At 40.5% G+C, this 121,896-nt stretch overlaps 3 protein-coding genes and 2 non-coding genes across 6 annotated transcripts; 4 read left to right on the top strand and 1 right to left on the bottom strand.

Annotated features, from left to right (window-relative positions):
• Nucleotides 1-954: 954 nt before the first annotated feature.
• Nucleotides 955-24,151, bottom strand: ggps1 (geranylgeranyl diphosphate synthase 1). 2 transcript variants are annotated; one of them, XM_084735854.1, is made up of 4 exons: nt 23,961-24,151; nt 18,011-18,103; nt 14,507-14,577; nt 955-2,470 (listed from the first exon to the last, which is right to left on the bottom strand). In XM_084735854.1, exons 1-4 carry the CDS (start codon nt 24,031-24,033, stop codon nt 1,667-1,669), a joined length of 1,041 nt encoding a protein of 346 aa, XP_084591980.1. In that variant the 5' UTR covers nt 24,034-24,151; the 3' UTR covers nt 955-1,666. The 2 variants fall into 2 exon arrangements, with proteins under 2 accessions (XP_084591980.1, XP_084591979.1); XM_084735853.1 differs by lacking the exon at nt 23,961-24,151 and adding an exon at nt 23,638-23,894.
• Nucleotides 24,152-24,429: 278 nt separating this feature from the next.
• On the top strand, nt 24,430-86,642 carry arid4b (AT-rich interaction domain 4B). The gene is made up of 24 exons (XM_084735855.1): nt 24,430-24,593; nt 26,720-26,768; nt 43,290-43,400; nt 50,096-50,161; nt 51,748-51,838; nt 54,788-54,867; nt 56,780-56,871; nt 60,534-60,675; nt 62,395-62,474; nt 68,482-68,558; nt 69,923-70,071; nt 70,162-70,234; nt 71,102-71,196; nt 71,300-71,397; nt 71,637-71,835; nt 72,063-72,265; nt 77,430-77,612; nt 80,536-80,620; nt 82,346-82,553; nt 83,301-84,536; nt 85,172-85,282; nt 85,479-85,703; nt 85,815-85,961; nt 86,217-86,642. The coding sequence occupies exons 2-24, from the start codon at nt 26,763-26,765 to the stop codon at nt 86,372-86,374; spliced, it is 3,915 nt and encodes a 1,304-aa protein (XP_084591981.1). The 5' UTR covers nt 24,430-24,593; nt 26,720-26,762; the 3' UTR covers nt 86,375-86,642.
• Nucleotides 86,643-90,189: 3,547 nt separating this feature from the next.
• On the top strand, nt 90,190-94,249 carry tomm20a (translocase of outer mitochondrial membrane 20). The gene is made up of 5 exons (XM_084735852.1): nt 90,190-90,378; nt 90,693-90,739; nt 90,857-90,938; nt 92,011-92,153; nt 93,904-94,249. The coding sequence occupies exons 1-5, from the start codon at nt 90,255-90,257 to the stop codon at nt 93,946-93,948; spliced, it is 441 nt and encodes a 146-aa protein (XP_084591978.1). The 5' UTR covers nt 90,190-90,254; the 3' UTR covers nt 93,949-94,249.
• Nucleotides 91,527-91,661, top strand: LOC146315204 (small nucleolar RNA SNORA14). Its single transcript, XR_014771886.1, has one exon. It is a non-coding gene; the product is annotated as a small nucleolar RNA SNORA14 (small nucleolar RNA).
• LOC146315203 (small nucleolar RNA SNORA14) lies at nt 92,202-92,336 on the top strand. The gene has a single exon (XR_014771887.1). It is a non-coding gene; the product is annotated as a small nucleolar RNA SNORA14 (small nucleolar RNA).
• Nucleotides 94,250-121,896: the final 27,647 nt, after the last annotated feature.

The raw sequence follows: 121,896 nt of genomic DNA, 5'->3' as shown, positions 1-121,896 counted from the left end.
ATGTGTGTTGAGATTTTCAGGAATAAGTCTGCATCAGCATGTGATGAAAATAATAACAAATTAACCGTAATAAATCATAAAATGGCTGTGATGTGCCATCAGAGAGTAAGAAAACGTGCAAAGTTGAACTACTTTCTTCTGACAGCAACGGTACAGCTGCGGTGTCCTGTAACTTGTGTTAATGTTTGCCCTTTTCACACTAATTAGTTTAAATTAATGCTGAATGTTCGCTGAATGAGTAAGTGCTTGTTTATGAGTCCCAGGAAATCATTAATAATCTTTTAGAAGGAGAAGATGTTTGTAACCATTGAACTGAGCAATGTGTTAATGGCGTCTGGCAGGCAGATGTCTATTTTCAGAGCAGTGTGCTTTTGTTTTCAGGATAAGAAGCTCAGCTTTACATTAGCAGACATATTGAGAGTTATTAACAGCTGATCAACTGAACAGTGGAGGACTCATCGTCGCTTGTCATTGTTAAGTTATAATGTTGCACTCGTCTTACGCTCCTGCAGCCTTCCTGAGCGTCCTCAAGTCTTCGAAGCAGGGAGAGGGAGGAAACAACTAGGGATGTCACGAAAACCAGTGCTTTGGTACCAAGCCGATGCCACAATTTTGAAATTGAACAACAACTACACATGTGAGATAGCGACACGTGCAGCTGCAGCCACAGCTCCGCTTTGACTCGTCAAAAAGAAATCGGGTTGTGGGTCGACCCACGGGGGAAGTCACTTTCGGGTTGACTTTCTAGAAAATACCACGGGTTCAAGATGGGCGGGTCAACTGACAAAGCAGCGGCTGGTTTGAGTATTAATGATGGCCAGAAACACTGTGTGCAATAGTCCTGCTTCCACCTTCCTTCATCCCCCTCTCTCTCAAACACGCACACGCTGGCTGCAGCGGTGTGGTGCTCGGAGGGTGTCAAAATAGTTCAAATACTGAAACTGTGGACTTGAGAAGAACACAGGAACAATCCCTCTGTTTATTTAATAGCGCGGGGGAGAAACGGTGCACTCTGACAGCTCTCCGTTCCCAGCTGCAGGCTGGTGCTGCGTGTGGCGTGACCCTGATAACTGTGCTATAATGCCCAAAGTTGGTGCGATTTGTGGGTCGGGTGCGGGTCACTGAATAACACATATTTTTGCCGGAGCAGAAATCACTTTTGGACTTTTGGATCACTTTCCAAACGTGGGCAACCTGCATAGCAAGACATTTGAGGATGTCACCTTGGGCTTTGGGAAACACGGATCGACATTTTTCACCATTTTCTGGGCAAACAATTATGAATCAATTAATCTAGAAAATAAACAGCCAATTAATCATTACTTGCGGCCCTAGAACATCCCCCATAGTCTTTTGTCCTAGAGCCTCAGAAGAGTTTTCATGTCAGGTGGCAAAGAAAAACAACGTCTGAATTTTATTGCTTTTGTTGAGAATTGTGGAAATTTACTGGTATCAGCTACAAAGTGTTTGGCATCGTGACATCCCTAGAAATAACTCCCTTCAACCACAGACTTTATATTAAACAGGATTTCAACCTATTTATTATACCGCCTATGGCTCCAACTCACTATTTGGACTGCTGTACCCATTTTAGGACATGCAGTTGCTCCTTTAAGTTTCTGTGTTCATGGAGTGTACAGGGTGAGTATATGAGTGTTGGGTGAGGTCAGTGGTTGTGGCTCGACTGTGGCTCCGTACTGGACTCCGCCGTGTCTTCAGCCTCATGATGCATTTGACTGAGGTGTTTGACGAGGCTCTCCAGTTGAGGGTTTCCCCCAAAGTCCTTGATGAGGCGGTAGGCCTCAACCTCCAGGTCCTGCAGAGTCTGACGGGTGTAGGCGAACGAGCCCACCTTCTCCAGGTAGTCCACGCAGTATCGTTTGATGTCCATGTTCTCCGTACGCTGCCTCAGGATGTTCTGCACCTGGGTGCTCTCCGGACGCGACCATATGGCGTGAATGGTGGGGAAGGAGAACTTTCCCTCCGTCAGGTCCTCGCAGAAGCTCTTGTTCTCGCTGTACTCTCGGGAACTCAAGTTGGCGTAGTCGTCTCGGATCTGGAAGAAGAGGCCTAGCGTGTCCAGGAGGGGCTTCAGGTCCTGTTTCCAGTCAGAGAAGAGCTGCATCAGGCCCACCGCCAGCCCAAACAGCCCGCCGGTTTTCTGCAGCACCATGTTGCGGTACTCCTGCTCAGTGGGACAGGTGTAGGTGTCCCTCCAGTGGATGTCCAGGCCCTGACCTCGGTGCAGCTCCAGCAGCTGTCGAGTGAACACTCGGACGGCCTCGGGGTGCTCCAGGGTCAGCACTTTCTCCAAGCCCAGGAAGTAGACATAGTTGGCCGAGTTGATGACTGAGGGAATGCCGTAGATGCTGTGGGCCACAGGGAAACCTCGCCGCAGCTTGGAGCTGTCCTCGATGTCATCGATGAGCAAGCTGGCGTTGTGCAGCATCTCAGTCACCTCGATGATCACCTGAACAAAGAAACCCAAATAAACATGATTAATAAACTATGACCATACAGAAATTCATACACAGTTTGAGAATTATTGCCTGGAAATCACATGAAATGTGAAATGTCTCACAAGTGACACATCAATAGCAATAACAAATATGCCGTACCTCATAAACTGCCTGTCATATCCTGTGATAATGGAGCGAGCTACAAGTGACACACAAACCGCTAATCATTTAATGGATGTTTTAATGGATATGGGATTATTGAGACTGATATCAATTTTAGAGGGGAAAATTCACTGATTACCAATGTGGCGAGTGCAGTGCACTGATATGACAGTGCAAAGGTATTCAGAAGGATGTTTCTACAACAAATAACCACTCAGAAACACTGAGAAAATAAAAAATAAATAAAAATAAAATAGAAGCTTTTCCATATTTACACCTGTCAGGGAGCTCCTCATGTCCTCATAAATGTTCCCGTGTGTGTGTGTGTGTGTTTTTTTTAAGTTATCATATCGGTGCACATCAGAAAACATAACTGTACTCAGGGTATTTTCATATTAGTTATGACTGCATTTTTTTTTTTTATTTAAAAGGCATAGGCAAAATCTTTCTCAAGTGTGTAGACTCATAAACGTAATCCCTTTCAATCATCATTTATGAGCCACTATAAGTGTGTGGCAGTGTCTGTATCTGCAGAGATCCTGCCCTCTGCCTGTGTTTCCTTATCTGTTCTCATTGTGTTGCTGCGCTCAGGACGTTTCGCCAACCCAAAACGTTGGTATTTGAAGTCCTGATTAATTTACAAACGCAGTCAAATGTCAAACACAGTGGCACAGCGTTTAAGTGACATTTTACATGACAGCTCGAGTTTTCACTGCATTTGACAAAAGCATGGACAAAACCAGCAATTCTTAACGAACCGTTTTCATCAGAGGTATTAATGATGGATTTTAAGTGACAGTTGTTGAGTTTGTGTCCAATGCACAGCTGACTAATGTATAGAAAAATGTTGTTTGCATTTTTTTATGATGATGAGCATGATGAAAATACCTTAGTAACAGAAACAAAAAGCAAATCCTCTAAAATACTGCACTTTCTTGTAGTATTTGAAGGTTCAAGTTGATGTTAATGATCGATTTAGGAAAGTGCTTACAATTTGCAAAAAAAAAAAAATCCTACCTTTTTAAGATAATTCAACATAATCAATAATTCTTTAGTTTTATTGTGACAAATCTTTCAGCTACATCATGCAGCCCCTTTTTATATTTTACTCACTTTTTTTTTTTTTTTTACTGACTTTTAGGAGCTGTTACAATGATGCTCACACTGAGAAAACTTCTCTTGATGAGTAAGACAGTAACAGGTTCTCAGGAGCTCTGTGGAAATTATGCATTACAGCTCGTAAACAGCAGAGGGTGCCATGTCTACACTCATCCCTCTGCTGCTCCACTAGTCAAGAGTCCTCATCAGCAGACAAAATAGTCGTTGCTGAAACAAATCAGTCAGTCAGAGGGAATGAGGAGTTCAGCGAAAGGCTCACTCCAGACTGGAGAGCCGCTGTCCATTTTATCTGCTCTGCTCTGAAACACACGTTCTGCCCAGGAGAGCAACAGGAGCTTGGCGAGCTTAGAGGAGATGTGTTCACATGGTTGAGCAATTACATGTGACACCACAGGGCTTAACGCACTTTCACCTCAGGGCTCAGGACTTAACCTTTGCTGTAAATGACTATGTATGGACAAGCTCCAGCAGCATCAACAATAACACACATGCACTGCTGTGGTGAGACAATGGACACATTATTGTTTGGCCTTTTTCTCCAACATGAGGCAGAACACGTGATACGTAGATAGATGCTTGCTCAGCTGTCAAATAGCTGCAGTAGTCGTTTATCAGCAGAGCACACGGCCACAGTAAACATCCTCTGTCCATCAAGAGGAGCGTCGACCCGATAACTGAAAAAGGTCGACGTTTGACACGAAAGAGCCGGGGTTTCCATCAGGTGTCTGCTGTCTTGAGCCGGCCGCGCAGCCTGCTCGAGTGCTCGGCTGATTTAAAAGACGAGTGGTGTGGCCCGGTAGTGAAAGCTGTTTGTATGGGGCCGGGGAGGCACAAAGAGAGGCTCAGTGGGTCAGGCAGATGGCCAAGGCTGGGGCCAGTGGAGCAGTTTATCCGCCAAACACAACCTTTCCTTCTGCAGGGTCCCGACACTCGCTCACCCTGCAACCTCAGTGAGCCACTTACCAGAGAGGGGGGGCTGTGGGTAAAGCTACAATGAATGCACACATAAACGAGACAATGGAGTATCACGCAGCCAAAAACATGCCCGAGGATTCAAAGGTCTTATTATGCCTCCTCATAAATCCCATTATGATGGCAACTCCCCAGTTTGCTGGAGAAACTGTTGTAATCTAATTACAAATCATTACGTTTTCAGGGATTGCCCTGTTATTATAGACTTTTGCAGAGAATACATGATGCCTTATAAGATAGTTTCAGATGCCATGTGACCATGGAGAGTATGTTTTCTGTACTTGTACAACAGGAATAGTAGAATGCTAACACACTAATTCCAATTTGTTGGAATCTGTTTAATGAAAAGCTTAAATAAGATTGATCTTTTAAAATATATCTTCCCAGCATAATTAAAGGGTTAAAGTAAAAAAAACCCTCAAATACAGTTTTGTCCTAAATGTCAAGAATGAGTAGTTTATTAGACATATGGCAGATAGCTGCTAAAAAGGCCCTCATGAGGAAATCATTATCCCAGGAGAGTCCAACTTTAAATGCATGGATGGACATTTAACAGCATATGTTAACCACAAATTAGAATTTGTCCATTTGTGTCACGCTGGGAAAACTGGGTTAACTATGCAACGCCCCGAAGGCCAGACTGTACTTTCACAAATCTATGATTTTACTGTATTTTAGAGAAAAGATGCCTCCTTAACTGTACACCGTTTCACTGTTCTCGTTTTTAATTTCCCGTGGTTGTCTGAAATGCCCTTTTTTGAGATATATAACAAACATAAACGATGAGGTATGAAGAGCTGAGACAATATGAACTATTTAAATAATTTATTAATTGTTTTGAGCCATTTTTTAATTTAAAAAAAGTCCATATTCTCAGATTTCAGCTTCTAAAATATGAATATTTTCTGGGTTCTGTGCTCCTCTATTACAGGAAACTGAATATCTTTGGTTAGTGGACAAAGGAAGACATTTTAGGATGATACATTAGGCTTTGGAAAAGAGTGATCAACTCAATTTTATGGATCAAACAGCTCATCAATTAATCAAAAAAAATAATCAACAGAGTAATAGAGAATCTTTAGTTGCAGCCCTGTATGTATTCATACAATATTGGAAACTCATTTTATGGAGAAGTGTTAACTGAATGTCAATAAAAACTTATTTTTTTAAACTAAAGGGTTAAAAGGTTTAGTACAAGCAGACTGTGGTCTCTGAATTACAATTCTCTGTCAGGATTGAGGTGACAAGGGCACAAAATTCACATCACAGCAGCCTCAGATAACAACAGCAGCAGCTATCAAACCCAAACACAAGCACCAACAATTTTTAAAGTTTTGGACTTTGAGTGTCTTGAAGGAATCGAGCGAGTCGGGCTGCCTCTGTGTGATGCTGCTGTTTAAGTGCCGAAAGCCTTCACTGCTCCGCGAGACTTCATTGATTATCACCAGAGGTTACGGACTCAGAGACTCAATGTTTGCCAAAGCTACAATCGGCGGTCCATTAAGAATGCAGGGACTCCTACTCAACAAAAGAGTGCACCGAGTCCAATATATTGAGGAGAAATAACTCTGAAGCGGACAAGTCGGTTTTATGGGCGCATGAACCTGCCTCACTTAGGAAAGGATTACAGCAGGAGCTGTTCACCACCACGAGTGCACCTGAGTCAGACTGCGGGACGGCTGAAGTCTGGCCAAGGTTTTAACATGTTCATCCCACTTGATCACACACACCTCGCCTACAGGGTTGTGTCATTTCAAAACGCTCTCATTCATTCAACAGCAGCTTTAGTGCACAATGCTCAAGAAGTCACAGTACAACATTAATCCAGGAGTTTTTTTTTTTCTGTTCTTTAAATTGTGTTTGCTGAAGCGGTGTCTCTCCTGTTTGTCTTTTTGATGCTGTGAGGTTGAAGCCGAAGGCAATTTTCTACACTGTGGAAAATGGAGCCGGTAACTAATTAGCTTATTTACAATACAGGGTTTTCCTGTAGTTTTTTTTTTTTTTTTTTTAATAGTGGTGGCAGGTCATTTCAACCAGAACTCAAAGGTAAGGATCTCCTGTTGTCCTAGGAACAATAAAAATGACACCTGGGATATAAAGACACAGTGTCTGGGACAATTCAGAGACAGGAGAGAAACTTATTATGAAATTAAATTATTACATTCTTGCATCATGAAATATATAGTATGTCATTTTAATTGTTTAGTATTCAAATTTTAAAAATGTGAGGTGGCAGCGGCACAAGCTCTACACTACGTCACATGTTTATACAGACTGTCATTGTTTTTATAATAAAAGTGTCTTGTCTGAGTAGGGCTAGGCTATATATCGATGTTATATTGATAATGTCATATGAGACTAGATATTGTCTTAGATTTTTGGATATCGTTCTGCATCATTCCGGGTGACTCAAGACTCCTTCGCTTCACATCACCCCATCTGGGTTTAGTTCACAATAATGACCTACTCACTGTACATTATCCCACGTATTACACGGTTACTCACCAAAATAAATCTATAAATTGCTGCAAAATATGATGATGATTATTTTAAATAATATAAGCTACAATAAAAAAAATAGAAAATATATAAATAATTGGAAATTTTAAAAAATGCCTCATTAAAAAATATAAAAAAAGAACAATAACAAGTGTAAACTAAGTGTTGAATACGGTAGAGAGAGCTGGTTTCCACCATTAATTGACGATGTGTGCTCGACTGACGGGAGGAAGATTTATTAGAGATTTATTAAGAGTTACAGATTCTTTTATTAGAACGTGAAAATAAATAATTTAGTTTCACATTTAATTTAATTATTTGCTGAATTATGAAAGCTTTTGTAAATAAATAAACAACATATTTTACATCATAATTTAATTGAATTATCTGTGAACTTTTCACAGCAGAGCACCACGGTTTAAGAAGAAGAAGAAAAAGACAGCTATTCAACTGCCACATCAGTCATGAAGAAGTTGTATTAAGTCGTCCCTAAGTCAAACTATTTCCTGAGGAAACCGTGCAATACAAATGTTTTAAATTCAAGCTTTACAACCTGCTGTTGTCATGACTTCTTATCTTCTCCATGTAATGATAACCCCGTGACACACTGCAGGTTGTATGCATAAATACAAGAGATAACATCGCCCAGCTGCACGTCATGTTTGACATGCTAACCTGCGACCCAGTTATTTTCTCACGGAGGCAGATATACTACAGTCCCACTCTGCATCAGTCACATTAAAAAAATCTACAAGAAGCTCTGAGCCTGAGGCAGCAGACATCCTCACGAACGACACATGTTTTCAGAGTACGAGACAGAAGACGGAGTATAAAAGACGACCTTTCTAGATTGTCACAGTGAGCAGGAGGAAGCCAGTCAGCTAAAGGTCGCAAAGCAACTCATGTGTACAGGGGGAATTTCCCAAACCTCCGCGACATGTGCTGTACTACACTGCAGAGAAGCACATATGGGGGGTTTGATAAAAAATTCATTGCCAAATGAATGAGACAGTGTGCAACTGTCACTGCCTCCATCTATCTGAAGGCACGGTTGTTTCCATGGCTGCGACTCTTTGGCAGCGGTGTGCTAATGATGACGAGAGGAGTCTGCATGATGGGTTCAGCAGGAGTTTACAGAGCTGCTACACACAGAGAGAGAGAGACGGGGGGAGACAGAGGGGGAGTCATAGGGGGAGATAGTTTGATATGTGAGGTAAATTTATACCTGCTGTACCATAACATGGAAATTCTGTCTGAAGTGTAATTATCAGGACAGCAAAAGTAGATTGGTTACAAGCAGCATATCAAGGTTCTCACACCTTACAGCTGAAATAAATCAGATATTTATGTATGATTTATATAAATGCTCAAAATAAGTAAACCCTGTGTCATCTCTTCATCACATTAAATAAGATGTTACTGTGCAACAAACAACAAAAATTAAATTTCACACTTTACAGAATGTGTCACCTGTGTCACTTGGCATCCTACACTCCTAGAAATAAGGGTTCCAGAAGGGTTCTTCGTCAAAGGAGTCATCAAAAGGTTCTTTCTAATCCAGAGAACCTCCTGGGTGTATTTTCCATAAAATCCTTGGAACATAAAATGGTTCTCAATAGAATCCCTTGTGTGTGTTCTAGATAAAACCCTCGGAATCTGAAAGGCATCTTGGTAGAACCTCCTGAGTGGGTTCTTGTTAACAACCTTAGAGGTGGAAAGGTTCTGAATAGAACCCCCAGACAGGGTTCTGGTTTGAAACACTTGCATGCGATTCTAGGCGTGACCCTTTACGTTGACTTTGAGGTAAAAGTTTCTAAAATAGTTTGAATAGGAACCTTTATAAAAAGGTTCTAACAGGAATCAAAAAGGGGTATCCTATGGGGACAAGCCGAAGAACACTTAATGGTTCTAGTTATCACCTTTATTTCTAAGAGTCCTATAAAATAAAAGACTGACAGATCACAGTAATTGAAGCAGAATGTCCAGAGTTGCAAGCGAGGCTCGAGCAGAGTTAGCGAAAAGAAAAAGCAATTAGGCTTTTTGTGACTTCTTTTATTTCTTTTCAGTCAAGTAGCGGTTTAGTTTGGAAGTAATGCACTGACTGTCTTAAGCAGTTTCAAGCACTTTATCCAAAATACAGCCACTTTTCCAACTTTGAAAACATCAAATTAAAATTTTCAAGCATTTTCAAGGATTTCCAGCACCCGTAACAACCCTGGCATATGAACGAAACTAATTTTCATCAGAAACTGATGAGCCGAACTCAAGCCTCTAAAGGTAACATGTCATTGTGTTCTCAATGAGCTTACGCGATCCTGAATTGAAAATGTCAGCACTTCAGTCAAGAAATGCAGCAGCGTGTGATGTGAAAGTAATCAAAAATGTCACTTTTAATGTCGAGTCCCTCCTTTTATTGAATTCATTCATCTGAAAACACACTGAACATCACAGTAGCAGTGTGAAAGCTGTGATTAAATATATCTCAACTGATGCCGAGGAGGGCTGACATGACAGCATTGATCTATAATATTCAATAATTCCTCAGAAGAGGCCGACAACTTTATTACTCTTTCACACCCAGGCCTGAAACGAGTCATCACATCGGGGGAAGGGCTATTATTGTGCACTGGAAGATGAAATGACCACTGGAGACAATGGTGCGACCTCCGAGCTCCACTGCAGAACCAGGATTCCTCTATTTGGGGGAGGGTTTATAAAATATTCAGGACAAAGGGAGACCTGTTGAACAGCGGAGCTAATGAGCCCTGACAGGCTCAGCACTTAGCATTCTGCACTGTGAGAGGCATGTAGATTCAGAAAACACAAGTTGGTCTCCACATCTTCATCACTGGACACAGGAACGGTATTCAGCTACGACAGTGCTAATGCTATCGGTACAATAAGGTCGATGGCATGATATTCCTGCGCGGACATTTGAAATTAATCTGAGCAAAAGCAGGAATGCCAATCAGCCTGCTCTCTGTGTGTATGTGCTTCAATATGTCAGTTGCAATCTAATCAGGCGGCATCCAAGAATATGTTAGAACACTAATGGATGAGTGGAGGCGTACGTTTGCCTGGGACTTGAATCATGCTAATCCTTTGCTCACAGAGGTGATCAAGAGCACAAGAGGCTGAAGAAGCGGTCGCCTCTCACTGGACATTGATGTGGGCACAGTATGTCTTAAAATACACAAACAGTCCCCATGTGCTGCCAAATACTTCCCTCTCACTGCCATTTACTGCTCCATCTGGAATATACTGTGAAGTAAAACCATTAGCTACCATGTCCTACCTATTTTCATTCCAAAAGCATAAACCAACACTGATTTTAAGGGTTTCTTTGAAGAGAAACAGTGCTGCCTGCCATCATATTCCACTGTAGCACCAGCAATCCACTGCCAAAAGTGTTAAATGCATTTTATCATGCAGCATTAGCGCACAATAAGCATCAAATCCTGGTAACTAGCGACATTCAGAGAAAGCTCTGGATTAAAAATAGGGCTGAATTTTTTTAGTTGAATCTGTTCAATACAAATATTCGACAAACTGTCCTTTTTTTCAGTTCAGTGGGCAACACTAGATTCTTATATCAGCCTTATTTTACCAGTAAAAATCAAGTTTTGAAGTGTTTCTTTGTCATCCGTCATGTGAAAACATGAGATTTTTCACACAGTCAGGGAAAAGTAAAAGTGTGTGCCGTCCTACTGTTCAATTATAAAAGCAGCGCACCGCAGAGCCTCTCTCTCCAGGGTGCAGCAGCTGTCCGTTTTATCTTTTGGTGAAACTTGCACAAAACTTTCAACACCAGTTGAGCGTGTTCAGACATTTGACTGCGCAACAGTAGTAGTGGTAAGGGTTGGGTGTCACATGACCAGCATGCACACAAAAGGCAAAGATGTGTCAGCGTCAAAACAGGAAGTAGAAACTGCTATGAATGAAAACACAGTGATGTGACTTGCTAACCCAAAACAAAAGGCATTCTCTCAGGTATGAAGACTATCTGCCAAAACATACAGATACCATAAACAGTCAAAACAATAAACAGTCTGGGCAACATCATGACTGGACTGCAATCTGCAACTCTATGCAAGATTGAAAAGCAGAAGTGGAAGAATATGGAAAGCCTAGAGTCTGTCAAAGATCCTGTTTCACATCAAAATGTTATTAATCTTTATAGAAATGGCAAAAAAACAAAAAAACAAAATAGTTTTAGTGGGCAGGTTTCACTTCTCTTTTGGATTCATGAATTAGAAAGCCTTTGATGACTGTTACTGTTTCTGTTAATCTGTAATACACTTAATTTTGTTTATATTGTAGTCAACAATAGCTAGTCATCTCTCATTGGTTGACTTTCCCTTTGTTTTCATTTTCTTTTTATCATAATTTTGAGAAGTGCTCTTTGTGATATTATTAAATGAAGTTATTATTAATGAGCCTCCACTGAGCAACTTGAAAGCCCCGAGTCATGAGTAGACACCTTGAAACGAAAGAGTAGGTGTAACAGAAAAAAAAGCCTTTTCAAATGAAGAACAAACAGTGCAAGTTTTATGAATAAATTCACAGAGCGACTTCATTGCTGTCATAGTTTGAATGATAATTAATGATTTACGAAGCAAAATACAATCTGAGATTTTTTAGATTCACATATTTAATTCATTCCAGGCTGCACTTGTATGAAAATTGTTCCTTCAATGTTGAAAGGAGCTCCGCTGTGCTCCTCTGGAGTCTGCGGTGAAACAATGAAGAAATGTGAGCCGAACAAATGATTCTCTGATCTGACACAGCTTCACATTGTTACTCACACCAACTGCAATCTTTAACCCACAAAGCCTGTGATCGCCTCGGTTATTCCTCTAACTGGCCAAACATCCATTCACCAGAGCAACGCCAGACCTTTTTGAACGCTCCAAACAATGTGTGATGTGGGTTTTAAGAGGTCTGGAAACTAATGGGCAGTCAAGCTTCACAATCATCTCTTAAATAGTTGACAAATCCACAACAAATTACCGTGTCACCCAGCTCTGCAGCTCGACACAACTTTTTAGCTTCTTTTAGTTTCTTGTTTTGACTTTAGCCCCCTGTAATCCGGTTCATTGGTCCAGACGGAAGGAAAAAAATGAATGATGTTGCATTTTAGTTATACAGACAGGTAACTTGTTGATTGTCATCCTGCATCATTGGGACCGACATGGAGAAAGAAAATTCCAGTGACTGACAAGTGAAGCTTGTGCGGCGCTTTAATGCATCTGACGTATTTATGTTCTTTTCTGTCACGTAAAGCTCACCAAGAAATTACCGATAATTTAGCAAATCGCCGCTTGTCATGAAAAATAACTAATAGGTAGAGACAGCAAGGAGGCGTCTTGTACAGAGATGATTGAGGGTTTATTACTGTGTGATCGCTGTCACACACATTTTAATGGACATAATGAACTAACAAAGCACAAGGAGTAGAATACAAGCACAGCAGTTTAACGGCTTTTGACCTACTAATCAGGGAAAGTAGTCATGCTGATGTGAATATGTATTATTAAATGATTTGCATATATACATGGTTTATACAGAGCACTTATATGCACACTTCCTGAACAGATTTCATCATCAGCTGATGGATTTATTAGTATTTTAGCTTTTACAATCATGTTAAAATCACATATCTTATTATAAAATCCTGTGGACACTGAATGATGTTTTAAAGCTTGGTCCTGATTTGCCATCAAGTCTGTTTTGCACTGCAGAAATTGCTATCCCAGGCGTTTGCAACCTTTACTCTCAAAAGAGCCATTTTTGGCCAAAAGAAAAAAAAATCTTTCTGGAGCCGCAACTATTAAATTCTCCATTTTCCATTTGAGCTGTAGTCATAGGATATGATATACATTTTAGCTGACGAAATATTAAAACACTGTTTTAAATTGGTGTATAGGCTACACAGTTTTATAATTTTGGCCTAGGCTGCAGACCCCTGGTTTATCCTATTTATCATTGACAATATTCAAACAGGAACATTCATTTTACTTGATTTGGCCAAAAACTCCTTCATTATGGGCAGTGTCAAACCTGAGTATAATGTTTAAATGTGTTGTCAAGCTGAGTTTGAAGTTTGAAGTTGTCATGTTAGAAACAAAGGGCAGGAATTAAGATTGCATTAGGTGAATTTGTAATTTTCTGTCAGCACTCTTCTCTTGCTTTATTTGCAGCACCAGTGTTGCTTTTTGCTGTAATATATTTTTATAGTCTTCATACGTCTTCATCATAACAACCTGTCCCTCTTGACTAAACTAGGTGTCACATGTTGGGTCCAATTACACATCAAATACCCCTTTTTATGTCACCGCGCACAGAGCCTGGGTTAACAAAGAAAGTTGATATCCACCATCGTGATACTTGTTATCTCTGACTGGGGTTTTAGGTTTTGTCAGGACAACTCATGCAAAGAAAGGCTGACTACATTGAGCTTCCTTTGAAGTACTGCCTTTTGTAGGACTGACAACTTTCACACCAGCCTTAATGAACAGCACTAACTGGACAAAGGGAACAGGAACAGAACAGGTTAGTTGTGAACACACCCTTAAACTTGATTGCAAAGCTGCAAGAGGCCATTTTCATAAGAAAAAAACAAAACGGCAATAAAACCACTGTAAATAACAACCTACCCAGCGAAAAAACTTGACAAACAAGCAACCACCTGCCCACGTATTTAAGAAACTAAAAGAGTAAATTCTATGCCTTACACTTGTAAGGCAGACGTGCAGCTCAAATGGGACGATAATGTTGATCCATGCCTGCTGGATTTTTGTTTTTTCTGCCCCCTGGTAGCTTAAAATTGTTAAATGCAGCTTTAGCATCTAGGCTCAATTTCCCTCATTCAAGACAAACTCTTTAAAAGTGAGCACACACATCAAGTATATGTGCAAACAGAATGCATCCAACTTCAACAAATCATGAAATCGGCAACACAGCTGCATTTTTGAACCAGCAGATCAAACAAATGTAGAAGAGGGTAACCGTTCTGGTTCTGAAAGTGTCGCTCCAGCTTTTTCATTTCATTCCACTTGATCCTCAGCTGCATTAACAACCTCCTGTAATAAATCATGGATGCTCTCAGCTCTACATCCAGGCTTTACATTAACATTCAGTTAGGAACAACTCAGCTGACAGAACGATCTGGTTGCATTACAAAATAAATTGCCTCGAAATGAGCACAGCTTCATTTCACCCTCGTGGACCCATCTGCAACAATAAACATCAGACAAATCTGAATGTTAAAAGGCTTCAAATGGCCGATTTCTCACCTGCAGTTTGTCCTCTGGAACATTGAGCCAGTGGTTAAATGCTTGTGATAGTTTTGTCCTCACTTGCTTTCCTGAGAAGAGAGCGGAAAACAAGTTTTAATTGTCAAAAGCACAGATCTTTCAACAGTGACTGTTACTGCAAACCATCAGCCCAGTCTACGTTAAAAAATGGGTCTCGCTGCTTATGCTTTACTGAAATTAGGGTTGGGTGATTGGATGTATAAATTGCATATCGATGATGGGCTTAATCCATCACCAGTTGTTTTTTGGGGCAATATTTGTCACGGCACAGTACACATCCACTCAGCCGGACCACGAGTACACTGAGCTGAGTGAACGGTGAGCGGTAAACAGCCTGCAGAGTCCGACTCTTTGCACTCTTTTAATACGGTGAATTAAGGATTTAATTTGACCAAACCAGATGGTGATTGTTGGAAGAGTGGGCAGACTAACAAAGACGGTGAGTTTTACATGTTTTTATGTTTGAGTTTGAATGAAGTTTGTTTTATGAGTAGCTTGTCTTAGCTCGGTAAAAGAGAGAAACTTAAAGTCAGAAGGTCTACGGTTGTATTTCTCTGTTTAAAAAAGGATAATAGGTGTGAGAATATTTAATTTCTTGACACTTAGTGAATTTATTTTGTTTTATGGGCATAGTGAACATACACAGTGTACATAAATTACATTAGTATTTTTTTCTTTGAGTCCTTATGTCCTTCTTTGAGTCCTTGTTTTTGAAGAGGGGTTGCATGAGGTACTTATCCATGGTAAAAAAAAATATATTATCATTTCATGTTGAATATTTTCACCACTTTACCTTGCCACCAGAAAGCCTTTTTGCTCTGACTAAGCGAACTTGAGAGCTGAAAAGTTTTTTGACTGTCATCCTGCATCATCATGAAAACATGTTATTCCTTCATAGCAAAAATAAACATGTTTGCAGCCTGCTCTGTGTAGCTAATTTCCCTGTTGAGAGAACTGTACACGGGGGGAATTTTTATACAACTCACTTGTTTAAATTATATTACAACAACAAGATATGCATAAATAAGGACATGCCGGCTTTGAGTGAAAGGTGGGTACCATCACAGGTGGCTAGCTGCTGGGTATACGTTTCATTCTACGCTCCAGTTTTTGCACATTTTGTGGAACACTGATCTCCCCTCTCTGTTGCAGACATGAAACTCAGCAAGAATCGGCTTTAAACAGAGTCCAGTGATACCGGAACAATACCAGCCTCACACTAATTTTAAAATATTTCAATTTAAGCTGTTAACATCAACTGCTTTTTTGTATTGGAGACATATTCAGAGTTAAACGTGCAGGCCGGCCTGGGCACGCAACTCTGTTTAGGAAACAGTGGAGGTGGGATTTGACCTAGTCAAAAGAAAAGAGAAGTCCTGTAGCTGCTCTCAGTGAGGCACAGGAAGTTTTCTGTTGTTCAAAGACGAGGTTTAAGGGGAGTTCACCCTACTGAATTGTTGACTGCACACATCCACAACTGTATGCAAACCTTTAGAAATATTTGCTAATACTATGATAAAAAGACAGATTTTTACTGAAAAATTCCTTCGCTGAGAATATCTGTCACAAGGTTCTAATATATCTTATCTTATGAGCCTAAATGACACAGTAATGCTGCAGAGGAACAGAGGAAAACCTCCCAAGTATCTGACACTCTTCGGACTTGTCCTATTTACCCAAATAAAATCCTGATATCAGGTCAGTCACTCTCCACTGACAAAAAGTGAAATAATCAAAACCGACGAAACAAATAAATAAGTCTGTCGCCTTAACAGCAGCAAATGAACGCTTGGTCACGATAAATTAGACTCCACAAAACTGTGATGTTAAACATACACAGGGGGTATTAAAATTCCAATTTCTCAAACTGTTCAATTTTATCACCATTTGGAGTTGTCCATGTGTTAAATACAGCCTCTAATACGTGTACAAAATATTATAAGGCAAATCTGTTTATGCTCAAACCATCATTTACTGTTTATATAGTGAACTGTTCAAATGAAAGCCATATAATTTACGCCTGAACACAACACCATCTTTAACATAGTGGGACTAGATGCTGCTGCCAAAATACAGATTTGAATTTAAGCACCATATTAATCGGTTGTCATGACTGTGCTCCAAAGGCACTGGGTAAAACAACGTCACTTAAAAACTCAACTGTACAATAAGTCACGCAGGATAAATTGAAGGGACAGTTCACCCTAATATCAAAAATACATATTTTCCTCTTATCTGTAGCGCTATTTATCATCTAGATTGTTTTGGTGTGAGTTGCTGCCTTTTCTTGAATATAATGGAACTAGATGGCCTTTGGCTTGTGGCCATTAAAGTGCCAAAAAAATAAAATAAAAATAATACATTTGACAAACTCAAAAACAATGTCTGTTTACAGAAATCATGACCTGGTTACTCAAGCAAAAACCTTGTGTGAGTAGTTTCATGCACAAGCCAGGATTGGAATTTCATCATTTTAAGGACAAGGCCATATGGCCTTTGGTGTTTCATTTTTTTGTGGGAACAAAGACCAAATGCCAACGCAGCAAGGCCAACAAATAACACAGAAATAATGTAATGAATTCAACTTGAGGCTTAAGGATGATTTTATTTTTTTCCCCTAATGTGTTCATGCTAAGCACAGGGACAGTACAGGGATATATAATAACAAACTAAATCGTGTGCAACATATAAGTTAGTATCTAAGTCTAACTCTGTCAGAAAGTTTCAAATTATAATAACTTTAACGATCTTTCTTTTTTCAGCACCTCAGCAGTAATGGGCTTCCATACCCAGAGACCGTGCAGAGGAGGAGACGAGTGTATATAATGCAGATTTAGCTGTTTGTCACCGTCAATAACAACTCCAGTCTGCAGTGTACACCACCAAACTGTAGAGTAACACTGCACTTCTTGATTAAAGAAAGTTTATATAATATCAACACTTCCATCCATATTCTCATATTCTCTTTCTCACACACTGTCTCTTGCTCTCTCTGTCACACTTAAATAGCCCTGTTTTCCAGTAGCTTATATCAGGATTGAAATCTAAACCACCACTGGTTATGTGCGCAGCGTGTCACTTGACGTTGACCACTGAGAAACTTACTAACTAAAAACTACCCCCTCCTACTGTGTCAGTAGTAGATATACACAATAAAAAATTAAGCATCAATTCCATTGACAAACAAGATGACTGACTTGTGAGACTCCTCTCATGCGGCATCTATTTTATGGTAAATGTTTTTTGTGTTACCTCTGCTATGTGTACAATAGATCCTTTCATCACATTCATCATTTCAGGCATTCTGCTGATGCTATGATCCAGTGTGATTAACAAGAAGTAAGCGGGTCGGGGCTCAACGTAGCTCCAGGACTCGTCATCAGCAGTACACATGGTTTATGATGACCTTTTAGCTGCATGTCTGTCTGTGTGTCCCAACATCCTCCACCAATATGCAGTCACTGACATGGAAAAAAGACTCACCTGGCAACTGCAACAAGTACTTGTATGGTTCCAGCAGAATTCGCTCAGAGGCGGCTTGTGAGTCACTGTCCATCGCTTCAAGTTTACACAAACCTATAATGGAGGACAAAGAACACAAAAAAGTAAACCAGCATGCAGATGTTGAAGGCGGTGTAATTTTTTATATTGATATTTTTGCCTTTATTATACAGAATAACTTAAGGGCAGATAGGAAATGGAGTAGAGAGAGGGGATGATACTCAGCAAAGAGCCACAAGCTGGAATCAAACCAGGGCCACTGCAGAGGACTGATAGCCTCAGTACATGGAGTGTACGCTCTACCAAGAGGGGAGCCCCGAAGGCAGCGTATTTTGTGAGGATAAATGAGTAGCCCCGAGTGTACTGCAATCTAACATTGTTTGTCAGCATGATGTGTATATGCTCTGTTATTCAGCCTCATAAAACCTTTATAACAAAAGGTCAACGTAGAAAGAAGATCTGGGAAGCAATATGCTGTGAATGATGAAGATATGTTAGAATCTTTTATTTAATTTATCAAAATCAATATGGTCAAGTACAATATCAAAATCACATAAGCTGCAATTTTTTGATAAAGGAAAAATATGACAAAACATTATAATGAAGTAGGGTAGTGCTATAGAGATGCCCTGACCTGCAAATCTAATTCTCCAGAAAAAAACGAAACATGTTTGTTTGGTACAGAACCCAACAAATGTCACATCACCATGCCTTTGACAGTCTTTTTTTCAGTGAATTTTGATGATGCAGCTCCTTCAAATGTCACTATTTTTCTATTTTAAAGTGCTATTTTTCAGCTTTATAGTTGCATGCATCGTCCATGACAGAAATACATTCTAGGTCACTGGAAAATTAAGTGTGAGGGTTGGATGAAAGAGCAGTGGATCCTGATGCGATCAACTACCACAGTCGACATAAAGGCTGGGACGGTATGTATTTTTTCTGACTGTGGTGACAAAGGAACATATTCCTGCGGGATGGCGGTTTACTGTGACTGCCTTAATAATTAAGTTGTACTGGACTTCATTGAAACTAGACTTGCACCGATTTCAACTTTCTTAGCCGATTCCGATTTTCGATTTTTGAGGGGTCTGACCTACCGATTCCGATTTTGGCCGGTTCCGATTTTCAGTCTTTCTAATAACTGTAATTGACAGCATTCACAAACATTTTTGCAACTTTTCTTGTAAATATGTTCATAATAAGACACTGACTATTAAATATTCATTTAATACTTTCTCCAAAATCATCCAGATTACAACCAGGCTTTATTATAATTTTATATTAAGATTATGAATTGGGTGAACGTGATCTCGCGAGATCCTCTCGTGGGATTTCGTGGGACGCGATTTCACGTGATCTTTTGTGGAAGCGGATGTAAACAAACCAGAGACTAACGCGGTGCAACAGTTTGAAGTAAAACTTTGCCGTGAGAAAAACAAACACAGAAGTTAAAGGAGTCTGGATGAGAAAATGTTTGAGGAGACACATCAACACAGGATGTTTATTCTTCAGCCAGAACAGGAGGTGAGATTTTAACTGTCCCTCTGTGAACAGCAGTCTGCTGCTAGCTTGCTAGCATTAGCCTGAAGTGCGAGAGAGTTTACGGCTGTTTTACGACATTGTCAGCTGCTCTGTCTCGTTGTAGACTGTCTGTCTTCTCTTTATCCTGTTCTTGGAATCTGTCTCTGACACCATCTTCAAGCAGACGTGTGTCAGAGTGTGTAGCTGTTATCAGCGCTGTGTTGACGTCACGGTCAGTTTGTCTGCTGCGCGCATGACGTGACCATCGTGCAGAACATGTGTGTGACAATGACGGGCACAGAACCGGATTTGTGACGCTGACCGGCCGGTCACCGGTCAAGGCCAGTCACGTGAAAACCGGCCCGATTCCGAGCATTGCCGATTAATCGGTGCAAGTCTAATTGAAACATTCTTTCATAAGCAGAGCGTGTGTGCAGCGTACAAGTGAACGAGAGCGAGTGGTAGCCTGACATACTGCTCACAGCGAAACAGAAACTAATACTTATCATAACGTTGTCAGCTTGGCAGTAAATGTACAGTACAGGTTTCAGTGTGACATTTGATAAATGTTGCGGCTTTTCAAGACAAGAAATCTCTCGTCTGTGGTTTCCCAAGTGCTCGGTAAGTGACAGAATCAGCTGAGTGGAAAAGACTCACGTTTAGTTGATGCTAACCCCAGCATTGTACCTTTTTAGCATCAGTCCAGTGAGATTGTATCCCTTTCAGAAGCTTTGTTATCCAGTCTTGATTTGTAGAGTCTTTGTAGAGACGTGGTAAAATAAATCCATAATGATAAACACAACACTGAAAGTTTTCTCTAGTTATTTATCAGTTTTTCCGTCTTGAAAACTGTTGTTGTTGTTACACTCTTGCTGGGGATGTGGTCACTAGGTCGGCCATTATTTAATTTCTTAAAAGCTCTTAATTTACCCAGAATTCACTACACCACTGTCGTACTTAGAACAGTCAGGAACTAAACTACTTTGTGCAACTGATGAATTTAGACATCTATCTTACGTCTGACTATCTGTTCTATGTAAGCCAGAGTCAAAGTCTGCCTTTGTGAAATCAGGCCCAGATGCTCAACTTTTTATGTCAGGACCATATTATCGCAATATTGCTACAGTTTACAGTAACTGTCCAGAAATATGAGGCATCAAGCCACTGATAACCTCACTCCCTAAACTAAGACATTTGATCATGCAAGTGGTTACAGATGACACACTCACAAAAGTCTGTCATCCCCATAGCCTGTTGCTGATTGAGAGCTGGTTTACAGGAATAATGGTGTTATATCTGAGTTCTGAAAGTTAAAAGGCTCTGTGTTTAGTCCACAATCACACAAGAGTAAAAGTAAGTAGTAAAGATGAGATTAATTGTAATTTGTGATGCTTGTGGTGGTATCTGGTATTTCTCAGCACCAGACTTAAAGCTGGCTCTTAACTGAGAGATTGGGGAACCCGTGTTGAGAAGACAGGACTGTGGATGAAGAAATCACAGAAAGGAGCGTGCTGACATGACAGGAACAATTTCAGACTTGAAAGCCATCTTGGTGTAAGCGACATCAGATACATGACTGCACAATGCTGCTACACACAAGAACTGTGTGGGTATCAATTGTCAATGATACTTTTACCCACTCATTGAGCTTTTCCTTTAAAAAAAAGCATATAATTGAGTCACAGGAAATGTAAAAGTAAGATGCGGTTTGTAGCTTCACATCAAACATGCTCTTACTCATCTAAACCAAACAGGAAGAAATGAATGGTTTCAACAAATGAGATGAACTAGTTTCATGATGTAATGCACTGTGTGCCAGACACATGAGCAGAGCCTTTAAATCCCATTGTGCATGATGACACACTGATCACATGATTGGATAAGTTAAAACACATTACTGGTGAATCACAGCAATAGCAATAAAATAGAAAGGCTAGGCTGTCTGAGGCAGCTAGTGACCATCACCAGAAAATGACTTATTCTTCAGAAGATTCAGTTTAGATTTAATTTCAAGTTGCACCTGATCACACAATAAAGATCAAGAAGCAATCAACCTAAAAAAAAAAAAAAAAAAGAGTGAAACCTCTATCTTAAGGAGAATAATATAAGGGAACTAAATGCAGTTCTGAAAGGAAACCATTCACTGCGACTCAGCTTGTGACATTGATGCACAGCCTCACAGCTACTCGTTATAATTAAATTATCAGACTGCAATGGCCTTTGCTATCAAATAACACAATGCTGCAATCCATTTCGATTGAGAGACAGAGCAATATTGTATTGGGAAGACCTGATCTCTTGTCAGGTAATATTTATCATCAAGTCATCGTTGCTTTTGAAAATCTGACACACACCATTGCTTGTAGACAGAGAGTTACTAGTTTAATATGTACAAATGTACCATCTTGCAGAGCTCTGCAGTGAACTTGATAAACTGGTAATTCAGACTACAGTATAATTACACAACTTTTAATTGCACACTAAACATTATCTGGTGAGAAGTTGAATTATCCTCATCTGCTCTGCAACAAGTGCCAGTACAACTTTAAAATAAGACCACGCTTATAAATGGTGGTTTATAATTAGGATATGAATAGTTTGTACACACTTGATAAATCATTAAGAAGCTGACACAACACATTAGATAAAAAGGGCAACTATGACCTGTTGCGTCCATATTTATCAGTACTGTTAAGGCTGAGATCTCATTGCCTACTTAACTCACTTTGTCTTCTGTATTAGCAGCATTTATACCTTCATCAGTTATTTGTTAGTTATGACCATTTAACCACCATCAGCACCTTTTCAGTCAAAAAGTATAATTTAGCATATGAAATTGCCAGATTGACACTTTGTTTATCTTGACATCTTCAGTATGCACTGTTTTTCAAGGCCAATTATAAATGGTAGGAAGTCATAAATAAACTTTACAATAAGGCTTTAGCCAGCTATAAATGTTAGTAATGCATTGGTAAAATTAATTAGCAGCAAGCAGTAATTGGATCTTGCCAGATAGTGAGCCCACATCATTTCATGAACACTTTTATAACTTCGTTAATGCTTCAGAACATGTTTATAAGTTGAGCTGCAATTATCAATTGATTATAAAACCATTATTCAATTAATCACCAAATATTTTGATAATTGATTAATAGGTTTGAGTTATTTTTTATCTTTGGGTTGTGGGCAAAACAAAAGATTTAAGGACATCATTTTGGACTCTGGGAAACACTGATAGACATTTTTCACCATTTTCTGACATTTTGTAGCCCAGACAACTTATCAATTAATCTAATAAATAATCAACAATTAAAAGAATCGTTAGTTGTATCCCAATTTACAACCCAATTCATAACCTAATTATAACCCACTTATAAATATTTACAAGGATAGTCTTCTTGTAAGTTGAATTATCAAAATCTAGTTCAAATACCATTAGATATGTCAATTTCACTTTAAAAAAAAACAACAATGTCTCTGCTCAATATGTACTCCATCCATACTAGAGCTGCAACGATTAAATGAGGAACTGATTAGGTATCAATCATTTAATGAATCGACAACTATTCCAATAACTGATTAATCAGTTTTCTGGTTTCTCTGCTCTTCTATGACAATAAATCAAATATCTTTGGGTTGTAGACAAAACAAAAGAGAAAGAGTCATCTTGTCATCTTGGGCAACACTGACTGACATTTTTGCAGCATTTTATTGACCAAACAACTAATTGATTAATTGATAAAATTATCAATAATCAGATTAATTGATGATGAAAATAAGTTAATTGCAGCCCTAATACATACATTTTGAAATATGAGGACGTTGAGATTCAACCAAAAAGCCAAGAGTACTAACCAAAATTGATAATTTTATAGTACTTTCTGAAAAATTAAAAGTTTTTGCAGCAAGTTTTTCCAAGATATTAACAATGCACATCCCTTTACATAACTTAAACGCCAATATTAGTCACATAAAAAATACTGTGTCCCAAATTAAAAATACACAGCAACTTGAAACCTAAAACGCTGCTGTCACACTCAGCCAGTTTACTTGAGGTCCTCTACAGTATTATTAACTCCACCCACCTTGGCTGCTGCCTGTCAGTCCTCTGACTTGCCGGTGCTGTATTCCTGTTAGCCAGGGAGGCTAGTTAGCTTGCGTTAGCGGGCTAACATAAACGCGGCGGTATACCACGGTTGAGCATTTCTCACTTTCTTTTTAAAAATAAAGACTTCCACTTCAACGCTGGTCGACTAAGGCACACGATGTGACCGCCACATCCACACTTTCATATCATTTTAAGTCCGTGTGTTACAGGCTTATTCACCGGATGCTATGCTAGGCTAGTGCTGCTAACGCTGCGCACAGTACAGACACTTTTCAAGACAGGCTAGTTTTGATGAGCTACATTTATATGCTTCGTCTTCGTTACGGAGCATGCGCAGAGTAGGTGGGTAATGTAACATGGGTGCCTCGCGCATTGTATGTTGCAGTTTCTATTGCTACATCGGCCGGTAAAATCTTCCGACTTATAGGTAAATCGGAAAAAATACATCCCCGTGTTGTCGGGCCACTCTATAGTACATATCGAACACACATATATGTGTTCAAAAACTGGGGGTTGTAGTTTTTCTGTGTTTTTCCTCTCTGTATTGTGAGAACCACCCAGTAGGATTACTTCGCACACCTTACCATAGATATTTTTCTCCTGCATCAGCCTATCATGTGCCGCTGAGGCGTTTCCCTTGACTGTGCTATCCAATGGGCGGGCGTAACTTTGCGGAAGGCGGGGCTAATGTGCCCGTCAATCATTCTCAGGAGGCGGGGAGAGAGGATCACAGAAAGAGCTAGGCTAGAGGAGCTACTCAACAAGGCAAACAGCAGCGCTCTGCGAAAACGACTTTTACCCATCCGCATCCAACATCAACCGGGGGCCAACGGACGACGTTAAAACCTGTCAGATTGTTCACATAAATGTTCCTATGGATTACTAATTCACTTTCGTCGAAAAACAGGAGTGTTTCTCAACTTGACAGCATAGGTAAGCCTGCTTTTGTTCGGCCAAGCCATCGCTATTTTGAACATTTTACTAGCTTGCTTCCCTGCTGCTACCAAGCCAACCTTGACGTTAGCTAACTTGTTAACTAATGCTGTGATGTGTTTAAGGGGCTTTTATGGAATGAATGAATTAGGCGATGGACAGCAAAAAGCAGACAGAAAAAACTTGGTCAGCTCGATAACAAAGTTACGCTGTAGCAAGCCAAATTAAGCTGATGAGCGCAGTGAAAGGTTATGCTACTCCGGGGTTGAATAGTTTCGAGCACCCGAGTGTTGTGTTGTTGAGCGGAGGAATCCTCGCAGAGAGGGGTAGTCGTCGAGCAGCGCCTGTAATGGTGTTCCCTAATAGCCGTCAAAAGTGATATTACACGGACCTGTATCAGCCTGACATCGCTGCAGGATGTGATCTGTCGACCAGCGAGTAAACGGTGTGATTTAACAGGTAAACTGCATTGTCAGGCTTTTCTTTTGTGCCACTAGTGCTGTGAGCTGCTTCTCCCGGTTGACTTGTCCAGTGTAGGCTGGACCAGATGGGTATCAAGGAGCTCACCCGTTTGATCAGTTGTGGCTGAATTCCCAGATGCGAGGTGGACTATTTTCCCTCTGCTGGAGAGGACTTCTCAATGCTGTGTGTGCGTGACCAGTATTGTGCACATTTCCGTAACTGGCAACATCACAAACTGCCTGTGCCGGAGGTTTAAATGGGCTCGACGCTTTAGTTTAGGCTCGGGTTGTGTCTGTGTGTGTGTGTGTGGATTATTGTTTGTGGTGGTGGTCAATCACTCACTTGCAGCGGCTGGTCTAGCAAATTGTCTGGGGCGGATGACATTGTATCCTCCGCGATCATTCAGGAGCCACAAATGGGGGCTGCGACCTTGGCTCCTGCTATAACAATAAAATGTTGCGGGCATTAACGCGATGTTGCTGCGTTACGAGTCTTTCCTCGAGCTTGACCTTGTTGCGAACCGTTTCGTCGACTTGTTTCTTTGTCAGAAGCAGCAACCTCACTCACACTGAGTGAACAGTCAGCGAAACGCCAGACCAGTCGATAAAGAGAACATTTTGTGAAGAAAGAAAGTGACTTTTAATGGGGCTGCACGGCTCATTCTCACTTTGTCCAACTTGACGCTGTTATTGCGACACGGCTTTATTATGACATGTCTATAAAGGTCTGTTTGGAGGCTTGTGTTGCCTGCTCATGAGCAGTGTTATTATCGCTCTATTTTTGCTGTCGAGTCCGCAGAGAGCAGCGCACCGAGACAAGGGAGAGAAGAAGCGAAAACGAAAATGAACGGTGTCGGGGCAGTTTTTCTCTAAAAACAGAGACAGAAATGGCTCTGACACGGGCAGGTGAATTGCGACCACCCTTCCCGCATTTTCCAGTGTTTGTGCGCTGAAGTGTTCCCGTTTTTAGCCGACTGTCAGCTACAGAAATGGCGTCATCCTCTGCTGTAGTGTTGGTATAGTCAGTGCAGTGCAGACAGCAGGCTCACCACGCTGCCCTACTCAAAGAACCGAGCACCGTGCGGCGTTTACTGTCTCCCACTTCATCCTAAACCACTTCATTATCCAGTGTGGACCAAAGGAGGAAGTCGTCTCTTTGACCAGCGACTAGTTACTTTGTGTTTGCTCGCCTTATTCGTAGCCACAAGCCAAGTCTGACTGCTGCTCGCTGACTGGCTACAGTGCACTGGGCATTACATAAACGGCTTTAAGGGCTCTGCGAATGAGAGTGATCAGCCTGCCACGGTTTACTTTGCAACACAGATATTTTTGGGAATGTGGCTCGAAAGCTGGAGCACACATACCGTTAAAGCCCGTTGCATTAGTTTGGATTAAAGGATCTTTAAACTTTTCTTAAATCAATTACAGCCTCGATTGTGAATGAATCCCTTAAATGAAATCTCATGTGCAGGTCGTGTGTTTTTCTGAGCAATTAAAAAGAAAAAAGTGTGTGTGTCTAGTCTACCGCCCAGCAGCTTTTTTTCATGGCATCCAGCAGTGTAGCAGAAGAAGTGATGTCATCATAACATAACCGTGTCTTGTTGTGGCAGACTGAAGTTGGCACTGTCTGTGATGCCTAACAGCTTCTTCATCCTCTGTTTCCAGCCTCAGATTCGTTACACTGGTCACCTAGAGGACTCATAGAGAGATGAAGGTATGTTCATTCCTTTTTTTTTTTCCTTGCACGTGTTTAATGCCACTGGGAAACTCCATTAGATCACCCACTGCTACTTTTGCATTGCCTGGCTTAGCTCAGTTTCATTTAACTCCTGTATAAACACGCCTTAACCAGACAAATCAAACAGAAAATGTTAAATGTAGTATCAATATTTTATATGCGCAGCCTCATCCCTTTGTTCTCATGAATAAGGCCAGTGTGAACTTTTACTAAATGTCAATTTTGGTCTTGTTCAAACACAGAGCTGCAAGTGCCTTGGATATAAGCCAAAGCAATACATTTATTTGATAAGCATGATATTGAGTTTCCAGTGGCTTCAGCTGCATTTGCAAACACAAATTGCAATCTGGTATTTAGATGTTATGCTTTGTTATGCAATGTTATAAAATTACACACAGAAATATGGCTTGGACGTGTATTGATACATGTGAATTTCATTTTTAAAACTGCCATTTGACTGAGTGTCTAACCTGAATCCATGCTTAAGTTATTGGTTGATAATAACACATGAATAAATGAGGTGTGAAATTTACAAAATATTCAGAAGCCCTGGTGTTGTTTTCTCCAGCCGTATTCAAAAATTGAAAAAGCCACAACTGTCCTGGTTTGGTGAACTAAGCTGTGATGCAAGCTTTTTAATGTTTTCTTATATTGTCTAAATGGATCACATTTGTGGTTGTTGTTATGCCTGCAGGCTGTTGTGTCTTAACTTACCATTTGTTGCCATGTGAGCCATGAGTAGAGTCACAACCTGCAGAGGTGTTTCACTTTTAAAATAATTAGTTTGACATAGATAAACTTTGGTAAGAGTCTGTGTGCATTTTAGTAGCATTTTATTTGGTACACATAATGTTAAGTGTAACGGTAGCATGGGAAAAAAGTAAAGCAAGTGCTTTTGTATGTTTGTTTTTTATATGTCATCAACCTGCTGGGAGTGCAGATGAAAATTAGCCTGTATGGTTAAATCTAGCACATTTACATGATGGACTTAAAGGAGAAATCTGTAATATGTTAAGTGAAATGAAATGTAAAATGATCATGATATGTCGTCAGAGATTAAGGAAACATGCCAAGTTCAAATACTCACTTCTCTGATGTCAATGCTGCAGCCGTGGTGTCCTCCTTTATAATTTCTATTTGGGGCTGGAATAACTGTTTTTGTTTGCCTGTTTCACGTTAATTAGAGTTCAAATTAATGCCAAATGTTTGCAGAGTGAGTATGTGTCATAAGGAATCATTCATAATTTTGTAGAATTAAAAATGTTTAAAACTGTTAAATTTAGCTATATGTAAAGTCTAGCAGGCAGTGAGACTGGCATACACAAGTCCAGAGTGTGTATTTTTAGAGCAGTTGGCTTATATTTTCAGGATAACAGGTTTAGCTTTACATTGACAGACACTTGACAGTTATAAACAGCAGCTCCACCCACAGTCTAGGACTTATAATTGCTTGATATTGTCAATTTATGGTGTTTTGCTCATCCTGCGCTCCTGCAGAGCTCCTGCAGCCTGCAGAGCTTCCCCGAATCTGGGGAAATGGTGGTTTGGAGGAAACTACTTGCTTCCACCATAGACTGTATATTAAATAGAATTTCAACCTATTTAATAAAAAGTCTTTGGCTCCAACTTGCTGTTTGGACTGCTGCAATTATTTTTGCATGCACACTTGCCACACATTGCTCCTTTAATGTTAATAAATGTGCATTTTCCCTCCTTATATAAAATAAACATCAGAAAAAGTGCGAGAACTTAGATAAGTTTTATGATTGGAGAGTTAGTGGTGGATAAAATAAAAGCTGCTCTAGTAGTGATTTGTAGTCTGTCTCTGTGGCTCTAATGATATTATGCTTATTGTGGTTAATCAAGCTATACCACCACCCACTAACAGACACCTTAGCAGTCTTCTAAAGTATCCAATTAAAGTGCAACCTAAACCATCAGGCGATGTGAAAATAAATAGTTGCCAATACATTTCTGCATTATTCATTATATTTGATCAAAACCTTATATGAGGGATGAGGAAATCATTTTGTTCTGATGCAAAGCTTTACTTTTTCTCTACTTTAAGAGCCATTTCTGTTGCCTGTATTCATACTTGTCCCACTAGTAATGCTGACATGACCTGCATGATGATTTGTGGTTATATAATAAATTGTTTGTGTCGGAGGAAGACGGTGAATTCTGATTGTCATGACTGCATTCCAGTGAGAGCATCTTGGCACAGATGATATGGAAACAAAAGGGGTTAGCATCTCATTCACTCCTTAGGGTAGCTTTTTCTGCTTAATTTCCTACATGTATCTACTTGAATAAAGCCTAATATATGAACATTAATTTAGCTGTTGCTGTGCTCATGACCATTTTGCAGTTATTGTTCCCTCCCGCTGGATTGCAGTAGGTTCTTATTAGGTGATTATTATGCCATACACTTGGTTATTTTCATAACTGCTGCTGCTGACAGGAGTGATGTTTTAACATTGACATTTCTGGTTTAATGTTGTAGCATTTGTTGCTTTCATTGCACTCTGAGTCATCTGGCTCTATTGATGCTTGAGGAGTGCTCACTTAGTTTTCTGCTCTCTATAGTACAAGCATCTGCTCAATGCCTTAACTGTAAATTGCTCTGTAACTAGGACAACTTTTCATTATGTTCAGTTAGCATTTCATGTCACTTTGGCTTACAGTCTGCAGTCATTCTTTAGCAACTGAATACACTTCTCTTACACTGTGTGCTTCAAATGTTAGACATCCTGAAAGAGTATTGGATAATCGTTTGAATTCTTAATTATTATCTTAGAATTACACCAGAATGGATTTTAGCCATCTAAAAAAATCAAATTAAGTATATTCTTTATTTAGAATATTTTCACCACTTTACATTGTCTTCTAACAGTCTTTTCTGATAGGAAACTGCCATTGCATACACCAGATATTGCTCTCTCCAAACCAACCAAACTTCCTCTGCAAAATCAGTAATTTTACCTTGCAGAACACTGGAGTTGCTGGTCTTCTGGTGCTTTGATTGGTTAATTTGTCTGTGTTATTGTGTGACTAAGGTGAATCTGAACTAACCTTTTAAAACACCAAAGTCACACAATAACACAAATAAAGTAACAGATCGGGGCTGTAGACCAGTAACTTCTGTGTTCTGCGAGGTAAAATTGCTGATTATGTCAATGGAGTTTAGTTGGTTTCGAGAGAGCAATAATATGGATTGTATAGCTGTTTCTCGTTGTTAAAGTCTGTCTGATAGCAAGCTGAAGTGGTGAAAATATTCTAAATATAATGCACATTTGAAGTGATATAGATTTTTCTTTTAGGTAGCTAAAATGTTTTGCTGCTGACCCTGTCCACAGCAGTACATTGCTAAGCCTCCTACACCAGTACTCCTACTGCTTCTCTAAACTTGGGGCCTGTCGACCTCCATCTACTGTTGTTAATACACTATCGACAAGTACCTCATACATCGTCCTTCAAATAATCTGAACTATCCCTTTAACTCCATCTGCATGTCCTTGCTCTGGTTGATGTACTAAGCTGTTGCACTGTGAATTTGGTAACCCAGACAAGATGCAATCAAAATGTCTGAAGCATCAGTGCCAGCAGTCCAAACACATGCTAAATATTTCATTTCAAATTTAAGTACTGTCTCATAATGTACACTCCATCAGTCATTAATAATAACTTCATAGTGCAGCCTACATGCATGTAACTGCATGTGATGGCTGTGCTGCTTTTACCTTTACACTACGACAACAAATACTTTAACTTGGTATATATTACTATGCAGTAACATGGATAAACACACAATATTTAAGTTCTGCTGCTAGGGGTCTCTCTCACACTAAAACAATAACAAAAGATGTAGTTTGATGTCATGCAGTAGGGTAGGATCATATGAGTTGTTATCTTCACTGTTACACGACCACCATTACTAATGAAAATTTGTCTGCATTGACTCAGAGAGAAATCATGTTTATGGATGTGGTAATATTAAATTTTTATTTACGTTATGTTTAGTCACAGTCACCGACTTCCTTCCTCAGTCTCTGATGTATCCTGTGTTTTCCTGGTTATAGCAACTATAGCAACTAGTGAGAAATGCACTGTTACCTTGAATAAATTATGGATTTCTCTGGGTTTGACCTTTGTTCAAAACATTTGGTATAATGTAAGTGCAGAACTCAACAAAATATATAACATACATCAAGCGTTTTTAATGTGGTTGTATTTTTTGTGTATTTTTCTTATTTTTTCCTCATTTTAAGTTTAACTAGTCAGCAAATTTCTCCACCAGACTTGAAACACTGTCAAGTTCTACCTTTAAAATCCCTTATACGGAAATGTTATATATCATAGCTTTAAGTTAAGTGCCACCCCACCTATTTTACACACAAAAAGTAGTTAACTTACCATGAGGACCACTACTGAGTCCGTAAAAATGGTTGTATAATGTCTTCTGTGTCTCTGGGTGAAGACAGAACCTAGATGATGTTACCAAGGTTATCTCAGCTTGGGCCTGAGACGGGGCCGACTCGGTCAATGACAGATATTATTGAGTTGCATCATGGGAAATCTAGATTTCAATATATATTTTTTTTTAGCTTGACCTATGCTAGACACATTAAGCTGCTTCAATTCAAACCAGCCTGTCTTTTTTGAGTCCCCCGACTGTGTGGAAGTAAAATGCTAAATTACTGTATTACTCCTTTAACTGCAATTGGCAGTCCAGATTTGCTCTATTGTGTCAACACAGTAAGTGTCCAGCAGACAGAATTTTGATTGAAGCTGTTTGTAAGAAAATTGCTGTGCTGTGGCTGTGAAATGTCGAGTTATTCCTGCATTTAGACAAGTTAACAGCATGTGGTGCTGTGGTAATATCATACATTTGGGAGGAGACCCACAGCTGGCCAGGTGCAGTCATAGTTGAGGGTGTCCCTGCCCGGGAACAAGTACTTATTTTACTGCTGAATCCCCCACTGAGTCCTCATTGCAAGAGTCTGTAACAACTCATTCAAAAGGCTTATGCAAAAATAAGGTGTTTGTGTTTCGGAGTTGTCGTAAATGGTCAGAAAATAGGTTGATTTAAGATTATAAGCATCAGCAATTTATTTTTATGCTTTATTTAAAGTTCTGTATTTGTTTTGAATTGTATGTGATACTGCAGAAGTAGGCTTGCAGGGTTGCACTGAATTTTTTGATATAAATTCATAAACTAAAGGTATTAAGGTTGTTATTTCTGTCTAGTTTAAAGCTGCCATGGCATTGCCAAGGCAACTCCTGCTGAAGCACCAGTCACTGGAATTGTGGTGACTCTGGTTTGGACAAAGAGGTGATTCACAGCAGGATTATTGTACGTGTGAGCTTGGCTGAGAGCGAGCTTAATTCTTTCCTGCATGCCTCTTGCATGTTCCTTTGTTCGACCTACAAGCCTATTCATTACAGCACAATATAATGGGTCAAAAACTATTGTTTCTAATATTTCAGTAACTCTGCTTAGTGCCTGAGTGGTATTTTTAAAAAGCTGCATTTTATACAGTCATCAGTGCGTTACAATTCTGAGAACGAATATAATTGATTTGTTACCCTGTAGTCCAGTTCACTTGATTTCACTGAGACATTTAACCGTTATGTCATCACTGCCCTCACCTCTTACAACAGCTGAATATGAACCAGTTTATGCTCCTAACAGCATCTTGCACTGTCATGTAACTTGAAACATAGCAGCATATAATGGGCACACATTAATCCTAACCATTAAATGTGCATTATTTTAACTTAAAGAGGTGCACAGTCACAATTAAATCAGGTTTTCTTTCAAATTCAGAATGCAGCAAGAGTGAGGTGAACCTTTGGTGTGAAAATAAGACACAAACTGAAACTCTCATCTTGAGGTAACACTGCTCACACATGGTAATGTAATTGGATCTGCAGAGCTTTAACAGGAGATTCACAAGAAACAATTAGATGATGCACTCCCACACTCGGTTACTGTTTTGGTGGAAAGGGTGATGATGGGAAATAGTCAGATATAGTTCACATTAAGGTGCAAACCATATTTGCTTATAATTTCAGTGATGTGTTCTTCTTATTTGCTTATCCATCCTTTCTGTCCTGTCTCTGAGTTATACTAATTCTTATTTAATAGTTGTGCAATAGCAGCAATAGTCAGTATTAAAATACTGTCACAAGTAAAAAGCCCATATGACATATAGTCAGTGGAAATCACCAGACTTCCAGCATAGCTCCACCCTACACCTGACTAGAGGTCTAATCAGCCACAGTAACTGAAAGCAGTGTGGGTGCAGAGATGTAGTAGAGTTGGAAGCACTATGTCCCCTGTGAAATGTAATAAAGCAGAAGAATAAAGTTGCATAACATGGAAATACTTAAGTAAACTGTGCTCAAGTACAATACTTGAGTAAATGCACTCCTTTACATCCCACCTTTTCATGGCAGCTGCATTGATATGAAATAGTAAGATCAACGCAGGTGTTATCAATGATACCAATTAAGATACCATTTCGTTTAGTGTAGCCGAGCCCTTCCAGTGAGCCTGCATGCACAGTAACGGCACCCTGACTCTGTTTGACCTGAAACAAACAGAAGCTTGATTAGCATCATTGGTAACACCTGTGTTTACGCCACTATTTCATGTCAAAATGACTGCTGTGAAAAAGGTGTCTGAAGTGAGTGAAGTAGTTGACGTCACCATGACATTTCTAAAACGCTTGAATTGAAAATAGGATTCAGTCCTGCAAAATTGTCCTGCACTCTGCACCAAAAGGGGGCTTTAACTGCTCTGATGTAGTGTAGTGTAGTGTAATCTGGAAATAATGATCTGAGCAATCAAAGGCTGCAAATAGTCTATGATGGAGGTGTCAAATACACGACCCTCAGGACAGAACCAGCAAATTTAGCCGACTGGATGACTTTAAAATGTTATAAAATTGCAGAGGTATTGCTAGGGCTGCACAATTAATCAAAATATTATTGAAATTACAATATGGCAAGGAGGTGCAATATTATTAAAGGCTAAATGTGTCAAAAAACTTTAAAATGAATGAATATTGTGTGTCCTACATATCAGATTCTACAGATTTTTAAAAAAACATCTTAATTCACTACGGATTCCTGCAAAAAAAAGTCATACCATAGTCATTTTAACGTTCAATCAATCAAAATAAGAATAATGATGTAAAAATATTTTCAATCAGCAGCTTCAGGATAAAATAATCTGTATCAGAGTTCTATCTTAAAACTATGTTGTAGGGCAGTGCTCGAATTAAGGATGTCCTGTTGTCATGGGGACAAAATAGCACCCGGGACACAAAAATATGGTGTCTGGGACAGCAGAGGAAGTTATCTTAACATGTTGGAGCAAATTTCCAAATATGCGTGAAGGAAAGGTTTGATGAGCAGCAATTTCCTGTTCCTTTTCCTGCCAAGACCTTTGATTTGTGAATGTTTTGTAAGTCAGAGGATTACGTAAACTCTTTCCTCATTGGCTGCCACTTAAGTTGATGTTGTGTGGTGATTTTTTTATCTACTACACAGGAGTGGAAATGTCTGGAAAATTAAAAGAATTTCAAGATCTTGACAAGTTGTTCGAATTATAAGGGAGTAAAATACAAGATTGTTGTTCAGTTCCAAAATACATAAATGCTTTATGTATTTGTAGATCCACTGTGGTCTGTAAATTCTAATGACAGTAGAATGAACAAATGTGTAAAAACTGAGACAGTGTTGAAATTTCACTTATATTTTTAAAGACCTCTCAGGCCATTGATCAAATGAATGTTTTGTAAATGGATGCACTTAAAAAACAAAAAAGTTAAGAAAACTTATGAGTTTGACATCCCTAATTAATTGATCGAAATTGTATTATGGCTAAGTGCAATATCCAAATCAGCAGAAATCGGATCTACTACTACAGTTTTTGATAAAGGACAAAGGACTAAACATAGTAGTGCTGCAGGGATGGCCTTTAAATCTTGTTCTCCAGATGTTTTCAAATGTTGTATCACAATTAAAAACTGTGCAGCAAATGTGATCATTGTCACTAATCATATCGCATATCGCAATCACAGTGTAAATCAGAATAACGGCAGTATGACCTTTTTTACCTTGTCATGCAGCCGTACCCCTGGTCTGTGATAACAGTCTGTGATAGCTGACAAAACGTAGCTGCAATAATTGACTCCTCCGCTCACACATCTCCAAACACAAACCTCATCATGACAGCATTGTTACTATTGTCTGACCATGCAAATTTATAGGTAAAAGTTCAGCGTGACTTGTGAATCAGCAACACATCTGAGTCTGAAATGTATTTTTGAACGTGACAGATTTGCAGCGACTGAAGCAAGCATGTCTTAAATCATCAGCAGTGGATGTCTGCATGCTTTCACGGGACAGCCTCCCAGAAATGTGTCTGTTGAGGAAATGATCCCCCCGATGCCTGATATAAAGCAAGGCTGTACACCACAGTGAATTTCAGTTTACACCCCACATCTGTGCCATCAGTATTTTTTTTTTGCAGCTTTTACCTTTTGCTAGCTTCCGGGAGGTGTCTTTTTTTTACTGAGTTGTAGAATGAGAACACTATAGTCACTCAGGCTGTCCAAGAAATGCACTATAAGCAGCAGCTTATTTTCAACTGGCGCTCTGTGGAGTTGGCTGTTAAATTTTTCATGACCTGAGAGTCTTTATTGAGCAGAAACTGATCTCATTCGGCTGTTAGTGTCACTCCAGTATGTTTTGTTTTGGTAAAGCTGAATTATTTCAAAGCTCTGACTTAATGTAGCAGCATTGTCTGTTTTGTCCCCCGACTAGAAAGGCTGCTTTGGATCACTAGTAATCAGTACTCTGTTTATTTTGTCTGTGTGATTCAACAGCCAGGACAGAAGTACTTTATGGTGCACCATCGCTTCTGGGATTTGTTTTAGATAGTTCCTTTGTGAAGGGAAAAAGCTTTTATGGCAGGAATAAATTCAAGTTGTAATCTAATGTGATGTCTACACTCGCCTGACTGATATCCAAGTAGATCATCCTTATAATTAACTACCTGCGCATGCCCTTTTTTCTCTCAGATGCAATGCATTTAGAGCTACTACAAAGGGTTTTTAACTTTTTATGAAGCAGTTCCAATTTATTGCTGATGCCTTTATATGACCTACGTAAGTTAACAAGACAATCCGCTAGGAGATTGTCTGTTTCTGTATAGTTGCTCTGAATGCCTGCCACCACTTCTCAGAATCAAATGAAACAAGCCTGTGTTTACATTTTTTGAGGCAGAGTTACAGTTGAAAAGAAGCAGGAGCAGATTTTTATTTATATAATTTGTATTTTTAACATTAGATTTTGTGGTTATTATGGTGTAAACACCACCACTTTTGTCCACAGGGGCCTCCAAAATCAACAGAATATGAAAGTGCCTTGTAGTAGCATTGTCTTTTTTGTCCCATGACTAGATCAGCTTAAAGGAGAAGTCTGTAATATATGATGTACCATTAGAGATCAAGGAAGCATGTTAAGTTGAAATACTCGCTTCTCTGATATGAACGCTACATAACAGCCAAGGTGTTCTCCTTTGAAATTTCTATTCTGGGTCGGAATAACAATTTCTGTTTGCCTGTTTCACGCTAATTAGAGTTCAAATTAATGCCGAATGTTTGTTGAATGAGCAAGTGTCTGTGAGTTGTAAGAAATCACTAATAATCTTTTAGAAGGAGTAGATATTTATAACAGTTACATTGAGCAACATGTTAATGGTGTCTGGCGTGAGTGAGAAAGGCAGTCACCGAACTCAAACCCCAGAGTGTGTATTTTCAGAGCAGTGGGCTTTTATTTTCAGGATAACAGACTTAACTTTACACTGACAGACAACTGATAGTTATAAATAGCTGATCATCTTGCGGTGTAGGACTCCTCGTTGCTTGTTATTGTCAGGTTTGGCTGTAGCGCTCATTTTATGCTCCAGCAGTGCCCCTGCAGTCTGCCTGAGACTCCTTGAGTCTGGTGAGTAAGGGGCAGGGTGAAACAACTCGCTTCAACCATAAATTGCATGTTAAATAGGCTTTCAACCTATTTAATAAACAGTCTATGGCTCCAACTCACTATTTGGACTGCTGTACTCATTTTTGCCTGGGCATTTGCTGCATATTGCTCCATTAAATACTAAGCAGGCTTCAGATCACTGGTAATCATTAGTTGGTGTGATTCAACAGCCAGGACAGAAGTACTTTATGGTGCACAATCACCTCTGGGATTTGTTTGAGAAAAATCTTTTATGGCAGGAATAAATTCAAATTGTTATCTAATGTGATGTCTGTGCTCGTTTGACTGATATCCAAGTATCATCCTCATAATTACTACCTGCGCCTGCTTTTTTTCCATGAAGAATTGATATATTTAGTCAAAATTAAGCTACAGTTTAGGTTTGTTTCTTCCCATGCCAGCCGCAGGTGTGTTTTGTCACCCCACGCCAAGTCACATTTGTATGTGTTTAATCAAGCACGCGTTCCTGGCGAGTATTTTCCACATCAGTGGCACTAGGTGAATAGCCAGAGAGCCGGTCCTGATTGTACCACTGCTATTACCATTGCACTGACTTTTGCATGCGGTATGAAGTGGAGCTTGAGGCTCTTGATAAATACTGCTCTTCTTTTTGTGACAGATTCTTAGATGAGAGCTGCTCTTGTGAGGTGCGTGGCGTTTCAGCTTATTTTAAGTTGGTGAGAGGATGTTACACCTCCCCAAGGCACAGGAATTCCGCCTCTCTGAGCTGAGTCATCTTGATTGGTTGATCTTCTGAGCGGGGAAACATTGTCGTTCAGCGCTGGCAGGAGCGATGAAAATAAAAAAAGGAGTTTTTCTCTAGACAGCTGAAGGCTAAATGGCAATCTAATCCTAGGAGTGGAATTTTCTTTCATAGTTTTCGCTGAATGCGGGGAGGTGGGGCATTATCAGTGGAAACAACAAACTGTCCTCTGTTTGTGTTGGCGTATGAGCATGACAAATGTAAATCTGGCCTCAGTTGTGGTGTGTTATCACCCCTGCCTTGTTAAGTTGGGGAGGTTTGGCAGCCACAGCTGTCAGGCTGCCCTCTCTGACTCAGTAGTATGACTCTTCCTCTAAGAAGAAGCAGAAGAAAGGAGCAGGCTTAGAGCTGGAGAAGCAAAAGGAGACGAGTATCGGAGCTGGAACAGTACACAGTGGCAGCCCAGGTCTGTGTTGGAGTCATGACTGACAAGAGCGTTGGTTAGCTAGTGGAAATGGCTTCTGCGTCATGTAAACCTGGTGCTGGCAAGGGCAGCTGGTGCTGAGGCCAGACTGCACTAAAGACTAATGAGGTGTTTATCTGAGAGGTGGGGAGGCTGAAGTGCACTGGACTCTGCCCCTGAATCCCATCTGTCAGAATCCCACAGACACTGGAGGAGAGGAAACTTGTCCTGCCTTGACTGTGACAGGCTCACGGCCTTCTTCTAACACAGACGATGTAATTTGTCCATCTGTTAACAAACATGTTTCTGTCCTTTTTTTCTGTTTGCAGCCAGTTTGAGTTTTTTCAATGAATGAGTGAGTTATTTTAATTTTCTTTCAGGGCTGTGCAATTAATCGAAACATTATCAAAATACCAAATGGTAGAAAATGCTGTTTTTTGATAAAAGAAAAATATGCGCATCACAACAGCTTTATACTAGTAGTATTAGAGTGCTGCAGACATGCCAGGGCTTACAAATCTTGTTCTCCAGATGCAAGAAAACATGTTTGTTTGGTACAGACCCTAACAGGTGTCACATCATCATGATTTTAACTGTTTTTTATCAAGTGAGAATTAAGATAGTGATGCAAAGATGATCATTCCCACTAACTGTGAATTATAATGCAGTTGCAATATCTGTTAAAATAATTGCTGTATCATTTTGTTTTGCCACGTTGTGCAGCCCTATTTTCTTTGCAGTGATATATTGTTGAAAGTATTATCTTCATTGTTTGTAACCACAGTACACAGAGAGCCCAGTAAGAGTTTATGTGTAAAGTCTTTCCATAGGACAAGATAAAAACTATGTGCAACACTACTCTTAAATTGACACAATTACTTTTTACAAAGCTCGCAGGACTTGAAATTGACTTTTTTCCTCCACTGTTCAGAATTCTACTTTCAGTTGTCCCACACTTTACAGCCAGGGTTTCCCCCAGCAAAGTTGTTAGGCCTGGTTGGAAGTATGTTTTGACGGGGGCCCAGATCAATATGTCGCAGCTTGATTAGCATGCACAGCCTTTCTGACTCAGATATTATGATAAAGCAACCTTGAACGACACTACATATTTTAAACCGTGTTCAGTTTTTGTGACACACAGATCCAAGTGTTGCACACATCGCTCTGCTAACCAAGGGTGCAAGATGTGTGGAAAATACTAATCTCTGTGAACAGATATCTGCATATGAATGCTGACTCTGTAGGCATATGGGAATGCATATGAAAGCTAAACTGTCAGGCGATAGCTGATGGGTTCAGAAACTGGGAAAATACAGACTTGGCTGCCCTCAGCTCTGATGTTAGTAGTTTAATGGATACACCTTAATTGAGCTAAAGAAGATAAAAGAAATGAAACACTGTACTTTTCAAGATTTTACTACAAATGTGATATAGCCTATGAAACGTATGAAGACCTAAGGGTCAACATATTAATCACATATAACTGAATATCAGGTAACATGTGGTGCACGCTCATAACAATAATCAGCTATATTTCACATCACATTCTTAATGACTGATTAACAGATCATCAATTAATTGTTATCATCCCTAAATTCTACGTCATGTGAGGATAATTTACATATTACACAGACATTTTGTGGGATGAGTGAAAATTCACAGAGTTGAGTCACATTTTCAGCTCATACTGGTTCCCGAGAACTAAAATAAAACACTATGTGAGTGACTGACCACGAATGGCTGAATGAGCTAGTCGTCATTTACATTCACTGACGGACTGTTAATATGTCACTTTGTTAAGTTTTAATATTTTTAAGGTGAGAAGGTAACCATTTAGATTTGCAATAAGTGGTTAGTTTATCCAGATGACACCTATTTGGAAAATTGCCCTGACATTTTTGTAATGATAAGTTTCTCTGCTGTCCCAGAATCGTCCTAGACACTGCAGGTTTGTGTCTCAGGTGCTATTTTTATTGTCCCCAGGACAATGGGACATCCTTGGTTTCAAGCACTGAAAGCTGGACTGGTTTATTATAGTTTAGTGCTGAGAACTATATCTACTTCTACCCTTTGGTATTAATTGGAGCGTCCCATTTGCATGACAGCCAACCTCTTGTTGTTCTGCATGATAACTTGGCTGAGAGTTAATGTAACACCTGTTTGACTAATGGAACAGGAGTGTTTTTTAGTCAGATAACCAGGCTGTTGATGCAGATTATCTTCACCTCTGGTGAACGTCTCATAAATCAGATTATTTTTGTGGTTTGGATCTGCGGCCCAGAGTTGCTGCTTGCTGTATTTTTCGGTCAGATCAGATAGTATTTAGCCTCGGGTCACAAATAAATGAATGAGGGATATGAAACCCTGATGTTTACTTGAATAATTGGACATTGGGCTTTTAATCATACTGCTGTTTCACCTGTTGATTTCATGCATGTGCAGTAAATTTCACCTAGCATTATTAGCATTTCAGTGATGACTCAGATTAAACATGTCCTGATCATGTTTACGTGACCCAGATACTGATCTGACTCATTCAATATTGAATATCTGCCAAGTTCAAATCCTGATTGGGTGTTTATTTTTTATTTTCCTACATAACACAGTTGTACAGCTACCTCTGATGTAGCCATACATAGATATATCCAGTGCAGTTGATGTCCTTGTTGTTTTGGTGTGTTTTGTATCCACAGAGTGAGGAGTGTCTGTGTGTAGCAGGAGGGTATGAGCAGCATTTCAACAGCCTCCGTCTCTAGATTGAACAAAATACACAAGTTCAAAAGCGGTATTCAATCAATGCTGCCACTTCAGAAGCCTGATGCACCTGCAAAACAGAAGCATAGCAGCTGTTTATCTTTGTCTTTTCCCAAAGCTGCTGTGCTCACTTCTGCTGAAGCGCTCTGTCAATGTGGAACTCCTCTATAAAACTGCTTTTTTCATGCTATTAAAGGGTTTGTTCCTGTGCAATACTTTAAGAACAGTTTCAAGTGATTTCATGAGGGAGCTTGGTGATTTTTTTACACAGAGGCCAAGAGGTTACAATAAACAAAGAATCTGGCATGGATTAAGATTTGTAATGTTGATAAAAATCAGTCACAAAGTGCCTTGACAGGAACAGATTGGTTTGGGCAAACCGTTGCAAACATTTAAAACATGTCACAGATTTTTCATTTCACTTTTACCATTTCAGTCATGAAAGTGGTTCCGTCATGGCACAAGTATGTGCCACGGAGGCTTACAGCAGCTGGTTTCAGTGATCAGTTCCTACACGCTGGCATAGTTTTTTAGTTGGAATGGCAACCTGTACACTCTTTGCCCTCAATGTGGGAACAATGAACAGCTGTTACAAAACCAAACACAGTCCCTAAGATTTGTGCATTTGATTTGATTAAAATTTAGTTAAAACAAAATGAAAATGAAAGGAAAATGAGAGAGTTGACATCATCTGATTGAGTCTTGCAAGTAACTAACGTACAGTATGAAATATAATATTCATAAGTTTGGAGAAATGTTTTGTCAGAGTGCTAAAGGAACAGAGACATCTTTGGATGGTGAATTGTGTACCAAAGTTGGTGTGAAATTGTTGGGGAGCTTGTTCACTAATGCCTAAATTTCTTCAGTCACTGTCATCTTTTCTGAATGTATACACGTTTTTTTTGACAGCAAATCTAATTTGAAACTTACTGGCATTAATATATATCATGTCATATAGAATAATGCACTTGAATGATGTTGTCTCTGACTAGAGATTATTCTTGGTGACTAAATTCCCTGTCGATTAAACTGAAATTTTAATTTAGATTTATCTAAGGCCTAAAGTTAGGAAAACACTCAGAAAACCGTTCAATGGCATTGTTTACCAGGAGCTAACTTTAGCTACCACAGAGTGTAGCTACCATTAGCATTTGTGGTACTAGCGCCAGCAGCCTACTCTCTTTGCAGGTCCACATGCCTGTGCTTAATGTAGTTGCAGTTTAACCGACTAGTATTTCTGGTGTAGACTAGCGAGGGTGGTGATGTTTAATCGACTAGATGACTATTTGTGGACATCCCCACTTCTGACTCCCTGCTCTCCTTTAAATACCAGTCATGTTCTGAAATCTGCACTATAACCCAATTTATTTTTCTATTTAATTAACTCATTAAAATTTAATCTAAAACAACATGTTACTAGCTAAGATCACCATATATATTAAATTATAAAGTGCATGGAATATTGGAATTATCAGGTCTGGGTATCGTTCAAAACGGTACTGGTGTCATAATTTTTTAAACGTTTTTGTGGCATCTTGGTAGGCTGAACTGCTAACTCCATGCTCGACTTTACCACCAAAGACTGTAGCTGCCAGCTGTAGCTGCAGTAGTGGGCCGGTCACACGTTGCATTGAATTTAACGCTTGTGGCGATTGGCTGTGAGCAAAACCATAAAACAAATAGTCTCTTTTTTTCTAGATGGGTACAAGAATGATTAAATGGTTTGAGGTTTTGATACAGTACTGGGTTATTGTCAGTAGTTACCTAGCCCTAGGAATTATACATGACTTTGATTTGTTTTGATATTGATATTGATTTGTATTATATATCAGCCTTCACCTTGCTTGCTAAATATTTGCATTGGCTATCAATAAATCCTTATTGGTCAATATTAAGTAACACTTGAGTTAAAACCTGTGATCATTTGCACATATGACATTTTGTGAGTTTTGGGTCTTGATGTGTCCTGTCAGCAGGAAGTGTGGCCCACTTTGGGTCTTATTCTAGAAAGATGTCTAAATATACCCGCTGTTAGGTTAGGCCTTTCCTCCAGCCTTAGAGAAACACTCTCAGTAAATCCATTTCTACACTACACCAACCACAAACATCGTCTGCCCTCATCCTCACACAGAAAGTCTGTTTTCTCTGTGTGCTCTACCCTCTGCAAATCTGTTCTTGAGGGGGGGAGGGAAAGGTTTGATAAACATCCAATGATGACACAAGATGGTGCTATGTGTTCCGGATAGCTTCTTCTTTGTAGTCATCAAAGCAGTAGTGAAGTGGCCTTTTTGTTTGCTCCCTCAGAGGCTTGTTTTCCAATACCCAGAGCAGATGGTATGTGTTTTCCATGGATGAATCACTGAGCCGGGTGGGTTTTTGCGTCGCTGGCCTAGACTGTGAAGCTTGTATGTGTGTCCTCCTGGCTTAGCTGTGAGAATACACCTGTGTCAGTAAGCTATATATAAAAAAAGACTTTGAATTCACTGGTTTCTCGTTTTGTGTTTTTTCCTTCCCTCAGACTCTGGAGGAGCCCCCCTACTTGACAGTAGGGACGGATGTGAGTGCCAAGTACAGAGGGGCTTTCTGTGAGGCCAAGATTAAGACTGCCAAGAGGCTAGTCAAGGCCAAGGTAAGTCACATTTCAAAGCGCTCATGATCCAAAATTAAAAATTTATTGTCTGTCTGTGTTGTGTGTGAAGTGGAATGCAGCAGGGCTAGAGGCTCTTGTCTTTGTGTGAAGGGTCTGCGATCGAGATCACACAGCTCAGCTTTAATGTGCGTCCAGCACTGAGACAGGAGAGGGACACATTTAAAAGACAGAACATTCCTTTAGAAAACACATTTCATTATTAGGGCTGGGAAACATATCAACATTATATCGATATTGTGATATGAGACTACATATTGTCTTAGATTTTTTGTTATATCGTGTTTTGGCCTAAGTGCTGTCTTTTCCTGGTTTTAAAGGCTGCATTACGGTGAAGTGATGTCATTTCCTGAACTCGCCAGACTCTACTGTTATCTGCCTTTATCCGTTTAGTCATTATATCCGCATTACAGATTAATTATTAAAAAAAAAACTCATTGTGTTAATATTTTGTTAAAGCACCAAAGTAAAGTAAATCAAAGTAAATATAGTGACGCTGTCTTGTTATTGCGAAACTGTATATTTCCTGTAATCTTTGGAAACAAACTAATAGCTGCTGACTTCACGTTGCTAACTGAGTCTGCTTCAACATTCAACACTGACCAGCTACAGCAACATGGAAGAGACATAGAAGAGACATTGCTTGCTAGAGAGAGGCAATATACTTGCATACAATATGCATACTATATACTTTTTATTCATTCTATTGTACTTTTTATTTACCACATTTATATGCAGTCATGTCCATGGTTTGAAAGGACAGTTTACAAGTTCAAAAATAAGAAATGATGCTGCTGAAATAAAACATTGTGTTGTTTTTGGAAACATGAATCATGATTTGCAGTCTCTTAAAGTGTGTGATTCAGCTTTTTCCATGGTGTAGTTTTAAAAAAGCAAACAAAAATCACAATATTATTAGTATTTTCTTACAGCACCAGCTTTTATAGGCGGTATAGCGATGGAGCAATGAATAAAACTCAAAGACTGACTGAGAAGTAATGTGCATTGTTTTTGGAAATATGAATCATGATATGCAGTCTCTTAAAGTGTATGATTCAATTTTCCCATGGTCTAGTGTTAAAAAAGCAAACAAAAAATTAAATTGAATACTGTGCTTAGAAAATCGGCACCCGAGTATTGTCATCCCAGCCCTAATATTTCGTGGGCTATATTGCAGAATAACCTACAACTAGTGAGATATTATTTATAAGACATCTTGCCCAGCCCTAATGTCCTCATAATAAATTGTTTTTGAGACATTTAAATGATTTTTCTTGTCTCTGATGTTGCCAGCTGTGTTGCTTACGTGCTCGAGCTCTACCACCTGGTTTAGGTTGTTAGTATTGCTCACAGAGTTGAAATGCTGATCAGAGCCCCAGCTGTGACAGATGCAGGGTCTGGCCCAGCCCACCAGGTACCCATCACGTCCTCAGGCGCTTCCACGCTTTGTGACGGGGACAGTGCGCCTGCTCTTTTCCCATTGGTTTTATGCCTTGCTGATGAAGGCATTGCATGCTGCTCGTACTACAGTATCTCATTTCCCAGTGGGGCTGGAGCATCTGGATAATACAATAGAGACAGATCGCTTGTCTCTCGTTCTGCTAGAGTGTGTGGGAGGAACAAAGATTGGATGCTGGCTTTTTCACTGTGTCAATGCACTGTAGTTCCCCCTGTTGAGACAAAGGAGCAGCGATGTTCTGCCACTCTGGCACACCAGCTGAAGTCATCCACTGACGTGTCTTTTTGTCTCACGGACAGAGACAAACAACATGACAAAGTAGACCATGTGATGCACTCAGTTTAAATATCGCGGCCTAAAGTGAAGCTAATAGGACAGTCTCAGCTCCTAAATTAATTACCATACTAATTGGCTGAGCGTGGGGTTTGTTTTTGGGTAGCTGTAATGTGTATCTGAGCTCCGTTACACAAACGTTGAAACATGGCAATTATTCAGCGGTTGTTGTTAGTCTGAAGATTCCACTGTAATGAATTCCTCTTTAGCTCTTTGGTTCATTAATCTCTGTCTGCTTGTTTAACAAAGTCGGTGTCTGCAGCATATGGCGCTGGTGTCTTGTGAGTGATTTTTAAAACCCAGCGAAAGATCTGCGTGACATTCTTATTTATGATGATGATCTGCACTAGAAGACCTGCAAAAAGTCAATTAGCACCGTGTCAGCATCACTCACTGTGACATGTTCGGCACACATATGATCAGTCAGGATGAACCCGGTGGCACAGAAACAAGTGCTATGTCAAAAAATGAGTGCTGCGTGACGGTGTCCACGTGCTGCGTGTGTAGAGTACATTTTCTAGCAGGTTCTCTCATAGATCTCACGGCACATTGCAAATAAAAGACTCTCTTAAATGGAGCAAAATGTATCCACTTTTTTAAAAGTAGATCCCTACTCACAGTGAACAAAATGTGGAATTATAAAGTGTCTATATGAGAATGTCTTGACTTAAATAAAGAAGAAATGTACAAGCTTTAAGCAGGGTTCATCGTTAATGTGTTTTTACCTGCCTGGTTGGGCAAGTGAGGAATGTACTTGCCTGAAGTCAGTTTTTACTTTCCCCTCTACAATTAATTGTGCCTAAATAACAATAAGGCTCAGGTTAATGTCATGTTTAATTTAGAGCTGCAGTTTTCAGTCTAAAACTCAGAAGTTCAGTTTGAAACATTATTAAAAGGAGAAGAGTGGGAAATCTCCATATTTGAGAGGCTGAAAACAACCTCTAACATTTTTCATGAACAATTACATTAACAATTAATCGATTATCAAAATAGTTTCCTTCTGTTTTTTACCATTTGCCTGGTCGGGCAAGTGAGTTGCCAGATTTAGTTGCCTGACATGGATTTTACTTTCCCGAGGCAAGCGGGCAATCCTTATTTTTGAGCCCTGCTAAGTATTTGTGGAGAGCAGATCAGCATTCATTTGCAAATCATTAAAGTTTGAGGGTACTGTTTGCAGTTTGGAAACAAATACCAACTAACTTGGAATTTGTTCGCATTAATTTGAATTGAATCCACTTAAACACCATCGAAAACTAACACTGTGTTTTTTAAAATCAATCAGGCCAGTTTCCTCCAATTTTGTATTTTTAAAGAGAACAACTGCAGAGTTTACAGAGAGGGCAACAGGATGCTCAGTAGACCTGCAGTTAATTTTACAAATTAATTTGGTCATATTATTACAGATCAAATATTTTTACTCTGTATGCAGTAGTTCAAAACCTTGAATAAAAAGTAATAGCTGTATTCCTGATTGTTTTAAAGTAAATATGGCAAATTTTGCTCTTTAGCTCCATCATACTGTGTGACACAAAGCACTAGAGGCAGCATTACACGTGTACGAAGCTGAAGAGATGCAGATTTATAAGGGCACAGATAGCGAAGGCACATGCTGGACTTCGTCATTGTCATTGTGGCACTATTAGACATTTACTTTCACTGGTGTCCTTTTGCCAAATTTTAAATTATCTATTAAAATAAACAACAATAAAGCAGACAGCATATAAAAACATGAACAGACAGGAGCAGAAAATGGGGGCATGGAGGAAAATAAGTGAAACAGCTGGGGGTGTAATACGTCAAGGCTGATAATGAAATCTGAGCTCAAGTGGAAAAGCCCAGCTTGATTTAACTTCAACTACCACTCAGGCTTAAGCCATTCCACTAACACAATTTAGCCTGGCGTAGCCCACGCTAACTCAAGTCAGGCTTAAACAAGCTTACATAGTGAGAGTACACAGAGACCATAAGCAGCTCGGAACAGTCGATTGTTGAGAAGAGGATTTTATGTCACGAAATAAAAGCTGTTTACTTCTCTGCAGTGAAATAAACCCTGCAGTGGAAACTTTATGATATCACTTGATAGAGCGCCTGACCCGTGTACTGAGGATGCGGCAGCAGCACAGGTTCAATTCCAACTGGAGGCCGACCTGCACATCGTCCTCCCTCTGTCTCTCATTCCTCCTCTTCCTGTCTATCTTTGGCTGTAATTTGTAAGGAAAAAAAAGGCAAAAAGGCCCAAAAAAGGATTTGAATAAGTTATACAGGTCTGCTTTTATATAACCATACACCCTGCTGCAGGAAATGAGTCAGTAACTTTTCATATTACCAACTGCATAATCAACTATTCTTTGAAACCTTTTCTCTTTCACAGGATGTCCATTTGATTTACAAGCGTCATTGACATTGAAAGTCAGAAACTAGACATGGATCAAAATCTGAAAAATAAGTATGAATTTAAACAGAGCAGAAAGTCATAGTTTGGACGTAATTTAAAATGAATGAATGAAATGAATTTAAAACAACTTTGGCACACTTTTCTTAAACTATAGGTCTAAATGTTAAGCTTTTAAATAGAAGGGTTCACTTCAAATCAAATCATCAGTTGGCTTTCAAGGCAGTAAAAATTGCAAGACATGAATTTATGAACCTTTTATCTGAATTTACATTCTGTGGAACTAGGGCTGCACAATATGGTAAAAAAAAATATTGCGACATTGTGATTGCAATATGCATTACAATTAGTGGGAATGAACATTTTTGCGTTACAATTTTCCTTTTTATTTAATTAAATTTGTGATTATATGATATTTACTGGGAACTGTATCAAACAAACATGTTTTCTTTCATTTAGAGAACAAGATTTGTAGGTCGGGGCCTTTGTGCAGCACTGCGGTGCGTCATTATAATGATGTTTTCTCACACATTTTTCCTTTTTCAAAAAATTGCAATTAGGTTCCGCGATTTGGATGTTGCTCTTAGCTATATTTGGATTTGGATAATATTACAATTAATTGTGCAGCCCTATTTGGAACTAAAGTAAATTCATAAATTTGTGTTCCTGCATGGACACAAGTGACGAGAGTACAAAAAGACACATTTTTTTTGCAGTTCTGTTTCCACCTGGTGCAAATTCTTTGACACACAGCTCAACCAAGATTGACAGTTAGCCTGCCACGTAGCAGGCTAGTTCAGTGGTGTAAGTTACCATGGTAACTGAGCAGTGAATCTTATAAGCAGCAGTGATGGAACGGATCTCTCACTTATTAAAATGTTTTATTTGAGCTGTCACACATACATTTGCCGCTTGATCATGTAATTTTGCTGTTTATGGACAAAAAGCACACATGCCGTTCAAGTTGCTTGAATAAAAAAATAAAAATAAAGTTGATGTTGCTGTATCAAGTACAAACACATAAAAACCATGCATTTTTATATTGGACAACTGCTCACTAACCGTTTTGAATGACGTATAATGAAACATCCTGCAGCTCAGCAACATTTCTACACTAATTGGAAGAAATAATATTGTAATATAATAGACTATGAGCTCCATCTGTTCATATCACATACACTTGCTGTCGCTGTTTTTATCAGAAATATGTTTTCATATCTTATTCCAATATTTGTCGTTGAGTCCAAGTGGTTGTGGTGTTTGTGTGTACAGTTGCAGACCTCTGATGAGCCAAGCTCACAGCTTGGAGGCAGTCAGGGTGGTCAGGTGTCGTTGACGCTCTCTGACAGCAAGAGTCACCCTCCCCCTGTCTGTGAGGAGAGGGATTCCTTTATTCCAGCGGGCAGGAATGTTATCATCACCATAACTGATGAAGTGCTGCCTCAGGAAGCTCTTTATGGTTTCTCTCTTCCCTCTCATTTTATGACCTGACAGTGCAACAGCATCTCAACAGTGTATATTTCTTTCATTCATTGTCTTGATCCTGCCTTTCACAGCCAGACTTTGATCGCTGCTTCTGCTGTTGTTATATTTGAAACTGACTGGAGGGAGCATTGTCTGGATTTGTTATCTTGTTTTCTGAAACGGGGGAGGGGGCTTAACATCTTCCTCTGCCCGTCTGTGGCGGTTGATTCTAAACTAATTCACAGTCAATAAAATTGAAACCAGTTTTCCATTATGATTATATATTTTACTTGCACAAGTTCTCAAAACACTTTTAATTTCCCTTAGGAAATAGAGAGGGAAGCACATGAACATTTTGATATATAAAGCGGGGAGGGGCGTGTGTAATGCTAAACAGATTCTGTGCTTCTGGCTGCTTCAACACTTTTTTTCACATGTGCTCTTTGGAAAGTATGTGACAGTAAATGGCTGCACGAGTGTGTGTATGTGTGTGCGCATGTCCCTTGTGGTCTTTTCTGTCACTCAGTGTTGCCAGGTCGCCATGCAGATGCAAGACTGCCACAGCATGATCGGATTATGATCTAGCGTGGCTCACTCAGGCGAGGCTGCAGATGCAGAGGGAGGGGGGGTCAGTTAGAGTAGCCCGAACATTCACAACAGAAATCCACCACAGTTGGCGCCAGCAGATGCGGCGCAGTTGCCAGTTCGGGGATCGGTCACTCAACGATGCCAGAAATGAGCCTCAGTATTAAATGTTCACCCACGTGCTGCCTGCATAATCACACCAAGAGGTCTTTACCAGTATGTTATGCAACAAACCCGTGTCACGTGAAAAAAGTCCAACATTATAGTCAGTGTATTGCAGTTTTAAAGTCCAGCAGCATTCATAGCAGTAGTTGTAGTAGTAGTACAGATTTACTGCCTCTGTTAAGTGGAACATTTTTGTGAGTGAGTCAGTCAGACTATTGGCAAATTGTCTGTTTACCCTCGTTACTGATTCTTCTCCCCTGTTGCCCCCCCCTTCCCCAGGTGACCTTTAAACCAGATCTGTCCACGGCTGAGGTTCACGATGAAAACATCAAAGGACCTCTAAAGGTAAGGCAGCAAAGACACACGTATTGTCATTAATGACTGGGGATGCAAGACAAATATCGAGCCACATAAATTAGTGGCTGGTAAAGAGAAATGTATTATTATTTATTATTCTGATAATTAAATTTGATTTGGCAGATTATATCAAAGCACTTCATTTGAATTCTTTGGCAAAATGCTCAATAAAAAGCAAAGTGTAGTTGAAGTTTTTTGATGCACTTTACTGTACAGGGTTTTCTCTCGATGTTTTGTGAGACAAAGGTGCCAAAGACTGGAGAGCATGTGTGGCACGCACGGTGTGCACAGTACGCTTAAGTGACAAAATCAGGATTTTGGCAGACGGGAGTGTCCGTAGGGATTTAAATTTTAAGATGGAAGAAAAAGATATAAAAGACAAAGGAGGGTGAAATGTGCACAGAAAGATTTCACAATCTGCAACTATGTCTCAGATAAAAGATGATAATGATGAAGGAAGATAAGTTTCCACCGTAACCACACAACAAAACTGCTAAGTTTAATAAAAACATAAAGGAGGCACTAAAATCTAATAAAAAGAGGTGTGTTATATTTGTTCAGTGTAGTCGGCTTAATAACGTTTCATATAGATTTGGAGTCACTGGGTCATGACCTGTTGAAAAAACTGTAATTATTTTCTATTCAAATACTTTGTAAAATAAGTTAATTACAGTTAAATAATCGAAATGGGTTTGCTACATGAGACAAAGTCAGTAGATTTTTTTAATCATAATTTTCAAAAATATAGGAAAGTCACCACAAAGGTGTTGGTGTAAAAGGCCTTTGTATTTTTGTTGGGATTTTCAACAAAGGTGACAACCAACAATATGAGGTTGGTCCACCTATAAAATAAAATGAATCAGCTAATCGCTGCTGAGACTTTACCTCATTAAATGTGTACCATTTCTTTGGAGCTCAACAGCATTTGATTTGGTCTGGGCTTGTTTGTTTAGAAATGGCAGTAATTGCGATGCATTCGACATTATTTTGAGCCTTTTATTAAACAATTAGAGGTGGACAAGTACAGCTGTTTAAAGCAAGAGCCTTATTGTTTTATTATTATGTTCATCTAATTTGTTTGTGCTTCAGAAATGAATGTTTCACATAACTAATGTGCTGCTAGAATTGCTTAAATATAGCTTAAACTGAGAAAAAGATGTGCTTTTTATATCAAGATTAATCCGTTATTGATTGTTATGTGTAGGGATAAACTACAGGTTATATGAACTTATTTTTAAAATACAAATGTGAATTATGGGTTCTCTTCAGCCATGAGAAGCAGGTAATTATTGGTTATCTGTATCGGCTGAAAAAAATCCATGTCAAGCAGCCCTATTAATTTCCCATGATTACTTTTGTGTTGTCTTTTTTGGCTCAGACTACAAGACCATTGTGAAAGTAGAAGAAGCACAAGAGAGTCGATCAATGAAGCGTTGGCTCTGCAATTTAATTTCAAATCAATTATGATTCTTGTAGCAGCAGTATGGTCGCTTCATTACTTAAAAACACACGATTAGATTTATCATCAGCGGCGCATTAGGATGTGAAATAACAGCTGTGTCTCCGACCTACAGGTGGGTGCTGTTGTAGAGGTGAAGAATCAGGATGGAGTCTACCAGGAGGCCACAATCAATAAGCTGACTGATGCCAGTATATATACTGTTGGTAAGTTAATAACAAACTGTTTTCCCTCCTCACTCAAACACATGTACTCTCCTTACAGCGGGTTTGTAAAATACATGTTTGTGAATGAAATTTCTAAGTTTTCTTTCAGGTTTTGTCTTTTGCCTTTCCTTGAGCGTTATATTTAAAGCTTTTGCAAGAACCATCTTTAATTAATTCCTCAGAAAAGCTATTACTCGCATGCTCAGATTATCCAAATCTCAATTACGCTTGTTGTTTGTGTGATTAATTCAATGTCTGAAGAAACTAATGTGGCAAGAAATAATGGACATGATAAACTAAAAGAAAGAAGTCTTCATAAAAAGAACAAATAATGAGGTGGAAAAACCTTATAACCTATCAGCGCTGGGGATCAACAAAAAGCTTTTTTTTTTTGTAAGGTCGATTCCATCTGCATCCTTTTCTGGGTTTTTCAAATGGAAACGCCCACTCAGCCATTATCAAGCAGTGATAAAGGTTACAACACTGGACAATGCTGGAGGATTTATATGGAGCAGTGTCATCATGCAGAAACCTATATCAGTGCATTTGAGAAAAGAGCATTTTGACTAAAAACACATGTACTTAAACCAACATGTGAATGAGGAATAATGAGGAAAACATTAGAAAAAGAGAATGAGGGCAAAAAATAGAAAAAAACATGCATTGAGTAGCTAAATAGTTATTAACGATTAATCAATTTGTAGTGTTTTCATCTATCGGTCAAGGAAAATGCACAAAACGTGCAGCCTTAGAATGAATACACTGGTACAAGCTGTGCTTTCTCGCTCTCTCTTCTCTATGATAGCAGGTTCACACACACAGCGCTGCAGTGCCCACATAGCCGGCCTCTGCTCGCACACAGCGGTGTCTTATTCACGTCACTTGTCTCATTCGCTCCAGTTTGAATATAAAAATTTTAAGCCATAGCTCCCAACAGGCGGTGGCATATTGCAGTTTTTGTTATGGTTTTAGTTCATAAAAATGACAAGTGAAGAGCCTCCATGGCTGTTTTTGACAAAGAAAACAGCAGGAGTGCTGCTGGGAAGTACTTGGAATTTGAGGCAAATTAACAATGAAAGGCAAAGGATAACTGCGATGCTACAGAGCAGTGCTAACAAACGGTGCTAACACAACAAATTTAGCAAAACACCTGAAGCGCCTGTAAAGAATATTGTGGGTTTTGTGAGAGCTCCTATTTCAGCATCACTGGAGCATTAAACAAGATGGCCCAGTTAACTGTTGTTGATTCGTGTGTTGTCTGCAGTCTGCAGACAGCAGAGTTTGAGTTGACACTTATACTTTACTATATTCAGACTGAAGTAAATTAATTTATTACATGGCTTTGCTAAATACTTTTACATTCTGATTGGTCAATTTCAGCATCTTAAGGTCTGTTAATTCTCTATAACAGACCGTTGCCATGGATGCACTTCTGATCATGGACTCTGGTGGGGAAATGATATCATTTTTAAATACATAAAATCACTTTAAAATTAATATTTTGTGTCAAATTATTGATTTCTTTTAGTAAGTAAGCCTGTAAGAAGTTGAATAATGAACCAAATGTGGAAAATAAAGCGCTTCAAGATGATTCAAGACCCATGAATCAGCCTGTCAGGGTTTATTGCGCAATAATGACCTGCTCTCTGTACGTTATCCCTTATTTAGATACTGTTGTGCTTTACACATAGTACGATTAACTTTACTCAATTTCTAAGATTAGCTAATTTGATACTTTTATTTTAAAAGACTTAATGTGAAGAGAAAAAAATAATGTTTAGGTTTCTCGTTGTCATGTTGTAGCCTTGTTACATTTATTTTTTAATAAAAAAACTAAAATTTTATGCCTTGTGGTATTAAAATGGTATGAAATGTCAATATTTTTCAAGATATTATATGGAAGATAGAAATTCCAGTATTGTGACACACTTATAAGGATCAAGGAAGTTACACAATGATTTAAAACCTCAAAAAAGTCATGGAGCAGCACTTTAAAGATTTTTACTTCAGTCACAGGAAGCTTTAGAAGCTGATTGAGCTTGACTTTGCTGAGTCATCATTACAGTATACAGTATAACTTAAAAAGTAAGCAGTGGTGTCAACTTTTATTAATCTGCCTTAATTTGTTGTTCAAACAATGAATTAAGTATTCTTGTCTATATAGTGTCAAAAAACTGTGAAAAATTCTCATCACACTTTGTCAGAGCCAAAGGTGGCGTCCTCTAGTTACTCGTTTGGTCCAACCAACAGTCCAAAACTCAAAGACACTGAATTTACAATTAAATAACAAAGAGAAAAGCGGCAGATTGTCATATATGAGATGCTTTCTTTCAATCTGTAGCTGTAAGTGTGTCAAGAGTACACCGTGACAGTGTTGGATAATCCAGAGTATACAGGGTATAGACTGCTGCTCAGATCTGTAGTCTCTCAGCAGCTGCTCGTCATTTAAGAGTGCCCATGGGGGTTTTCCCCTTGTCGAAACACTCATCTTGGCACATTTTTCCTCTTTTGATTTATCAGTGAAAAAACAAAAACATGAGTCAAGTACATTTGAGCGACGAATAATGGCATTTATTGATGAATACATCGGGGTTTATCTATGGAAGGCTGCTGAAAGTGAAAATAAGGTTCCTTTTGTCCTTTATTCTGATATATTTGATATCACTTAATTCATAAATAAACAAAGTCTCTCTTATTTTAGCATTTACTCCGCTCTCTGTACAGCTGAGGGCCCTTGAAGCTTTAATAAAGACTCTGTCACTGCCTGCTGGAGGATCTACCCGAGCTTTAAAAGTCAAACATAATTTGATTTTAAGGTTTTCCAAATGAAGCAGACATTTTGTAACTGAGACTGTGAGTTTACTTGTGCTTCAGTGTGTGTGTTTGTGTGTGTCGGTGGACTCCTGGCCTACATACAGCAGCCTAATGCTTTTCCTCTCATCTCTGCAGTGTTTGACGATGGCGATGAGAAGACCCTGAGGCGCTCCTCTCTCTGCCTGAAAGGAGCGCGTCACTTTGCAGAGAGCGAGGCGAGTATTGTGCTGCACACCGGCCTCATCAGCAAAGCTCATTTCGTATTTTTTATTTTTTTTTATGGTCTTTTATTTAGTCACCAACAATCTCACATCTCTGCTCACAGTGCTCAAATTAAAACGCTGCTTATGAGCAGTCCCTTATCGGCATTTAGAAGTTCAGCTGTGAAATACTTCCAGGAAATGTAAACTGATATCACAGCTGCCTGCTTCAGCGAGGAGAGTGATTGTGTTGAGGTGGAAAAGTGTGGATGGACCTACACCTGCAATGTGGTTACAGCAAATGGAGCTCTGTCTTGCTTAAGAGAAATATGGGACACTTTTATCTATTCCTGGAAAGTGATCAGGCTAATTTGTAATTTGTGTAATTGATAAATTGAAGCAGCAGCACTGCTAAAAAGTACTCTAATTACTGATATATATTGTTAGAATTTATTTTAATTATATTTCTCCCTTTTTTCTTTTTTTTCCTCTTTCTTTCTCTTTTTTTTCCCTGAATATTTGATGTTGAGGGTGGAGGCTGTTTATTCCTTCAATGCCCAAAAGACAGATTCTTGAGAACTGGGATAAATGCCCAACCAAAAAAATCTTAAAAAATACTAACACCCTAATTCCATTTGCATTTTTTGGTGATTTATGTATGAAATATATGAAATGTATAAATATGTTTTAGTTTGCCTTAATTTTTTTAATTTCTAAACTTGTTCTGTGCCAGAAAACCTCGTCCCAGACAAGAATTCACAACTTCAAACTATTTGAAATGTATTAAAATCCTTCAAAATCTAAAACTAACAACACCTGCAGTTAACATAGGTGTAAATATGCGCTGTTATAGTCATCTGTTTTAATTTTGTTATGAAAATGTTGGCCCTTTAAAGTTGTGTCCCAGATTCCTGTCAGCTCTGTGAGATTTTTACAAAAACATGATTTAATCAGGTATTAAAAGGTTTAGCTCTACCCCAAGGACCCCTGTTTTTCTTCCTGTTTTGAAAAGGGCAGGAGTACTACTCAAGTAATATAAGCTTTCTATTTTTTGACAAATTCATTATATAATATTGCCATCAGATGAGTCTCAACCCTAACATGTCAACGCCGTAGCCCTTCTAAATCAAAGCTTAATAAAATGTGTATTTTTTATTAGCATTAAGAGAACTTTTAGCATCTTTTAAAAAATAAAATGACTACTTACTGTGACTATTCTGTGAGATGAAAAATATAACAGTTTGTCAACTTCATTAAACATAATTTCTGTCAGGTATTCCATCTTACAGAGTTGGCATCTGTGCCGATGGAGGTGACAGCTGTCATTTTATAAGTTCATTTTTTAAGTTTATAATGTGTTTGAAATGAGTGTATCTTTCACAATTTATAAAAAAAACTTGGGACAACCAGTTAAAAAAGTCTTTACACGTCCCTGTATGTGACATCAACTCTGTCAGTTGACTGTCAACTCAATCATAGAGGTCATGTACGTTTTTTTTTCTGTAATATTCATTAAATTAATGTTCATAAGTATTTATAAAATGACTCCATGTTAACAAAAGGCAATCATGGTACACCTAATATATTCTTAAAATAAATCACTTCGAGGTTGGCCCATTACAAGAGTTTGATCTTTTTAAAGTATATTTTACCACCATAATTGAAGTAAAAATTCGAAAACCCCCTGAAAATACGGTTTTGTCTCAGTTCTCAAGAACGAGTAAGATATAATGTTCAAAAACTGATATCACAGCAAAGTTGTCAGATGTAAACTGACTGTGTAGTTCGGGGTAAATCGCTCCATTTGAAACTGATGAAATCCCATAAAGAGGATTCTTCCAGGTTTAGAAGATAAATCTTTGTTTTGCAATTTATCATCTGAGAAGCCGGCGCTGAGGCTCTTTGTTGTTGTTTGTTCCCTCTGCAGACACTCGACAGACTCCCTCTCACCAACCCCGAGCACTTCGGCACACCTGTCATCGGCAAGAAGGGCAACCGCGGCCGACGATCAAACCCAATGTGAGCATTTTCCCCTCTCTCTGTACATCCTGCGGGGCTCGTATCAAAATTAATACATCAGAGGTCTGTGGAGGGATTTTCTGTACCAATCCCCCATCATCAGCAACAGGCTCCCCTCATTCTAAGTATGCTGACAGCAGTTGAAATGAAAGATTTACTCTCGTCTCCATCCCGTCATAAACAGCCCCTGAGGCCTGGAAGAGGAGAGCCTCCTCGCCTCCTTCAGCTCCTCAATCACGCCGGGCTCCTGTGCGATCACGGCGTGGTCCTGCTGATATCACGCATTTTTTCCCCCTCCTTTTGACTCAAATGTTCCAGTGGGTGTTTTATGCTCTGATGTGCCTTCTCCTGGGAGACCGCAGAGTTTTCATCAGGGAATAGTAACTGCTGAGGGCCTTTCGGCGCTGGGTATAATTGTGGCTCCTCTCTGTTATAAAGAGGACACTCTGCTACATAATCTCATTTTCTGACACCCCTCGCTAATGGCACTGAGAGAAAAGTCAATATTACTCCAAACATTGATGTAATATTGACTCAGAACGGTCCCAGCTGCACATTAGCACCTTGGACCTTTCTGTGCACTAATAGTTTCTTGACTCCTGAATCACAAGGATTGACAGGACAGCAGAGATTGAGATTACTGGAAAAAGAAAACAGCCACATCACTTCTCATAAGAGAGTTTGATTTCTTCTTCTGTTAACGGAGCAGTGCAACCTTTTGGGACACCAGTTTATTTGCTTTTCTCTTAGATGAGAAGATTGATACCTCTCATGTCTGTTGGATAAATATGACACTTGAGCCAGCAGGTGATTAGCTTAGCATAGCTTAGCATAAAGACTGGAAACAAGGAAACAGCTAGCCTGGCTCTTTCCAAAGGTTAAAAAAATCATCTGACCACAGATATATCTTGTTTGATCAACTGTGAGGTTTCCAGGGAATGAACAGAAAGATACGCCAGGAAGTTACTGCTCCCGGCCAGGAAGTAGTCAGGTGGATAACCCCAGTAGAACAGCAACGTGCGTTTTTTTTTACACTTCCTGATTAAACAAATGAGATATAATGTGTCAGTTAGTGAGTTTTAGAGGTGATGGTAGGAGGATTGTGATGAGCCCCTTTTACACTGGATAAAAACCCACCAACATCTGGCTTTTGTCTTCATGTCCTATAAATTCTTCACAATAAAACTGATATTTCATTGTCTAAAAGCTTTTACTATGAAGCAGCAGAGTCAGGAAATGTTACGTTTTCATCAGCAGTAACTTAACACGACTCCTGTCAGGTGAAAACGAACATGAAAGAGTAAAATAAAGCAGATACCTGAAAGTACAAACAGCGACATGAGAGAGAAGCTGAACTTAGAGCACAGAGATTCAGTTACAAGACTTGCATATACGCTAATTTTGGTGCAAAAGCGGAATTACTTTTTGGACAGATCCAGGTGAACTGTTTGCTCCAATTTCCAGGCTTTCTTGTCCCATTATATTGGAGAGAAGGCACATACCTCTACAGTCGATGTCTCCAAAATTCTGCAGCTCACACCAAAACTATTTAGATGGATAAATAGCACCGCAGACCAGGGGAAAAATATGTATTTTTGGTTTTGAGGGTGAACTGTTCCTTTAAAAGTAAAGGTAACTGTCAAACATTCCTGGCTGCAACAGTCATTACATGAGGAGCAAACTCGTTACTACATGAATTACAGTCGCTCCTTCAATGAGAGTGCTTTGATTCACAGCTTATTTGTTTGTTGTTGTTGTTGTTGTAGTAGTAGTAGCAGCCGGGCTGATTTACTGCTCTTGAGTCGTGCCAGACAGTGTGTGTGCAAGTGTGTGTGTGTGTGTGTGTATGTACATAGAGTTGTGCTCGGAGCAGGCCTAGTGAGGCATAAAAAGAGGACGGAGGATCTGTTCGCCTGCTGGTGCTGCTTGCATGATCACCCAGAGACATGGCTGCCTGTGTGCTGGTTGCAGTCGGGGCGTCATCCCGAGCATCAGGATGACTGTCAGGCAGCAGAGACGGAGCCGACTCATCAATACACTGATCCCAATGAGTGAGCTCATCAGCGGAGCGAGCCTTATCATTCGCTGTGCTACATAATGATGAGAATAGAAAGTTTGTGGAGGGTTTTGTTGTGCTGTTGATCATTAGTTTGAAACCTTTGATGTTTTCTAGCAGATAAGTAACATGATTGGTTTGCATAAACCAGCGCACATAATTTTATTTTCCTAACTGGTTTATATATATAACATGGATTTAATATGAAATGTGAAATGTCAATATCTTTGAGCAGAGTGTTGCTTCTTTTATACAGCAGTGCCACACATACTTCTTTGTAGAAATGGAGAGAAGTTGACAGCACTGTCCTCAATCAAATTTTAACACTTCCAGTTTTAAATCAGATTGTATTTTGGGACTGCAACCAGTCCCCGTCGTTGGGGAACAAGTGGAGGCAAGTTTATTTATATGGCATCATTCTGACACAAGGCAAATCAAAGTGCTGTGCGGGAACATATAAATAAATAAAAACAAGACATTAAGAATACATAAAAATTGCATTTTAAAGACCATAAGAACAAAATGTCACAGCAAGTAGATAAATAGTTTAAACATTAAAGAAAATGCATATTATAAGACAATAAAAAAAAAAAACAAAAGCAAATAAATATATATATAAAAAAAAGTTGTAGATTACTTTAAACAGAAGTTATGTATCTACTCTCTCATGCAGGAGTTGACAGCATATGGAGGCTGGCGCAGCTTTGTGTGCATCCAGAAACTGAACAGAGGCACTCAGTTTCATGCATTATTCTGAAATAGAGGAGTTGTGTTGAGCCTGAGCAATGAAACAATAGTGACGTATCGTCAATACATACTTCATCAATAGCAAAATGTGCAACACCAATACAGATATTTGATCAAAAATATTGTGATATGTTTTTTACACAGCCCTAATTTATATAGTGTTGGTTAATCATCAGCAATGCATCATATTATTTTAGATCATTACTATTGGAAAATTCCAGTATGTTATTTTAAAGAAAATATGTATGTTGAGATATGTACTGTATATTGTGGCATAGCTTAAAAATATTAAGATATTTTCTCGAAGCCACGTCGCACAGCTCAACCTGTGACATGCAAACAGCCAATCATCTAACAGGTGTGTGGTTCTGTTGTACCATCAACGTGTGGCACAACAATAGAAACAGTGTCGAGTGAGAAAATGAGTGCAGTGGGTCAGGAAATTGTTAATTAAAAAAAGGTCAGGTCAACTTGCCAGCATGGCAGTTTTTTTGTTGTTGTTTTTTTAAGTAAATTAAGTCTATAACCTGTGGCTCTTCGATAAATAAAGTGGCTAAATTAAACTTTTTTTTCCCAGAACCCAGTTTGGAAACCACTGACTGTATTATATACTTATATTTGATGCTGTATTATTGTTGTTATTCTCACAGAATGTTACTGTAATTTTGGAGCAATCTGACAATTTCCTTCTGGTTTAATAAAGTTCTATCTTATCTTTGTTTCAGCTCAAATTTTTAGACTGAACGTTCACATAATAGTTTTCTGAATTGTCTAAACAATGTATTTATGAACATCCACATGCTCACTGTACCTTTCCGCAGCGCTGTCGGTTGAATAAAACTGTCCTTTTCTCCCGCAGTCAAGAAGAAGAGTTGTCTTCATCCTCCAGTGAAGAAGAGGAGAGCGACCAGCGGCAGAATGAGGATCTGTTCGGCAAAGTGGTCTGTGTGGAGGGGGTCGCCACGGGGGACAAAAAGAAGACCACGTGGTATCCTGCCCTGGTGAGCTCATAGCCTCCCTTTCCTCGCTGCTCTCGGCTCCATCACTGCTGCTGGTCGTCCAGTACACTCACAGCATTGTGCCATCTCATCTCAACGCCTGCTTATGTAACCTCAGCAGGATTATCTTATTGCATTAGAACTCAACCACCATGAAATACTGGACATATGTTGCTGCAGTTCTATAAGTAAGACGAACTTTTTGCAGCCTGACTTCTGTAGTTTGATAAATTGAACAGCTCAGCTCTTATTTTTAAGGGAAAAGATGTATGTTTTTCTCCCTGATGTGCACAACAGTGCAGCACAAACACTGGTTGGATGTTTTCACTCTTTTCCAGTCCATTTATTTCCACCCACCCTTAACTCTTAGCCACCGTTAGCTCACAATGCAGTGGTGACAGGCGTTGTTTGTTTATGTAAGTGTTACAAGTTGAACTGGGAGAATGGGAGAGGGTGGGGAAAGCTGTCCCTTTAACTGTGTAGTCAGCAGGGCCCCACCTCCAGGGTTTGTTGTTCTTGGCTTGCTGTCGACCGAGCTCCGTGCTGCCTCCCTGTGACGGCCCGGAGAAGTAGCAGCGACAGCAGCCTGTCATTGTTTACACTGTGACCGAATGGCAGAGGGGTGGAGTAGTGCGCTGGTGGATGTCTCATGCAACAGATGATACATGGCTGCAACAAACAACGTGCTCTAAAGTGGCCTGGCGAAATGAAAGTCAAAACAAGCAGGTCCCCATGTGCGAGCAGGATGCTTTGATTTGCATGTTTGCAGCAGCAACAGCCTGTGTCAGAGCAGGAAATCACAGAAAACATGAGCCAGAGTGTTAAAGTGTGTGTGTGCTGTGTATCACCCATTCTTTAGAATAGGAACAAATCATGTCCTGCCAAAAAACACTCACTTAAAAAAGCCAAGTTAGTTAATTAAAAGTATTAACCGTCTAATTCCAGTTTTTTGAGTCAAAACGTATTCTTCAAGGATTTATAAATGAAAAAATTGTTTCCCAGATTCACATCAACTCTGTCCTATTTTTACAAAAACATGATGAGGTATGAAAAGGTTTAGCTAGACCCTAAGGACACCTGTCTCACTTTCTGGTTTAAAAAAGGCTGGAATACTGCTTAAAACACTGGCTAACTTTCTATTTTTTTGATATATTCATTAAATTATATTACTATCAGATGTGTTTCCACCATAATATGTCCACTCCGTAGCTCTTCTAAATCAAAGCTAAATGAGAATAATGGTTTAAAAATATGTTTTTTTGAGCAACTGTAAAACATTAAATGGCTACTCGTGTCCCACTTCTCAAGAATGAGTGAAACCCAGAGAGAGAAGAAACAGAGTCTCAAATCTCCATAACAGCAGTGCTGCCTCCTCTGGGTCAGACTGTGGCACTGGAACAACTCCCACTGTTGTGCTCCTCAACTCCAGTAAACAACAGCAGCACATGCAGCGTGTGGGGGTGCAGCCCTCACACACACACACACACACACACACACACACACACACTGCTCTTCATCTACACTTGTTTGTCTTTGTTTCCTGGACATATTTTGTAATCCATCAGCGTGGCCTTTTGCTGAAATTAGTTTAGTCATTGACTCATACTTTGACAATCCCTCCCCTCCTCCACTTTATTGTCTCACACACACCCACACACACACACACACACGAAGTACCACGTCGTCTGACCTCTTGATTATCTCTTGTTTCTATTCAACAAGGTCATCTCCCCAGACTGCCATGAAGACGTCACCATGAAGAAGGACAACATCTTCGTCCGCTCTTTCAAGGATGGAAAATTGTGAGTCATCACTAACGTGCTGAAAGCTGCATTTACACCATGTGTGAAGCAGGGCTGCACCGATGATTATCAGCAGATTATTTGACATTTTAATTATCCTGTAACACTTAAATGATGTTTGTAACTTGGAGGCAAAAAGCTGAGGGGTATTCAGTTCACATTCAGTAGAAAAGAAGCAATCTTTTGAGAGGCTGTGATAAGCAAATGATTGGCATTTTCATTCGACAAATTATCTAACTTGTTCTTGATTAATTTTCTGTGACCCAATTAATCAACTGATCATTCAGTGCTTCTGCAGAACATCCCCATAAGGAGTCTTTGTGTTACTGTTTAAATGGGATATATGTGCAGTGAACCTTGACAGAAAGAAGAACACGTACTGCTTTGTGTGTTGGCAAAGGAAATGCTTGAGTGTGCTTTAATGTGAGATATGGCTGCACAGCATGAGTATAATATTTGTAGTTATTTCAGATAATATAGATACTTTGTGCTTTTCTTGCCTTTTATGTATTTATAATTGATTACACCTTGACTGGACTGGACTGCTAAAGCAGCCAGTCTGGCCTGGCCAGTGAAAATTTTTTTGGTAATTGATTAATTGTTTCATATTTTAGTTTATTAAATGTGAGGATTTGTTGCCTTTTTTGTTTTGTTTTTTTACTGTTTGCAATTTGAAGACGTCACTTGGGCTGTGGAAAATTGTGATGAGCAATTTTCACTTATTTTATTACGCATTTTATAGACTAAACGATCAATAATGATTAAAATAATTGTTAAAAATAGTTGCAGCCCTAATATTGTGGTTTAAAGTCCCGCTCATGACTTGGGCGGCCCCCTGATAGTTTAGAAGACCCCCTTAACTGACTGAGATTCTTCCTGTCTAGTAATCAGTTTTTTTTATCTCTGTTAGTCAGTGTGCATTACATTAATAACAGGATAACACAGAGGCAAGCTCACAAACATGTAGGAAGAGAACATTTCAATGAGGAATTAAGGGCAATCATGAATATAGTTTTATATCAGGTGGCACACTTAAACAATCTTGGTCACAACCTGTGGTGGTGTTGAACCGATGAGAGCAGGTGAAATGAGAGGTTTCTGCTCTCAGTATTTAGCCGTGTCATTGTACTCAGAGCAATGCAACAGCATGGTAGACTGCATGGTAAAATTTGGAAAACCGAGTCTCTAAATCACCACAAACCACAAAACTAACTGTGATGTAAGCGGAGAAAGGAGCGCAGGTGATGCGTTGTCAGCCACTTTACCAGAGCGCACAGCGGTGTGCAGGGCAGATGATGCTCGTTTGCTTGTGCTTATTTTTTGTCTCCAACAGGCTCAGATTGTTATTATGAGTGTCTTACAGCATAATAGAAAGGATCACTATAGTGAGACCTTTCTTTAAAGAGTAAGATACATTTTGTTTAACCAGACAGCTGGTTTATTGTTCCCGCCACACTAACCAGACTCCCTTTGAAAAGCATCATCATCCTCACCTTCATTCAAACTTGACAGAAGCAAAATAAAACTCACTTCACTCCACTCCATCAATCACCAAGTCTGGTTTGGTCAAAACAAATCCTTAACACATGGTGTGAAAGAGAGCGCAGAGCATGCAGGACAGGTGAGGTCAGACAGCGGCTGCAGCCTCAGTGGAGAGGCTCCTCAGGTCCACTGATTTTATTACTGAACTATAGGAGGACGCACACTTTTAGTTTCTCTGGCTGTATAAAAATCTGATGATTTCACATCACAAATGATGACGAAAGGTATTTAAATACAAGTTAGTGTGGCACACTGAACTGGAAAAAAGAACAAATTGTTGAATATTTGTATTTGACAGCCAAATCTGATTCAAATGAAAAAGAAAAGTTAGTCAGGGACAGCCCTACTCATAAAAAAAACTCTGTATTATCACTTTATCTCTCAGGTGACATTTCTGCTCCTTGACTAATTAATTTTGTGAAAACTAATCAAAATGACAGATGACAGAGTTCGTAGGTTTAAAAGAGAATAACCTCGGATTTCGTGAACAAGAATTAAGACACTGTTCGCTTTCCCAGACAGTCCTGGGTTGTGTTATTTTATTTGTCCTCAGGCTGTGAGTTACTGTTAACTGAGGTAAGGCAGTGTAGCTCCCCTGCAGCCTGCCCTCGGCGAGGAACCACACAGCCAGATTGTTTTGTCTGTGGCAAAGAATAAGGAATAAGCTCTGTCAGGAGTCTGTGGCTGCACTGTCTCTGTACTGTATGTGGGTAGAAACATTGCCCACACTCGACATAAATTAATCTGGTGTTTGCTCGCTGTTCCAAAGTCTACTTCCCCGTTTGAATTTCATTGATGACAGAACAGCCTTGAGTCTGCATTCCTTAATAGACACCCTGCGTAACTCATCAGCATGACCCCTAATCTGCAGCAGAAGTCGTTCTTATCGCTTGTATTTTGGCTAATAGTCAGCTGAAGGGTAGAGGTGATGAGAGTGATAAGATAAGGGATGATAAATCAGAGAAGAACTGTAAGTCGTATTCTTGTGAAGTAATTCCTGTTTGAGCGAGGTGACACACTGTGATGGCAAATTAAATTGCGCTGTGGCAGTTTTCCTCTCTTTTCTGTAGCAATTTGATTTCACTCATTTGAATCAGCATCGTGTTTCGAGCAGTAGATGTAAGAAATAATAATAATGTGAGAAGTCGGGAAATCTATATGTTAGTTAATGAGATTTTCAGGTTTGTTTCCCTCTGATCCTTTTTCGCTGTTATGTGAAAGGAATAACAATGATGAAAAGTGCATATCATTACTGTTACCGATGTGTGATGTGATGTGATGCATCACTCTGATCCACCAGGCGTGCCTCTTTATGTTATATGACAGTTTGATCTATCGCAGGTTTTGCAAGTAGCCCTGACAGAAGGAAGTCAATACATTTTCTAAGCCAAAACACGTTTACCACATAGACACTGCTTGAAAAAACAGATTTTCTGACCTGTAAATGCCTGCAAACGTCCTAATTTGCAGCAGTCCTCGGCCATTCGCAGCCTGTGAGGTGTGTATATGTAAGTAACGTAAGGCAAATCTGTTGAATTGAATCAAAATCAAGAGGCGTGACACACAGTCTATGGCTCCAACTCGCTAATTCAACTGCTGTGCAAATTTTTGCACACACAAACATAGCTCCTTTAATAATCAATTAATTGTTGCAGCTCGACTGTACATATACTGCAGCGATAAACACACCAAACACACAAAAATGAATAAGATAAACAATACCATTTAAAAAAATGCACATTTATGGGATCAGATCCCGTAGATTTATCTCACAAACCACAAATCTTGGTCTGTACCCTCTCTTCACCGGTGCTTCGTTTGTTACAATGCTGCACCATTTCCTTTAGCCCATTTTGTGCTTTTCCTCTCTTTCATAACACACACGCTCCTCTTGTATTGTGCTCGTTATCATTTATGTCAGCCTCTTCTCGTCCATTATCACCGAGTTATTCTAACTTGCTGCTCCCCGTGTGATTTGCTCTTTGAAGAGGGGTCACATCCATAAGCCATGTGACCTCTCCCGCACAGCGCCGGGTTCAGCGTGTTCACTTTCCTCTGGAGAGTTTGGTATTGTTAGTGATAACCATTCATCGCGCCTTTCAAAAACAATGCCCTTTGGAAAACATTTTTTTTAGGCAAAGCAAGGTCACATCCAGAGGGGAGACGGGAGTTGTCAGGAAGTGCTTATTCTCATTTAGCCAAAATGGTTACTATAGTAACAATGGAAACAGAAGCTGTTTTCTTTTTTTTCTTTTCTTTTTTTGGGCTGGCTTGCAAACTTGTCTTGCATGAACAGAAAAATTTTAATCATTTTGAGTCGGTTTTTAACTAAGACTGTCACTACCAGTTAAACAAAACTGGGCTGCAGAAGTGATTAAAAAAAACTGGATGCCATATTTAGAGCTGAAAGAATTTGTCAGTTAAACAATTAGTCAATCAGCAGAAAATTAATTATGTTCGAGTCAACATGCCAAAACATTTGCTTCTACCAGCTTCTTAAATATGATAATTCCCTGCTTGTCTCTTTTTCATGTAATTTAAAATTTAATATCTTGAGTTTTTCACTCTTAATCAGATAAAAACAAGCTACTGTGAAAATGTTCACAATGTTTTGAGATTTTACATGTGATTGTTAAAAGTAGGAACACGTTTAAAACAATGTAGTGTCTTTTAATTACACATTGGATGGTATCTAAAGTACCAAAGCATGGGGGAAAAAAATGATCTTTAATGAGTGCTCAGCGCCTCAGTTCAGTTCAGGCTTCATTATCCTGCTTGAAATTTGGTCTGCAGCAAAACCAGACAGTGTTCAGTAACTTTTTCTGTACCAGCACTGTGAAGAAAACCATATATTTTTTGTGGCTAGAACTTTTTTCTTAATGCCATGATATCTAAAGACATGTTAAGTGTCATTTTCAATACTAGTACTGTACTGAAGTTTAAAATTCTGGTATTGTGACAAGTCTAATTTTACACACAAAACAGGTTAAATAATCTGCAGATTAATCAATAATGAATATAAACTTAGTTGCAGCACTAGTCATTTAAAACTGTGTATGACTGGTGATCCTCTGATTTTTCCTCATCAAGTCAAAATCTTTGCTTGTGTCCAAAATACTTTGGTATTTTTCTGATTTATGACAAAATTCCTGAATGGAATTCCCATCAGCCTCAGCTGTTTATCATTTATTATTAACATTTAGCTCTGAGCACCACTGCGTCTAACTACAACGTCACAGAGTTGTAGACTTTGGATCTTTTATAAAAAAAAAATAATCTTTGCACATCTGTACACAGACAAGTACATGTCATTCTAACAACATACCCAACATGATTTTATTTACATGATTAGCTGTAGGAAATGTCATTACACCAAGGTGTTTTTTTATGAGCTCTTGCATTTTTTAACTCGCTCCATGATAAATCTAATGATTGGATCAGCTCAGCTGCCTACAGATAGCACAGCAAATCGTCTCTCTGGCACACTCGCCAAGTCTCTGACTGCTTTCAGCTTACAAGCTCCACTGGTCCATCTATCTGCCAAATCACCAACACGCTGTCCAGCTGCTGCAGAGATGCTGTAAGATAGTAGGCTCAGAAACAGAGTTACTATACTTTTGTATTTTTCATTGGTTTTATTTTTATGTTGTTTGTTTCAGATTAGGGTTAGGTTTGCTCATTTCAGTTTTTAGTGTTTAAAAATGTTTAATTTGTTTCAGTATAACTTTTGGGGTTTTTTTATTATACGGAGGGTATTTGTAATGGGCAAGATTTACAAAGTTCAGAATAGATATTACAGTACAAATACAACACTTTGTGAAGTCATGTAGACATCACAGCCTCAATAAACATCATGCCCCAGCACTTCCTCATGCTTGTTGTGTCAGGGCCCAGTATTGACATGAGGCATTCATCAGGTATCGCCTTGTGTTCGCCATTTGCATTATATTAGTGAGAGTTAGTTGAGAGCTGAATAGATGCTGAATAGATCTTTTCACTTCTACTCTGCATTTGCATGTAAATATAAGGAAAGGACATTCCACATTATTGTACACAGCTGGAGGGAAGAAATGTACCACCTCACAGTGCAACATGACAATCACCACCATAAACCACCATGATCTGAACAAACACATAACAAACATTAACATTTGCATTTTGGAATATAAAATGGCAAACTTTAACTCCCAGTAATGCATCATGGGAAGTTATGTAAATGAGGGCCATCTCTCAGCCTGTTAGTTTCGCATGTGAATGATACAAGCTAGAATCCTACAACGCCCCACAAAGGTTACACACGTTACATTACATGATTTACACAAGCTTTCCAGACTGTCTCAATCTCTTTAGATTTTGGCTGGCTTACTGCTGGAGTAGAGTTGGACCTTGATGTAGTCACACTCAGAACTGTCCAACACTGCGTCACCTCCTTGCACGTATTGATAAGAGTTGCTGTGTTTTGCAGTTACACGGTGCTGCGGAAGGACGTCCGCGAGGTGAACAGCGACTCTCCTCCAAAAGCCGACGCAACGCTCAAGCCAGGTGAGTTAAATGAAAAGCTGTGAGAGGTGAATCTCACAGAACATCTGTGGGCTGGTCTGTGAATCGACACACTTGGCAGAAAAGAAAAAACGCTCGAGTGGGTTGCATTGAGACAGAGTGAAGAAAGAGAAGTTTTGTTTTTGTTCTGTGGAATGCAGCGGCGGAGAGCTCCTGTCACCGTCAGTCTATTTTTATTTGAAGTCCTCACCAGGCTTTTTATATAGTGCCCCCATTTTTCTGCTGCAGAGCTCAGACTCTTTCATAATTACAGTTAGGAAACCGCTTTGTATTGTAGCAGTCTTGGTATTCACAGGTGGTTGAGTCACAACTGTGATATTTTCTGCGTTACAAAAGCGTAAAACAAGCATCTGCCGGGGTGGTTAGATGCTACTTAAACCCACCTGTGACATTGTGGCTGAGTGCTTCTGCAGTTCTGCGTCACTGCAGATACTCCTGACAGATTTTCACGCTACTTTCCTTCATGGCTGCTCTTCTCAATGTTCATGTCAAAATGTCTTTTTATACCGCCCTATTTTTGTCTGCTAAAACAGCAAAACAGTTGTAAAAACATTTTTTGTAAACCAGTACTGATTGCTACTTATAGTATTTTGCCTGGAGGTGCTCTGGTTTGCACATACGCAGACTCACATACATACGCACGCCGCATATCCTCACAGCCAGTGACAGATGTTATGAGGTTTAAATCAAAGAAGGAGAGTTTTATCTTGAGAGCACTGGCCTTGTTTTCTGTTGAATTTTCATGTACAAGATGTAAAGAACATCTGTTCTTGTCTTATCTCTTTTTTTATTTAGCATGAAAATTGTTCTAACTGTGCAAAATGATTCAGCTTTAGTTTTACAAGCTCAGTTTGCTCGATTACAGCAGCAGGGAATGATAGGCAGCCTTTACTGGACATGGTTAAAGGGGAAATCTGTAAAATATGTACTGTAATAAATCATAAGATGACCATGATGTGTCATCAGAGATCAAGGAAACATGCTAAGTTGCTAAATACTCACTCCACTGACAACACTACTATGGCTGCAGTGTCGGAGTGTGTATTTTCAGCGCAGTGTGATTTTGTTTTCGTGACAGTTAGAAAATACTAACAGTTATAAACCGCTGATCAACTTACAGAGTAGGACTGCAGCCTGCCTGAGCCTCCTCTAGTCTGGGGTGGAGAGGGGGGGGGGATAACTCACTTGAACAGTAGATCATATAATAAACAGGATTTCAACCCACTTAATATATTGTCTCTGGCTCCAACTTACTGTTTGGACTGCTGTGCTCATCCCTGCATGCACAATTGTTACGTATTGCTCCTTTAATATGCGGTATTTCTGGCTCTGTGTGTGGTCGACAGCACTAGACGCAGCCTTGGAGTTCCAGCAGCAGTTCGTCGTGCCCGGCACCTGGAAGACAGAGGTGAAAGAAGAAAGTTCTAGCAGCGAGGACGACGACGAGGACGAAGAGGAGGAGCAGGAAGAGGACGCCAGCGGCGAGGAGGAGGAGGTGGAGCCAGATGATGCGCATACTCTTGATCTCCACAACCTCCATGTTAGAAAAGAGAGATCCTGACATTGTCTTGTTTCTTGTCTGCAGGAGGAAGTGGAGCCGTTCCCAGAGGAACGGGAGAACTTTCTGCAGCAGCTGTACAAGTTCATGGAAGACAGAGGTGAGCCCAGAGTGCAGACAAGACCGATGTTTACAGGGTTTCTTCTAAACAAACCACTTTTTTAGTGCAGTAATTATAGGGTGTAGCTTTTTTTATGAAATGAACCTTGTAGAAGTGGGCTTGTATGAGCTACTTATCGATAGTCAGTGTATTAGAGGCTGGTCGGCAAGCAATGCACTGCTGTGGACAGGAGCAGCAGCAAAAGGTATTTTAGTGACTTAAGGAGTGGGGGGGGGATGTACCACACAAAGGTCATGTGGTCAGATTTACTCATGCCACTAACTTTTTTCAGCAATCAGTTGGAAACAAACTGTTCAATGTAAAAACAAAATGGCATACTTTTTTTTTTTGCAGTATTGCTCCTTTTCCTTAAAGGTCAATATATCAAATTTTACAGGGATTTATTGACAGAATATGGCAGAAATATAATATAATATTCTTAGGTGTGTTTTTAGTAGTGTCAGATCACCTGAAAATAAGAAATGTGTTTTTGTTACCTTTGAATGAGTCCTTTATATATACAGAGGGTGTGGGTCCTGTTCCACAGAATCTGCCATGTTGCACCGCAATGTTTATACAGTAGCCCAGAGCGGACAAAATAACAGTGGCGCCAGAAACGGCTTTTTGCATGTTGCACAAGTTTAATGGCCAACATAGTTTCTCTTGCATGTTTGGAAGGTGAGAAAGAGGTGACATGTTTAAAAAAATACTGTAAAAAATACTTTGCCAACGCTGCAGAAAACTAATAGTGTCGTTTAAAGTGGCTTTGTAAACGGTCAGCTGTTACAGAATAAAACATGGATATTTTCATGTAGCGCTGCATCTTTGTTTCTCCCATCTCAACCTGTGCCGGTTTCTCCTCTTCAGGAACTCCCATCAACAAACGGCCTGTTCTGGGCTACAGGAACCTGAACCTGTTCAAGCTCTACAGGCTGGTGCACAAGCTGGGAGGCTTTGACAATGTGAGTGTGACTCCTCTCATTGCAGCTGGACTTTGGTCACACTTGTCTCAGTAGATGTTGACTGACACTAGACGCGTCTTCCTCTTTGTCCACGTTTGAGCAGATTGAAAGCGGCTCCGTTTGGAAGCAAGTCTATCAGGATCTGGGGATCCCCGTGCTGAACTCAGCCGCCGGCTACAATGTCAAATGTGCTTACCGCAAGTACGTACAGACGCTGCCTCCGCAGCTCCTCAAAGCCTTTGTTTCTGTAGTTTTTCACCAAGACTGGCATGCAGTTTGTAGTCTGTGTTTTTTTATGTCCATCTGGATGTCTTTTGTACTTTTATAGCCTCCTTTTCTCCTCAAGCACAAATTAAGCTTCTGTCTTTGCAAGATGAGCTTTTAGCAGCACCAGATGGAGATTTTCTTAACATGTTGACAAGGATTGTTTTATCATCCAGGTACTTGTATGGATTCGAGGAATACTGCACCTCCACCGCCATCACCTTCAGGATGGACCTCCCTCTGAAGCAGGGTCCCAAGGGGGAGGTGAAGTCTGAGGGGGAGGCGGGAGGACCAGCTGCCACATCCTCCAGCTCTGAAGAGCAGACACCGCAGGTGGATGGAGAACCCTGTGGTGCACAGTCTGCGGTCTGCAAGGTACATTTTTCTAAATGCTGTTTGATTCAAATCTTTGTCCTTTTTTTCTTATGTTAGGTAAAAACTCCAATTCCAAAAAAGTTGAACATTAAATATTTTATCTTTGTACTGTACTCAAGTTGTAAAATTTTTGCATATCATTGCATTCTCAATTGCATTCAAACTTTATCCATTAATGTCTCCAGAATTCATCTGTTCATCATAATAAAAGCGTCCTTCCCTCACAGGACGAGAAACCGGATTTGACCCGAAACAAAACGGAGTCCGAACCACCAAAAACTGAGGGTAAGGACAGTGGAAACGACGACGAGGACGAGGACGAAGGTCCCCTCAAAGGAGACGCAGACGAGGGGTCATCGACGGCTCGCCTCGGACCGGAGAGCGTGAAGCAGGAGGGTGACGAGGAGCAGGAGAGCAAGGACAACTCTGGGTAGGTGGTCTGAAAGGATTGTCCCTCCACCAGGGCAGTTAAAAAAATCCTCATGGCACAAACACAAGCTCCACACAGAGCTCATGTGTTAATATCCAATCTGACTTTCAGTGCATAAAGCCCTTTAAAACAATCAAAAAGGACCTGAGGCATTCACTTTCCTTGGTGGCAGTAAAAACCTCAAAGACCCTTCTGACCTTAATGACACTAATTCCCTGTATACCCACAATCCACCTCTACCTGCTAACCAGCGAGAAGAAAGCTCTCCTCTCTCTCTCTCTCTCTTCTAACTGAGCTCTTACCCACTGCCCTCTGTGCTATTATTATTTCTCGTGGCTTAGTCGGCATCAGCTGGCAGAGACATCTTAGAGCACCAAAGCCTGACTGCTACCTTTCACCTGGCATGTCATGCTGTGCTCTGTCTCTCTCTCTCTCTCTCTCTTTCTCTCTCTCTTTCTCTCTCTCTCTGTCTCTGTCTCTCTCTCTCTCTCTCTCTCTCTCTGTCTCTCCCTCTGTCTCTGTCTCTCTGGCTGGGATTGTTTGACCGTGGCCAGACTCACTCACTCAGCGATCACAACATGGCTGTGCTCGTCTCGATTTCTGCCCTCTCCTGATCTCTTATCTCAGTCTCCTTCTCTCTCTCTGTCTTTTCTCTCATTTGTTGGCTTTTCGGTGTTCAGCTTTATTAAATGTTCCATGTGTGTGAGTGTTGTCACTGATGCATTAGCACACTAGACGCAAGGTAGTGCTTCACAGGCAGTAACCTTTCAGAGGAAAGAAAAGTAACTTTCAGTGTTGAAAAATGGTCGGTCTCAGTTGGATGCATTTTGTTGTTTCCTGACCAGAGCATATATACGTCCGTGCTCTCTGTCGAGTTTAGACCGGTGTTTGTTCGGCCTCCAGTCGACACCTGTGTTAAGCTTGTTTGAGCTACTGGGAGCAGGCTGGAAAACAAAAAGGTTAAAAGGATAATTTGGATTATTTGCAGTGGGGTTAGATAAGGTACTCATCAGTCCCACTGTTGCAGTTGCAACAATTAACTTAAATTCTACTAATCTCAGTTGCAGTTTTGTCCAATCACCACAACTTTTCCACAAATTTGACCAATCATTGTAGCTTCCCACGAGTTCCACCAGTCACAGCAAACAAACATCATACATGTACGTCTCAATGAAACGGCTCAGTGTTTTATTATTTATTATGTTTTTAGATTTTTATAATTTATTTTTTTCTGAGGGATGCTGAAAAGAACACAGTGTTTGTCATTATTATTGACATTTATCGATGCTTTTTCTGCACTTTTATATTTTATAATTTTGTGTTTGCTCTTTTGACTGAGTTTGAGCTCCAAAAACATTTTGTGTCTTTGCAGAACACCCCCCAGGTGCACTTCTTCATTTACAAATAAATCATGTTTTGTCAAGAATTTTTCTGAACCTTTTTGGTAAGGTTAGTTGGAACACTCAGAGCGGAGTGCTGTTTTATTCTCCCTGGGAACAAAAAGCCTTTGATTTTTCTAAATGAATTATACAAGAATTGTTACTTTAAAAAAAAATCAGCTTTTTCTTTTTTCAACTTTTTTTTTGCAATTTTCACTTGCACCTGCAATTTCATTGCAAAAAATGCCTAAAAAAAGCAAGCGATGTATTGCTATAGAGAGGGTCAGTAACAAAAGGTATTTTAGCCACCTCAAACAGTCAATATCAGTTAAAGTGTCTTTAATTAAATTAATTTAATTTTCACTGCTCTACTTTGCCGTCAGACAGCCGTTTCTTATGGGAAACCACTGTTAAACAAGCCAAGTAGCACTCTCTCCAAACCAACCAAACTCCATAGGCAAAATCAGTCATTTTACCTCACAGAACACAGTAGTTGCTGGTCCACCGCTGCCTCGATTGGTTAGTTTGTTCGTGACTCCTGTGTTCTTAAAGGTCAGTTCGGATTCACCAAAGTGGCACAATAAAACAGACTAACTAATTGTTGGCTGTCTCCAACAATTAGTTAGTCTGTTTTATTGTGCCACTTTGAATAGCAGCTTCCCTGGTCTGGGAGGTAAAATGACTGATTTCGCCCATGGAGTTTGGTTGGTTTTGAGAGAGAGATATTTGGGGCTGTCTGACAGCAAAATAAAGTGGTGAAATATTCTAAATATAGCATATACTTTGGTGATTTTAATGAAAATAAATAACTGTTGTTGCAGACCCTGTTCACATTAGTACACTGCAAGCTTCCAGGCAGGTGCTCCTCTCTGCTTCTCAAAACTGGGGACGTACCGACCACCATTTACTGTAGGTAATACACTGGTTATCAATAAGTATCTCATACAACCCCACATCAAATAATCTAAACTCACCTTTTGACAGTCCACATTCTTAGTCTACTGCAGTTTTTTTTATGCGTCTCTGGTTGAAGGGATTGCATAAATCCACCAACATGACGATGTTCTCATCATACTAGTGTGTCTCTCTGTAGTTTTTATCACCCGTGGCCTTGGGCAGACTACGATCACGCTGATTATCATCATATGAGGACTTTCTTTCAGTTGGGGAGGTTCTTTGATCCTTTGGCTCCGTCAGGATCAGAGGTCCTCGCAGCAGATTACGTGGTAGTGCGAGGGTTTACAGATTCAACCCCGCGGGCTGATCAGATCTGAGGCCTTCCTGATGATATCAGGACCTATTCAGTGTTTACAACCCGTAATCTGGATGTGTGTGTGTGTGGATCACGTTTTCATCCCAGCAGCAGAGATCGCGTGTAGCCAGTGAGAGCGAGTCTACACTGAGCTTAAATGGGAAAATTGTGCTTTGAATCATATAAATGAGAGCAATTAATTATATAGAGGGAAACTCCTGTTCTGCAGTGATTTTTCAGTGACTGCCTGAGTATTATTTACCTTTTACATTTTGTTCTGATGAAGCCGACTCAGCAGCTCTATTATAAGTGTACAGCCCACTGGAACTGGCTGTTTCAGTGCATAATAATGTAGATTGACTGAAGTTTATTTGAGCAGATATTGATGAAATTAGACATCTGGATGTAAGTGATGCTTTTGAACAATTTGTTTAGGGCTGCAACTAATGATTATTTTCACTACTGATTAGTCTGATGGCTATTTTTGATTAATCGTTTGGTCTGGTGCCAGACACATTTATCAGTTGTTCGATATTATCGGTCTGATTTTGACCTAGTACAGCCATATCATCTGTATCGGGAACAATTACTGTTGCTAGCAATAAATCTGCAATAAATCGTCATTTTCGCGATTCATTTGTTGTAGAGTTGCAATGATTCATCAATTATTAATCACCTATTAAATTATTTGCCAATTGATTAACCGTTTTGAGTCGTATTTTCATAAAAACATCCAAATTCTCTGATTTCAGCTTCTCAAATGTGAATATTTTCTGTTTTCTTTACTCCTCTGACAATAAAATGAACATCTTTGGATTGTGGACATGATGAGACATTTGAGGGCATCACCTTGGGCTTTGATCAGCATTTTTCACCCTTTTCTGACATTTTGTGGGCCAAACAAGTAGTTGATTAATTGAGAAAATAATCGACAGATTAATCGTTATGCCCTAATTTGTTGTTGTAGTCCAGAAAATGTCAGAAAATGTTGCTAAATATTGATCAGTGTCTTCTTTGGTCCATAGAAACCGGAAATTATTCACAACTGAGATGCTGAAATCAGAGAATCACACAGTTTTGTTGAAAACTGACTGAAAACAGTTAATTGTCCCGTAAGTCCTGTAACTCCAGGATCCATCAGACTCTAGTTTGGTGCATGAAATATTAGGAAACTGTAGGGAAAAAAAAAAAAAAGAAAAGCCTGTTACAAGCTCAGGTGTTTTGTTTGGTCCAACCAACAGCCCAAACCCAAAATAAGGAAATACCGGCAGAGAGCGGAGTCTCTGCAAACACAGACACCACACACTTCTAGTCTGTTAAATAGGGTGGAAATGAGATGAACTTTAAAATATTCCAGTGTTGTCATTATTCTGATTAGCTTTATGTGTCTGTTTTTCAGGATTATGATCAAATAAAATATTCAAATATTAATGAGACAAGTTTCGATATTTATTTTAGGCAAATTAATTGTTTTATTAATTGAATAATAAAAAAAATATCGCTAGGTGCAGCCCTAAAATTGTTGCATATTATACCTTTAAGAGTTTTACTCAAAACTCAAAGATCCATCGCAGTAAGTTGCCTTGAAATTTTCAGTTGTCTCAACATGTTTTTTACAGTGTACGTCAGTGTTAGATGCCCTCTCTGTGCTTGTTTGTGTTTCGTGACTGTATTCATCACTAAGGGGTGGAAAAGAGAGACTGATTGCGTGTTTATAAAATTAGCTGGCATTTTTGAGTCTGGAGCGTCCCCAGTGTTAGGGTGGTCACAGCTCCTTTGGTTTGACTGCTGCACGAAGAGAAGAGCATCCTCTTCATTGTGTATTTTTTTTTTTTAGCTGCCAGCAGAAAGCACTCGCTCCCTCCGAGCAGTTAGGTAAGAGAGGGATTGTGTGGAGTAGCTGCTCTCTGTGGCAGCAGACCAAATTGGATCTGGTAGTCGTGCTTCCTCCCAACGCTCTAGTCTCGCTTCAAGTCGCTGCGCTGCCTGCCAAAGTTGTGCTTTGCCGTGCTAACCTGCCCCTGTGGCTCCTGTGGCCCCTGCGCCTAAACCACTTACTGGCACTCCTGCACCACCCGAATACCCTCCAGCTTCGACATCTCCTGACTGTTTCCCACTAGCTCCTCCTTGTGGCTGCTTTATTTCTCACAGTGTGTGTGAATGAGAATCCCAAGTGTGTTGTTGTGTGTGGATCTAGGGTTAGACAGCCTAACAGTAGTGTTATTTCCCATGCAAGATGATTTTTGCCATGAAAGAATGATGTTTTATGCCATGTACTGTTCTCTGACTGGCTTACTGTGAATGATTCAGTTAATACTGCAGTTTGCTGTAGGATACACTGGACTAGAGTTAATGGGAAGCTTATGTTTCTTTATAGGCGAGGGCTTAGAGTTGTAATGGGACAGGGAAGGCGAGGGTGGAGCAGATTAATTAGAAAACAGGCTCATTCTTCCTAGCAGCAGGCAGTGAAGTGGGTGGGGTTGTGTGGTGGGGCAGCCTAGGGCCAGGAAGTGCTGAACTGTTTTTCTTGCAGGGATGACAGCAGTCAGGAGGGGGAGGAAGGGGAGGAGTTTGAGTGTTACCCCCCGGGGATGAAGGTGCAGGTGAGGTATGGGCGAGGCCGCAATCTGAAGACGTACGAGGCCACTGTGAAAGAGGCAGACGTGGAGGGGGGAGAGGTGCTCTACCTGGTGCACTACTGTGGCTGGAACGTCAGGTAAGACAGGACCTGGGGAGAAATCACCTAACGTCTATATTCACCCTAAAGAAAAAAAAAAGAAAGAAAAGACATCTTTTAACCTTCGATTCAGCTCAGAGCAGTGTTAATTTTGTCAACCATAAATCTGACTCTAAATATTTGTTGACATCCTTTTATTTCATGACTAAATTGTGACACAGACGTAAATGGAAACAAAAATTGAGACGAAATCTCTGTTCATTCTTGACAAATAAAGACGAGACAAAATATATCTCAAAGTGCTAATAAACCCAGCTAGTTTAAATAGTGTGTGCCTCATCTTCACCAGCAGCCTGTCAGGTCGAAGAAAAGAGGAGAAAAGAAAGAGGAGAGATGACCTGTGGACACTTCTTTTCTTATAATCAATCCAAAATAAACCGTCCTTCAGTATCTGCCAAGTTAAATATCAGTTATGTAAGTTCACTGAGTCAAAAAGTGTATTTTAACTGCTTTAAGGACTAAATGTAATATTGGTATCAACAGTTCTGTGTGGACTCGGGGCATGTTGTCGTGCTCTGTTAACATATTGTTAAATTAAACGAAACCAGCCTCACAGTAAAACATCTCCTCCTCCTGAAAGAATGTTTAACATAATTCAGTATTAATTTAAACTCTGCAGAGTGAATAAACATGATGTTTCCCAGATAAAACTTGTCTGCCTTAATCACATAGTTTGCACATTTTTACTGCTGATTTAGTTCAACTGAGTGAAACATGACGCTGAATTTGGCAAAAGATCTCAGTAATATATAAAAGGTCTGTTTTGTCAGGTAATAAATAGAGGTGTAACGATCGATCTGGATCAATATATATCCATTCAATGTTCTATGATCCAGTATAATTGATGTAAAGTGAAAATATTGATCCATATCGTCATCTTAAAGATACACTTTTATTTTGAAATTTGTGTCTGTGTTAGGGATGTTAATGATTAATCACGCCATAAATATTTTAACCAATTAAAAATGTATTAATTGATAATTAATTGGTCGCCTAGAAATGGCGGTAATTGCACCTGGTTTGACATCGTTTCACCTGGTGAAGGCATCTGTTGAATATGGAAACTTATTAACTGAGAGAAAAAGAGGAAAAATTAGGGGTTAAAATATGAGAAAATGTGTGTTGTCTATCTTATTAATTATTAATGATCGATTGATTAACCGAAAATGCAACAGATGTCTGGAAGAATTCACTCATAAAATTGTCAAATCCTAATTTAGTTGCATATTTAGTTAAATGTAACTGAATGTGGCAGACTTTGTGATGTTTAAATATGGTTATTGCTGTCCAAACTATTGATATAATATTGTATTGTGATGAAACTTGTGATTTACACCCCAATAGAAAATCAGTAATTAAAGGATTAGATAAGATTATTCTTTATTCGTCCCACAGCGAGGAAAAACTGCAGTGTTACAGCAACAAACTAGCAAGAAACATCAATAGCAAGCAATAAATAAATAGTAAACAAGCAATAAAAACAAGTGGTAATATAAAAATAATAACAGTATAAATATGAGGAAATAAAAAATATGAAACATTATATACAATAAAAACAAGAAACAGACTCAGCAGCTGAATTTACACCAATTGCACACATGAAATATTGATATTGCACAGTTCAAATGATCGTACAGCTGAGTGAGATACTTATCAGTGTCTGATAACCAATAATGACACATCACTAAAGACTTGTGCGTTGAGTTTTGCACGTGTGTCAGCTCAGTCTGCTCACTTCTCATTGGATTTTTTACAGCCAGGAGAAATATCCTGCAGGAAAGTCCTTTATTACCAACTCATGAAACTGTCAGAGGAGATCACGACCCGACTAAAATTAAAACTGACAAAATCTTGACTAAAACAAACAGAAACAAAAGACTAAAATGTGACTTTAACTGCAATTTTCAAGCGACTGAAGCCAAATGAAAACGCCTTGTCAAAATTAACACTGTCTCAGGGGATGGTCTCCGTGTAGGGGGGACGTCCCCGCAGCAGTAACAGATACATCCCTTCCTCACAATTCTGCTTCACCTCATCCATGGTCAGTACTCTGATTATGGAGAACACTGGGCCATCTAGTGGCAGAAACAGAATTGAGTACTGGGTTGATGTGGATCACTCCTCAGCTTCCCTCGCTCAGTTTTGTCTTGAATCCCCTGTCTGTCTGTCCCCCAGCTGTCTGTCTCTCTATTAAAACCTGCAGACAGGCTTGAATCTGAACCAATTTTTCTCATTTTCTTTTTTACCCAACCAGTGGTTTTGTTTTTATTAATCTTAGCTCCTACGCTGTGATATTTTTTAACTGTGAAAGGCCAATCAAAGTGCTGCTACACTCACCTCTACCTCTCAACCCTCTCCCCCCTCCCCAGCGGGTCAGGGTTAACGCAGTGTTACGTAGAGTGTTAGGGTACCATGACACCGAGGTTAACTAGTGCAACCAGCATTTCATTGTCTCAATGTTGTTGTGTGGTCCTCTAGCACTCTATAAAAGACAGTGGGATGTTCTCTGCATTGTGTCTGTCGTGTGCGATGTCGTGAAACTTTTCATTTTTTTCCTCCATACGACCCAAGTAGCACCCTTGGTACTGTTGGAACTGTTGATTTGTGTGGTGGTCGGTGTTAATATTGTTTCTTTCTTCATCGTAAAGGTTTGTCTTTTTCCACATTAACACCATGGGATTTTTTTCCCTCCTTTGCTGTTGAGGCTTATTGTGTCACAGCAACATGTTGGGGTCAGACAGTAGAGGTGTCTGTGTGGTGGGTGGTGGTGGTGGTGGTGGTGGTGGTGGTGGTGATGGTGGTGATGGTGGTGGTGTGAGAGGATGTGTCTCTGCTTCCTGTCAAAGATCTGATTGATGAAATTGTCTCTTGTCCTCTGTACTTTGATTTTTCTTTTTTTTAGATATGATGAGTGGATCAAAGCAGACAAGATCGTGCGCCCCGCCAATAAGAACGTACCAAAAATAAAGCACCGCAAAAAAATAAAGGTACGAGTCTGCAGAGTAACTTTTTTATTATTATTGTTTTTATTTTGGAAAAGTTTTAATTTCACATTTTACATAGTGTCATTGTTGCGTTCACGTAGCATTGTATACACTTTAAACACTCTTTTAAAAATGCAGCATGTTTGATAAATGTTTTACAGCCTGAAGGTTTGTTTGATAGCTTTAAAGGGACTGTTCACCCCAAAATTAAAAATGCATGGGAGAGGAGAGGAGAGGAGAGGAGAGGAGAGGAGAGGAGAGGAGAGGAGAGAGGAAAGCAGAGAGGAGAGCGAAGAAAGGAGACGAAAGGTTAAGATAGAACTTTATTAATCCTGAAGAAAATTATTGTGCCAGGTTGCTTCAAAGTTACAGTAACATAAGAAAAACAACAGTAATATAGCATCAAATATAAGTGAAATATAAAGTGTATAACAAGTAAATGCAAAGAAACTGTCCCAAATAGAATAACAGTAGAAGTAAGATAAGTTAAGTGAAAAAATAGTAATGGCAGGTGCATTGAAAAGTAATATTGACAATGATATCAAAAAAAGTTAAATTGCACCAGATAGTGAATGTAAAAGTAGCAAATGACATTAAATATAATTGTACATGATAATAAACATGATATTGAACATAGTAGAAGAATAATATTGTGCATAATAATAAACATAATATGGCTTAACCTATGACGCTGAAAAGTAATAGTGCACATGAAATTAATTAGAAATTATATATTAAACTTAGTACAAAAGTACGATTCTACATATATTTCTTCTTCTTCTTTCCTCTTACCTGTAGTGCTATTTATCTGATTTTTTTGGTGTGAGTTCTAGTAGAAAAGAAAGTAATTCTACCGCTGAAAGAAAGTAGTTCCTACATGGAACTGCTCAGAGCAAGGTCTGTGGATTATCTTGAGTAACCGGGTCATGATTTCTGGAGAGAGACACTGGTTTTGAATTTTTCGGATGTATTTTTGTTGGTGCTTTGAGCACCGCAAGCTGAGTTCTATTTTGTCCCATTATACATATATATTATGGAGAGAAGGCAAACATCTGTACAGCCGATATCTTCAAAACTCTGCAGCTCACAACAAAACAATCTAGACGGATAAATAGTTCTACAGGCGAGGGGGAAAACATTTATTTTTGATTTGGGGGTGAACTGTCCTTTTAATTATTTACAAGTGCACATCAAAAAATTTTCACCTTAAATACTACCAGGGTTGAAAGATAAATAAATAAATATGATAAAATCACTTATTGTCACTTATTTATTCTATCAAGTCAGCTAAAGTCTCGCTTAATAGATTTAACACAGTCCACTTTACCTAAAAGTCCAAAAAGATTTTTTTTGGATTTGAACAAAGTGAAAAGTTTCAGTCAAAAGTTTGGACACGCCTTCTCGTTAAATGTTTTTTTTTATCTTTATTTTTATAAACATTGTTCAGATTATACCAACACTGTGCAAAGCAGCCATCAAAGTAAATGGTGGCTACTTTGAGAATAAGAGAAAACATGGGTTGACAATAAAAAGCAACAAATGCTCCTAGCACACCGTCCTCTGCACGTGCAATCAAAGATTTAATAATGTTATTAATAACAAATCAATGAAGTTGTTATTACAGTTCACATCAAATGAATCTATAATGTAGGAAAATAATCAAAATAGAGAAAAACTTTGCCTGGTTTGATATGATGACGTGACTCTGACTGTGTTGAATCCTGACAGAACAAAGCTGAGAGGGAGCGAGACAGGTTGGAGAGGCTCAACGACAGAGACGTCCTCGGCCCGTCGCCCAACTCTAACCGCGTCCCGCGCTCCAAATGTGGCCTGAGTCAGGATGTCTTTGCCAAGATGGACGAGGGTGAGGACAAAGGGACTCAGCAGTCTCCAGTCAAGTCTATAGAAATTACTTCTATCCTCAATGGCCTGCAAGGTAGCAACACTCATTAGCCTGTAGACCTCATGCACACTCACAGCAGATCAGGACTGTTTGTTTGACTTTGAAGTAGGGCTGCAACTAATCATTACTTTCATTATCGATTAATCTGTCGATCATTTTCTCCATCAATCAATCAATCAGTTGTTTGGTCTATAAAATGTCAGAAAATGGAGAAAAATGTTTCTCAAAGCCCAAGAAGACGTCCTCAAATGTCTCGTTTCGTCCACAACCCAAAGATATTCAGTTTGCTGATGTATTCTTGAGAATTGGAACAAAACTTTATTTCTTTTTACTCTTCAATTATGCCGGAAAAATTTGATTTTAAAAGATCAAACACTTGGCTATTGAACATTGCAACAGGCCAGCCTCCATGTTTTCATTTCACAGCATAGTGAGCGGCCATTTTATTTTTTTAAAGCTGTTAAAGAGTTCTTTTAATGCCATTTAGCTTTGATTTAGAAGGGCTGCAGAGTTGACATGTCATTGTCTTGTCATTTTTAAAGATTTTTTTGTTTGGTAGTACATGATTTGTCCCAAGTCTCAAGAATGGGCGCAGAAAATTTTCACATTTGAGAAGCTGTAATGAGAAAGATTTGACGTTTCTCTCTGAAAAATAGGTCACGATTTATGAAATAGTTGACAGCTAATTGATAAATAGTTGCAGCTCTACTCAGAAGTGGTTTATTGATGCCTGTTGATGTCCTGCTGGAGCTAACAGACGTTCTGTCCTGTCTGTGTCAGCCTCTGAGATGTCCACAGACGAGAGCGAGCACGAGGATGAGGAGGGAGAGCAGAACGAAGAGGACCGCCCAGGCTGCAGAGGCAGCCCCAGAAAGGCCCCACCAGAGCCGACGCAAACATCCGAGCGCTGGGAGAGCGGGGCGCCTCCGGAAGCATCCAAACCTTCTCCGGTCTCGGGGAAGAACCAGGATTCAGTCAGCGCCGAGAGCGCAGACGTTGGGAAGCGCAGGAGTCAACCGGAGCCAGAGGCAGAGGCGAGCACAAGGAAGAGGAAGTCTGACAGCGCAGCAGAGAGGACGCCAAAAGGCCAATCCAAAGCGAAGACCAGGAACACCAGGAGCGCCGACTGGCTGCCTGGAGGTGGTCCCAGGAAGCTGGAGGAGAGAGCGGCGGGTCAAGGAGAGGAGAGGGGCGCGTCGTCCAGCAGCAGCTCAGACGATGAAGGTGCAACGCTGGCAGAGACGCAGGCGGAGGAGAGTGAGCGAAGCCGCCCAAAAACCAAAGGTTCCCCTTCCAAGAAGTACAACGGGATGAAGGAGAAGACCAAAACTGGCAGACAAGCTGGATTCTGGGAGATTCCTGAGAAAAGGGCCAAAATGTCTGGGAACGCCGAGGAGAGGCCGGCGGTGCGCTCGAAAGGACAGAAAGACGTGTGGTCCAGCATCCAGGCCCAGTGGCCGAAGAAGACGCTCAAAGAGCTGTTCTCTGACTCGGACACGGAGGCCGCCAACTCTCCTCCTCCACCTGTACCGTCGTGTCTGGAGGAGCCGAGCGTGGAGCAGGAGGCCGGACCTGAAGACGAGGCCTCGGAGGAGCAGCTGGAGAACGAAAAACTGCCAGAGTTTCCGAGCAGCGGCAGCAACTCCGTACTCAACACGCCACCAACGACGCCTGAGTCGCCCCCAGGAGGAGGAGGCAGCGCCGTGGAGGACTCTGGTCAGCCGCCGCCGTCCTCCCCACCGCCGTCCGTACCCCCTGCCTTGCCCTCAGAGCCGGTTTCTGACGCTCTTCCCTCAGGACCCATACAGGAGGAGGTGGCAGGCGGGCGCAGCGAGACAGACAGCAGCACGGTGGAGGTGGAGAGTCTTGGCGGGGAGCTGCAGGATCTCCCCCAGGACGAGGGGGCGGGTTCCCCCTCGAAGGTGTTTGACGTCAGCCTCTCGTGCAACAGCAGCAGCAGCTGCAGCCTCGAGCTGAGCAGCAGCAGCCAGCAGGAGAGCGAGCAGAAGTCCAAAGGTACAAATAATAACCATAATACCATACCAACATGGAAAAGGAAAATAATAATTTTATTTATGTAGCATTTTACAAGCTTTTTCAAGTACAGATCATTATATTATAGAGAAAGCAGACATTTAACTCACATCAAAACTTAGATCCCAGGTGGATAAATAGCATTACAGGCCAGAGAAGAATGTGTATGTATTTTTGATTTGAGGGTGAACTATCCCTTTAAACTTAAGCACTGATGAGTTACACTGTGATGTCGTTATTATCAAAAAAGTAAACAGGCTTTTCTGCGCCTAGAAACCTTTATGGCTGCGTTCATTGTCGTTTCCGTGGCCTCGATGAATAAACAAGGCAGCACAAACGCTGTGAAAATTAAAGTCTTTATGGACACTTTTGTTTGTCAAATAGTGATTTTGTGCTTTTGGTTCACTGTGTGTTCTGTGCACGCCATATTCTCCAGCCTTTGCCGCCTGTGTCTCGAAAACATTCAAGGGAAACCCTGCAAACTTTGAGTCTGGAAAAGTCTGGAATGTAAAAAGTGCAGGAACCCTGATAATTTCTCTTTAAGAAAGACACACAAGCTGACAACTCATTTCACAGTCTGCCTGTTCCCTCACCGTCTTCCTGCGTTTTCTTTGTAGCGTCTGCGAGTCAGAAGCGGCAGAAAGAATCACAGACGGGTGGAGCCTCAAAGAAACACAAGCCAAACCGCAAGAGCCTCGGTGTGCCTCCCAAAAAGAATAGGAAAACAGGTAAGAAGAGCTGCAGATGGAACCGCTGACGCCCCGCTAGCCTTCACATTTCGCATACCTGAAGTGCTTTCATGAGCCGGAGACTTTCTATTTCATATTTACTCGCTTCCCGACGTTAAATTAGAGATTTCAGGCGGGGAAGAAAATGAGATTTTGATTCATTTGTGTCCCGTGTCTGCCGTCTCCTCTCCTGCAGCCAACAGCAGTGACAGCGAGGACCAGTCTGTTGTTGAGGGCACTGCCAAATCAACTGCCTCTAAGAACAGCGCGTCCGACGTGAAGGCCGCCACTTCGCCCAAGTGTCACGGACGTTCTCCCCCCTCGAGCCATAAGTACCACAAGCAGGGTGACGCCGACCACTCCCAGCACCGAGACAACCACGGAAGATCGCCACGTGTGTACAAGTGGAGCTTCCAGATGTGTAAGTATTAGTATATATATGTTAAAGTTGGTTTTATATATGTTTATGTCACCAATACATGCTTGTGCGCATGCAGTAAAATCCTAAGTGTATTATTTATGTTCTCCTCAGCTGATCTGGAAAAGATGAACAGTCTGGAGAGGATTTCGTTTCTTCAGGAGAAGCTGCAGGACATCAGGAACCACTACCTCTCCCTCAAGTCTGAGGTGGCCTCTATTGACAGACGACGAAAACGCATGAAGAAGAAGGAACGAGAAAGTGAGTCACTGATCGCACCAGCTGTTCTTACGTCCGTTTTTAGTTTGTGAGGAAAGTCCTTCTTAAGTTCTCAGTAACTACTTGTTAGTTGCACCAATAAAGGCCAATGCATTGAGAGATGCAGATGCAGATTTGGCTACAAAATCCACCCTAATTTGCTTAATTCTGAACAGATTTTCATAAAATTGCGTGAATTTACAAAGAAGTCTGACTCCTGTGTGTCGTCTCAAACCAAATCCCGTCTCTGTCCTGCAGGTACGGTGGCTGCTTCCTCTTCATCCTCCTCCTCCTCCTCCTCCTCACCGTCCTCCAGCTCACTGACTGCGGCCGTCATGCTGACGCTGGCCGACCCTCCGGTGTCGTCCTCGTCCTCCTCCTCTCAGAACTCTGGGGTATCAGTGGAGTGCAGGTGACAGGACGAGCCAGCGAGAAGCCACCGCACTAAGCACTTAACCAGCACCCCGGGGTCCCCGCCCCCATTCCCTTCCAACAGGACGGACAAGTCAATCTACATACTGTAACTACTGGGGCACAAAAACCAGACCAGAGACAAAAAAAAAACAAAAAAACAAGAAACAAGCACTATTTTCTATTGACAACTGTTTCCTTGGCAAGCTAATGGCACTTAAGTGCACTTTTATGAAGATTGTGTAGGGGGATCAAATTTGTCAAAAAAACAAACAAACAGAAAATTGTCTTTTGCGTGCTCCTTAATTGAACATTTATAAGAATTCTTTTTGCAAGCAATAATTGTTTCCATTTGATATTTGGTAAGGGATGATTTCCAGTGAAGACCCCTCTGTGCTCTGTCCTCACAGCTCAACACGGCGCGGCCGCCTGTGCTCGCCGTGTTATCGAGAGGAATTCAGAGGAACACTGCCACATTGGCACTAAAAGGGCGTAGGAAATGTAACTTTGCCACGTTTCTCTGTCCACCCTCATTAAAAAAAAAGGCCTTCATGTGGTCAAACCTCAAGTGGTTGACGACGCTCGTCTCACGTACGGGTCCTGTGCGTGTCGGCGTCGAGTCGTTTAGGTGTTGATGGGAAGGGTTTCAGACCATCAGAGCTCCGCTGACGGCCTCAGCGGATAAATATGGAATGATACTGTAGTGCCTTTTTGTTCTTCTCCACGGGGCACTTTGAGAAAGGACAGCACTTTTTTTTTTTCCTGATCCTCTTCTCAAATCAGAGGGTCGGCTGGAATAACGTGTCCCGTAAACAAAAGACTGAAGAATGCTGTATGAGTGAGCAGGCAGTGAAGGGCTGAGTCTGACAGATAGTGATGGTTTTTATCGGAAAGGAACAGTTCACCCCAAAATCCAAAATACGTATTTCTCCTCTCACCTGTGGTGCTGTTTATCCATCTAGATTGTTCCGGTGTGAGTAGCAGAGTTTTGGAGATATTGGCCGTAGAGATTGTTGGCCCTTTCGCCTGTGGTTTCTGAGGTGGAGGACATGTCAGAGTCTCTTGCTCGTGAAATTTCAAAATGATGCATTGTTGCTCACTAAAGTGTCTGTACACTTAAGAAAATAACACATCTAACTGGCCAATATGTTTCAGTGATACATAGCTTTGTTTTTGCTCCGTTGGATTCATGTTAATGTTACTTACAGACATATTTTCATGTTTTAAAAGAAAAACAAAAACAAATAATAACAAAAAATAATTTGGGGGCCCCCTGCAGTAACTCTGAGGACCCCTTAAGGGTTCTGGATCCCCTGTTGAAGGCCGTTGCCTTAAAATCTGACCAGACATTTAGCATGTGAAGTAAAATAGATCAGTTTGTCAAGATAATATTATTGCAATCAAGATGCTAATTTTTGTTAGCATGTAAATGGGAATTCTTATTATATGTTAGCATTGAGTTAACATATAATTGAAAGAAAGTAGTTTTGACATGAAACTGCTCACAACAAAGTCTGTGGTTTATCTTGAGTAACCAGGTCATGATTTCTCAAAAGAGACACTGTTGTTGAGTTTTTCAAACATACTTTTTTGGTACTTTTAGCACCACAAGCTGAGTGCCATGTAGTCCCATTATACTGTAGAGAAGACAGACCGCAGCCAAAATCTCCAAAACTTGGCAACTCACACCAAAACAACTTAGATGAATTAACTGTATGATTCTCTTAAGTATCATGATCCTTTTTTTTTTAATGATTCCTACATTGATTTTTAAAAATACCTGAATTGATATTTTGCGCTTGAATCAGGACATACGTTTATCATCCCAGCTATAATAAATAGCACTACAGGCAGGAGGAAAAATATGTATTTTTGATGCTGGGGTGAACTGTCCCTTTATGAATTGTCAAAGCAGAACTCTTATACTGGATCACCTGCAATCTACTACTGAATACTCATCCAGCTTGGGTATAACTGTTGAGTTAGGCAGTATAACGTGCAATGACGGAGGTGGTCACATTACTTCAGTTCATCAGCCTTTTAAAAGCCCCCATGCTTCATTTTATCACGTCTTCATCGTCCGTTTAATCCCCGCTGACCCGCCGTTGCACACCCGCAACTGGATCAAGTTAACTTGAAGGCAGCCATATATACTGTAGGTATTTACAGCATGTACTCAGTACTGCAGAATGACGCTCAGTCCCACATTTGCAGTGTTTCAAACGACATGAAGTTATTTAATTAAGTCATACATTAAAAACATACTTTTTTCCCCCGTAATTTTCCTCCTCATGATCAGTAATGACATGCCAGCTTCCTCTCGTACTCACCCCTACCAAAAAAAAGTTCTGTTTCCTGTACTATGATGACCAGATTAAAGGTAAAGATATTGTAAATGTGCATTTATATCATAAAGTGACGTATGTGTGTACATTTCTGAAGACATCTCCAGTGTTTCCTTTGTATAGACCCCCTACTGTATGATAACCTGAAGTTACATTTTGTTTGGCACTTGTATGTAATTGTATGCTTTTGTTATACATTTGTATATTGAGAAGTGTTTTGAGTCAAGCTATTTAATATCTTGCACTGTTAATAACATGTACTTTTCTGTACAGACAGTTTTACGGTTTTAACTGTAGTTTTGAGTGTAAATACTGAGGGTTACAGCATGTTTGTTCTGCCCTGTTTGTCCTCATTCTTGTTCTCTTGTAGGGACAGATTTATTTGACTTCATTTATGTTGTTTTGTTCTGCCTCTTTTGTTGGTTTAGTTCTTTTTTTTTTCTTTCCTCCTTTTTTTTTAATTTCATGTTTTGCTTTAGTTCGTATTCTGTTTTGTTTTTCTATAGCTCGTGCTCGTAAGAGATGAATGGTGGTTTTGGATGATGCGGCTGAACTATTTTCCAAACTGTACGTGGCCTGAAGCTAACGCTGTATGAACCTGTATATGGAAAATGGTCTGGATCATAGATTAAGAGAAAGTAATGGAGCTTATTGAAAAATGCTCAATAGTATTTATTAGGCTCATCTGATGATGGTCATTGTGTAATTTATTGTAAAAATGTAAGCAAAGCAGAAGCCTCTGTTTGAAATAAATGCCATAGTTTGTGAAGTATTCAGTGTGTCTCCTGTTATCAGTGGTGGAAATTTACTTTGGCTCAAGTACCAAACTTAACTTTGAGGTATTTCTACTTGAATATTTCATGTGTACCTTTTACTCCACTACATTTATTTGACACTTGTACCTACAATCAAGTGAAATGTTATTTCTTCAGATGGTTTAGAAGCTTATAAAATATGATTTATTGATAAATACTACCCAATATTATATACAAAGTAAACTTAATAATTACTGTGAAAGCAGTTTAAAATTAATTCCCTGGACCAACTATAACATTAAAATACTGCTTACACATTAGAGTATCCTGCACTATTCCTACTTTTACTTTATACTTAAAGTGTGTTTTGTTATTAATGCTTTTATTTTTGTTTTTTAGAATTAACTTGAAACAAAGCATTTTACAATTTGGTATTTTAACAACAATTTTTAACAACAAACAAAAAAACTGATAAATTTTAGACTGTCACATTTTTTGTCACATTTGTCCATTATTATTATTATTATTATTATTATTATTATTATTATTATTATTATTATACTAAAAATATTACAATAAAATGTTGCTGAAGAAAAGTCTAGAAGGGAACTCTTGATTTGTCTCGCGAGATATTTCACAGGTCTGGGGTTCCCTTTTAAACACGCCTACAGAAAAGAGACCGTCAACGTTACGTCTTGCGTCTGACCGACGTACTTCCTCTCCGCGCTTCCTTAGCAGCGTGCTAGCTGCTAACCTGCGCACCGTGCCTATGAATAGTTTCAGATATGCTGAGCGGTAGGACGAGTGCGGTGATTGCCGGGGTGTGTGGGGCCCTTTTCATCGGATACTGTATTTATTTCGACAGAAAGCGACGGAGTGACCCTTTATTCAAGCAAAAGCTACGTGAACGTAAGTGTTTGAATTGCAGTACACAGAGGAAGTTAGCTTAGCTCAACAGTCAACTTAAAGAGCACGTTATCCTCCATGTGACTAGCTAACTGCAAACACACTACATAAAAAAAAGTCTTATTAAATATAACGCTATACTTCTGTTTATCACTTTTTCAGTCATTCAATGAGTAGCATTTACTTTATCTTAGTTTTTCTCAGCTAACTGCTAGCTAATTCGTTGCAGAAGCATGCTGTAGCTAACAGTAACTTCTGACCATGTGTTTCTCAAGAACCAGCACAGTCTAAAGTCTAAAGCCACTTTTGTCTCACAGGTAGAAGAAAGAAAAATGTTTCAAGTGAAAAGTCTGGACTGGCAAAGGTAGTGCAAATGGAAAACATTCATTTCGGATCAGTTTTGTGTGTGTATGGGTTTTTTTTTTTTTCTTTTTTGTGCCTAAACGTGCACTTTCTGACTCTTTGTCTTGTGACTTTGAAGCTGCCTGATCTGAAGGACGCGGAAGCCGTTCAGAAATTCTTTCTGGAGGAAATCCAGCTGGGAGAGGAGCTCCTGTCACAAGGTCAGACACAAATCTGTTCACTGGTTATTCTGATATGAAGTACAACCTTTGCTTCATTTAATGTCAACAAGTACTCTAATACTAATGTTTAAAATGCTATGTAAACTATTTAAGGAGCAAAAGCACCCTTTACTCAAGTAAAAGTATTAATACCACACTATAAAAATACTCAAAAGTAAGAATAAGTATGTGCCATGATAAAGGGGTTATGATTCAGTATATTGTGATACTGATAGCAAGATGATATTTTGCAATTTTTGTAATCAAATGTTTGGAAAACTGTCATTCTGTAAAGAATGAGCAACCATATGATCGATTAATCTGTCAGTTATCTGACGGTCTACAAAATGTCAGAAAGCAGTGAAAAAAATGCCAATTAGTGTTTCCCAAAGCTCAAGATGACGTCCTCAAATGTCTTGTTTTGTCAACAACCCAAATATATTCAGTATAATATAACAGAGGAGTAAATAAACCAGAATATATTCACTTTTAAGAAGCTGAAATCAGAGAAGGTCAACAGAAAAACACAGATTTTTCAGCTTTGTGACGATGCATTTCTTATTCAAGACAGATTTGTGTCGATGTGTGTAGCATCCTTAATAAACCCCCCAGTTGTCGTGTGTGGCCTCTGGGACAAGAAAGGGTGCAAGATCAAACTTAGAATTATCCAAAACTGAGAGCTGTGTGTCAGTAACTCTCAGTTATTTCACCTCTAAGACAGAAATACAACATCGATAACAATAACAACTGGATTAAAGCTACTAGAGTATTTTCAGCTAAATTAATGTCAAGTATCAGAAGTAAAAGTACTTACTCTTCAGTAAAATGGTCCCTGTTAGAGGGACTCAGTTTAATATGATGCTAAACAGAGAAAAGCAGGAAATCCCCATATTTGAGAGGCTGAAAACAGTATTTTTTTGCAATTGTGCACGAAAAGATTTCACTAACAATTGTTGTCTTGTAAGCCTGTTTCAGCCAGCTATAACTAAGCTGCACATATTTTTATAATGTGTCGACCCCCTTTAATCATGTCTCAGTAGTTTTCTAAACTTTTTTCCTAACTCTTACTCAGGTGAATTTGAGAAAGGTGTGGACCACCTGACCAATGCCATCGCAGTATGTGGTCAACCTCAGCAGCTGCTTCAGGTCCTGCAGCAGACGCTGCCGCCTCCAGTCTTCCAGATGTTGCTCACCAAACTGCCGACCATCAGCCAGGTGAGGATTTCCTGCCTCTGAAATTACAGTGTGACGGATCTGTGTTCGTAGCATCCTTAATAAACCCCCCGGTTGTCATGTGTGGCCTCTGGGACAAGAAAGGGTGCGAGATAAAACTTAGAATCATCCAAAGCTGAGAGCTGTGTGTCAGTAGCTTTCAGTTATTTCACCTCTAAGACAGAAATACTGACATTAATAACAATAACAGCTGGTTTAAACCTACTACAAGGCGTCAGTCTGTTTAATACTGATGCCTCTATGTGACCTACATAAGTAAACATGGCCATCATTATTCTTAATGCCTGCCACGGGGTTGGATTCTCCTTGAAATCAGACTAAAAGAGTCAAAGTTGCAGTGAATTGTATGTACAGTGTTTAAAAAGAAGCAGGAGGGGATTTCAGTTCGGACTAGTGATTGCCAAAGTGTGGGTTGTGGCCCCCTGGTGGGCCCTGAAGGCACTGCAGGTGGGCTTTAAAGCCTCTGCACACCCACACAGGTGCTTTCCGTTAACCTGGCTGATCAGACCTGAGCTCAGGACTGTGAGGGAGTGGAGACTGTAGTTTGACATCTTCCTGAGCCTTCTGTTGTCTTTGTTAGACCTGTTAGGCTGAGACAAATCGCAGCTTTATCATTCTTATTCGCAGACGAGATTTGTGACCTAATAAATTCCCATCAAAGCCCCAACCTTCAACCTGAGCACCCAGAATAACAGGAAACACCTGCGGGTGTACACAGGCTTTAAAAGGCCATAAAGAAAATAAAGTTTAAATTTCTACGTTTGAATTACCATAAAATATTTCTGATTAATTTAGTGTGCCTCATTTTTTCTTGATGCCTCTTATGTTTATGTGAAGCACTTTGAATTAAATTGTCCCTAAATGCCCTCTAATAAAGGTCAAACTATGAAAAACTTAAGTGTACAGTACAGTTCTGTTATAATCTGCCCATTATTACCCTCTAATAAAGTCTAATGAAGCTCTAATAAGGAACATAATTCCTAGTTTCTTATTTGATACAGCTTTTTACATCTTCTTCATGTACGGTCATGTGTACAGTTTCTAATTGGGATCTGTTTATTAAAAAACATACATGTAATATAAAATAAAGTGCAACCACAACATATAAAAGGCAATATAAAAAAACATGAGCACCTGAACTTAATTCTCATCATTGGTGCAATTAATCTCATCTGTTAATCAGAGGTGTGATTGGGACTGATTGATTTTGGGGGAAAAAAAATCTAATTGTGATTATTTTGACTGGTGATACAATTGTGATATTAGAAGGAATGCTAATTTTTACATCATTATTCTCATTTTCATTTAAAATATATCCTTATGGTGTGATTTTTGCAAGAATCTGTACCAAATAAAGATGTTTTCTTAAGTCTGTAAAAAAAAAAAAAAAAAAAAAAAAATGATGTGTAGGCCAGCACATTTCTGCAGCATGATATTTAATTTAAAATATAGTTTGACACACATTTTGCATTTAACACACATTGCGCCCCCTGCGACTTGAAAATGTCCATAGTGGCTGGTTCGGAAATTACATTTAGATCATTTTATTTCTGACGTTATGTTTTATGCTTATTTCTGTGGAAAAGTGTCCACAGAGGCGATATGAAAGTTCCTTGCAGCAGCTTTCATCTTCTGTTCAGCATGAGAGGTTCAGCTGTGTTCTGTTTGTTGTTCTGCACGTCTAAAAGAGATTTTCTTCTGTTTTTTTTTTTGTTTGTTTTTTTTCCCCCAGCGAATCATCAGCTCCCAGTCCTTAACAGAAGATGACGTCGAGTGAAAGGAAGCGATTGCGCACGAGGTGGAAATCTTATTATTCCGTAAAGGGATTTCGGACACTGATGTTTGTGCACTGTTTGGTACGTGTGACTGCAGCTGCGTGCGAGTCGTGACCTTCGGACATCAGATGACTCCCACCTCCCCTCTGTCATGGCACTCCGAGGTCAGAACTTCCTCAAAGTTACGTTTCTGGAAAATGTTCAAACACATTCCACTTTTCTAATCTCGTCCCCACCAGATCTCGGCTGTTTATTCTATTCGTAAGTGATTATGTTTGGGGGGGGGGGGTTTGCTGATAACGTTATGCACTAAATTAAAAAAACAAAAACAAAACAAAGGTATGTAAATGATTTGTTACATATTGCTGTGCAGTTGATCTACATGTGTAATCTGTGTTAGAGGTTCCTACACTCAACAGAACACTTGTTTCTTTTTGGATGTCAGTTAAATGTTATTTTTATATTCCAGTCTTTCATATCTGGATGTTTTTCTGTGTGTAAAGCCCTGAAATAAATCATGAAAACACACTTGGAGTCCCTGAGTGTCTGTTTGCCAGTAGATGGCAGTAGCAACGCACAGGAAAATTTTAGCCATTTACAATGTGGGAGTGTGGCGTGAATGTGCCGTTTCCATCTGGAGGGTCATTTTTGCTGAATGGAAGAGTGTTCCTTAAGATTTTTTAAAAAATAATACTGAAAAAACATAAAGAACATATAAGCAGGCAGTGGCGTTGAATTGCTGTGTTGTATAAGTGCAAAAAACCTTGAATCCTGCTGCCAGAACAAGGCTGAGAGTACAGTGTTTCTATTTCCATCCAGCACGGTGAAAACATACAGTACGAGCCTGTGAGTACATCGAGCCTCCGTGTCTTTATTGTGAATGGCTTTATTGTGCGTGCAGGAGAGCGAAAGTGGAGCAGCTCGTCGAGGGAAGAGGGAGTAGGTTGAAAGTAAGTGTGTCTCTTGGAAGACAAATAGAGCTGTAATTATTTTTATCCCTGTCTGCAGCTGTTTTTCTAAGGGCTCTGGCCGGAGCAGCCAGGGCCTTGAGGGTTGCCAGGAAACAAGAGCGGGGGGGGGGGGGATAGTTTTTCTACATTAGGAATGAAAAATGAAAATTGAACGGCGGCCCAGAAATGTCGAGTGAAAGACTAAATGGTCGACAGTGTTCCATTTTCCATGAACTCATGTGCCCGAGCTGCAGTCTTTCTCCTCAGCACTCCTGCTATTTTGCCATTTGGTGGAAAAGGAGAGGCCTGTCAAGAGGCCTGCAGAGTCGTCTGGCCCTCGGTGTGTGTGTGTGTGTGTGTGTGTGTGTGCAGAAGAAGTGACTCGTTGTTAATCTGTCCTTTGGGGAGGCAGAGGAGGAAAATAACAGACTGTGTTGGAGGTCAAGCTGGAGCTGCGGTCCGCTGCCGGCGCTGGGGGTAAGAGCAGGTTCAGACCTCGTCCGCTCCACGCAGAGCTCCACCGGCCTGCTGTAAATAAACACCGGAGCTGAGGGGTCACTGAGGGATACCAGACCAGCGCCGCCTGCTCTGCAGAGGTGGAAAATAACTCAAGACAGCTGCTTTATTACTGTACTTTATTTATTTACTCAGTTTAATTATTTTGCATCCTCGTGTGCCACCTCCCCGTCATCAAGACTCAGTTCAGCCTAAATGGATGGAAAAATAACAGAAAAGATCCATCGGTGTGTATCATGAACTACAGATGCAAAATGACAAAAACAAGGCACTACAAGACATAACAAGACAAAAACAAGACGTAACAAAAACAAAATAAGACAAAAATAATGAATAAAATGGAAATGGCATAAGATGTAATAAGATGAAAACAAGATGAGACGTAAAAAGACAGAAATTACGTAAAAGACATAGCATGCCCAAAATGATGTAACAGGTTAGAAACAACGTAACGTGACAGAAATAGGATGCAACAACAAAAACAATATAACAAGATGTACCAAGACAAAAACATAAGATGTTACAAGATGAAAAACAACATGACAAGACGTAACAAGACAAAAATGACGGAACAAGTAACAAGATGAACAACTTAACAAGCCGTAAGAAGATAAAAACAACATAAGACGTCACAAGATAATGTAGAAGACATAAGACATCACTAAAATGACTAATATGAAAACAAGGTAGTACAACATAAGACAACACAGACAGAGACTGGACTGCAGTGAGGTTCTTTTATTTTTGCACAGGAACAGCTGGTAGAAGCGTCCTTCATTCCTGTGTCCTTTCTACTTTTCTACTTTGAGTACATTTCAGAGCCTGTACTCTTTCACTCTTACTTGAGTAAAAAAAAGCTGAACCAGTACTTTAACTTTCCTTTTTTTTCCCCCTCCACATAAGTATCTGTACTCCTGCCCGAGAAAACGCTGTGTGCAGTTTTTCCGCCCCTGCTGCTCGGCGAGGACGTCATCATGACTGTAAACCAAGCGAGACAGGCCTCGACACGGTGTTTGATTCCAGGATGACACAGCAAATCTTCTGCGCGTGTGTTTTTTTTTTTAATCTAAACCAAAGCCCGCGCCGCGTCCTCAATCCTGAGCAGAATATTAATGCAATCAATGAAGTGGTTTCTGTAATTGTTTTAATTTAATGCCACTCTTTTAATTGCATTCCTGCTCTATTTGAGTCAGTATGAATGGATTATGAGTCAGCTCTTCATATCTGATGTAGCAGGCAGGCGGGTGGAGGAGGTGGTGGTGGGGGGGGGTGCAGAGAGACAAGAGGGAAACAGAGAAACTCCCTCCTCTCGTGCAGTAGGGGGAACTGTTGCTCCAGGCTGTGTTTGCAGACTCGCGTGGTGTTTCCACTGAAGGACATCTGAATGGAGAGAGCTGAGAGCACAACAGCTCCAGTTGACAGCAATAACAATGGCTGGTGCCTGCAGCACGGAGACCATGTGCTCGGGAGGGGTGATTTTTTTTCTTTTCTTTTTTTTTTTTTTTAACAGTTTGTAATGCTTTCTTCTAATGAGCTCACGTTGACAGATGCAGCCTGTTCCTTCATTACAGGTGCGGTGGAAATAAACTGTTATTAAAATCTCCGGATTAGGCGCAGGCAGGCTCCAACCAGCCAGGACCAAAGCAGCCATTGTAATTTGTTTCGCGTGGATTTCGATCGTATGTCAAATGTTGTATTGGGAATATTATAATCAGCTTGAGCTGCACAACTCATTACTGGAAATCCTGTCAGCAAATTATCCGCGGCAGTAATTACCTTTGCCGTGTTATTCCAGTTTGTGAGTTTGAATGTCAGAGCCTGATTGCTGCTCTGTATACTGAGTGCCATACATACACAGATTGGGTATCTGTAGGAGCAGCTGTGTTTGGGAGTTGAAGGCAGCCAGAAATAACTCTGTTGTATGTGGTTGCTATGGCAGCTTCACGTAGACTCGCTGCTCTACATTAGAGTGTTGCCTCTGAGCGGCACGCTCTGAGAAACAAGGGTTCCAAAAGGGTTCTTCCGTCCAGAGCCGTGTGCTTCTGTCGAACTCTTTCCTCTGAGACTGAGGGTTCCATGAAGAACCCTTGCTGGAAGAAAGAGTTCTTCAAAGACTATCGAAAGTCTTTGTCAAGCGTCCTTGTACCGTAATATTAATGGGTTCTCATAGGGTGGGTTCTATATGAAATCCTTGCAATATAAGGTTTTCCGGTAGAACCCCGTTGGTAGATTCTAAATAAAAACCCTGGATTGTAAAAGCGTGTGTGGTACAAACCCTTGAGTAGGTTCTAGATAAAACCCTTGTAATTTAACAGGGTTTGTGGTAGAACCCCCTGGGTGGGCTCTTGATGAAAGCCTTAGAATCTAACAGGGTTCTCAGTAGAACCTCCTGGGTGGCTTCTCGATGAAAGCCTTGGAATATAAAAGGGTTCTCTGCAGAGCCCCCTGAGTGAGTTCTAGAAAAATCCTTGGAATATAACAGAGTTTCCGGGAGAACCTCCTGGTTGGGTTCTATATAAAACCTTTGGAATATAACAGGCATTGCTATAGAACCCTCTGGATGGGTTCTACATGAAACCCTTGGAATATAAAACGGTTCTCTGCAGAACTCCCTCGGTGGCTGTTAGATAAAAACCCTTGGAATATAACAGGGTTCGCGACAGAGGAACCTTGGTAGGTTCTTGTAAGCACCCTTAGAAGGTGAACAGCTTCTAAATACAACCACCAGAGAGGGTTCTGTGTGGAACCATTGCACCATAAAAGGATTCTCCTTCAGAGCCTCTCAGACGGGCCTTTTCCACCAACATGGAACATCCCCCGTTCCGGTTCAAGTACCAAATATTGAACCAGTCTCAGCATTCAAACCAAAAACAAATTGCTTTGGAACCTCAGAAGTTGGTTGCCAGCTGGAACCAAAGCAGAGATTCTCTGTGGAACCTTTCACAGAAGGTTCTAGATATAACTCTTTGTGTTGGTTTCTAGGTAAAACTCTTTGAAAGGGTTCCAAATGTTACCTTTATAAGAGGTTTACCAGGAACAAAAAAGGGTTTTCCTATGAGGACAAGCCGTAGAACCCTTTATGGTTCCCTCTAGCGCCTTTATTCCTTAGCGTGTTCCCTCTGAGGGAGGTCTGAGCTCCCCGTGGCGTTCTGATGACGGCCTTTTAGGTGGAGGCATCCACAGAGAGTTCTCCTGCGTCTGTTTTGGAACATGTTTTCTCAGAGTCACTCTGTCTGTGCCCTGCTGCTGATGTCATGGCGGTGGTGCCAGAGTCTGCAGCCTACTGTACGTTGTCATGGAGAGGGCAGGCCGGGGAGAAATATGAGACACGTCCGGGCCGCGCCAGCAGCTATAATAAAGACCGCAGCTCTCCTCTGCACTGCCACTTGTGTGCACACAGCAGCAACACAGTATATTAATTACCCAGCGCCTTCTTGTGTCATTCACCAATGAGGGGAGAGGAGAAGAAGAAAAATTTTCCAAGGCACGTCCTTAAAATAAAGCAGCACTGTACGTGCTCGGAGTATTAACTTCCACACAGATGACCCATTTTTCCATCTCAAAGGGTCTGAGGATGGGTGGAAAAAAAAAGGAGGGGGGGGGGGTGCAGCGGGAGGGGAGCCAATCACGTGAATCTAAAGCAGGCTACAAATCCTGGCGGATTTCTCTTCCTCTGTGGGGCAATGCCTTACTGTCATCTGTTTTTCCATCTCCGCTGCTTGGTGGCGTAAGGTAGTTACCATGGGCCCCGGAGCACGTTAGGCTACTAGTTATGAAACACACACACACACACACACACACACAACATCAGCTATAAATATATATATTTATATGTACGTTTTAGGCGCGTCATGATTCTCAGATCAACATTTCGATTTCACTTTCTGTTTAAACTTTTTGTTGTTGTTGTTGTTGTTGTTGTTGCACTGATGGTTGGTGGTGCCATTGTTAGAATATCGAGTTCTCATTTTGGTTCCTCTTAACGCTCTAACAGCTGTCATTTACATCTTCAATTTTGTTTTAAGAAAAGATAAGCACAGGATTTAGCAATGGAGCAAGAACAAATTGTGTGCTTTTGCATCATCCCTTTTCGATCGTACAACTATGATATTTTTAAACATTTGAGCTAGTTTGGATCATAATCAAACATGTTTAATTTTATCTGAAGGTAGGTGGGATCTCTCCAGCTCTACCACTAAAATAGCGCAGCTAAATAACAGAGGCTGGTAGCGAGTTGTGGCAACAATTGACAAGAAGACTGTTGAGTTTGTAGATTTATTTGTCCTTGCAGACACGTGAAGACTTGTTAATATGTCATATTTCTTCAAGGGAGTTTGGTGTAATATTTTACCCAGAGAGCACAGGGAGCTTTAGTTTGCTAATATGCAGGCTTGGGGAGTGACGGATTACATGTAACAGGATTACGCAATAACGATACAAAAAAAGGCAACTGTATTCCATTACAGTAAGAAGTAAATAAAACATAATCAGATTACAGTTATATTTAGCAATGGGGATTATTAGCAGGATTACAATTTTGAAATACATATTTAAATAAAGATGGTTCAGTGCCATGTGCAGTGTGCAGACATTACAACACTTCACAAGTCTCGACGCCACTCTGGTCTCAGTGAAATAAACTAATCCTACAGTTGCCAGTTCATTATCCCAAAATGCTTGGTAGGTGGAAATTTATCTTGTCACAACGTCTAATTTAAAGAAACATTCAAAGGTAAAACCAACCACAAACATTAGCTACACAATCCAACTGCTAACAGTAGCTACACAGACAAAATGCTAATGTTAGGGATGTAACGTCTTGATACCATGACCGTTTTTATTTTATTTTATAAAAGGGCTGCTACTGACTGCTGTAGTGTTTTTGTTTTGCAATGTACATACATAATTCAAACATTCATTGCCAAAGGACTGAAGGACTTTCACCAAACATTTACAGGAAAGACCAACCGCTAATGTTAGCTACACAGACCGACCGCTAACAAAAGCTACATAGAGGACAGCTAATTTTAACTACACAGACAAACCACAACTGCTAACGTTAGCTACACAGACCAACTATTCATGTTAGCTACACAGATTAACCTCTACTGTTAGCTATACAGACTAACTGCTAATGTTAGCTACACAAACTAAACACTTACGTTACCTACACAGACTAACCACTAATGTTAGCACCCAGTTATTGCTAGCTAACCTGTCAATACTATTACTACTGTTACTTATGGCAGTTCATTTTAAGTTTGTGAAGTAGTACATTTAAATGATTACCATGATTACCATGATTATTACAGTTTTTTTTAAACAAGTAATTAGTAATTGAACTGGAATACATTTTTAAAGTAACCCTCTCAACCCTGGGTATTTGATGAAATAGCACCCAGCTTACCAAGGAAAATGTCAGTCAGCATAATTCATTGTAAAAAAAAAAAAAAAAAAAAAAAATGGCATCACCATCCAGCCTGATGACAAATGAAGGCGCCTCAGCCTGTGAGGATACGATGAGTCAGCAGTATGTTACAGGAATTTGGATGGCGGAGAAGTAGCCAGAATATCGACCGTGCTGTTTTGGAGCGTTGCGTGCAGCGAGGGTACAAGACGAGGCATTGTAAACTTCAGCTGGAGTAGAGAGGGAGTTTCCCTGAATAATATATATCAGCCCTTTGATTCAACCTCCGTCTTACTATTTTTTTGCATGCATGAGTAAATTCCTCTGCGTGCTTGTCTGCCTGCTGCAGTGCAGGGCGCTGCGTCGCTGCTGCTACTGCTGTTGTCGTACATAAAGAATGTGTGAATATGTGTGTGTGTGTGTGCGTGTGTGTGTGTCAGCCGCTGACTTTGTGTTCATTCCACAGTAAATTGATCTGGCTGCTCACTAGACTGGATGGAAAAGGGCCCGGGGCGAGAAGTGCACACTCCATCAGCAGATGGGAGAGCCCACTGTGTTGCCATCACAAGGCATTCCTCCTCACTGGGCATGCTCAGTGGGCCACGCCCCACACACCACCACCACCACTGCCACCGCCACCACCACCGCCCCCTTCCCTCCCTCACAGGGCCTGTTTGAACCAGTCAGTCAGAGGTGGCGGTGGTGCTCTCCCTTGTTTCTCATCTGACCTTCAAAGCCAGGCATGGGGACAGTAGGTTGACAGGGGAGGGAGGGAAGGAGGGAGGGAAGGAGGGAGGGAGGGAGGAGGGGTGTTTTTGTGAAAGCTCTTTGGGTAGCAGGGCTGATATGTCACTCATTATTTCCACTCTGTGCTCCGGCTCTGTCACTGAGAGGCATGCAACAACCCTGAGCCTCGCACGCACAGCGACCAGAAGCTGCACCACGGTCAGCTACACTCTGAGAATCAACGGTTCCACAAGGGTTCTTCATCAGGGCCTGAGGTTCTCTCCAGAGCCATCTGTTTCTGAGGAACCCTTTTTGAGGAAAGGGTTTGTCAAGCCTCCTTTGTAAGGGGTCTCAGTAGAACCCTTGCAATATAAAAAAGCATGGCGCCGTGAGTGGGTTCTAGATAATACCTGTGGAATATGAAAAGGTTCTCAGTAGACCCCATGGTTGAGTTCTAGATGAAACCCTCAGATTTTAAAAAGGTTCCCGGTAGAACCCACTGAGTGTCTTCTAGATAAAACCCTCGGACTATAAAAAGGTTCCCAGTAGAACACTATGTGTTCTATATAAAACCCAGAGAATATGAAAAGGTTCTTGGTAGAACCTCATGGGTGTGTTCTACATAAAACCCTTGCAATCTAAAAAGGTTCCCAATAGAATGTCATGAGTAGTTCTAGAAATAAAACCCGTGGAATATAAAAAGGTTCTTGGTAGAACCTCCTGAGTGTGTTCTAGATAAAACCGTTGCAATATAAAAAGGTTCCTGATAGAATGTTGCGAGTATGTTCTAGATATACAACCCTTGGAATATAAAAAGGTTCTTGGTAGATTGCACCCGGGTGGGTCCTTGTTAACACCCATAGAAGGTGGAGAAGGTGGACAAGCCAAAGAACCCTTTATGGTTCTAGGTGGCACTTTCATTTCTAAGCGTGTGTCAGAGGAGATTATCAAATTTAACACCATCTATCATCATGTGTTTACACTGTTTACTGCAGCTGATAAGGAGACCACATGTATATAAGAGAACTTAGAAAAGGGTGACTTACAGGGAAGTGAAATCAATTTTTGTCATTTAAGGCTTCACTTACGTAATACGCAAGTTGTTCGACCTGATAAAAATAAAATGGGATCACTTTTAAACTGAGGTTTCACATGTTATGCTTGAAAAAGAAGTGTGCAATTAGAGGTGTAATTCCTCTCTGAGAAGGTGTAAATAAATATAGGTGCTTAAATTCACAGCAGCAGTCTGATATTTCATGTTGCCCTGGGATCTCATTCACACTAGTGCAGTTAAACAAACTGCATATGAAAAATAAAGCTGGAGCAGGCAGGTAATTTTTCATAAAAGTTCCTTTAAAGCTATACTATGTAACATTTCTTAATTAAAATGTCTAAAATTCTTAACATCTCTTTTTTTTTTGGAGATATCCCCAGTGTTTCCAACAATTAGCTACACTGACCAACCGCTAATGCTAGCTATACAGACCAACCACTAAGGTTAGCAACACACACCTGTTGCTAAAGTTAGCTTTGTAGACCAACCGCTAATGTTAGCTACATAGACAACTGGATAAGACCACTAACACTGTAATACTTGGATTAAGTTACTGATTACATTTTTTAACAGGTAATCAGTAATTATATCAGAATACATTTTTTTAAAAAAACCTTCCCAACCCTGTTGCTTTGTACTTAATATTTTCATTCTTTAAAAGTCACCAGACTGCAGGAAACAATTTTTGCGGGACTTATGGTCGACATGTCTGACTTCTGCTTTTACCAAAGTATCTGTGCCGTAAAAATGTGTGTACTGTTTCTCTAAAATGCCAGAACAGGAAAACAAGAGGCATCATTTCTGGGGGATGCTATCATCTCTGTGTACACACACACAGACACACATGCAAAGTGAGACCACATGTTTTCCCTCTTATGAATAATTGAGGAGCCCTGCCTCGTGTAGTCGAGCAGGCGCTGACTAGGCACCCAGGGTGGCACTCTTAACTACTGTGACAAAATGGTGTAGCGTGAAAAGTGACATTTAAGGCATATTGACGCTGAGGCGTATTGTCAGGCTGCTTAATCGCCTGTGCTGCGACAAAGCAGGCGAACGCACTCACACCACCGGCTCCGGTTAAAACTTCTGGTGTGTTCGAGTGCGCGCTCAGAAAATGTTAATTTCTTCAGCTGCATGCAAATCAAGGTGTGATTCAGTTCTATCTGCCCGCTCGTACATTATATGAATAATTGAAACATATTGTGGGGGGGATCTAATGTGTTCTTTTATTTGCAGAGTCACGCCTGTGCTTTCTGATATGCTAATGAGTCTCCCCTTGAGTAATTGAGCTGTGCTTTAGAAAATCAGCCCAGGCCTAATGGTGCATTGTCTGGAGGATGATCAAAAAGCAGCCGAGATGAGGATGAGATGTTCTCCGATGATCCGCAGATGACACCGATAATGAGGCACTTGAAGGAGTTTTCAGGCGTGGCGGACACTGCGGCCGTTTCAGTCACGACGACGATCTAATTTCATTTAGCCCTCGATCGGATGAGAGTTTCTCATGTCCTTCGCAACCGTGTCCTTCGTCTCCCTCCCCCCTCTTTGACCCTCAACCCCGAACCATTACAGCCCACTCCAGACTGCTGCAGCCTCTCTGCCACCCCACCCCGCCTCATCTCTGCCTCTTGCTCGAGGGTTTCTAAATCAGGAACATCTGACATACCCGCCACCTACTCATGTGTCTCTGTGCAGCTCCCCGTGACCTCGATCCACCCTCTCACACTGGAATATTGTACACGCTAATCTTCCTGTAATACTTTATAGCAGCTCCGTGTTCAAACACAACCCGTGACCACATGTACACACAAATAGTGCCAACAAAAGACAGACAGCTGCAGTTCAAAGCTCTGCAACAGCTGTGTTCCATTGTCTACCCGGGAGCTGACTGACATTTGAAGCTGCCTTTAAACGCTTCTATTCTTTCTCTCGCCTTCCCTCTTATTTGCTCCCTCGGTCCGTCCCTCTTTGTCCTCCGCCGCCAAACTCTTCTCATTCCTGTGATGTTTCTGGTATCGCTGAGGTCTGCCTAGACACCGCAGTGTCTCCGATTCTCACACAGTAACCGGGGAAGCGCAGAATATGCTCCTTATTTGCCTCCCACAGGAGGCAGACACTCAATCCAACCTCTTCACTGTCAAATAGGCGTTGGAGATATACTTGGCAAGCTGTGTTTTGCGCCCCCCCCTCACCCCACCCCCTTTTTGCCTCTCTTCGCTCTCAGTGTGTGTATGTATGTATCTTTCAAGCCCTTCATTTCCCAGAAAGGAGCCCAGGATTTATGAGTGCATGAGCCGCCGCGAGCGACATCTCCAGAGAAGGATGAGTGTTTCCTGCAAACAGTTGGGAGGGGAGGTGAGGGAGGTGCTGCCGTGTGTGTGTGTGTGTGTGAGAGAGAGTGGGTGGACAGCTCCCATAGAAACATTATCCAGTAACACTTGAAGAGCGTCATCAAGGGGAGGTGTGTGTGTGTGTATGTGTGTGTGCATGGAGGGGGCGTCTTTCTGAGAAAAAGCCCATGAGGCCTGCAGACCTGTGATTGACAGTTACCTCTGCAGATTACGGCCCCTCAGGGACAGACTCCTGACGACAGCTGTTGCTTCAAAATCACCCTGAACTGCTGCTCACTCCACGTTCACTAAATATGTCCAAACCGGAGTTGGAGCAATATGTAGCAATTGATCCCTCCTAAGGCCCGCCCCCTTTTTGATCCAATAACAGTTGCTATCCAGTGGGAACTCATCAACTCTCTCCTTTCTGTTTCTTGTACTTAGATATGCTATGTGCCAAGCTCATCTATGTTGAAAATGAAACCACATTTTGAAGATGGTTAGCTAGCTAGCTAACTAATGACTGATGTAGAGTACCTCACTAGTTAGCTAGCATCTTTCGAATGTAACATCCGAGCATGGTTAACACTGACCGACATGAAAATTGGGATAAAATAACACAGTCAGCTGCACTAGCCATTCAGTTAAAGAGCCAGGCTCATTAGCAAAGGGTCATGCATTTAGCCCCATGCTACGGGAGCTGTTAGCCCCAGGCTAAAAGACCTTTCACATTGGCACAATACTGGTACATTCCAAAGTGGGCTAACCCTGACTTTAGCCTAGGGCTAGGTGACCCTGCTCCAGAGTAGGGTTAGCCCCAAGTTTCCAGGGTCACAGATTAGTAGATTACTAGGCTCATTAGCTAGCTTTTTGCTAACATTAGCTAACTTAAGATAGACCATATATTATGGTTTGGCTGATGGACGATACCATTGTCCATTGCAATAGCTGACAGTCTTTGACCACTGTGCCCTCTAACGTAACATTGTAATGTAGAGGCCTTCGTCATTTTAGGTGCTAAGTTTGCTGAACTGTTATTGGAGCACTGAGCAAAAAGGGCGGGACTTAGGAAGAGTCAATTGTGGAGTTGCAGTTCAGTGACTACCTGCCAGACTCCATTAACAAATTGCTCAATTTAACCGTTACTAACATCCATTTTTCTTAAAGATAATTAATGATTTCTCAGGACTCATAAAGAGACAATTATTCATTCAGCAAACACTTAGATTGAGCATTGATTTGAACTCTAATTAATGCAAAACAATAACAGAAGTTACAGGACAGAATATAAATGGGAACACGCTGGCTGTAGTGTTGTTGTCAGAGAAGCAAGTATTTATATAATCTTTGATGACATGTTATGGTCATATGATTCATTAGAGTAAATATATTACAGATTTCTCCTTTAAGCATGGTATCCAAATCCTTCTCTCCATTTTTGTTCCGTGGCACGCTTCGCAGAAATCTGACACAACAACAATCCTGCTGAACTGACATGTATTTGCAAAGTAACCGAGCTCTCCTTCATCGCCGCTCTGTCTTTATCCTGCGCCATCGGGTGCGGACGTGAGGAGTAAAAGTGACTTCATGGTGAGTTGTGTAAGAGCGTGGGGTGAGGCTTGAAAACTGAGCCATGTGAGACAAACGAAAGTGCTGATGCGCCGAAAAGAGAGCCAGTGTTTCTGGAGGCATGCAGCTACAAAAACCCCCAGCAGAAGTCAGATGTCACAGAGGACAGACAGGGTCCGGACTCATCGGGGCTGTGTGGACAGTGTGTGGAGGGGGCGGGAGGGGTGGGGGTAGGTTTAGAGGCAGGGGGGATCTATTCCAGTAGAGAGAGAAAGGTCACAGTGTAAGCTGATAAAGGCAGGAGGCAGAGCTTGGGGCTTCTTCCAGGCCAGCTAGTCAGCTGACGCCTGCAGCTGTGTTTGGAACATCAATATGAGCCTTGTTCAGCACCCCTCCTCCTCCTTCCCTCTAAAACCCTCCCTCCCTCTCCTGCTCACTCGGCATCCCCTCTCACCCCTCCTCCTCCTCCTCTCCCCTCACGCTGTTTCCTTTTTTTTCCAGCTCTGATTTATGAAAGTAGGGCATGTGCCCATAACTGCTGCATCAAGGCACATGGCTGAGCCTCCAGAGGCTCTGAGGCTCTGTTTACATCAGCCCAGACAACTGCACTGCATTGCACAATCGCCACAGGCAAAGCTCGGTTATATAAAGACAGGGCCACGTTGCCTCCATTGTTTTTGTTTTTCTGCCTGCCCCAAGGGCTAGAATTGGGTAGAAACTGTGGAGAAATGTCCCTAGCTATAATTTTAATTAAAAAAAACATATATAACCAGTCTGTTGGTGTCTTGTCAGTGTTGAGATTCAGTATTGTGACAAAGCACCTGTGCTAATAACAAATGCAAAACAATGCATTTTCATGTTTCGAAAGATTGCATCTCCCCCTCATTGTGCCTCACAGTGGTTTGGTCCACTGCCTACCTATAGCCACAAGTCTCTTTTTACTGCCAAAATGTTTAATATATGAAGTGACTATGGTCAAATCTTGTGAGTTATTCAGAGCGTCGGGGGGGGGGAGAGTGAGGAAAAACACACAAATCTTTTATTTTGTAATTTATTCTTATACATGCTGTGATCCTAGTCAGCATTCCTCTGACAGCAGCACGGTGTTTTTACCCTCACACCATGTGCTTCTCTCACAAGAAACTCAATTACTTTACCAGTGCTTGAGCAGTATTTTTTTTTTTTAAACCAGGAGGTGAGACAGGGGTCCTTAGGGTATAGCTGACCTTTTCATACCTGATTAAATCATTTTTTGTAAAAACCTGACAGAGTTGACAGAAATCTAGGACACAACTTTAAAGGGCCAACATTTTCATAAGTTTTAAGCATTTTAAGCTAACCAAAACATGTTATAAATAAAATACATTTTACATTTATAGTATAAAACCTCAAAAAACACAAAAATTTTGTTGAAATTAAATCTTTCCCCCCATAGTACACTAATCTGTTACTTCATAATTTATTTCTACATATGTTGTAATCTTAGTCAGCACTCCCCTGGCAGCAGCACGGTGTCAACTCAGGCAGGAAACCTGTGTTGGGCAATTTACTGAAATTAAGTAGTTACTTACAGTAACCAATTATTCCTCTCAGAAGTATCGCAATTATTGCCTATAAAAGTAATTAGTTACTAGGGAAAGTAACTTTTGCATTACTTTTATACAAATGCCTGCTTCAGTTCTTTTATTAAGAACTAATTAATTTGTTGTAGTTTTATTAGGTGTATTAATTTATTGCAGCTATATTAGCTATATTATTTTAGTGCAGCTATAATGTAGTGAGCCCCTCCATCGCAGCTCCAGCTGGGACATGTTTATTGTCCCCACCAACCGTGGCATGAAATATCCACCCTTGGCTTGCCCTGTCTGTAATTTCTGAGCTGTACTGATCTGGACGGACACGACGTCCTCTGATCTTTGACATGACACCTCGGCCAAGGACTGAATGTGTCAGCCGTGCACGGATCGTCAAATTTCACATTTCCCACAGGCCACAAATTCATCAAGCACATTTGGATCAAGAGGCTTGGGAACAACTCCAGGAACATCAATAGCTGTTTTGTTTTGCGGAGTTTGTTGTTTTCAGCGATTTCACTCACTCTCGCGCAGGATTTCGGGGGGCTTTGTGTCGGAGGTTTATTGTTGAGAAGTACTGGAGCATGAGAATATTACAACAAAGAGAGAGCGACGAATACAGTGATTTCAGCGGCGAGTGTGAGCCTTCGTTTGTTTGGGGGTGACAATTAGTCCCAAATGTAGCACCGAGGCACTTTCATGATCAGTTTCCATGGCGACAAATCAGACTGCTCAGCCGGTGGAGGACAGAGAAATGTGTTCTTGATGAGCAGGAACAAAAGGATTTTGAGCCTGAGACAACACTGATATGACAGTAAAACTGCATAATCATGTTGGATATGAGTAAGGAGGTGGAGGCAGATTTAAGGTCCAGATTATTCATGTGTGAGTGAGCAGGTCAGAGGAGTCGATGGATAGTGAGAACCACAGGTGGCAAAAGTACATACAGAAGTACAGATATTTGTGTAAAAAAAAAAAAAAAGACTAGTAAAAGTAGAAGTAATGTACTCAAAGAATAAAAGTAAAAAGTCGCCCTCTGAAGCACATTTCTACAAGCTGTTTCTGTGCAAAGCTAACTGAACCTCATCTTTTCTCTGTGGTCAAGTCTCCCTCTCTTCACGGATTCATTTTGTTACATCATTTCAGTCTTGTTACAACTGTTACAACAATTTCATCTGGTTACGTCTTATTACATTATTTTCATCCTTCAACCTCTTGTTACACTATTTTTTGTCTTGTTTGTCATTTTTATCTTGTTATGTCTTGTTACATTGTTTTTGCCCTTTCCGTTCTTTTCATTTTGTTACGTCGTTTTGGTCTCGTATGTTTTCATCTTGTTCCATCAGTTGTCATCTGGTTACCTCTTATTTTGTCTTGTTATGTTGTTTTCGTCTTGCTGAGTCTTTCACATCGGTTCTGTCTGCTTATGCAATTTATGTTGTTTTTTGTTACGTAATTTTTGTTTTGTTATAGCTTGTCATATTGAATTACTTTATTTGCATCTTTCATGTCGTTTTCATCTTTTTCGTTTCGTTATGTCGTTTTTGTCTTTCGCATTGTTTTCTTCTTATTGTGCTGCTTTCATCTTGTTATGTCATTTTTGTCTTGTTGAGTCTTTTACATAATTTTTGTCGTTATGTCTTTCATGTGTGATATGTGCCCCTCAAATGCATCAACACTAAAGTAGCAAGCTGTTTTTAAAATGTAATGGGTAGAAAGTATACATTTTTATTTTAAAATGTAGGGAGTAAAAGTAAAAGATGGTCAGAAAAATAAATATTCAAGTAAAATACAGATACCTGAAAACCCTAGTTAAGTACAGTAACTAAGTATTTGTTACTTCCCACCTCTGACACACAGATGGGTTTCTGTGGGTGTAACCTGTCTCTGAATGAATCCTGATGGCAGCTGAAAAACACGACCAGCTGCTCTTATCACAAACCATTAACTCATTAATGGATTACAGGCCATGTTTCCACCGTGCAACTGTGAGACAGCGCTCAGGAGTTAAGTTCACCGTAACCTTTCCTGCCAGTGTGCTGAACCAGTGCTGACTCAACGAACAATGGGCCACTTGCTGCAGCTCCGTGCCTGAACCTCCTGCACTACAAGGACACATGATCATTCACAGCCAAGGCCCAGACTGTTTCTGTTATTTCTGCCTGCTTATGAGTCATTAAAGGCTGTGTTGCCATGTTAAAGGCAGAGTCAGTGCACACAAAGCGCTACACTCACAGGGTTGGGAGGGTTACTTTAAAAATATACTCTGATATAATTACAAATTACCTGTTAAAAATGTAGTCAGTAACCTAATATCTCAATACTGACATAATGTAACTCGATTATGTTCCGTTACATCTAAATTTACCCACACAGCATCCCGGTCTCCTGCATCACCACCTACAATCTAAAATGTTTTACAGTAGTAGTAGCCATATTAGTAATAGTAGTCGTAGTATAGATGGGTTAGCTAGCTAACTGGATTTCTGTGCAGAAAATGTTGGGCTGGCCCGTGTAGCTGAAGTTAGCAGTTGTTCTGTGTGGCTACTGTTAGGGATTGTTCTGTATAGCTAACGTTAGCAGCTGGACTGTGTAGCTAATATTAGTCGTTTTTATGATAGCTAACTTTAGTGGTCTGTGTAGCTACTGTTAGCGACTGGTCTGTGTAGCTAATATTAATGGTTGGTTTGTGTAGCTAATGTTAGCGGTTGTTCTGTATGTATGTAACATTAGCAGTTTACAGCCCCTGTAAATATTTATTTTAATTAGTTTTAAATTAGATCTATTAATTAGTTCAGGGACGATGACAATATCTTCTCAGCTGAAGGCAGAACTGTTACAGCACTGTGATGTTGTTCCTCTTTTCTGATTTAAAGACAAAATAACATTGAAATTTCCACCCAGTGAAGCATTTTTTCCAAAGGTCATGATAAAGAATTGACTGTCAGATTAGCTGGTTTCACTGAGACCAGAGTGACGTTGTGAAACTCTGAAGTGTTGTAATGTGTGTGCACTGTGCATGCATACTGTTCGTTATTTAAAAGTGTATTTTCAAATTGTAATCATTCAAATAGTCCCCATTTTTACTATATGTATCTGTAATCTGATTGCCTCTTTTTTGCAATAACTGTAATAGAAACTAGTTACCCTCTTACTATTACATGTAATCTGTTACTCCCCAAGCCTGTGCACTCATTACTCCAGTTTTCTGCTCATGAAAGGAATGATTAGAGTCTCTCTGCTGCTGTTTAGTATGGAGCACATCACTCATGTTGGCTGGCATGGCTTTTGTTTGTGTGCCTTTTCCAGAGAGCAGAGATGCTTTGTGATGCACCCAAGTATTAATATTCTCTGGCAGGAAGGCGCAGGGAGAGATGAAAAACATCTTATTTTTCAATCCGGAGCTCTAACCCAAATAAACGTTTTTTTTTTTCCTTCTTTTTTTTTTTACCCTCAGAGATATCCCCCCCCTCGCTCATGCTTCCAGTCTTTGTTGCTCGCTTTTCTTTGTAGAAGTCCTCGTATCCTCGGCGCTCCCTTCATCACCCTCTCTCCCTCCCCCTCCTCTCCTCCTCGTCCTCCCAACGCCCACGCTCCTCTCCTTCACTCTCATAACTCAGCTGTTACTTGGCAACGTGGTCCCAGCTGGACCCAGCATCAGCCGCGTTGCCACGGCAACAGAATGCACACATGCAGACACGGTAAACATGTTGGTTTTTTTTGGAAGCCAGTAGCGCTACTTGCACACACACACACACACAAAAAAAAAAAAACCTCGTGTGTATTCAGGGCTAAAACATCCATCAAAGGAGGAATGCCCAGATTAATAAACGTAATGTAATCTCATGCACCTGCAGCATCTTTGCATCTGTGGAAAAAAAAAAAATAGAGAGAAAAATAGATTTGGAACCGCACAACATGATGTGATGGAGAATATCAGATCTGGCCTCTTATCATTTACTGTTTTCACCACCATACATTTAAAAAATCCAGGATCCACTGACAGCTTCGACTGTATGGTTCTGGGAAACAGACCTCCTCTCCTCCACGCTCTGGGTAACACTGCATCTGTCGTCATAGCAACCTGATCCATCATCTGCAGGGGGATCAATTGATTCATTATTAACTGAGGCGCAGCCCTCCTTCTCTGCTTCCAGTTCACGTCTACTTACTCTGCCTTCAAGCATCCATTATTGACGTCTCAGCCTGCCCACTCACTGGGCTGAAGAATAGAGGGCTGTCAAGTCTCGCTCGTAGAAATATAATTCAGATTCTATATTTTCCCTGTGAAACCTTGTGTTTGTTGACCAGCGTGAGGCAGGTACAAACTGCATGCTCTCCTCATTCTGTCACACAGTCAAACCAGACTGGATCTCATTAAATAATGATCGCCAGGGTTGGGAGGGTTACTTTAAAAATGCATTCTGATACATTTACTAATTACCTGTTAAACAATGTCTACTAACTCAAGTATCACAATATTAAAGTAGTAAAGTAGCTATTTTTGGATGACCTCAATACCAAATACAGTGAAACAGTTTAGCCTAATATAGTGTTTTATGTTTTTGTTTGTTGTTTAAATGTACTTTGTTAAGTATGCTATACACACTTCACGCTCAAAATTTAAATAAACTGACACGAGCTTATTCTAGGGCTTGTGTTTGCATCCACACATGATCTCAGTCACCAAAATCACCACCTACGGTCCAAAATATTTTTCGGTAGTAGTAGTATTGACAGGTTAACTAACTAGATTTCTGTGTAGCACCGTAACATTAACATTTGGTCTGTGTAGCTAATATTGGCGGTTGGTCTGTGCAGCTAACATTAGCAATAATTCTGTGTAGCTAATCTTAACTGTTGGTCTGTGTACCTTATGTTAGCGATTGTTCTGTGTAGCTAATGCTAGTTGTTGGTTTGTGTAACTAATGTTAATGGTTGGTCTGTGTAGTTAATGTTGGTAGTTGTTCTGTGTAGCTAACGGTAACTGTTGCTCTGTGTAACTAAAGTTAGCAGTTGCACCGTGTAGCTAATGTTAGAGGTTGTTCTTTGTAGCTAAGGGTAATGGTTGCTCTGCGTAGCTAAAGTTAGCAGTTGTGCGTTGTAGCTAATGTGAGCTGTCAGACTGTGTAGCTAATGTCAGCGGCTGGTGTGGTTAATGTTAGCAGTTGATCTAAGTAGCTAATGTTTGCCGTTGGTGCGTGTAGCTAATGTCAGCGGTTGTTTTGTATAGCATAGTGTTAGCAATTGCTCTGTGTAGCTAACGTTAGCGGGTGGCCTTACCTGTAAATGTTTATTTAAATTAGATGTATTATTTAGTCCTTGGATGATGACAACATTTTCCCAGCTGAAGCAGAGCTTCCTCTGTACTGTGATGTTGTTCCTCTTTTCTCATTTAAAGATAAAATAATGTTGAAATTTCCATCCAGTGAAGCATTTTTTTTTCTACTAGAGGCTATGATAATGTCTTCACTGTAAGATTAATGATATCTGTAATCTGATCATGTCTTTTATTTTCTGTAACTGTAATGAGTTACAATTACCTCACATGCTGCAGATTGCTGACCTAAAATCATCCGGTGTCCATTCCTACATGTGGCAGGGGGGGATTGTACAAGAAGTGGAGGAATGGGGCCATGAGGTTTCTTTGTTATACAGACAAGATGAATTAGCATTAGCTGAGGCTTAAAAAAAACCGGCAGGGATGAATGTAAGGCGACACACATAGCCTGTTCAAAACACTGCTTTCTGGAGCAGGGCATTTATAGCTGCAGGGGAAGACACGCTTTGATGATACCCCCCTTATTCCAGGCTGTCCTCCGTCGTGTGGCTGCACACCTAAGTAGGGCCTGGAGGCACTGGGATGGGTGGGGAGCTTCAGCTTCTAGGAAGGGGGAGAAAAAAAGGGAAGACAAATGTATATTATTGGAAAATGTGTGCTAAATGGATGATGTCAGCTGCGGCACTTTGACATTTTAATGTCATCTCTGAGGGAATTACATCATTAGCCCTCTTTCCTGGCCTGGCTCAATGCTGGGAAACCTCCTAATGGATGTCAACAAGCCGTCCCTCTGGAAGAATGGAGTGGGGGTGGGGGGGTGGAGCTATGTGGGGGGGTTGCTTTCACTGAGCTATGTGAGAGAGAGGCCTCACACTGAGCGTCATCTGCACTAAAAGCCTACAGTGCATTTCTCGCCACAAGATTAACTCAGTCTGCATCACCATCCTTATCAGACGAAGCTAACGTTACTGTTAAACTGTTCAAATGGGGTTGCGTTTACTGTGTATACAGGATTAACCCATTTGTTGTTTTCATGACATCATGAACTGGACGTTTTGTTCTGATGTTTTGTTCCGTTCACGACTTCTGTGTCGTAATTCCAAATTCCCGTTGAGCACAGCATGTGTAGCTAACGTTTGCAGATGGTCTTTTTAACTAATATTAGTGATTGTAGCTAATGTTAGCAGTTGTTACAGTAGCTAATGTTAAAGGTTCTACTGTGTAGCTAAAGTTAGCGGTTGGTCTATGTGGTTAACATTAGTGATTGGTCTGTGCAGCTAATATTATCAGTTGTACTGTGTGGCTACAGTTAGCGGTCTGTCTAGCCAATGTTAGCAGTTGGTCTATGTAGCTGACATTAGAGGTTAGTCTCTGTAGCTAATATTAGTGGTTGTTCTGTGTAGCTAATGTTAGCAGTTGTCTTGTGTAGTGAACATGAGCAGGTGGTTTCTGTAGGTAATGTTAGCACTTGGTCTGTGTAGGTAATGTAAGCCGTTATTCTGTCAGGATAACATTTGCGGTTTGTCTCTGTAAGTAATGTAAGCAGTTTTAGCGGGATGGGGCAGGAGTGGGAGGTTGTTTTCGTTGAGCTGTGCGAGAGAGAGGCCTCGCACTGAGTGTCATCTGCATTAAAAGCCTACAGTGCATTTCTCGCCACAAGATTAACTCAATCTGGGTTACCGTCCTTATCAAACAAAGTGCCATCATCTGCAAGCTCCACCCGTCCCTTGCCGCCGCTGACCCCACATGACCTGATGTGTAACAGCCTCGCAGTGGACTTGTTTGTTAATTATTTCATGCATTTATAATTACAGGAGCACATTGAGTTGGCAGTGCGCGAGTCTCCACAGTGATTGTGCTTCTTTCAATTTGAAAAGCTGTCAGTGTTGCCACAGACATCAAGATGCTGCATCCAGTAATTGATTCATTAATCATCTACAAGTCCATTAAATTCAAATCAAGTCCAGGAATGCAGGGCTTTTTCTGGGTGAAACTAAATGGTAAAGAACTTATCTGTCTACCCTGTAAAATAATTTAGAGAGAGAAACACCTCAAACTAGATAAGGATATAAAAAAAAGCCTTTTATATGCTAATGAAAGTAGTAGCGTTGTTTGAAAACAAACATAACAAGTTGCTCATATTTTAGGCAGTAATATCAAATCATCACGGTAGCTGCAAATAGACTCCAAACAAACATGGAGGGAGATCAAGGCTTCAGTGTAAAATGGGTCAGATGGAGGATATTCATGGAGCTCAGTTGAAGCTCAAAGCAGACTGGGGATCTGTTACCGTGAGCTAACATGGCTCTGTGTTGACAAAAGTCAACATCTGACTAAATTAATCCTGAAGGTCTAATTCACTGACATAAATAAAGATTGACACCATAGCTTTGCTGCCTCCACCTGTACTAAACTGAAACCAAAATATCCTGGAGCGAAGATATATCTTCTAATATTTACTTGTACATGTGGTCAGTAGCCTAATCCAAGTATCACAGTATTAAAGTAACTTGATTACTTTCCATTACTTTTGAATTACCTCAATACCAAATATGGTGAAATTATTTAGCCTAAAGTAATGTTTTATGTTTATAGTAGATTTATTAATTGTTTGTCCAGATATTATAGCTAACTGGATATCTGTGGAACTAATGTTAGCGGTTGGCCTGTGTAGCCGAAGTTAACTGTTGGTCTGTGCAGCTAAAGTTAGCAGTTGGTCTGTGTAGCTAATGTTAGCAGTTGGTCTGTGTAGGTAATGTTAACAGCTATTATATGTAGCTAACATTAACAGTTGGTCTGTGTAGCTAACATTAGTAGTTGTTCTGTGTAGCTAACATTAGCTGTTGGTCTGTGTAGCTAATGTTAACAGCTATTGTATGTAGCTAACATTAACAGTTGGTCTGTGTAGCTAACATTAGTAGTTGTTCTGTGTAGCTAACATTAGCTGTTGGTCTGTGTAGCTAATGTTAACAGCTATTGTATGTAGCTAACATTAACAGTTGGTCTGTGTAGCTAACATTAGTAGTTGTTCTGTGTAGCTAACATTAGCAGTTGGTCATACCTGGAAATGATTATTTAGCTTTCTTGTTGAGTCCTTAGATGATGACAGTATTGATATCATTTGGAGCCAGAATGATAAAAACTACCTAAAATGTCAAAAACTGCCTTTGTAAAGAAAATTTTTCTTGTGTACTGCCAGGCACCAGGGGGCGATCGAGATGCTTTGGCTTCAGTTTTGGGGAGCTGTCAGGTTGTTTATTTCTACTTACGTCAATGGTTGATATATAAGAGGTGGAATGGGGAGAAAATTGTCCAGTGAATTGCAAGGAAGTCAATCAGACAGAGAGATTAGACGAACAACTGGTTTATTGATGGTGAATTCAGCTGCATGGTGGATCATCTCAGCCTTGAAGAGGATTTGGCGGCCAGTGAAAAGCTGAAGGATAGGAAAGATTGGCGTGGATCTGCAGCTTAGGTTCACTGAACAATCCCAAGGCTGACCGGTATTTCAAACGGATTGTGGGGAGGCGGAGGGGAAAAAAAATCATATTTCCAGAAGGACACAAAAAGAGCTTGAGTCGCAGCGTGAGAATCAGATGTTGCGTACGACGTGGCTCTATTCTCCGCGTCACCCTCTTGAGGACTCCCATTTGAGAGTCAAAGCCCGACTCGCCGTTATTATCTCGCTGACGATGAGCCTGTAATCTCCCTCCCCAGTTCATTGAGAAAAGCAGATTTGATGTGACAAATCCAGGGCCCCAGATGACAAATAAGTCAGGAATTTACTGTGATAAGTAGCACTCACTTTATAGTGCGGCTCCCTCATAGACTGGAAATATGGGGGGATATCTGTGTCACTGTATGTTCTACGTTCTGCTCTCCCTCCTGTTGAGACATCAGTTAACATCAAAGCATGACCCAGAAAGATCCACAACCCGAACATGATCAGGATCAGAGTTTATCTTTTTCTCTGACCTTTCTCTCTTTTAACTTTCATTCAGAATATTGCAGACTGTTCCTTTAATGAATCATCGCTCACGCATCTTAGAAATAAAGGTACTAACTGGAACCATAAATGGTAAAACCTTTTATAAAGGTTCCACTTGGAACCCTTTCAAAGAGTTCTATCTAGAACCCAACATAAATGTTATATGCAGAAACATCTATAAATGGTTTTACCCCCTATGAGAGGTTCTAAGGAGAAACCATCTATGGTTCTACCAAGAACCCTGTTATATTCCAAGGGCTTGATCAGGGACCCAACCAGGAGTTTCTAAGGCCCCCTTTTTTTATCCCAAGGGTTTTATCTAGAACCCACACAGGGGATTCTACCACATACCCTTTTATATTCGCAGGGTTTTATCCAGACCCCACCCAGGGGGTTCTGTCGCAAGCCATTTTATAGTACAAGGGTTCTATCTAGTACTTCACCAGGGGGTTCTACAGAGAACCCTGTTATATTCTAAGGGTTTGATCTGAAACCCCACCAGGAGGTTCTAAGGAAAACTCTTATATGTTTCAAGTGTTCTATCTACAACCACCCAGGGGGTTCTACCAGTGGTTCTATCTAGTACTCTCCTAGGGGGTTCTACCAAGAACACAGTTGTATTCCATGGGCTTTATTTGGAACCCAAGCAGCAGGTTCTAAGGCAAACCCTTTTAAATCCTTTTTCAAATGGATTCTATCTAGAACCCACAGAGAGTTCTACTATGAATGCTTTTATATTCCAGGGGTTTTATTTATTATGGTACAAAGAACGCTTCATGAGTTCTTTCAACGGTTCTTGAAGAACCCTTTCTTACAAAAGGGGTTCTTAATGACACCTTTATTATCACAAAGAACAATTGACAAGCCCTTTCTTCAACAAAGGATTATTCAGAAGCAGTTGGTTCTGCGTAGGACCTCAGCAGATCAGGAAGAACCCTTTTGGAACCCTTACTTTCTAAGAGTGTACAGAAGCACCCCGTGGTTCCTGTCCCTCATGTTAAGTTAAAGAGTTACTGTACCGTCATCGAAGCATTCACACGCCCATAAGCAGACTGTAGATGTTACATAAACAACAGAACATGTAAAACAGTTCTGCGTACTCGGCCTGTCACAAAAATAGTGTGCATGAATGAATAACATTAAACGAGTGGGGCAGATAAGCTACCCCCTTATGTGCTCGCCTCAGATTCAAATTTAGCTTTGCGTAGGGAATTGATGAGACACAGAGCTCAAAGCCAAAGTCTTCAAAGACCGCGGTTACACAAGATGCAAGGCGTCAAACCCACTTTGTAGTTCTCGGGTGAACGAGTGGGTTGTAGCTGCCGAGCTGCACAGGGTGATACGTTCTGCGAGCCCAAGAAAATATGATAAAATACAAAAGTTACACCAAGGTTACGCTGTGTGTAAAGGAGAGCGGGAGTGATCTTTTTTTTCCCTCCCTCCTTTTTCAGATGATTGTAGTTGTGGGAGTTGGGGTTGCTCTATCATGTTTCAAGGTTAAGGTCCCCTTTATCGTTGCCATAAAACATAGCAGGTGTGGGAGAGAGAAAGGAGCTGGAACGCCAGGGGAGAGTGAGAGGAGAACGATGCAGAGAGATAAGGAGAGAAATAAAGAGGTGATGGTATAACGGTGCAAGAGAACCGTTTCGTCACACTCAAACCGAGGTGTGCTAAGGGAGGGGAGCCTTGAAGAGTTTGACATCTGGGGAAATACAGTTGTTTGATCTGTTACAAAAAGTTAGGGGAGAAGACTGATACCACTCTCATGTGTGTGCACCAAACATGAGGCTACGGCTAGCAGCAGTTAGCTTAGCTTAGCATAAAGACTGGAAACAGCTAGCCAGGCTCTGTCCAAAGGTGGCAAAATCCACTTACTACACTCTTAGAAACAAGAGTTCCAAAAGGCTGAGGTTCTACCAAGAACAATTCGCTTCTGAAAAACCCATGGGTTCATCAAGGGTTCTTTGTACAACTAAGGGTTTCACAAAGAACTGTTTTCAGCCAGAGAACCCTTTGTGGAGGAAAGAGCTCTTCAAAGATTGTTGAAATCCTTGAAAAAACATATTTTGTCACGGATTCTTTGGACCATAATAGAAAATGGTCCTCAGTAGAACCCCCTGGGTGGGTTCTCATAGAGGAATTTGTTCTTAATGACTGGCCTGGTTAAATAAATGTGAAATGAAAAAACAAAACCCTTGGAATATGAAAAGGTTCTCTGGAGAACCCACTGAGATTGTTCTAGATGAAACCCTAGGAATATAAAAAAGGTTCTCAGTAGAAACCCCATGGTGGCTTCCACATAACACCTGTGGCATATAAAAAGGTTCTAGATGTGTTCTAGATAAAACCTTTGGAATATAAAAAGGTTTTCAATAGAGCTCCTGTGTTTGGTTCTTGATAAAACCCTTAGAATATTAAAAAAAGTTCCTTTATAGAACCCCCTTAGTGGCTTCCAGATAAAACAGTTGAACTAAAATTGGTTCTTGATAGAACCCCTTGGTTGGTTCTGGATAAAAGCTTTGGAATATACAAAAAGTTCTCAATAGAACCCCCTCGGTGGCATCCAAACAAAACCCTTGGAATAGAAAAGGTTCTCAACACCTTGGTGATTCTAGATAAAACCTGTGGCATATAAATAGGTTCTCTGTAGAACCCCTTGGGCTAGTTCTCATTAGCACCTTTAAAGGATGGAACAGTTCTGGATAGAACCTCCACAGAGGGTTCTAAGTGGAAACACGCACTATTGAAGGGTTCTCTGTACTTCTTTTAGAAGTCCTTTGAGTTTATATGATGCCACCTGTGCATTTTTTAATGTTATTCTATATTTACATTTAACTATATGCACAAATACAGAACTAAGAACTGCAGAACTAAAGACGACTAAAGCGATGATTGATTGGTCGGGGGGGAACATGAAGTGCATCACGTCACCTGTTCTGACACAGTGACCATCCTAACAGATCCCGTCAGTCTGTATCTTGTAGACTGTGTGGAGACTAGTTCAAGATGAATGTTCCAATGTTCTAGTTTCCAGTTTCCAAGCTTTGCTCCTCCTGAGACACCTCTTGTATCCCCGGCAGCCGCGGGCCTGTTGTGAAATAACATTTCACATCACCACATTATTATTAACGTTGCATTATTAATGGCGGTCTGCAGCAGCAAACTGTTTGTCTTGGTAAAACTGAAGGGATGGAGCGGAAGCAGAGGATTGCTACATTCTTGTGGAGGCCCCACATTCCCCAGAGCACCGCAGCGGCGTTGCTCGTACGGTTCCTCCTCTGCTCCGCCACCCCCTCTCCGTGTCCCTCCCTGCACCCACACACCGTCCCCCCTCCCACCCCCCACCCTCCACCCTCCAGCCCCCAGCTTCCTGTGCACCAGCATGGTCGCTCAACCCTTCCTTTCCTTTCCCTGTTCTTAGCTTGGTCAAGCTCCAGCTCCCTCTACGCTCTTAGAAATACGGTCTCCAAAAGGGTTCTTTCTGAAGGGCCGAGGTTCTACCCAGAACCATTTGCTTTTGAAGAACTCTTGTTTGAAGAACTCTTTCATCAAGGGTTCTTTGTACCATAATATAAAAGGGTTCTCAGTAGAACCCTCCTGGTATGTTCTCTATAAATCCCTTGAAAAGTTGTTGGTAGAACCCCTTTGATGGGTCTGGATGAAGAAATATTTAAAAAAAAAAAAGGTTCTCTGCAGAAACCCTTAAGTGAGTACTTTATAAATATCTTTAGAAGTAAAATTGTTCTCAGGAGAACCCCCAAGTGTGTTCTACATAAAATTTTTGGAACATAAAAAGGTTCTCTGTAGAACCTCCTGGGTGAGTTGTTGATTAAACCCCTTGGAATATAAAATGGTTCATGGTAAAGCCCCCTGGGTGGGTTCTTGTTAGCACCAATGGAAAGTGAAAAGGTTCTGGATAGAACCCCCAGACAGGGTTCTGAGTGGAACCATTACACCACCTTTAAGAGAGGTTCCTGGGTGTAACCTTTCACACATGGTTCTTGGTATTACCTTTTATGATGGGTTCTAGATGGAACTCTCTGAAACAGTTCCAAGTGAAACCTTTATCAATGGATCCACCAGGAACCAAAAGGGGGTTCTTTTATGGGGACAAGCTGAAGAACACTTTGTGGTTCTAGTGTGCACCTTTATTTCTCAGAGTGTTCCCCCGCCGCTCCAAATACATTATTTACACTCTCCTCCCCTCCCTTCAGCTCAGCTCAAAAGAATCAGGGCAGAGGGAAATAACACCACTGTATAACCCCCCCCCCCCCCCCCATGCACTGACACACACACACACACACACACACACACACACGGGCTCACACACCCTCCCTCCACCAGCACCACCCCACCTGCTCGCTCTTTTCTCACTCTGCGGGATGAAAATACAGCGCAGGGCTGGGCTGCGACAATGGGAAACTCTGTGAGGCCCCGGCCCTCCCATTAATCCCCTCTGACATGCCTCCCGAGGGCAGGGATTTGCTACAAGTCAATGCAGGAGACCTACAGTATGCAAAACAAGCCTGTCTGACTCTCTCATGATTTTCAAAGC

Source organism: Lutjanus erythropterus, chromosome 14 (genome assembly GCF_056507025.1).
Source record: "Lutjanus erythropterus isolate fLutEry1 chromosome 14, fLutEry1.hap2, whole genome shotgun sequence".
Taxonomy (NCBI): Eukaryota; Metazoa; Chordata; class Actinopteri; order Lutjaniformes; family Lutjanidae; genus Lutjanus; species Lutjanus erythropterus.
Note: the sequence above shows the minus strand (reverse complement) of the source record. Positions and strands in the feature narration are given on the sequence as shown.

Excerpts from the sequence above, each read along its gene's own strand:
- tomm20a (XM_084735852.1), top strand. The coding sequence starts at position 90,255 with ATGCTGAGCGGTAGGACGAGTGCGGTGATTGCCGGGGTGTGTGGGGCC. Across the intron at positions 90,740-90,856 it reads AAAAGTCTGGACTGGCAAAG|CTGCCTGATCTGAAGGACGC; the intron begins GTAGTGCAAATG and ends GTGACTTTGAAG. Across the intron at positions 92,154-93,903 it reads AACTGCCGACCATCAGCCAG|CGAATCATCAGCTCCCAGTC; the intron begins GTGAGGATTTCC and ends TTTTTCCCCCAG.
- ggps1 (XM_084735854.1), bottom strand. The coding sequence starts at position 24,033 with ATGCGCGAGGCACCCATGTTACATTACCCACCTACTCTGCGCATGCTC. Across the intron at positions 14,578-18,010 it reads GTACTTGTTGCAGTTGCCAG|GAAAGCAAGTGAGGACAAAA; the intron begins GTGAGTCTTTTT and ends CTCTCTTCTCAG. Across the intron at positions 2,471-14,506 it reads TTCCAGAGGACAAACTGCAG|GTGATCATCGAGGTGACTGA; the intron begins GTGAGAAATCGG and ends TTCTTTGTTCAG.
- arid4b (XM_084735855.1), top strand. Across the intron at positions 70,235-71,101 it reads CAAGTTCATGGAAGACAGAG|GAACTCCCATCAACAAACGG; the intron begins GTGAGCCCAGAG and ends TCTCCTCTTCAG. Across the intron at positions 85,704-85,814 it reads CAAGTGGAGCTTCCAGATGT|CTGATCTGGAAAAGATGAAC; the intron begins GTAAGTATTAGT and ends TGTTCTCCTCAG.